General features: G+C 49.1%; 6 protein-coding genes across 14 annotated transcripts in view; 2 read left to right on the top strand and 4 right to left on the bottom strand.

Annotated features, from left to right (window-relative positions):
- Window positions 1–7,475, top strand: part of LOC133354581 (uncharacterized) — a 23,407-nt gene extending 15,932 nt beyond the window's left edge. For both annotated transcript variants that reach the window (XM_061571529.1, XM_061571528.1), the window contains exons 11-13: window positions 121–251; window positions 1,792–1,887; window positions 3,393–7,475. In XM_061571529.1, coding sequence (XP_061427513.1) covers window positions 121–251; window positions 1,792–1,887; window positions 3,393–4,301 — 1,136 coding nt within the window. In that variant the 3' untranslated portion in view covers window positions 4,302–7,475. The remainder of the gene's footprint in view (window positions 1–120; window positions 252–1,791; window positions 1,888–3,392) is intronic.
- Window positions 7,476–8,006: 531 nt separating this feature from the next.
- Window positions 8,007–44,326, bottom strand: LOC133354740 (outer dense fiber protein 2-like). 3 transcript variants are annotated; one of them, XM_061571806.1, is made up of 18 exons: window positions 44,187–44,326; window positions 37,581–37,700; window positions 36,095–36,308; window positions 34,751–34,908; window positions 32,334–32,463; window positions 31,180–31,299; window positions 30,022–30,096; window positions 28,976–29,047; window positions 28,376–28,492; window positions 27,778–27,951; window positions 25,622–25,731; window positions 25,136–25,256; window positions 23,716–23,826; window positions 19,050–19,157; window positions 17,924–18,060; window positions 16,965–17,127; window positions 11,957–12,082; window positions 8,007–11,048 (listed from the first exon to the last, which is right to left on the bottom strand). In XM_061571806.1, exons 6-18 carry the CDS (start codon window positions 31,264–31,266, stop codon window positions 10,881–10,883), a joined length of 1,569 nt encoding a protein of 522 aa, XP_061427790.1. In that variant the 5' UTR covers window positions 31,267–31,299; window positions 32,334–32,463; window positions 34,751–34,908; window positions 36,095–36,308; window positions 37,581–37,700; window positions 44,187–44,326; the 3' UTR covers window positions 8,007–10,880. The 3 variants fall into 3 exon arrangements, with proteins under 3 accessions (XP_061427790.1, XP_061427792.1, XP_061427791.1); XM_061571808.1 differs by having other exon boundaries at window positions 17,924–18,039; XM_061571807.1 differs by lacking the exon at window positions 37,581–37,700 and having other exon boundaries at window positions 44,187–44,284.
- A 2,273-nt stretch (window positions 44,327–46,599) lies between these two features.
- On the top strand, window positions 46,600–54,834 carry DOLK (dolichol kinase). 2 transcript variants are annotated; one of them, XM_061571518.1, is made up of 3 exons: window positions 46,600–46,741; window positions 49,345–49,445; window positions 51,288–54,834. In XM_061571518.1, the coding sequence occupies exon 3, from the start codon at window positions 51,990–51,992 to the stop codon at window positions 53,568–53,570; it is 1,581 nt and encodes a 526-aa protein (XP_061427502.1). In that variant the 5' UTR covers window positions 46,600–46,741; window positions 49,345–49,445; window positions 51,288–51,989; the 3' UTR covers window positions 53,571–54,834. The 2 variants fall into 2 exon arrangements, with proteins under 2 accessions (XP_061427502.1, XP_061427501.1); XM_061571517.1 differs by lacking the exon at window positions 49,345–49,445.
- Window positions 54,835–54,938: 104 nt separating this feature from the next.
- Window positions 54,939–61,280, bottom strand: LOC133354577 (uncharacterized). Its single transcript, XM_061571519.1, has 2 exons — window positions 60,362–61,280; window positions 54,939–56,544 (listed from the first exon to the last, which is right to left on the bottom strand). The coding sequence occupies exons 1-2, from the start codon at window positions 61,010–61,012 to the stop codon at window positions 56,530–56,532; spliced, it is 666 nt and encodes a 221-aa protein (XP_061427503.1). The 5' UTR covers window positions 61,013–61,280; the 3' UTR covers window positions 54,939–56,529.
- Window positions 61,281–69,968: 8,688 nt separating this feature from the next.
- Window positions 69,969–93,343, bottom strand: LOC133354582 (lysosomal thioesterase PPT2-A-like). The gene is made up of 8 exons (XM_061571531.1): window positions 93,125–93,343; window positions 87,287–87,440; window positions 84,576–84,671; window positions 81,446–81,553; window positions 79,477–79,560; window positions 78,510–78,594; window positions 77,545–77,599; window positions 69,969–76,452 (listed from the first exon to the last, which is right to left on the bottom strand). The coding sequence occupies exons 1-8, from the start codon at window positions 93,314–93,316 to the stop codon at window positions 76,309–76,311; spliced, it is 918 nt and encodes a 305-aa protein (XP_061427515.1). The 5' UTR covers window positions 93,317–93,343; the 3' UTR covers window positions 69,969–76,308.
- Window positions 93,344–95,606: 2,263 nt separating this feature from the next.
- LOC133354752 (protein transport protein Sec16A-like) lies at window positions 95,607–138,894 on the bottom strand. 5 transcript variants are annotated; one of them, XM_061571835.1, is made up of 32 exons: window positions 138,599–138,894; window positions 130,813–135,256; window positions 129,211–129,347; window positions 127,977–128,056; window positions 126,942–127,032; window positions 125,971–126,178; window positions 125,424–125,598; window positions 124,899–125,050; window positions 124,207–124,268; window positions 123,468–123,606; window positions 123,005–123,307; window positions 121,441–121,538; window positions 120,101–120,182; window positions 119,485–119,602; window positions 118,591–118,702; window positions 118,164–118,278; window positions 117,627–117,767; window positions 116,926–117,039; window positions 115,543–115,912; window positions 115,009–115,166; window positions 114,234–114,375; window positions 113,811–113,899; window positions 111,901–111,945; window positions 110,503–110,547; window positions 109,027–109,170; window positions 107,165–107,242; window positions 106,326–106,382; window positions 105,988–106,144; window positions 105,114–105,266; window positions 104,012–104,238; window positions 101,718–101,789; window positions 95,607–100,193 (listed from the first exon to the last, which is right to left on the bottom strand). In XM_061571835.1, the coding sequence occupies exons 2-32, from the start codon at window positions 135,205–135,207 to the stop codon at window positions 100,122–100,124; spliced, it is 8,331 nt and encodes a 2,776-aa protein (XP_061427819.1). In that variant the 5' UTR covers window positions 135,208–135,256; window positions 138,599–138,894; the 3' UTR covers window positions 95,607–100,121. The 5 variants fall into 5 exon arrangements, with proteins under 5 accessions (XP_061427819.1, XP_061427820.1, XP_061427821.1 ...); XM_061571836.1 differs by having other exon boundaries at window positions 118,164–118,275; XM_061571837.1 differs by having other exon boundaries at window positions 125,977–126,178.
- Window positions 138,895–144,179: the final 5,285 nt, after the last annotated feature.

Raw genomic sequence — 144,179 nt, 5'->3', positions numbered from 1 at the left:
ACTTTGCTGCTAGTCATATTGATAAATAAAATTGTCATGAGGGAAAGCTTTAAAAGGTTGGAAACACTGCTGCTCATGGCACTAGCCCACACAGGAATCCCGTGTTCTTTCCACATCCAGGCATAACGCTGCCCGAAGGCTGGATACGCACGGAGGTGGTGCGCTGTCTCGCTTGCCGCCGCTTCCTGCTCCGGGACAAGCTGGAACTGCGGCGCCACATCGCCTCCAGCGTGCACGCCGCTTGCTACCAGGTGCAGCACACAGACGCTCCCCCGCCCATCGCCCCACTTGAACCCCACCTCTCCCTTTCCCTTGGTGCGATGTACTGACTGCTCAAGCTGCACGTCTGCAGTGCGGAACAACTTTAGATAGGGGGAAAGAGAGGGGGGGTAGAGATAGGGGGAGAGAGAGGGGGGGGGGGTAGAGATAGGCGGAGAGAGGGGGAGTAAAGCGCGAGATAGAGGTGTAGCTGAAGGCAAGGGGCGCAGTCCAAGTGTGTTAGACAATGGGGGGAGGAAGGGGGAGATGGGGGGAGAGAGGGGGGGTAGAGACATCTCTACCCTCTCCCCATTGGCTAACACACTTAGACTGCGCCCCTCGCCTTCAGCCCCACCTCAATCTCGCGCTTTACTCCGACATTAGCATTGGCTGCCCCGCCCATGCTGTTTACGCCACACAGCTTTCCTTGCTACTGCCTCGCAACTCTCGTCCTCCGCCCATAACTTTGGAAGCCCTTATAAGCAGTTGCGTTTGGAGGCTTGCCCCCTCTTTTCTCTCCGCCTGATGAAGATCGCTTGTGTTGCGATCGAAATGTTGGGGGGTTTTTTGCTTTTATTTTTACATTCATTTTTATTTTCTTTCTACGTGACTTTACCAAAAGAAACAAATAATAGGCATAGCGTCGTTTTTTAAAGACACTATTCATCGCAGAGAACTGTAGCCACACGACCGCACTCTATGATAACTGGCTCCAAACTGTGCCACACAGCCTCCCGCACGGCCTTGTGGGAGCCTCGGTACCAATAGAGTTGTATTTTTCTTCCGGTGACTAAGGCTTACCATACTGCCATAATGGAACAGCAGAGTAAATTTACGGATGGAAATCTTAAATTCATTCTTATGTCCAGATTATTATTATTGTTTCAAGGAACCAGGGGCATAACTTTTATGTTGTCAGTTGGTAGACATGTTGCTTTCTTCCAATTCACCGAGTGGAGTGGCCCTGAAACTTAGGCATTGCCATGATACTCAGACAACTTGATGACATCTGTTCGTCTTAATAATTAAAACGCTTAATGGGTGAACCTCTTGAAGATTGTGATAGCTCGTCAGAAAAAAAATCTCAAAGGGATGCATCCTAAAAAAAGGTCTAGTTATTTATTTAATTTGCAGCTACATATCTTGGCTGTGACATGAGTTTGTAGCTTTGCTAGTGAGAATGAAAAGCATGGTCACAAGTTCACTCGTGTGACATGTTCCTGGTTTTGCGACTGCCATACATTTTAATGACTACAGCACGACGAATTGACTTTGGAAGACTTGGCCACTTAGATCAGTGTTTCAAAGGTAATTCTGTCATTTTGCTGTTGGCAGGAAGGGATTTTAAATTAGCACACTTGTCATAAATCGACCTTTTGCTTTGATTGCAAAACAAAACGTGGCAAATTAATTCTTAAATCGCATCTTATATCCAAAGTTGTAAATGTTGAGTAGTTTTAGACGTAGGTTGCCCAGTGTGCTCGCTCTCCGTGATGTGTTGTAAACGGGTGTCCGTTGTGCTTTGCCCCTTAGACGTTCACAAACGATAAGAAGAAGGGCATTCAGAGCATGGTTTTCCAGGTCTACGACAGTGCCACCATGGCCCACCGCTTCCAACGCTTCAAGCGGGTGAGTCGCCACGCATTGCTCCATGGTGACGAGATGTTAACTACCTCGCCTGGTATGCAGGAGGTCGTGTGTGTGCGTGTTCATCCCGTGGTTGCGTGGTTTTTTCTCCGGGTCCTCTGGTTTTTCCCTCCACATTGAGATTCGTGCATATAGAGGACTAGCGGGAAGTACCCGGCATTGCCCGGGTCTTAAAAATATTTAAAAACTACTCTTAAAAATCTAACAGCAGTGCGTACTGACTCTGGTGGTACCTGCTTTGATTACAGCAGTGCATACTGACTGTGGTGGTACCTGCTATGATTACGGCAGTGCATATTGACTGTGGTGGTACCTGCTATCACTACAGTAGTACATGCTGACTCTATAGCAGTATTTATCGACTGTATTGCACAAGTACTCACCTGACAGAGTGGCGTGGTGAGGCCTAGTCCTGTGCAGAACCTCTGGCCTCGCCTAGATTGTCCAGCCGGCCGAGGTGGCACCTTGGCAGGCTGGGGCTGGGCTGCTACCCCTGACCCCCCCCAGCCACAATCTCCCCGGCTGCTCTGCAGTAATATCTACGGCCTATAGTGATAGCATCTAGCGACTGTATATAGTAGTAACTGCACACATCGGGGTGAGGGGGGCATCACGCAGTGAAGAATTAACGTCAGCGGTTAGTGTATTTAACGCGAAAGAAAATGTCCCCCTCCCACCGAAGGCGTGCGATTTGGCATGGGCCATCCCCCCCACCAAAGGCGCTTGAGTTGTTATGGCCGTGTACACGTCATAAATCCCTAATTAAAGTAATTTATGTCAAAAAGGAATAGCCCTTGCTCACCGTGGGGCTTACGGCGTGGTACATGGCTCTTTTTTTTTACCTAAACCCCACCGTTGGAGAGGCAAATCGTTCGCAAGCGCGTGAACACACAAACCCACAAACAGACAATTTTTAACTTTTATATAGCTAGATAGATTTGGCTGCTATACATTTCCGCATGATAAGCTATTTTGTTGAGCTATCATTTGTGGTCTGGTCGCTTATGAAAAAGAGCTACATAGCTCAGTGGGCCTTACCTGGTAATTAAAAAATATATAAATTCACCTTTGGGAATCCCTTCCTCGTCCTTCTTTCTCACTTGGGTTGACCCATTTTCCTCCTCATTTCTTGGGGGACTGTCGTACATAAGTGAAAACATTTTTTACAGTGACATTAAGATGAGAGGATCACAATGCACTTTCCGGAAATGCTGATGGTTTTTGCATGATGCACAAATGCTGGGTTGTTTTACAAGTATTTCTTGCTTTTTGTGCTTAGTTTTGTTGTCTTTCACATGCACCTCCGATTTGCATGCTTGGCTACGTACGGTGCGAAAGAAGTTGAGCATACATACGTAGATTTAAAAACTCATGGTTTTTTGGCCCACACTGTTTTTCCATGATGGATTTTTCTCATCGCATACAGATTTGATTAAGCAACGTTGCATGCCTGCGCACGCACATGTATTTTTTTTTTTCCCATCCAGGGTGAAGACGTTTTTGACGAGGGTGAAATGAACGTCAAGAAGGACAACAGCAAGTTGAAAAAAGAGGATCCAAAAGCGAAGAAGGATACCAACAAGAAGTCCGCTCCCGCAGTCGCGGCCGCGGAAACAAAGGTCGTCGCTAAAAAGGGTAAAGCAGATCTGGAGAAATCGGCCAAGAAGAACCCCACGGAGCACAAGGAGTCGGCGGATGGCGTCAAGGTCAAGACGGACGCAGACGGGAAACGGGAGGGTGAAACGGAGGCAGTCAAGGACGACAAGGAGAAGGGTGCAACGTCCGAGACGAGGGGGAAAGAGGAGGGCGCTGCGGCGAAGGAGGAGGAGGAGGAGACCCAAGGGGAGGAAGATGACTTGGGAGATGATTCTGACCTCTTCCAGGAGCTCATGGACGAAGACGAGGGCGAGGGAGGGGAGGACGAGGAGGCTGCAGCAGAGAGCGCCGAAGTGGCGAAGGGCACCAAGGAGACCGGGCAGGAGAAGCAGCCCCCCGAGGGAGGGGCGACTGAGCACAGTGACGAGCTGGGAGATAAGGAAGACCTGGATTACGAGGAGGCGGAGGAGGAAGACGTGGAGGCTGAGGAGGAGGAAGAAGATGAACATGAGTTTGAAGAGGATGAGGAAGATGTTGAGGAGGAAATGGAGGAGGACGAGGAGGGGGGGGAGGAGGAGGAAGATGGAGGCATGGGTGGGGACAAGGAAGACTGTTTGGAGGGGCTTCTAGATGAGCAGGGTGACGAGTTTCAGGAAACGGATGCCCCGACCACCGCCACGACCACAGCCACCACCACAGCCACCACCACAGCCACCACCACCGCCACCACCACAGCCACCACCACAGCCACCACCATAGCCACCACCACAGCCACGACCGCTACGAAGAAGGGGAAGTAATTGTCGGTCTTCAGAAACAAGCGCCTGTTACTCGGTGCCAGCCTTATAAAAGCTGCATTATCGCCCCAAAAGAGCCCTGCTTTTAACCCGACATGGAGAGGCGCTGTGTTCATTGGACCAAGTCTTCATATTCTCCGAGCGTCGCGTACGAAGAGAGTGGTGCCATAGGGGTCATCGTTACTCTCAGCCGTATGAGCGGCGTGCACGCGACACGAAGCCGAGTCGTAGATGGGGATTTGGTGTTAGAATTGTTTGGCGTCCAGTGCGACATTTATTCTTTTGGGGATCGTAGGAAACCCATGAATTCACAATTCGAGGCATGCATTTCCTCAGAAAATGTGAATGTTTTCCAATCCCCCCTTTAAAATATGCTCGTCCTATTGAGAAATAAATGAAATTATAGTTTTGATTGCAGGTTGGTATTGGGTTATGCTAACGTTTCTAGGTTTGAATCCTGAACTACAGCTGTATTCGTAATTGCCGAGGCTTGCAAGACATCCTCGTTGAAATAACATTCATGCAGGAGGCTTCGACTATTAGTTTATTATGAATCCTTAAAATTGTATTGGATTAAAAGCGCAATCCTTTACAATGCCTCGCGATGCGTGAATTCCAATCGCGTGTTTGGTTGCCGTCGGACCCAAGTTTTATGTTGCCTGGTCTAAAAACCCCAATATTTTCTCCCAGCTGTAATCGGACAGGTGTGATGCGTGAGAGCAATATGACCGCGGTTATTCAACAGCCTTGTAAATTTCGATTTAAAGCTTTCGTGACTGCAGGGATTCATCTTCTTGGTTCTTTCGGTAAAGTCACGTTTTATTACTTCCCTTCTACGTGTCTTTACCGACAGAACCAAGAAGATGAAGCCGTGTAAATGTCGCGTTGCATGCCGATGGTACCACAGCACCTGCGACCGTCAAGGTCACTGAGCAATGCAGAGGTTCTGGGACAATTGCGAATTTCATTCTCGGGCGTCCTGGCCCCCTCCCAACGTTAGCAGTGAACCCCCCATGAAAGTCCACCTGTGTGCTGGTTACATCAACACACTTTTCCCGTTTGTATGGCATTGATAAGACACGTTTTACTGGTAGGAACGAAGTGAACCAGCCTACAATAGATTATATCGTCCGTCCGTCCGATGTCCGATTAGGTGTAGCAACATCGCCCCCTACTGCAAACATTTGGCAGGACCCTACAAAAACCTTTAGACTCAGTGAGGCTTTCCTGGCTAAACAAGTGTAACATTCCCTTATAATTCCCTGAGATAGTTTTTTAATTCCCTGAGATAGTTTTTAATTAAAACATTTAAATTAAAAATTAACTCATTCCCTGACATAGTTTTTAATTAAAACATTTCAATTAAAAATTAACTCACAGCGGCCTAAAGCCTACAGCTAGGCCTAAAGCCTAGAAATAGGCCTCAAACTCTCCCTTCGTATCGTACCCCCGCGTGTGTGAAAGGGAGTTATGTTTAACAATGTCACATTCCCTGATGTTTTTAAATAGAAACATTAACATTTAAAGCTTTTACATTAATAATTTAAAATGTAAATTAATAATTAACTCACAGTGGCCTACAGCTAGGCCTAAAGCCTCGAACTAGGCCTCAAACTCTCCCTTCGTATCGTCCGATTCGGTGTAGCAACATCGCCCCCTACTGCAAACACTTGGCAGGACCCTACAAAAACCTTTACACTCAGTGAGGCTTTCCTGGCTAAACAAGTGTAATAATAAATTATGTTTTATTCCTACCAGCCCACCCCGCAGGGACCTGTTTGTTGGTTAATGGAACCGGTGTAGTGCGTAAATGTACACTGGTTGACGGAATTCGATTAATTTGAATGTAAATGGAAAGTGATGTTGGGTTGGGATTAATCTCAATTGTGTACAGCTTTGTCCTTGGCATGTACGTGGTGGGGGTGCGTGTTCGTTTTCCATGAAGTCTGATTGTGGCGAGCAACGCCTGAACTCTGCCCCGTTGTGAGCCGCCACTGCACAGCCTTCAACAGCACTCGTGATGTGAAGTAAACGCATGGGCCGGTCTTGGTTACGCTTGCTTCGCGCAATCGAAATTGGCTGAAAAGTTTGCCCCCAGTTCGTGTTTGAAATGTTTATTCCCACGTGGAGTATGCCACCCATGTCGGCCCTGTGCCATTTCAAGTGGGATTTGCATGCATTGTGCATTCGTTGTCACTCGAGCAGTGCATCAGGTCGTGGACATAACACGACGCTGCCACAATGATTAGAAATTAGGCTCAGGCCACGTTGGACTATACCTCCACGGCTCCTGTCTTGTCCCATTGTGTCTGTGGTCTTGGCCCCTTTTAGTGTTTCTCCATTTCATTCCCTGCCCCCCACCCCCCTTTTCTGATCATCGGGGCGTTATGGTATTGTACTTTAACAAGGTGTAACGTGCTTGGGTTAGCTTATCTTGCCCCATCTCCTGCCACGTCTCTCCCCGAGTCGTCGCCTTCCCGATCTTCTCTCTGTCCCCTCCCTGTGCCCTATCCCGTTTACGGCCCTTTCTCCTTACAACTCCCCCTCCACTGGAATGAACTTCCCTTGTTACATTAAGCATTCCCCCCCTCCACTCCTTAACGTTCCACTCTGTCAAGCGCCTTGAGTGAAGGCGCTCCGTAAATATAAATCAGCCCTGCAATTGCTCCCTATCACGACTGCTGGTGGAAGGGCCTCCACTGGAGGGCGCTCAAAAGAGCTGTGGGTATTTTTGTATTTTGAGTCAGTGAGAGTTACCCACACGTTGGCCTGCACGACTTGTCGATTGACTGGTGAACCCATGAACACTGTTGGGTGGACGTAGTTGGGGGGGTGGGGGGGGATCTATGAAGCTTCTCTTCATTTGCTTTGCCGGGAGATGCGACCGGCGTCCTCTGGAATGCAAGTCCGGTGTGATCACCATTCGCGTCGAGCCGGCATTTCAGTAATGATCCCCTTCACCGCGGGGATTTATCCTGCAGAACGGCAGCACATGGGCAGTGGCGATTTGTATGTTTTTCTATGTCGATGTTTCGTGTGTACTGTGTTTATGTGTCGTGCAAGAGTGAACAAGGGTGTCCTTGCATACCATGTCGTGTCAATGTCAAATGTCGGGTGATAATCGGAGCATGACTGCCTATTGTTGGAAATAAAATGATTTGGGTACAAAAATCGAAATGGTGTATGTTGAACTTCTCTGGTTTATTATCAGCAGTAGATGATTACATAGCATCGTTTATCATGGGACCTTTTTACCAGTATCAAATATGAAAAATAATAGGTTTTACCCTAACAATAAAACAGGTGAAATGGGCTCCAATTAGGCGCACTCACACTTCTTGGGAGGCAACACTTTATTGTTAACACAACACAGGGTGGTGACCACCGACCTATTCTCGCTAACACCACACCACCACTCACTAGCACTGACTCTCCGATACAACTCGCGTGACCCAGCCAGGAGGGCGACTGGTTGGCCACGCTGACTTGAGGCTTAACTCTTCTTCACGAGGAGTCTTCTTTCTTGACACGAGCAGCCCCGAACCCGGTGCGGAGGCCGCTTATATGCGCCTCGGCATGTCCGGGCCACATCCTGGCCACGCCCACCTTCGAGAAGGCTCCTCTCCTGTCCACGTGGCCCCCCAAGGTGCCCCCGGTCCCCACCTTGATCCGGTCACGTGTCCAGCCGAGTTCACTCAGTGCCACGGCCTCAACCCCCGGGGCCCTCACCCAGTCGTGACGTCATTCCCGCTCCCAGACGGGATGACGTCATGTGTGTGTGTCCACCTGGTAGTGACGCCACAAGTCACTACACAGGTGTGAAGCCTTTTGTAAGGAATCAAGTCCTCATTCACCACACGTACTTTTGTGGTGAACACGCATACTGGCAATAAGGTCCCGTGATAGAGCGCCTCAACCCGAGCTCTAAATGATCTTGTATGTGCCTTGTCTTTGTGCTGTTCGCCTTTTGCCGTTCTCTTGTCTAACACCGGTGAGACTTGGCCGTAAAGAAGGCTGTCTGGTGTAGGCCAATCAGTTTCAAATCATGCATATATTAGCAGTTTGCATGTTCACCAAACAGCACGTGTGGTTTATGCAGAATTGACTCCTTGAAAAAGGTTTCAATTTGGTGTTTAAACATGTTAACACCTGTTTTATTGCCAGAAAGGGTAAACCTTATTATTTTTCATAGCATCGTTCATTGATCTATCCAGCACCATTAATCACAATGGGTTGGTTTTCGCATTAACATTTCTTATGCTTATTCCTTTGAATATAAATGTAAGGAAAACGGAAATATACATTTTCATGAATTTTTATTTGGAACTTTCAGTTTGTGCAGAAATTATTCTGAAAGCGTTTTTATGCGAACCATGAACCATGTTTTCCTGCATATTGAACGGTAAAAACAAACACGGGCTAGAAGATCTTGAAATGAGAGGCTGATGGCACACTTTGAAAACACCGCTCACTCATCTCGACAGAGAATGTAAATGAATCCGCTGCCCTGGATTCAAAACCAGGCCCCAGCACACATCAGGAATTGCAGCTGGCAGGTACACCTGAACGGATGTGGTGCAAAGGTAACACCGGGTTAGCTTCGCGATTGTGTGGAGGTCGACTGTTGTACCCCTGCCCTGCATGTGGGTTTTTCCATGACCTTTTGCTAAAAAAAAATCCAAACTTTACCGGAATTGGCAAAACATTCCAATTCGGAAAATTACCTGCAAATTATTTCATTGGGATTACATAGAGCAAACATTGCTCCCCTCTTGCAAAATCTTGGCATGAACCTCCTGAAAGTCTTGGGACTTGACGAACCTTTCCTGGATTAAGTTAACAAGAGTTCATTGCGAGATGCCAATATTATGCTTCTGGTTTTGGCACGGACTCACGTGGTTCATAAATATGTTCAGGGTTGTGTTCTCCACTGACTTTTGGTCCCAGTGTCGACAATTTTTTAAAAATCCAAATCATTAAATCCACTATACTAAAACAATGCATGATAAGTCTGCAATTGCTCATTTTGCAATAGCCCTTCATATAAGTGACACACAAATCTCAGTAAAGTTAAATATATGAACATGTAAATATTGTAAAATCACATACGAATCACATACGAACCGAACTTGAAGGTTTTCAAGTTCGGTTGTTCACCACCTGGTCCGAAGTTTCAGGAGCTTCTAAATTTGTAGCACAGTACAAGCTGATAAACACATCTACACCGACACAGCAGTACTCCATACATTACACACAGAAGTCAAACCGATTATTTGTAAACTTAACAGACGCCAATCACAGCATCGCCATCAAATCATGTACATTACTTGAGGAGCCATCAATGAGCTGTCCCCACTAAAACACCCTGAGATCGGTAAAGTACATTGCATGTTTTCACTTATGGCTGCACACGTACATAAAAGGCACATCACTGGGTTTCTTAATTAAAACTATGGCACCACAAAGTACCATTAAGCATTGAACAACCGCGGAGGACCGGCACAGTGGTTTGAGCACTGCGCTATGAACCCAACAACCTGAGTTTGATTCCCAGCCACGGCTCACATCGGTGGTGGTGGTATCCGAACGAGCCCTGATACCGCACCCCCCACCCACCGTCTTTTGCCAACCCACACTGACCAGCGTGCTGAAGTGGGGCCAGACGACTCCAATGGCCGACGCGGCCTAAGGACACCTTCAGTCGTGAATCGACTTGAGGGGGTTGTGAATAATAATAACCGAAGCAAATTATGGAAAATCGTGCAAACGCGAAGGGATTATTTAATGGGTTTGTTTTCGTAAGTATTTAAATAACGTTAATAATTAGTGCAGAAGTTGATGGGTAGTGTTGGGACCAAATCTTGTTTGCACATTCGAACGTACTGGCGGTACACCGCAACAATTATTTATTTTCCCGTGATTCGCATGCCCAGTCAGAAAATCTTGGGGGTAGGTGGTGGTGCGTCAAAATCGGTTCTCGTGATGTCGAAACAGTCGGAAGACGAACGTCAGTTCAAATTTGGATTTTTAGACTGTTCTATGAGGACCGGTGTATGAGGCCCCGCGTGTTATGCTGCATCGATGTACCTCCCCCCACCCCCTCGTTCTGGGTGGACAGAAATCATGCACGAACGTCTTTCAGCATCTCGGCGGGGCAGCGTTACCAAGGAACATTTCTCGGCTCGCAATTCAACTTCGCAACCTTTTTTCTGTTGAACACTTTCCCAGAGGTTGAAAGCATTCTTGCATTCCCTCCGTCTGCTGTTTGTCTAGAGGGTCGGGTGGGAGGTGCGCCCACATAAACCCCGTCAAGATGCTATCCGAATGAAAGTTGTGTTGCTATTCGGAGCTTACCAAGAGAAGAACGGCCAAATTGATCAAAAGGTTTCCCCATAACCTGGAAAAAAAACAATTCCAAGAGGATTGTCTTTTGGCTGCCAAGGCAATGACATAATTGCATGTGACATCATCCAGGAGCGGATGATAAGTATCGCTACTTAAATACTTACGAGGACCAACGGGCGCTCTTGGAAAGCATTACAAAATCCGTGCGTATGCGTGATATTTTCTTCTTCCTTGATGTCACACGGGGGAGAGTGGCGGCACGGGCATGGCGAGGCTGCCTCCGAACACCCGCTCGTACGAGCCGCGCAGGAAGCTGACGTAGTTCTGCAGGGAGCCCGTCCCGTCGTGAGATCGCTTCAGCCGCGACGTTGCTTCCTCCACCGCCCTCTCCCGATCGCGCTCCGCCTGAGCTCGCACGCACGCAAAGATAACAAGACAGTTCCCCCCACAATACCACGCTGGTCTCGTCAAGCAGCATAAATCATCAACACGCAAACTCCGGCTATCCTCGCAGCAGCAGCAGCGGCTTTTGGCTGGCACATCGAACAAAAACGGTCACCGCATCACGCGCTTTCAGATCCGCTTCTGCAGCCGTCTGGAACGCTCTTCCTTCTGAAATCAGGAAGCCACTAGAGCTATGCACTTTTAAATCATCTATATTCAAAACCCCTTTCTTTAGAACTGGTTTTTGCGTTTAGTTTGTTGTCCTCCTGCATGTCAGCACGGTTGGCTACATACGGTGCGAAAGAAGTTCAACATAAATTCACAGATTGTTGGGGCGAGGGTTGTGAGTGAGCGCCTAACCTTTTTTGGCAAATTGTTGCTAAGTATTTTGCATGTGCTAGGAAAAAGGGACGACAACAACAACTCCCATGCAGATTGGCTCACAGGCTACTTGCTATACTGTCTTCTGGCCACCTAATTAGGTGGGAATTTTCCAAGAATTTATTTCAAGACAATTCACCAACTCCATCTCCCATTTGATGGAATCGCAGGTCTGGTCTGACTTGTGGCCAAACGACTACAAAGATCCCCCCCCCCATGCAGCCAGTAGCCCTTGCCAGACTGGGGCAAGCGCTGCCATCAGCCAGCGCTGTCATCAGCCAGCAGCCACCTGGAGAACGCCAGAACGCTACACGGGAATTGTTGGTGACCAGGCTGAGACCATCGACTCCCTTGCATTTGAGAACCTGGCTTAGTCGCAGGTGGACGAAGCCCGGGTTCGAACCGAGGACCTCGGCAGTGCAAACTCCGTTCTCCCTCCTTCCGTCATCGTCGTCGTCTCCATCGTGGTGGGTGTCAATGCTTGGTACCTGCTGGGCCGAGCGCTGCAGGCGGTCGAGTTGGGTTTGTGCTCTCCGCAGCTCGGCTCTCAGCTCGGACACGTGGCCCTCAGCGGTCCGCTCGGCTTGGGCCTCCTGCTCGCGTGCCTGGGTCACCTGACGAGGTCAAGTTTATTTTGTTTAACCTCGGGGAGAACTTGCAGAGACCAGGGTATAGTCTTATTTGCAAAGGTGATCTGCGTCAGCAACATTACAGATGGAAAATAAAGTATAGGCGGGTAGCCGCTCTTACTACACGATGCGTTGCTGGAAACGCCATCGTAAATCGGACCACGTTTCCCCATAGACGGTAGAAAACAGTAGAAGCATCACTTGGATGTTTTTGTTTGACAACCACGCAAGAGCTGATGGTGGTCTCATCCTCTCCATCACCGCCTTCAATGGGACGACCTCTTCTCGGGCGCGTTTGGCTGCCAACTCCATCCTTAGTCTCGACCACCGCACTTCATCCCTGCTGCAAGCCATGATGACGTGTCCCCCACCCCAGCCTACTCGTTTGTTTGTCAACAGCTAATGTCTCTGATAGTGTTATATATATGTAATAAAAGGACTCAGACACTTCTCGCTGACTCCGTGTCCTTTATTTGGGGTTCGCGTTCTCCTTCCCACACGGCACTCCTCCTGAGACTCTCTCCCTGGCAGCCCCACATCTGCCTTCGCTCCCGTAGCCTTCCACGCTCCTGCAGCTCCGCTGCAGGCTCTCTTGGTACAGCCCTCTGGCTGCTCCCCCAGCAGCTCCATCGCTGCTCCCTGTTCCTCCGTGCGTGGCGATCTCGCCACCTCCCAATGTCAGCCCTTCGTGGCCTCTATGGCTATCTCGCCATTTCCAACCTCAATCCTCCACTCTCTCTTCCACCCCGCTGGCTGGCGCCGTCATGAGCCCCTCAGCCACCAGGCTGAGGCACGGCGACCACCCAACGTGTTCACCACCCTTCACTCCCCCGACTGACCCCAGATAGCTTCCTGTCTCCCCGCTATAACTTCTCCCCCACGTCACCCTGACTCCTCCCTCTCGGATCGTCATATCCGCCCCGCCCATTTACGCCCGCATTACACTACCCTCCCCCGTAGAGAAAATCCCAGCCGTCCTCGGCTGAAACAGAACAAAATAATGCGGGCGAAGGCATCACAATCAGGAGTCCCCCAGACACAACGGAGATTATAACAACAACAACACAAGCAACGAAAGGGGAGGTATCAGGAACTGGAACAGAACACCGGCCTGTCCTCCGCACAACAACAACAAGAATAAGAATGGCACAATGAACAACAACGGCAACTGACACGCAAGAACGGCCAACGCGCACAACCCAGAATGTGATGTTTTAGTGCGTGTCCATGTTGCAGTTCCATCCGCTCGGCTCAAGTCCAACGTCAAAGAGCAAGTGGTAGAGCAGAATGACGAACGGCGCTCAATTGCTCCTTCAAGTCCTCATCCAGCTAGCACACCAGGTAACACCCAGTGCGACGGGAGCTGAAGAATCTGTGACGAGAAGGAGAATCCAATCCCCTGAGGCACAGCACAACAACGCACATCCGCATGTCGTACACGACAGCCACCCGGCCCCAGGGTAGTGGAGATGATGTAAATCCGGCCCGCTTAAAAAAAACTCCCCATAAATACCCAAAATAAACGCAATGGATGCCCCAGTATTTACATTTTAACAACAATATTATTTACACGTAACAACAACAACAACAAAATTTCCTGCTCTTGCCCACCAGCAGTCCTCCCTTGAGGACCAGCACAGACATCGCACGTACACAGCATGTACCCACGGTCACTCTCAGCAACCCAACAAAACACCTAATCACACACCCTCGCGTGGAGAGAGCCACGCTCCCCAGCGGTAACGTTTAACTCGCCCTAACCCCCACCGTGGTCGTCAACCCACAGCAACATCCACTGACCATACTCTCAGCTAGTGCAATTTCGGGGATGAGCAGCAACTCGGCCACGCTCCTCCCTTACTATCCCATCAGAGATGGACACACACCAGCCTCGTATAGTCCGATGCTTTATAGCCCAGGGAAGGTTCATCCCCCGGCAATGCCAGACCCCCTGTACTCCCCCCACGGGGCAATGTTCTCTTATAGAGACAATAACACCCTAACCCAGATCCCGTGAGCCCCCGGCACACCAGGTTCAGTCTGCCACCGCACAACTGAACCATGACTCCCCGAGCCATATGAGCACATGGCCCATTAGTTTAAGACATACCACGGAGGTTTCGCCTCCGGGCTGTCAGGTCAGCCATCAGCCATAGCCCGATGTGACCACAACTCGTGCATCACCCAATCAACAATGGCAGGCATAACAGATGGAATATTTGCCCCACCCCGGTTTTTCCCGCGCGCTCAAAATGGCGGCCCCCTTTGCCCAGCGCGTTCGCGCAATATCTCGCGCGCACTCAAAATGGCGGCCCTTTCCGCAAAGCGCATCGTCGCCATACCCCGCGTGCGCGCAAAATGGCGGCCCAACGTGCGAACACGTGGCCAGTTTTCTCCATTCGTGCACCCCAGCTTCCCTTAGCTGGGGGTCACAAGACGCATCCCCCGTCACGTTATAACAACCCCACCAACGATAGACGCACAGCCCCAGCTTGCTGCGCACAGCTGTCATATCGTGGAATTTTTAACCAATATTTTACCAACCACATTAGTTACACAACCCAACTCGCCAAGCAACTCGTGGCTGCATGCGATCAACCGAATACGCGACGCCACTTGGCGCCAATTTACGGTCCCATTAGCATTAACCTTTGAGACACCCACAACGGCGTCATCACGCACCCTCAAAGCGCGCTCTCTCTCTCAAAAAGCGCAATTACCCATAATATACACGAAATCTCGTGTGCACAACACCAATACAACCGAATTTTAGGGTCCCCCTCGAATTTGTTACCAATTTCCAACAGGTACGCACAATATAATAACAATCTCAATTCCAATAGTCAACCACTGCATCGCACCCCATAACCATACAGAACGGTATAACAGCACATGCAATCAGCATATCGCGATCACACGCGTACATTTAAGCACAATAGCAAGCAGATCTGCAGGCAACCAACACACCATTAATCCTGTCGTAACTTTGCAGCAACAACACAATTATTCTCTCTCTTGCAACAATCACATCGCACACAGCACCTCGCAGCACAATACACAAAAAAATATATATATTTTTTTCCAATTAAGCCCATCGCACAAGGTAGCCCACAAATAATACAGCGCAAGATACCCGACGCTCCCAAGTTAATAATTAACTTCACCATCAAGATAACAACTCCACGCAGCAGCCCACACACACAATTTGACACTCAGCAACTACAGCAGACTCTCCGTCCATTCTCAACACACGCACACACTTATTGACACCAAGCAACAAGCAGATAGCGCGTTCATCGTTATTACACACACATACACACAGTCCGAACCGCGCTCCGCACAATCGAGTCATAAGAGAAACCCAAAATAGCCCCCCGGCCCTCGAAAGATGAGTGAGGTGTGTGTTAAGGCCGGGTGCGTATCGTTATGACTCGCCCGGGGCTGCAGCAAGAAGAGGACGGCAGGGTGGCAACTTGAGACGCCTCGCAGAACTCGTTCGGCGACTTGACGGCTCCGTTGTCACGCACCCGAGCCAGGACGGGAAGCTCCCGCCCCAGCAGCTGCAGCATCGGCGTCTTCTCCTCGCAGCACCCCCTCGAAAAACAGCAGCTCACAGCAGGCTGCTCACCCCGTGGCACCTCCAGATGGCAGCGCAAGGCTGCCTCTCCGCCGCGATGTTGAAGATGGCGGCGTCCTCCCGCCGCGGTGAAGACAAGATGGCGGCTTCCCGCCTTTTCTCCCCTGCCACGCCCAAGATGGCGTCTTCGTGCCACGTGGCAATGGCGCTGGCAGCGCAGGAAAGGCAGAGGCCTGCGGATCACCACCGGGCCTCCCCGACGTCGTCCTCGGCGTGGTGAACTCACACAGTCGCGCCAGCACGATTTTCAAGGTCCCCATCTGCATCACCATCTGTCTCCATCGTAAGTTGGCGTCCTCCGGCACAGACAGGTCCACCGACGCGGCGACACCTTGCTCACCCGGACCCGTACTCGTTCCAAAACGGATCACCTCTTCCATCGCAGGCAGGTCCACTGTCTGAGGAAGGTCGTCGTCGTCGGATGATGTAGCAGGAATATTTTTTTTTTTTTTCTTCTTTCTCTCAGGTGTTTTGAGATGCCGTTTCACTTCTGACACCAGTGTAATAAAAGGACTCAGACACTTCTCGCTGACTCCGTGTCCTTTATTTGGGGTTCGCGTTCTCCTTCCCACACGGCACTCCTCCTGAGACTCTCTCCCTGGCAGCCCCACATCTGCCTTCGCTCCCGTAGCCTTCCACGCTCCTGCAGCTCCGCTGCAGGCTCTCTTGGTACAGCCCTCTGGCTGCTCCCCCAGCAGCTCCATCGCTGCTCCCTGTTCCTCCGTGCGTGGCGATCTCGCCACCTCCCAATGTCAGCCCTTCGTGGCCTCTATGGCTATCTCGCCATTTCCAACCTCAATCCTCCACTCTCTCTTCCACCCCGCTGGCTGGCGCCGTCATGAGCCCCTCAGCCACCAGGCTGAGGCACGGCGACCACCCAACGTGTTCACCACCCTTCACTCCCCCGACTGACCCCAGATAGCTTCCTGTCTCCCCGCTATAACTTCTCCCCCACGTCACCCTGACTCCTCCCTCTCGGATCGTCATATCCGCCCCGCCCATTTACGCCCGCATTACATATACACGAAATATAGAACCTAGGATTCAATCCACGCAGCTTGCAAGTGATGACAACGGGTTCCCAAGACCGACATGGGTGTGTGCCCGATGAACGGTGACGAGTGATCAACTCGGGAAGGGAGGGAGCGAATTCTGAAAGGCCGAGAGGGCAATTGGCGACAGGCCGAGCGGTGGAGGCTGCCCCCCCCCTCACCTGCCCCCCCCCCTCACCTGCACGTCCGCTCGCTCGCGCGCCGTGCGGAGCTGGCGCTGCAGGCTGCCGAGCCGAGCCTCGGCCTCGCGGCTCCGAGCCTCCTCCTGAGCCAGCGCCGCCGTGCGCTCGTCCAGCGTGCGAGCCAGCGCTGAGACGTGGCGCTCCGCCTCCAGAGCCTCGCTGGCGACACAGCGGACACAGCGGTGATGATAACGCACGTGCGTGCGTGTGGATGTTTGTTGAACTTCTTTCGCACCGTATGTAACGAAACCGTACTAATCGGAGGTGCGGGGGAAGGACAACAAACTAACACACAAATATCGGTTATAAAGAAATCAGATGAAAAAATCTTGATTCAAAAGTAAAATAGCTCCAGCGGCTTCCTAAAGAGACAACAAGAACCACGGCGATGGTGACGATAACGAGAATGACGGTGAGGGCGCTCGCTTTGAACTTGTTGTCTGCAAGTCACTGGAACCTTGGAGATGATACAATGCAAAATACAGTAATCTCGATTTACATGTCGCCTTAACAATTTATTATATGCCTGTGAGTGGTGATGAACAAAGTCAAACTATTGAACTAAACTATTTTATTTTACCAGGTCAGGCCCACTGAGCTACAGTATATCGCTGCTTTTTCAAAAGTGACCCAGCCACAAATGATAGCCGAACGAAGTGGCCTATCATGTGGAAATGTATAGCAGCCAAATACTGTAAACCATTTCAATGTTAAATGTGAAGAGAAAAACCGGAGGACCCGGACAAAAATCCACGTAACCACGGGTAGACAGAACACGCAAACTCCAAATATACAGGAGACGTCTGGGTCGGGATCGGACCCATGACCCTCCCGTTGTATACCAGGCGAGGTAGTTAACATCTTGTTACCGTGGCGGCGCTGACAAAGCGCCGCCACGGTAACAAGATGTTAACTACCTCCCCACCCCCCCCCCCCCCCACCCCGTGGCTCTCACCTCCCCAGCTCCTCAGCGAGGCCCTGCAGCTGCTCCCCCTCGGCCCGCAGCCTGCGCACCCTCGCGGCGCCGGCAGCAACGTCCCCGCCCTGTGACGCCCCTTCTTGCGGCGCCATCTGCCTCACGGTAAGAAGGGCCTGGGGGTTCAATTTCCGACTCGGGTGCCTCTCTGCGTGGATTTTGTTCTTCTGATCCACGTGGGTTTTCTCCCACAGTGGACGAAAAAAACAACGTAGAATGTAACTTGTATTGGCAAAACATCCCGATTGTGAAAGATTACCCGTAAATTATACTCGTTGCTTTTTTCGGTAAAGTCACGTAGGTAAAAAATTAAATAAAACTAGAATTACCCGTAAATTATTAAATTGGGAATCAATGTAGCAACGTCGCCCTCGACTGCAAAAAAACTTGGCAGAACCCCCGTGAGAAAAAAAAGTTTTTAAACTCAGAGACTTTCCTAGGTCAGTGACAACGACAAACAATAATGAGAGTGAGTCACTAATGCAGGCGGTCGTGGCTCGGAGGACCAGCGCGAGAGGTTCATTAAAATGGCACCGGCGCCATCGGCCTCAACAGCGGCATCACCAGCAGCCCGTTTGTCCACCCGGTGCTCGGTGAGGATAGACGCAGCGGCTGTTTTGCTCCACTTGCCGGGGAGCTTCTTGACTACTCTGGACCCGAGTGAAGTCGCTCCGCCCAGCTACGCGGAGCGAAACGTCGTACGCGGTTACAAACGACGCGTCGGCACAACCCCAAAACTCAATCGGTGGGGGCGGGGGGGAAACCCACGCCGCGGTTGCAACGCTTTTCGCGAGTCTCAAGGCATCGTTCCAGGAGGGTCCTGCGTCGAAATGGTTGGCCCCGATTCGTTATCGACGCTACGTTTTGCGCGCGACAAAGACCCGTGTGCGTACGAGGGAGAAAGCATTCAAAGATCGAACCCATCTGTGCGGTCCTGCCTGTCCACCTCGTAGCAGATTGGGGAATGCACCACGCGATGCGATCCCCCAACCCTTGCCTACAAAGGGCTGTGTTACAGGCACGTGCCATCACTCGGGGCTATTAACTACGACTGTCGATATTGGAGTGGCTGGTTGGTGCTGATGAGCAAGGGCAAAGCTGGCACCTCCACTGCTTCCGTGAGCTGCTGCTGCTGCTGCAGCCGATGATTTTCAGCCTCCAGAGACTCCAGTTTGGCACGGGCGACCTCGGCCTCATCACGAACCGCGTCCACCTGAAACAGATTCACCATCACAACCCCAAACATTGCAAATGCATCACCGTTTCCTCTCTCCCTTAACGAGACTCGGCAAGCAATGAATGGCATCAATCACGTTGCCCGATTATCCTCAAAAGAAATAAAACCCCATTGTTTTTTTTCTTGGTTCTTTCGGTAAAGTCACGTAGAAGGGAAGTAATAAAATAATAAAAATAAAACATAATAAAACAATTCTCACGACGTTTCGGCCACAACGCAAGCAGCCGTCCTCAGGTGAAAACCAGGTCCGTCGAGGCGACAGAGTCTGAATGAAACAGCACACGAGCTTGGAGCATATATATAAGCTGGGCGCATTGACAAAGGAATTTGCATATCAAAAGGAATTTAGCATATTTATGGGAAATGCAGGAATGTGATTAGTACTGCATATGCATGTGCATTATGCAGGATTAACAACATCAAAGGGAGCTGCAGTTGCTGCTGCTGCTGCAGTTGCTGCTGCTGCTGCAGTTGCTGCTGCTGCTGCAGTTGCTGCTGCTGCTGCAGTTGCTGCTGCTGCAGTTGCTGCTGCTGCAGTTGCTGCTGCTGCTGCAGTTGCTGCTGCTGCTGCTGCACTTGCTGCTGCTGCAGTTGCTGCCTTATCCATTTTAATATAACACTATGTATTATTCTACCCACCCTAATGTGTATCACACTGCTATATGTTTACTATACAATTACGACACCATACATTACTCTGCACACTGCACCATGCCAGTGAGTGGAACGCGGTCTGAAAGTCACCGTAAACGTGAACACAATCAGTTAAGATCCGAAATGGTTTATTACGTCCTTCCAATGATTGCTAAGCCAGAATCCATCTTCTCGGTTGAAATTGTCTCTGTGTTTGTATATGTGGATCGCCTCATGAACGAATCTCTCATGATAGCCAGATGGCTTGCAGAGAACCTCTGTCTTGGAGAAGTCAATGTCATGTGAGCCCACTGAATTGTAACAGTGATCTGCCACGGCTGAGGTGTTTGTCCTACCGTGTTTCAGGTCTGCCTTATGTTCACGGATGCGGTCCGAGACATGTCGTTTGGTTTCTCCAATGTAACTGCTACCACAGAGGCAACTTAGTTTGTAGACGCCAGGGGACTGTATGTCTGGAACCACATCTTTTACAGACGGGACCAGATCACGGATTTTATGTACTGTGTTGAATCGGACCTGGATCTTGTGTTTAATCAGGATTTTGGAGATCTTTTTTGTGACCCCAGCAATGTAGGGTAAGGTGATGGTCTTGAAAGGCTCCTCAACAGGATCCTTCTTGATGGTTGGAGTGATGGCTTTGCGGATTGTGTAGTCGGAGTAACCATTAGCCTTAAGAGCTTGGCGTACGTGTTTGAGTTCACTGGAAATGTGTTCATGGTCGGAGATGCATTGGGCTCTATGATATAGAGTCTTGATGAGGGAATTCTTCTGGGATGGATGGTGGTGGGAATCCGGTTTTAGATAAGCATCCGTGTGGGTGGCTTTCCTGTAGACAGAGTGGCTCATTGAACCATCAGGTCTCCTTTTTATTAGGACATCCAAAAAGGGTAGCTTGCCATCATTTTCGACTTCCATGGTGAATCTGATGGCTGGGTGTATGGAATTGATGTGGTCGAGAAATTGGTCTAGAGCAGGCCGGCCATGTGGCCAGATGACAAAAGTGTCGTCTACGTACCTCTTCCATAAGGTCGGGCGTAGAGTGGCAGTCTGGATGGCGTCCGTCTCAAATTTCTCCATGAAGATGTTGGCTACAACCGGAGATAGGGGGGAGCCCATTGGGGTGCCCTCAATTTGCTTGTAGAAGGTTCCATTCCAGGTGAAGTATGTATTGGTTAAGCAGTGTCTCACCAGGGGGGATACCCCAGCATTCAGTCCTTGATGAACCAAGTCTTCAATGATTGCGATGGTGTCAGGCACAGGCACCTTGGTGAACAAGGAAACCACATCAAAACTGACAAGCAGGTCGTCTGGGGACAGGGCAATCCCCTTGATTGTCGATACCAGGTCAGTAGAGTTTAGTACTGCAGAGGTGGTTTTTCCAGTGAAAGGCCGTAGGATTTCGGACAAAAAACGAGCCAGTTTGTAAGTGGGGGAGTTGATAGTAGAGACAATGGGACGAAGAGGTGTATCTTCTTTATGTATCTTTGGCAAGCCGTACAATCTTGGTGGCCTGGCTGCAGAAGGTTTCAACGAGAACTGTTTGGTCTGATCAATTAATGCGGTTGAAGCAGAAATGATGATGGCAAGCTACCCTTTTTGGATGTCCTAATCAAAAGGAGACCTGATGGTTCAATGAGCCACTCTGTCTACAGGAAAGCCACCCACACGGATGCTTATCTAAAACCGGATTCCCACCACCATCCATCCCAGAAGAATTCCCTCATCAAGACTCTATATCATAGAGCCCAATGCATCTCCGACCATGAACACATTTCCAGTGAACTCAAACACGTACGCCAAGCTCTTAAGGCTAATGGTTACTCCGACTACACAATCCGCAAAGCCATCACTCCAACCATCAAGAAGGATCCTGTTGAGGAGCCTTTCAAGACCATCACCTTACCCTACATTGCTGGGGTCACAAAAAAGATCTCCAAAATCCTGATTAAACACAAGATCCAGGTCCGATTCAACACAGTACATAAAATCCGTGATCTGGTCCCGTCTGTAAAAGATGTGGTTCCAGACATACAGTCCCCTGGCGTCTACAAACTAAGTTGCCTCTGTGGTAGCAGTTACATTGGAGAAACCAAACGACATGTCTCGGACCGCATCCGTGAACATAAGGCAGACCTGAAACACGGTAGGACAAACACCTCAGCCGTGGCAGATCACTGTTACAATTCAGTGGGCTCACATGACATTGACTTCTCCAAGACAGAGGTTCTCTGCAAGCCATCTGGCTATCATGAGAGATTCGTTCATGAGGCGATCCACATATACATATACAAACACAGAGACAATTTCAACCGAGAAGATGGATTCTGGCTTAGCAATCATTGGAAGGACGTAATAAACCATTTCGGATCTTAACTGATTGTGTTCACGTTTACGGTGACTTTCAGACCGCGTTCCACTCACTGGCATGGTGCAGTGTGCAGAGTAATGTATGGTGTCGTAATTGTATAGTAAACATATAGCAGTGTGATACACATTAGGGTGGGTAGAATAATACATAGTGTTATATTAAAATGGATAAGGCAGCAACTGCAGCAGCAGCAGCAAGTGCAGCAGCAGCAGCAGCAAGTGCAGCAGCAGCAGCAACTGCAGCAGCAGCAGCAACTGCAGCAGCAGCAGCAGCAACTGCAGCAGCAGCAACTGCAGCAGCAGCAGCAGCAACTGCAGCAGCAGCAGTAACTGCAGCTCCCTTTGATGTTGTTAATCCTGCATAATGCACATGCATATGCAGTACTAATCACATTCCTGCATTTCCCATAAATATGCTAAATTCCTTTTGATATGCAAATTCCTTTGTCAATGCGCCCAGCTTATATATATGCTCCAAGCTCGTGTGCTGTTTCATTCAGACTCTGTCGCCTCGACGGACCTGGTTTTCACCTGAGGACAGCTGCTTGCGTTGTGGCCGAAACGTCGTGAGAATTGTTTTATTATGTTTTATTTTTATTATTTTATTACTTCCCTTCTACGTGACTTTACCGAAAGAACCAAGAAGATGAATCCCTGCAGTCACGAAAGCTTTAAATCGAAATAAAACCCCATTGTGTTCATACTTTTACCCCGCCCAGCAATTGGCCGTGCGAATAGTAATTTGATAAAGTAATAACATCAACAGGAGGGTCCCCAGGTATATTTACTCGTACATTTGAAGGCATATTAACACGAACATTTATTTGTTGCATTTTATTTTGGTTGCAATTATTTTATTGTACACGTAACATGTAAATCCGCTGCTGGATGAGTGCCTCCCAGTGCCTTGCATGCTGCAATAGACATTTGGCCATACTTCACTACGCTGGTCAATATGGGTTGGTGAAGGGTGCGAGAAGCACAAAGCAATGGATTTCTCTGCACCGCTCTCTGCTGTTCACATCGACTACAAGAGCCTGTCCAGTGCCCACGGTGGCCACCGATTCAAGCGCGATCCAAGCTCAAACCTGCTTAGCTTCCGAGATCTGATGAGACCGGGCGCATTGCCGGTGACGAGATGTTTACCCCCTCGCCTGGTATACAGGAGGTCGATCCCGACCCTGACGCCTGCTGCTGTATATTTGGAGTTTGCGTGTCTCTCTCCCCGTGGTCACGTGGATATTTCTCGAGGTCCTCCCGTTTTTCCTCCACATTTAGAAACACGTGTTTAGAGTATTTGGCTGATATAAATTTCCACACGATGACCCAATTTGTGGCTCGGTAGCTTCTGAAAAAGAGCCGTATAGCTCAGTCGGCCTTACCTGGTCAAATAAATTTGTTTAGATTCAGCCACGGGCGTTCATTTGTTGTTTTGGTCGATTCATTGCTACTTTATTGCCATCAACATCGTCAACGTCGTCGTCATCAATTGCGATTCGTGGAGTCGCGCGACCTGCTGCTTGAGCTGGCTGGCAGAGTCGCCTTGCTGGCGCAGGGCGCTCTTCAGTGCCTCCACCTCCTCCTGCCGCCGACTCTCCCTCCGTTCCGTCTCTCGCAGCGACACCTGCGCCAGACGGCCACGTCACAAACCTCACCGGGTGTTGCTGAACTGGTGACGAATTGGCGCATTTTTTTTACGTGACAAACCTCACTAAATGGCTACATCGGGTAGTGGCGGGTTTATAACGACACATTTATATTTACGCAATCTAACCAAATACCCCCTCTCCCTTTATCACGGTTAATTATTTGTCGCGAACGCCTACAACTACTACTGTGTGTTAAAGTGGCGGCGTCCATCGCACGTGTCAGCGGAGGCTCTGGGGGCAATCTGAGTCGATTTTGTTTAAAATCAGGTGGGGACTCGCGCAGACCAGCATGAGTCTCATTTACAAACAGTGAGCCCTGGGGTCACCGAAATGACGAACGCAAAACAAATTTAATAAAGTTACAGCGATGAAGCGAAGAGAAATCAGAGCAAAAAGCAACCGTGTCGTATGGATATACTAAACGTTTTCCACGAAACATAAACCGATGTTAAATAAAATACATTCCTTGTAAGTGTACGTTGACTCGGGAAGATCGCTGTACTTTAGATTCTGTTGGCAGTTCCTCGAAAGTCGCCTCCTCTGTCACGGCGAGAGGCAACCTCGCCGTGACAGAAGTGACGTGAGCGTGGCAGCGGAAACGAGGAAGAGTGCCCTTGCCAGGTCGAAAGATTCTCCCCTGCAGGACCCGATTAGTGCGGCTTCGGTGCTCACAGTGAAGCCCGTCCTGAAGGCCGTTTGGAAGCAGTCGGCTTCAGGTGGCCACGGGCCATGCCAGACGAAGTAGCGGGTGGCAAACCGGCCCACGAAAGTCAACGACCACCCAGCACGGTGGGCAATGATGCGACAAACGGATGATCCGTGCACGTGGCTGCGATTGAGGCGTGCGAGTTAAATGTTGATGGCGGAGCTCCTTGGCCGAGCATGACGTCCAAAGCCAGGGCGGGGGTGGTGTATGAGAACCCTGAGTCAGGGGTACTGCCAGGAGAGAATGTGGAGTTCTTCTTGATTTTTACAGATCCATGTTTGACTCTGTGTGCATCCCTTCCTGCATGTATGAATGTGCTTTGAACTACTTTCGCACCGTACGTAGCCAACTGTGCTAATCGGAGGTGCGGGGGAATGACAACTAAACACAAACGAGCGTTCTAAAGAAGCGAGTTTTCAATCTAGATTTGAAAGTGCATGAAGTGACGGGACATGTCTGACCCATGGGCCATAGGTTCCACACCCCTGCCCTAAGCACCGAGACTCGGCGGTGACATCATCCCCCCTCCTCCCCACCGCCCCCCACGACTGTGACATCGCGACAGCAGCGGCGGCCACCTGCAGCGCCTCGTTGTCCGAGTGTAACTGCGCCAGCTCGGCCGCCAGCGCCGCCAACTCCTGCCGCCCCGAGGGAGACTCCTCCAGAGCCCGCACGTCGTCCTGCAGCCTCCCGATCCGTCTTCAGAAAACACGTGGGAGGGAGGGAGACGAGAGAGGGGGCATGCTGAGCTACGGAGGCTCAGGAACGGAGGTCAGGGGGGGTCCGCGTGCGTTGGCACCACGGGGGCGTGAGGCGTCGTGGGATTGGTCCCTGCCGACCGTGAACCCTGGAATGGCCCGAAGTGTGGAGGGGCTGGGGAAATGACCAGTGAGGTAGCGGGTCACGATCTTGTCGGTTATCGCAGTCCAAGCAGCCCCGAGCCTGGTTTGGTGCTCCGATGGGTGATTAACCGTACAATGTGGGCAGTAGAGGCCAGGTGCATTGATATCTATCGTTGCCCAGCACCGTGTTTACAATGCCCCCCACGTCCCCTGGCTACGCACTCGGTGAGGAGCTCCGCGCGAGCCGCGAGCGCCGCCTTCTCCCGCTTCGCCTCGTCGTGCCGGCGGCGCCAGCTCCCCATCGCGGACGACGCCTCCACCAAGCGCTCCTCCTGGCGGCAGAAACAACAACAACGACGTGTCACGAAACGCTTCAATCATCCCGACGGCACCCAGGTGGCTCGTGTGTGATGAGTTAACTATCTCGCCTGGTATACAGGACGTCGCGAGTTCGACCCTGATGACGCCTGTATATTTGGAGTTGGCATGTTCTCCCCGTGGTCGCGTGGATTTTTCTCTGGGTCCTCTGCTTTTTCCCTCCACATTTAGAGCTCCGTGGGCCTTACCTGGTAAAAATAGTTTCGTTATATTTGTATAATTTTGAAGTGATTTCTTTCGCACCGTACGTAGTCAACTCTGCGAATCGGCGGTGTGGGGGTAAGGACAAAAATTTATCGCAGAAAGCAGTTTTAAAAGAAATTAGTTTTAAATTTAGATATTTACCGTTATAAGCCAGCACCGCTGAAATCCTGGGTTTTTGAATGCGGATTTCCGCTACTGCCCTGTGATGAAACCAGGTTCTCAGGTGTGGCGAGCTGATGTTCTCAGCCCGGTCGCCAATGATTACTCAAAACAAATCACCACCGCACTTAATTTGGTTCTGCACTTAATTTCGCCGAATGGCAGCGATGATAATTAAATATATTGCTTCGTCTGCCATGCTATGGACATTACTATCGGTGGCAGAGAAGGTGGCACAATGCTGCCCCCTTCCGGTGTGATCAGATGTCACCTGAAGGGACCTCAGAGGGAGTTCTGTGGTATCCACTTCCCTGGGCCGTGTTTAAGGGTTGCACTTGGCTGCCACGCCATCGTTAGCTGGCGACGTGTCCTGTCAGTCATGCCCACGAACTCCACTATAATTATATTAACCCTTTCTCGTTCCGAGACGTCTGCAAGTTGCAGGGTGGGTGTCCCGTTCACCACTGAATCTCTGAATGTGCAAGCGGTTAGTTTATTGAGAGGCGTAGCGCCGTTGTTTTTAAAGCCACTGTATTCGCCGCAGAGAACTGTAGTGACGTATACGTCATCGGAATGGGAAAGGCTTAATTGGTTACTTCAAAAGCTGATTGAAAAAAATCGTATTTATTCCTTTCTACCCTACCCTGGACCGTGTTCGTGAATATAAGGCAGATTTGAAACACGGCAGGACCAATTCTTCTGCCATGGCTGAGCATTATTTTAATGCGGCTGGCTCACGCGAAATTAATTTCTCCAAGACGATGGTACTTTGCAAGCCTACTGTCCATCAACAAAGATTCGTTCATGAAGCCATCCATATATAGACACAATTTTAACCGAAAAGAAGGTTATAGACTCAGCAATCATTGGAACGATGTCATCAACCACTTTGGGTCATGACTTGACTTGTGTTTTCTCGTCAGTCAACCTCCACCGTCAGCAGTGTGGTGGGTGGAGCGGGGTGCAGTCATTTTTTGGCATTGCTGCTGCATTGGCATTGCTGCTGCATTGGCATTGCTGCCCCGCCCATGCTGCTGCTGACACACGTGGGCTACGCCCATCTCCAAACCTATAAACAGTTTGCCTTTAGAGGCTAACCCCTTTTCCTAATGACGACCGCTTGTGTTGCGATCGAAACTGTCGTGATATTTTTTTATTCACTTAATTTTTTCTATTGACGTGACTTTACCGAAAGAACCAAGGAATATAAATGTTAAGGTATTATCGACCAATGAATGAGTGTATACATATGGGAGGAAACCGGAGCAGCTGCAGAAACCCACCCGTGCGAGGGGGAAACACTCTATCCCATACGGACGGAAGAGGTGGAGTCCACATTAGTGCTGTACTTGCCTTCTCCTGGCGAGCCAGGGTATGGCACCTTCACGCCCACGGGAAGGAAGTTTCACAACATTTGTGCGGTGATCCACAAACCCTCGTTGCCTTTCACAGCGTCGGATTAATACACGCCACGTGCATTCCCACCACCGCCCGGGTAACCAGGCCCCATCACTTCTGCTCATCCCACGTTCGCCCCCCAACGCGGCCGTGCCGCGCGCGCGGGTCGGTCAGCGCCAGCGGTTCCCGTGTCCCGCGAGTGTCGACGTGCCCCGGCGCCCCCCCGAGTGAGCGCGTACCGTCTCCCGTATCCGCGTCCCCAGCTGCCGCGCGTCGCGTTCCCCGCGCTCCGCTCGCCGCTTGTAGGAGCGCGCGGCTGCCTTGAGCGGCTCCCTCTCGCGGGCACGCGTCGCCACCTCGCGCCGCAGGCGCCCCGCCTCGGCACGCTGCCGCGACACGGACTTCTGCAGAACCTGGTGGCGCATGGGGGGGGGGGGGGGGGGGGGGGGTCGAGGGTCGGTGAAAACGGATGAGGGTGCAACCGAGCCTTTGCATGGTACCCCTAATGTTGGAGTTGGCCAAGTAGCCTAATATAGGACCACAGAGCTTGGGCGATCGCTGGCGCCGGTTCTGGCTTCCTTGACGCTGCTCTGTGGTTTCCTGCGCCTCTCAATCATTCTCCATCTCTGTAATGTAACAATAAAAATATTTCTCATTTATTTCTAGCGCTACCAAATATAGCTCTGGCTCATGGACGGACCATCCTCCCGGCGGCGCGGCTGTTTAGTTGCGTCCGAGCGAGCGGGCGGGCGAGCGGGCAGGCGGAGCGAGCGGGTGAGTAAGTGGGCGAGCGAGTGGGCGGGCAGGTGGGGCGAGCGAGTGGGCGGGACAACTCACGGCGAGGCGCACCGCCATGCGGTCCCCGTCGGCCGCGCGGCTTCTCAGCTGCCGCTGGAGACGAGCGCGCTCGCCCTCCAGCTCCCGCGACTCCCACGCGGTCACGCGCACTCCGTCCTGCAAGGGGGGGGGGGGACAATGGAGACGGGGAGACATGCAGACGGGCGAGGGTCGGGGGGGATGGAGAGGGAGGGGTACAGGAACAGAGGATAATGTGGACACGGGTGCACGGAGAAACAGGGACATGGGGGACAGGTGAGATTGAGACGTTGGGGAGATGAGTAGGACAGGAGGAAAGGAGAGGGGTGGATGGGGAGACAGGAGAGACAGGAAGGATGGATGGGGAGGACTGGGAAGGGGAGGACAGTAGGAAAGTAGGATAAGGAAACAGGGAGGGTGAGAATCAGCAGACGGGGCGGGTAAGGTCGTTGAACTGGACGACAGAGAGGCACGCAGGGCATGGACGAGGAGGATGAGGAGACAGGCGGCTAACGCCACAGGGAGAGACAATGGAGCTGTGGTTAAGGAACCCAAAGAGCGTGGGAGGAGGATGGGGGTCGAGGGGACAGGGCCCAGGGGAGACCCCTCGGGGAGCCTCACCTTCTGCATCTCCAGCTGCGTGGTCACGTGCTGCACCTCCGCTTGTTTTTCCTGGAGAAGCTGCGACAGCCTCTGCTCCCAAAGCAAACAGACGACATGTGACAAGTCAAGTCCGGGCTATGACCCCAATCCTGCGAGTCGTGAAATCAAACTAACAGGAAGGGAGTTTCTTAAAAAAAAATTAAAGTCGTTAATGGTGACACTTAATTCAATGTCCCCAGCACAGTAAAACCGCTCCAAGCCAGAGACACAGGGAAGCCAGAATCCAGAGTTAGCCGTTTACAGCTCGTAATGCATTTCATTTTGCTTTCCATAGTCTAAGAATATTCAATGCAATGTTCATTAGCGGTAATTAGCACCACTGCGACGCGGGTTCGGATCGCGCCTCGGGTCGCTGCCATCCAACGCGCGGTCATACCCCGAACGCGCAACAACCTCGAGCACTCGCAAAGTCATTCTCTCGTCGTCGTGCAACAAAATAAATGGGGGACCTATTTGCGTTTTGTTTGGATGGCACGGGCTCCGTTCGGCTGCTCACAGCTCATTTCGTAAGGAGACACCCCCCCCCCCCGCTCACTGTGCACCGGCAGAATTTCCGGTGAACAGGCAAACGAGCGAGGTCGCAATTCTGAGACGCACAACCCGGCGCGACAGCAGTCGCTGTACGGCGCTAAACTCGGACTGTGCTGGGCGCGTGACGGCACGTCACACGCCCCCTCCCCCGGCATATTCGTTCCAGTTATTACTGTGAGGGCGCGCGGTAGGTGTGTATGTTGAACTTATTTTGCACCGTATGTAGCCAACCATGCTAATCAGAGGTGCGGGTATTTCTACTTATGTCGAACTTATTTCGCACCCATAATAGAGGTTTTGGGTTAGAACGCAATCTAACCCAAAAACCTCTATCATGGATGATATTGGTCGCGAAAGCCAACGTGATAAACTTATTTCGCATTGTATGTAGCCAACCATGCTAACCGGAGGTGCGGGTATTGTGTATATCACGCAGCGGGCCTCAGTTTAGATGGAAACGGTTCCGACGTCACCTCGTTGTCGAGTTGCGACTGCGTGAATTTCTTCAGCAGCAGTGTCTCCTCGTCCCGCAGGCACAACTTTTCCTTCTGCGTGGGGGGAGCGGCGAGCGGCAGTAGGGGCAGTGTCGGGAGGCAAGGTGGCAGACAGGCCAGGAGAGATGGGATCAGTGCACGAACGTTAAACCACAGACTTCGTCTCATCGTCGTCAACCTACGTGATCTCAAGGAGCATAGACCGTCACGCAAACTCCGGTCATCTTCGCAGCGGTGGCTTTGGCGAGCCATCGAACAAAGACAGTCACTGCATCATGCACTTTCAGATGTTTAAGAATCATAATACCTATTCATAATGGTATATTCCGAGGCACAGTTTTAGTCTTTAACTTTAACAGTTTATCATGTCAACTGATGGACTGCTATGATTTCCATGATGTTATATTTAAGTTCACTACATTGCGCGCTTTCAGATGCGCTTCTGTGGCCATCTGGAATGCTCATCCTTCCGATATTAGGAAGCCACTGGAGCTATGCACTTTTAAATCATCTACATTGAAAACTCACCTACTTAGAACTGCTTTTTGTGTTTAGTTTGTTGTCCTTCCCCCGCACCTCCGATAAGTAGGAATGGCTGTGTACGGTGCGAAAGAAGTTCAACATACATATATGCATATGTGGAAAAGCTACCGACTAATTTCACAATATCCATAACAATCAGAAAGTGAAGTGGCTATTGATTATCTGGCGAGAGGGCATTAACGATTACAAGCCTCGTTTTTAGAGGGCGAGTCTAGGTTAGAAACAAGTTTGGTGTGAAAAGAAAATTGCAGAGTGCAGGGATTGGAGCGGTGGCACAGCGTGTCGCTGACACTGTGCTCTGGCCGTGACCACCCGAGTTCAATTCCAGACCATGGTACACCGTCGGTGGCGAGTGGTATCTGAACCGGCCCTGGGCTCCAACTTCCACGAACCGGTACTGAGCAATGCGGTGAAGTCTGCCCAAACAAAGCTCCACGATAGGACACAGGGGAGGGCCCTTCATCGTCCAGCGAAATGGACAAAGGGCTGCAAATATAATCATCCCACCACCTTGTAAATCCACCGCTGGATGAAAGTCTGTTTGTGCATGTCTCGCGGGAAAACAAAAACCGCGGCCTTGCGAGTGGAACGAACCTCTCGGGCCTGCTGCTTGCGCGCCAGCGGGCAGAGGGCCCCAAAGGCGCCCTCCACGCTCAACAGACTGCACAGAAGGACCTCCATCCTGGCCGCCTCTGCCAAAGTCAAGTCACCTCCCTGCCGACACACGGGGAGGGGAGGGGGGGTGTAAGTAATAAAAAAAACAGTGCCACAAAGGGTTCGCCGAATCCGCAAACGTTCCCGTCAGTCACCGTGCTCGACGATGAAGATCAATGAAGTGGATTTATAAACGAACCGCTCAGCGGCGCGTCAGACAGTGCCTTGTCTAGCAGTTTTGGGCGAGGCGGTGGCGCAGTGGTACGCCCACTGCTATACGATCCCGGTTACCCGAGTTGGATTCGCTATCCGCGCGATTAAGTACGGTTGGCTACGTGCGGTACGAAATAAATTAAACAGACATACATACAGAGGCCGGTAAACTAAAAGGTGATTTAGGAGTGTTGACGTTGCCAGGTGGACGCTCCAGTAGCAACGGTTTAATCAGCACCCCCGCGGACTCGCCCGCTAATTACGCGTGTGACACGACACCGCGGTCGTTAGTGAAGCTTGCGAATCTCTGGGTAATAAACGTTTGAAGGGGTGTAGCAGTGGAGCAGCGATTAGCGCACGGCGCAATGAACCCGGCTACCCGAGCCCGAGTTCGATTCCAGGCCCTGGATAACGTCGGTGGCGAGTGACATCTGAACCAGCCCTCGGCTCCGTCTTCACCAACCCGCACTGACCAGCGGGGTGAAGGTCGAACAATCCCCACGATTGACACGGCATAAAGGAGGCCTTCATCCAATGGGTTAAATAAACGGATAATTTAATAAATGCATAAATGAGTAAAACCACAATAGTATAAATCTACAGGCACACAAATAATTGAAAATACTGTGATACAATTTCGAGCTACCCTGGTCTCTACTCCCGCCAACAACTTGCAGATTTCTAAACTCATGAAATAATGCGAATGCAGGTGATGGAAGGAAACCGGATAACAGAAAGGCACCCGAGTCCGGGATCGAACTCAAGCCCTTGTTACTGCGAGGCGCGAGGTATTAGCACTGCTTTGCCACCACCCTTTCGCCCAATCCGCGGGCCGAACGGGACGAGCACGCGCGCACGTGCGTGTGCCGGCCTGTACGCACGTGCGTGATGTCATGGATGGCGTCCCGGAGAGCGGCCGCGTGGCGGCACACCTCCCTGCTGCCCTCCTCGGCCTCCTCGAGGCGGCTCAGCACCGAGCCTCGAGCCTTGAGGAGCTGCCGCCCCGTGCTGCTGCCCTCAGACACGTAGGTCAAGGGGGAGGGGGGGGACCGGGTCAGAGGTCAGACCGGGGAGATTCAAGAATCCCTGAACACGTGTTTGAACCTGGACAGTCTTTCGGATGGGCGACCACCGCGTATGACAGGTGTTACGGTTTGTGGAGCCAACCCTCACTGACCAGCTCAGTGCGGTATGGATAAAAAAACTCACACGACCTGAATGGCATGGGGAGGCCCTCAACCAGCAGTAGATTTGACAATGGGGTGATGAGCCCAGCACCTCTGATTATCACGGTGGGCTACGTACGGCGTGAAAGAAGTTCAACATACATGCTTAAATAATTATACGAATTTTGTTCATTCAAATCTTATGGTATCTGAGCCACTGCACAATAAAATTAACGTGTTTTTGCAATTAATCAGTCCTGTGTGAATATTGAACTTCTTTTACATCGTACATAGCCAACCATGCTAATTGGAGGTCTTTCTGTCTAATGCTCTCGTAAGTGAGATCACGAGAAGCATCAGCTCAGAGATGTTAACTACCTCGCCTGGTATGCAGGAGGTCATGGGTTCCATATCATCCTTGACGCCTGCTGTATATTTGGAGTCTGCATGTTCTCCCTGTGGTCACGTGCGTTTAGAGTATTTGGCTGTTAGAAATGTCCACATGATATGCCAATTAATTTGGCTATCGTGTGTGACAGCCAGGTCGCTTCTGTAAAAGAGCTAGATAGCTCAGTGGGCCTTACCTGGTAAAATAAACACAGTAAATAAACAAAGTATTTCATGTTGTTCTGTTACAAAGCGATGGAGGTAGCCATGCTTCCATTCGCCCCCTCACCCCCGACCTCTCCCCAGGGCTCCCCCCACCCCTCCACGATTCAATCGTCACGATTCGGGGTTATCGCTTGATTCCGGAAGCGATTCTGTTTTACCAACCCTCGCCGTGGAAGCGAGGGCTGGTGGATCGCACACAGATGTTGTGAAACTCCCTTTTCCGTAGGCGTCAAGGAGGAGCCATACCCTGGCTCGCCGGTACAGAAAAGTGCGGCCTAATGGCCAACTGTTTCCATCTGTACGGGGATAGAGTGTTGCTCCCTCGCATGCGTGGGTTTTATTATCATTAATTGGCTGAAAACACCTTGAAGTAAAAAACCCAATATTAGGACCCTTCTGAAAGTGAATCCTACAACTCAATGTGGCTCTCCTAGATACATAAGTAAATTATTATTAATATTATGTTTGTTCTTTCTCGTTCGTACCCTAAGCATAAAAGTAACATTTACATACATCGCACCTCCGATTAGCACGGTATGGCTACGTACGGTGAGAAAAAAAGTTCAACTTACATACATACATACATATGCATAAAATGTTAGTACATTACTATACGGACGATAGGATGCATGTTGTATCCGTGGGCATGAGAATACAATTTACCGCATCGTTGCCATGACCGAAGCCATGGCAACGGTGTGGTCTGTCACTCCGGGGATTGTGGCGCCTGTAATGAATCGTGCAGCGTCAGGTGCAACCGCCCATAGGGGCTACCGAGCTAAATGGGGGCTCATTAGGGCGTCTCAATCCGGTGCTGGTGTCATGCCCATTATTTAGACAGGAAAACCTCACCGATTCTCAAGCCGCTATATCACGAGTTCAATTCTAGTCCAATTACATTTGGCGGCAGGGCGATACGGCAAGAAGCCTGGGTGCGGTTCCCGACTCGAGTGCATATCTGCGTGGAGTTTGTATGTTCACCTCCTATTCTGCATGGGTTTTCTACGGCTTCTGCAGTTGCTGCCCATGGCTAAAAAAACAAAATCCAAACAATAACCAGATACCAATGCTCCTGTGTGGTCCAGAAGTCATTTGAAGAGTCCTGAGAGGTAGCTCTGTGATATATGCTTTTGTGGGCCATTCTCTAAGAAGGAGGATTAATCCTAGCCAGGTCAGTCTAGGTCAGCGACCCGGTAAATATTTCCATGACTGACATTCTGCATCCAGGATATCTCTGACTATGGATCTGGCTACTAGTCACATGACCGACACCATTCTACAAGTGACCTGGAATATATTTATTGAGAAATTCTGCGAGAGATCCAAATGGACACGATGTCTCACGTCACGAGTGAACGGCAGGCTCGGGAAAACATTGGAGGAAAACGAAGAGGAAAAAAAACTCCATAGAAATGTAAGCGAGACTTGAATCCACGAGGCCCCGCTGAGACGTGGCCTCACGGCCGAGGCTAGCCGGTGCGGAGGGTTGGCACAGGTGGCCGACGGGAGCCGCCGCGCACCTGTCAGACGCGTCACCTCCACAAGAGTCTCGGAGAACGTGGCCCAGCGGCGGGGAGACGTCACCACGGCACGAGCAGCCCCCGTCCGTGTCCCTCGCGGTGCCGGGTGCGGCCTCCTCCGCCCGCCATGTGGATCGCGCTGCCCTCTCCGCCTCCAGCTGGGGAGCGAGCAATGGAAGGGGGAAGACACAAACCTAATGACGGTCTCTCACCATATCGTTCTGCGACGTGTGTTCGGATTGTGCCACGGGTTGCTACCGAATAATGCGGTGTCAAAACCTGAAATCGTGGTAACAAAATAAATGGGGGACCTATTTGCGTTTTTTTTTTGGATGGCACGGGCTACGTTCGGCTGCTCACGGCTCCTTTCGTAAGGAGACACCCCTCCGCTGACCCTGTGCCGGCCGAATTGCCGCCAAACAGGCGAACGAGCGAGGTCACTTTCCGCTGCCATAGCAAATTGTCGTTTTGACAAAAGCGTCTCCGTCGTGGGGCGGAGGCAGCTGCACTCACGGGAGCGCTTGGACAAAGCAGAACGAAGACAGACAGACAGACGCCCGGGTGCTGAACAAACTCGTTTGTTTAAAACGCCCACTGTTTATAAACACGCCGCTGCGGTTGCTTTCACAGTGACACCACTGGCTTGGAAGGACAAAACATAAACATCACCCAGCATCTGAACGTGCACCCGTCCGTTGTGGTTCAAGCTTAATTTATTTAGGGAATGACTTGCATGTTAATCTCAAAAGCAAATAAATTAACTATTGAATAAACAATTGACAGCAGAGTTGAAATGTGAGCAATTGCATTGATAGAGATGTGTGTGAAGTGGACTTTCAAGTACATAATCTGTCGAATCTGAAATTTACAAGGATCCCTTCCAATCCATATATATATTTGAAAATGCGATGCAATCAATGCTCACAATAACACTTCTCAATGTGCAGCATAATTAATTACAGTGGTCCGCAGAGCTGTGCACACTACAATTAAGAGCAGTTTCAATTTGAAAAATACGTTAGTGCTGCATGGTGCTCCATGAAAGTCTATTGAGGGTTTACGTTGACCCACGCTTCAGACCCATTTCATACTCTTTGTAAATTGGGGCTGCTTCATAGAATGCTAAATCATGCAATATAGCAGCGACGATTCCACTCGATTGATCGATTTACATTGTACATTACGGCGACGAGAAACCACAGGCACTGGATGTGCACTATCGCCAGGCGCGTACAGGTGGAATCGAGCATCCACGCACACATGGCGTGGAACAGCCATGGCGTTTGCTTCCCAGCCCTCCGATTAGCACGGTTGGCTACGTACGGCGCTTAGGCTACGTCTCACCTCGTCCGTCAGGGCCGCCTACCTCGTCCCGGAGCCTCTGCACCTTCTCCCTGCAGCGTCGCTCCATCTCCTCGTCTCTCCCTCCCCCCGTCGTCGAGCCGGGCGAACGCCGCTCTCCCTGGCGCGAGAGCTCGCTGACACGAAGCGGCGACGGGGAGCGGTCGCGTGGCCGCGGAGCGAGCGGCGGCACGGAGACCGCACCGGGAGCATCGCCCTGCCGGCGGGCGGCACGGACGCCGTCGGTTAAACCGCGGCACGGTTCACGCGCGAAGCGGTTCGGCGATTCTTGCCCTCGTGGTGTACGTGGACAGCCCTTTTGTCAATCCACTGCTGGATGAGGACTTCTGTTGCCAATAGATTTTTGCACGGCCGTAAATTAAGGTCATCTGATTTATTAATAAGGAGGTATTTGCTCATGATGGAGATGATCGATGTAATTCCTTCTTATGCTGATGGTAGCATTCGGTTCTGACGATAATGAAGGCAATGATGATGATTTATGTACCTGCTTCTGCTCTTGATTATGATGATTCAAGTAACTACTCCTGAAGATTATAATGATGGCAATGATGATGATTCACGGACATTATTCTGATGATGACTTATAAGGATGAAAGCACTTTCCTCCGACGAAGAAGACAAAATGACCAATGACAATGATGGGTAGAGACAAGGCCTTGCGGTCGTGCATTCAGCGTTTGGTTGCAGAGGCTCATGGTTCTAATCCAGCGGCCACCCTGATAAATACTACGGTTGTATTAACCGTGAAAATACTACACACCATTTGTTTTGGAGTGGGCGTTAGATATCCCATGATGTAATTCGCAATTTACCAAATTTCAGAAATTACCCAAAGCTTACTCAATTGAGGTAGTAACATAGCAACTCCTAACAATAGCGAGTTCAAATTGTAACGCGCGCAGTATTCGCTCGCTCTCTTAAAAAGAGAACGACTCAAGAGGCGTGGGGAACCACAGACAAGCTGCAAGACAGCCGCCACGCTACCAACAACTGTCCACGCTCTGCTGTCCTCTATATACTGAGGTGTTATCAGCCAATTAATGAGCCCCATTGTTGCAAAACTTAGCAGGACCCTCCTGAAAAATAGTCATTGAGACTCGGTAAGACTTATATTGGTAAATAAGCAAAACAATAATCATAATAATAAACTATGAACTATTATTATTTGACCAGGTAAGGCCCACTGAGCTATATCACTCTTTTTCAGAAGTGAACTGGCCACAAATGATAGGCCAACGGAGCGGCTCACCACGTGGACATTTATAGCAGCCAAATACTCAAAAATGCTTGTTTCTAAATGTGGAGGAAAATATCGGAAGACCCGTAGAAAAACCTCACGCGACCACGGGGAGAACACGCAAACTCAAAATATACAGCAGCAGGCGTCAGGATCGGGATCGAACCAACAACTTCCTGCGTACCAGACGAGGTAGTTCATGAATAAGAGTGAGGACAGCTCGCATACCGGCTTGCCGATCAGCTGCCCTCGGGCAGGCGACGGGTGCGAGCAGGTGACCACGCGCGCGGAGGGCCGCCCACTCGGCCGCACCGCCTTTGACCTCAGCATGAGACGCAGCGGGAAGAGCTGTGGACACGTTGACAGACGTCGCTGTCCGGTTCCTCATTCGTTACGAGCCACGCGACACGCTCAATGTTTCTCCAACTCAATTTGTAATATCTTCCCGAGCCGACTCGCACGACAGGGAAGCGTGCTGTTTTACATTCATTTACATTTGTGCAATACAGTCCAGTAAATAATAAGTGACATTCATAACGCGCCAGATTTTACAGACAAGTCAACAACTCAGAGGTGCGGAGCCAAGCTCAGGGCAGCTCAAAAGCCTGACCAAGGAGATCGAGGAGGCCTTTAGATGTTTCTTCAAAGTCCGAGTGCAATTGATGTTGCGGATGTGCAAAGGGATTAGAGAGTTCCACACTGAGGGGGTTGACAGCAGAGAACCGACGTGAGGCCGTAACAGTATAGTGTAGGGTATAGCGTGTGTAGTATATAGTGTAGTGTATAGTAGTGTAAAGTATAGTGCAGTGTATAGTAGTGTGTAGTGTATAGTAGTGTAAAGTATAGTGTAATGTATAGTGGTGTAGTGCAGTGTATAGTAGTGGTGTATAGCAGTGTATAGTAGAGTGTATAGTAGTGTGGTGTACAGTATAGTAGTGTATAGTGTAGTGTATAGTGTAGTGTATAGTGGTGTAGTGCAGTGTATAGTAGTGGTGTATAGCAGTGTATAGTGGAGTGTATAGTAGTGTAGTGTATAGTGGAGTGTAGTGTATAGTGTAGTGTATAGTGGAGTGTATAATGTAGTGTATACCGATGTGAGGCTGTAACAGTTTGAGAGCTCGGTATCCGAAGCAGATTTTGAGTGACGCTGCCGCTGCTGCGTAGAGTTCTACCATGAGCCTTCAGTGCAAGGCGAGAGTATTGAGGCGAGGTGTGGTGGGGAACCGGTGGTGAAGGCGTGATAACAAAGGCAGGCGCGATTTTATAATTTGACCTGCTGGCGAAAGGCAGCCAATGAAGAGTACGGAGAGCGGTGGGCTGAGTCGAGTCGTAGATGATCGACAGCAAGGACGACCCGAGCAAGGTGCTTCTGTAACCGTTGTAATTTAAAGGGCGTTGCCCCGTTTACGTCGGGGGATGCGTTCCTGAAAGGTGCCACGATGAATATCGAAACGACGTCAATTGGAAGAAGCGATTCACAGGGTACGGTGTTGGAGGCGAAGGCTGAGAGGCGACAGGTAACGAGAAAGGATGATCGATGCCATCAGCGACGTGAGTGTGGGCCGAGGCGATGCAAATCAGGTGGCGGCGTTAATAAAGCGACGATGTATTTGCTAAACGACGTATAAGGGGGGAGACATACATCTGGGTATTACTGAATGATAATTTTATTTATTTCACGTTTCTGTTTGCAACATTTCTGTACGCGCCGATTGCGTGTTCTGTGCAAGACAAGCAATTCGATAAATAAATATTCAGACTCGCCTTCCCATACACTCGGAAATAAAAAGGTCTACTTTTATTTCATCTACTACTTTTTCATGCAATTCGTTGCGCACGGTCACACTTTCTTTTGGCGTGTGGTCGTGCTCGACTTTGCTCAGTCGGTGTTCGCCGCTGAGGGTCGTAGAAGGGGTTATTTTCTCAGTCCCTGCTGCTGTAGGCTCCCCCTGTACAGCTCCTGTCCTACTTGATTTAGGGCAATACCAGCATGCAAAATAAAGATTGATTTATTTAGTATTTCCATTTTGGTGGCCCAGGTCACTTCTGCAAATCTAGAATCTATCCTGGCCCCCCGAGTTCCATACCCACCAACCCCTTATCAGTACCTACATTGTTACAGATCAATTCAGACCCTATTGGTCATCCCGTTGCCTTATAAATCTCAACGTTCATCCTACAAAGTCCCATCGCAAGGGAGAAACACAAACAAAGACACAAACATGTGCCCGTATTGAAACGTCTGTCCGCCGTGTGGACCTGACAACTCAATTTCCCTGCACAAGAATGTGGGATAAACCGTCTGGGTTGACGCGGTACGCGAGTTCTCACCTGGCTGAACGAAAATAAACCCGAAACGAGAAGGCAACCCTGGGCTTCGCTATAGCCTTTGGGGCCGCCCATAAATGACGTCACGCGATTTTGGACGATTTTTGACCCCCCCCCCATCGTCACAAAAAGTCAGACCCCCCCCTCAAATATGACGTCACAAAGCTCTGCCCCCCCCCCCCCCAAAATAAAACATGCTTCAAATCGCTTTAAACTATTGTCATTGTAGTGCGTATTTTATGTGGCGCTGCACTCTGATGTTGTAGGAGAAAACATTTATTAAAAAGTCTATTTAATTAAGTCGAACGTGTTGCCTATATTTATTTAAAGTTTGCGCATTTTGATGTGACGTCACATTTCTCACCCCCCCCCCCCTCGTCACAAATGTCTGACCCCAACCCCCACCCCACAGGTGCGTGACGTCATTTATGGACGGCCCCTTTCCCGCTCTCGGTCCCGCCACGACTTGTCAGGAGCTGTCCCCACGCCACTCCAGGTCCCTCCCGACTCCTCCACAAACACACTGCGTGTCAACCACCCACACACTGCGTGTCACCACCCACACACTGCGTGTCAACCACCCACACACTGCGTGTCAACCACCCACACACTGCGTGTCAACCACCCACACACTGCGTGTCACCACCCACACACTGCGTGTCAACCACCCACACACTGCGTGTCAACCACCCACACACTGCGTGTCAACCACCCACACACTGCGTGTCAACCACCCACACACTGCGTGTCAACCACCCACACACTGCGTGTCACCACCCACACACTGCGTGTCAACCACCCACACACTGCGTGTCAACCACCCACACACTGCGTGTCAACCACCCACACACTGCGTGTCAACCACCCACACACTGCGTGTCAACCACCCACACACTGCGTGTCACCACCCACACACACTGCGTGTCAACCACCCACACACACTGCGTGTCAACCACCCACACACTGCGTGTCACCACCCACACACTGCGTGTCAACCACCCACACACTGCGTGTCAACCACCCACACACTGCGTGTCAACCACCCACACACTGCGTGTCACCACCCACACACTGCGTGTCAACCACCCACACACTGCGTGTCAACCACCCACACACTGCGTGTCAACCACCCACACACTGCGTGTCAACCACCCACACACTGCGTGTCACCACCCACACACACTGCGTGTCAACCACCCACACACACTGCGTGTCAACCACCCACACACTGCGTGTCAACCACCCACACACTGCGTGTCAACCACCCACACACTGCGTGTCAACCACCCACACACTGCGTGTCAACCACCCACACACTGCGTGTCAACCACCCACACACTGCGTGTCAACCACCCACACACTGCGTGTCACCACCCACACACTGCGTGTCAACCACCCACACACACTGCGTGTCAACCACCCACACACTGCGTGTCAACCACCCACACACTGCGTGTCACCACCCACACACTGCGTGTCAACCACCCACACACTGCGTGTCAACCACCCACACACTGCGTGTCAACCACCCACACACTGCGTGTCAACCACCCACACACACTGCGTGTCACCACCCACACACTGCGTGTCACCACCCACACACTGCGTGTCACCACCCACACACACTGCGTGTCAACCACCCACACACTGCGTGTCAACCACCCACACACTGCGTGTCACCACCCACACACACTGCGTGTCAACCACCCACACACACTGCGTGTCAACCACCCACACACTGCGTGTCAACCACCCACACACACTGCGTGTCAACCACCCACACACACTGCGTGTCAACCACCCACACACTGCGTGTCAACAACCCAGAGGGGTTAACGCCGCATTCCTGTGCAGGGGAATTGAGTTTTCACGGGGTCCATACGGCGAAAAGACGTTTGAATATGGGCAAAAAAATGTTTTGTATTACTTTATTATTTCCCTTCTATGTAACTTTACCGAATGAACCAAGAATATAAAAATATAAAAAATAATGCGTCTATGTGTTTGTGTTTCTCGCTTGTCATGGGACTTTGTAGGATTAATGTTGGGATTTATGTAGGCACGGTGTGGATTGGTCTGTAATAAGCTAGGCACTGATAATGGGTGGACAGGTTTGAGTAACAGAGAATACTTAACACAGACATAACGCCCGTCGCTTCCTATGTTTGTCTCTCCACACAAAATACAATTATGTGCTACGTATCCCACGTCCTTCCGATGGTATCATCTTCATACCTCCGATTAGCACGGTCGGCTAAGTAAGGTGCGAAAGAAGTTCAACATACATACATGACACACATCTCCTTTTATACGATGTTGTTGTATTAGAATAGAACTAGAAAGCCTCCTGACTGCCGAAGAGGCACCGAATGTCAAAACCGGTCCAGAGTTTGCTCTCGGTGAAACGAATAATGCTGACCAGGTTTTGTTTTTATAATAAGGTCACAACTTCACGGATCACTAATTTAAATCACTTGGCTCACAGCAACGCCCCACCGACGATTCGCCGTCAATCACCGCTGAATTGAACACAGTCTTCGATTGTGGTGACTAAATAATTACGAATCTTCAACTATAAATACACCCGGGGGGTCAGCTGACGACATCACTTCAAGCTGACAATGCCACGGCCACCCTCCCCATCATGCGGTGTTCATAGTAAAACAAAAATAACCAGTCGTCTTCTGGTGGCAACAACATGACCCCCAACTCGCAATTACCGCTCATCTGGCCGAGAGGGCATCAGAGACGCCCCCTTCCTGAGCTGCTGAGGTCGGTGCCGTACAAACAACACGAATTCGGCCCCGACTGGGAATAATCCACCCAGTTCCTAGCTCCAAGCGGTCGGCGAGATTGACGATCCACGACACCACCCACTTTATATTCTTGGTTCTTTCGGTAAAAAAAAAATTGAAACATTTTTGTTGGAATTTTTTTGTATTTTTTTATAAATATTTTTTTTTATTGTTTTATATTAATATTATTTTATTATTTCCCTTCTACGTGACTTTACCGAAAGAAGCAAGAATATGAATCCCTGCAGTCACGAAATCTTTAAATCAAAACCACCCACTTTGTTTGACTCTCCAGGCAAAGTCGCCCGCCTGTCCCGGGGGTCAATCTCCATCTCTCTTCTATGGCCACTGCCGTGGTTGACCCCCATCCCGTGAACTTGGTTCAGCGATTCCTCCATCCGTGTCGGGAGGGCTGCCTCTGGTCAAGAAACCCGACTGTCTCGTCGCAGCCCAAAGAGTCGAAACGTCGTCTCAAGTCCACCACAACAGCATGAGAGCGCTCAATGGAAGGGGGGAAATTAAAAGACTCCGTTTAAAAAGCCAATGCATATCCTACCAGAGCATGTGTTTTGTTTGCATGTTCACCACAAGTACGTGTGGTTAATGCAGACAGGATTCCTTGATAAAGGATTATGTTTGGTGGTTTAACATCTAAACATCGGTGTTCTTGCCAGGAAGGGTAAAATATATTGTTATATGTTGATACTGGTAAGAGAGTTCCTATATTAAAACTCTCTCGCTAGCCAGCAGCGTACAAAGTCTGGTGAAGTATGACACTGTGACTGAGGAAGCGACGATACAGGGAGTTGTGTTTGAGCAGATCCATATTCATCTCCGTGTATCTGTGTGTGTCTGTCTCCATGCCTCTCTGGTGTCCCTCTGTCTCACAACTGGAGGTCTCTCTCCGTGTGTTTTCTGTGTCTGCGTGTCTATGTGCGTCCCTGTGGATGTGTGTATCCTCCTGTCGACACGTTTGTCTCTACGTCTCCCCGTGTCTCCATCATGTATACGGGTTTTTCCTGTTTGTACACACAGTATGATTATACGAGTTTGCTGTTGTGTGCTTCAATGTGTCTGCCCCTACCTTTAACTTCAAGACTGGTTATAACTTCATATGTTTAAAAGTGTATCTGTATTCTCCTATCTCTGCACTATACACGAATTTCTGTCTCTCCATCCGCTGATTTATATTGACTTCATTGCTGTACAGTACAGAACTTTATTCTATTTATTTTTGCATTTGCGATGTTGGTGACCCAGGCCGCTCTTGCGAACCAGACTCTACCCCGGCCTCTCGAGTTATCGCCAAGTTCAACAAAATTAACTTCACCCCCCCCCCCCCGTCTTTCAATCTCTCGTGGACGTCTTAGTAGCCGAAACCATCTGTCTGTGCTTGGGGTCCAATACCCAATACCACAGCCGCCACCAACCACCACAACAAACACCACCCACGCGCCTTCCCTTCCCCATCGTCAAGTCAACTGCTGCAACTAAAAAAACCCATTCGCCACCAAGTGACAGTCACGTCACCTTACGGCGCCTGTGCCAGGCTAGGTGCACTTTAAAGCCACGTGAAGTGTCGCACGCCCGCTGGCAAGAGGACACGGGGCAGACCCAGCAGGTGCCACGGGGTCGACCGACTGAGATGACCGGCCCGATGCACCGCCTGCTGTTGCTGCCGCCACTTGACCACGCACACTCACGCACTCACCTGGGCCGTGCCGAGCGCCTGCAGCAACGGGTTGAGCGCGGCGGTCGGCGTGCGAACGAACGAAACGAACGAAACGACCGCACGACTCGACGATTGAATGAAAACTGGTGGCTCATCGCTCCCGCCGAACAGCTGATCACTTCCCGCCAAAACACCCCCCCCCCCACTGTCGTCTTCCTATTGGCTCGTTCAAACGCGGGCGACCGTTGAGCCACGCGGCGATTGGTCGGCGTGCACGTGACGTCAAGAGGTTGTGGCCACGCCCCCTCTCGCTCTCATCGATGGTCTACGGAGCCTGCGGTGTCGCAAACCCATAGCAGCTGTTATGCACGCTCGCTCACGGCTCTGCCTGATGAAGCTGGTTGTAATTACCGGCGAAACGTCGTACTCAGATTGTCAATGTTGTGGATTGGCTCTTCAACACACCAGTACACTACACTAGTGTGTAGTGTGTAGTGTATAGTGTAGTGTATAGTATACACTACACTATACACTACACACTAGTGCTGTGTTAGTATAGTACACTATACACTACACCAGGGGTCGGCAACCTACGGCTCCGGAGCCGCATGCGGCTCTTTACGGGCTGCTTCTTGACGATATGTACGTGAGTACAGTATATGTACTCAGATGCATTGCGGCTCTTGAAATACTGAATTTTGTACCGAATTGGAAAGAAATGGCTCTTCTTGTTATTTTGGTTGCCGACCCCTGTGCACTACACTATACACTAGTGCTGTACTAGTATAGTACACTACACACTACACTATACACTACACTATACACTAGTGCTGTACTAGTATAGTACACTATACACTAGTGCTGTACTAGTATAGTACACTATACACTACACTAAACACTACACACTAGTGCTGTACTAGTATAATACACTATACACTACACACTAGTGCTGTACTAGTATAGTACACTATACACTAGTGCTGTACTAGTATAGTACACTATACACTACACTATACACTACACACTAGTGCTGTACTAGTATAGTACACTATTATACACTACACTATACACTAGTGCTGTACTAGTATAGTACACTATACACTGCACTATACACTACACACTAGTGCTGTACTAGTATACTACACTATACACTACACTATACACTAGTGCTGTACTAGTATAATACACTATACACTACACACTAGTGCTGTACTAGTATAGTACACTACACACTACACTATACAGTGTATAGTGTAGTGTATAGTGTACTATACTAGTACAGCACTAGTGTATAGCAGAGGTGGGACAAAGTCATTGTTATGCAAGTCCAAGTCGAGTCTGAAGTCATCAAATTCATGACTCGAGTCTGACTCGAGTCCAAGTCACATGACTCGAGTCCACACCTCAGAGGTGGGACAAAGTCATTGTTATGCAAGTCCAAGTCGAGTCTGAAGTCATCAAATTCATGACTCGAGTCTGACTCGAGTCCAAGTCACATGACTCGAGTCCACACCTCTGCTATACACTACACGACACACTAGTGCTGTATTAGTATAGTACACTATACACTAGTGCTGTACTAGTATAGTACACTATACACTACACTATACACTACACACTAGTGCTGTACTAGTATAGTACACTATACACTACACTATTATACACTACACTATACACTAGTGCTGTACTAGTATAGTACACTATACACTGCACTATACACTACACACTAGTGCTGTACTAGTATACTACACTATACACTACACTATTATACAATACACACTAGTGATGTACTAGTATACTACACTATACACTACACTATACACTAGTGCTGTACTAGTATAGTACACTATACACTACACTATACACTAGTGCTGTACTAGTGACGAATTGGCACGTTCTGTTTACCTCACAAACCTTACTAGTTGGCTGTGTCGGGTGGTGGCGGCTTTAACGACACAATTATATATTTACTATCTAACGATACAACCTTTTTTTTTTATATTGGTCGCGAAAGCGTACGTCAGTTTAACACGTAGAGGCTTTCGCCACCGATATTATCCATAAGAGGTTGATTTTTGTCCGCCTGACGATGCTGGTTGTAATTACCGACGAATCGTCGTTACTGGAAGTGTAAATGTTGTGTGTTTACTCTCCAACACGCACCGGCGTTTGCACTCCCAGACGGCCGTGATCGCCTCCACGGGCTGTGCGATACATAATGTTCTACTTCACGTTGCGGACGTGCGAAGGGGTTGTAGCTGAGTTTATTCTTGTCGCTCTCTCGTTGTCGGCGAGTGTTCAATTCCGTCGTACGAATTGTATAGCGTTTGGGTTTCTGCGATTTAAAAGAAAACCGAAACGCGAAACACGTGCGGCTGTCGGGGCGACGCGGGGGTCCGTCTCGCTCGCCGTAGCCACGTGCCCCCACACCCCACCCCCCGTGACACTCTGACCTCTCAGCATCACTGGCGTCTGTCATCCAGCAGCAGCAACAACAACCACCACTACAACAACAACCTCTACAACAACAACAACAACCTCTACAACAACAACAACAAGCTCGTCTCTCACCATCTCCCAGCAGCACGTTCCGCGTAAGCCCGCGGGTCTGATGCGTTGCGCTGCGCGCTGCGTGTGTGTCAACGCGAGCTGATGTGTGTGTTGTGTGTTACGGGGGCTGCAGCTGGTGCGGGTGCATCTACCGGTCTTCTCAGTCAGCCGACCCATGGCACCTGCAGGGTCTGTCCCGAGACCTTCCTGCCTGTCAGCGAGCCTACAAAGATACTTCACGTGGCCTCAAAGTGCACCTAGCCTGGCACGGGCGCCGTTAGGTGACGTGACTGTCACTTGGTGGCGAATGTCGAGGGGTATTGGTCTGTGAGCGCGTGTAGGCCCGAAGATGAACGGCGATGCTCACTCGACCCAAACGACGTCCTTAATTGGTGTAATGCGAGCTTAATTAGACTGCCAAATCGATCGCCTTGTGCCGTCGGTGTTGGCTGCGCTGACGAGGCGAGGCAATGACGACGGTGGTTTGGTTGGTGTCAAGGCCGCCGGGTGGTTCCTGAACGAGCTAATGAATACATCATGCGAAGTTCAATTGATTTCTTTATTGTTTATTCGCTGGAATCAAGGCACGGCCCGTGACCGAATCACCATCCCCCCCCCCCCATCTCGATCTCTCCGAAGCTCGGAGGGAGAATGTTCGAGCCTGTGCCGGGGTGACCTGACCGCCGTGCACACATCAGAGATTCATTGGTGGTGGTGTTGTTGGTGTTGGTGGTGGTGTTTTGTTGGTGGTGGTGGTGTTGGTGGTGTTGTTGGTGGTGGTGGTGTTGGTGGTGGTGTTTTGTTGTTGGTGGTGGTGGTATTGGTTTTGTTGTTGGTGGTGGTGGTGTGTTGGTGGTGTTGGTGGTGGTGTGTTGTTGGTGGTGGTGTTTTGTTGGTGGTGGTGTTGGTGGTGGTGGTGTTGGTGGTGTTGTTGGTGGTGTTGTTGGTGGTGGTGTTGGTGGTGGTGTTGGTGGTGGTGTTTTGTTGTTGGTGGTGGTGGTGTTGGTTTTGTTGTTGGTGGTGGTGGTGTGTTGGTGGTGTTGTTGTTGGTGGTGTTGTTGGTGGTGGTGTTTTGTTGTTGGTGGTGGTGGTATTGGTTTTGTTGTTGGTGGTGGTGGTGTGTTGGTGGTGTTGGTGGTGGTGTGTTGTTGGTGGTGGTGTTTTGTTGGTGGTGGTGTTGGTGGTGGTGGTGTTGGTGGTGTTGTTGGTGGTGTTGTTGGTGGTGGTGTTGGTGGTGGTGTTGGTGGTGGTGTTTTGTTGTTGGTGGTGTTGGTTTTGTTGTTGGTGGTGGTGGTGTGTTGGTGGTGTTGTTGTTGGTGGTGTTGTTGGTGGTGGTGTTTTGTTGGTGGTGGTGGTGGTGTTGGTGGTGGTGCTCCGTTGGCAGTGGTTGCAACAGGCAAACACATTAAACGCGACTTGTGCGGTCGTAACAAAAGTACTCACACAACACATTTACTGTATATGTTAGTCCGTTTAACTCGTAGGCTTTCGCGAACAATATTAGCCATAATAGAGTTTTTTTGGGGTCCGAGTTAGATCGCGTAAATATGTGTCGTTAAACCCACCACCACCCGACAAAGCCAACTCTTAAGCTTTGTCGCGTAAACAAAACATGCCAATTCGTAACGAATTCGTAACGAATTGGCATGTACTAATAACGAATTGGCATGTACTAGAGATGAATTGGTATGTTCTATCTTAATTTTGGAGCTTTCGTGACTGCAGGAATTATTCTTTGGTTTTTTCGGTAAAGTCACGTATAAAAATAAAATAATAAATTAAATAATAGCATACGACGTTTCGATTGCAACACAAGCAATCATCATCAGGTATAATGAAATAGCGACATAGAATATAACCAGAAAACTATAGACAGACATATAAGCAGACAGATATCACCAAGATACATAGAGAGAGCAACCCAGGTACAGAGAGAGGTGATCGTCTCTGTGGGGTGGCCTTAAATAGACAGAGGGGGGCGGAGGCAGAGAGGGAGGGGGTAGGGAAAACATTTACATGTCAATGAGTACGAAGGGAGGGGAGTAAGGTAAGCAGGTAAGCAGGCTCCCTCTAAGCCTGCTTACCTCTAAGCCTGCTTACCTTACTCCCCTCCCTTCGTACTCATTGACATGTAAATGTTTTCCCTACCCCCTCCCTCTCTCTGCCTCCGCCCCCCTCTGTCAATTTAAGGCCACCCCACAGAGACGATCACCTCTCTCTGTACCTGGGTTGCTCTCTCTATGTATCTTGGTGATATCTGTCTGCTTATATGTCTGTCTATAGTTTTCTGGTTATATTCTATGTCGCTATTTCATTATACCTGATGATGATTGCTTGTGTTGTAATCGAAACGTCGTATGCTATTATTTAATTTATTATTTTATTTTTATACGTGACTTTACCGAAAAAAACCAAAGAATTGGTATGTTCTGTTTACGTGACAAACCTTACTAGTTGGTTGTGTCGGGTGGTGGCGGGTTTAACGACACACATTTACGCGATCTAACCCAAAAACAAACTTCTATTATGGAAAAAAATATAGGCGACGTTTCGGACGATGGCCCATCTTAACAAGCACTCTAGTGGCGACTTCTAAACACAACAATAACTGTTGCCTTACGACAAACGTCTCGCATGTTTTGAACAGGGCTTCGAAGGCGGTGTTATTGACGCACACAAAAAGACAAGTTGCTCTTAGAGTACGCGGAAGGGAGCCGCTGGGGTGCCTGGTTGGGCAAAGCGAGGAGGGTAAGCGCAGCAAAACCCATTGTTGCAATGTACTTCTATGATTCCAGCGCACGTATGGGCTCAGCGGCGCCTTCGACCCCGCACCTGACCTTCACGGCGAAGTATCGGGTCAATAACCAGCACGGCCTGCACGGTCAAGGGAGGCCCGTATTCCTGTACAGGGGAAATTGAGTTTTCAGGTCCATACGGCGTACAGCCGTTTCAATACGGGCACATTTTGTTTGTCTATTTGTTTGTGTTTCTCGTTTGTGATGGGACTTTGTAGGAGGAACTTTGAGATTTATAAGGGCACGGGGTGATCAATAAGATCTGAATTGGTCTGTAATGTGGTCGGTACTGATAAGGGGTTGACAGGTATGGCGTTCACGTGTATTGACTTAAAAAAACAAGGAAGGCCCACTGAAATATTTTGCAGAAGCGACCTGGTTATCACAAATGATAACTCAACGGAGTGGCTTATTTCGTGGAAATGTATAGCAGCCAAATGCTCTAAACGCGTGATTTTCATTCTAAATACGGAGAGAAAAACTGGAGGACTTGGAGGAAAATCCACGCGACCACGGGGAGAGAGAGAGACACCGCAAACTCCAAATACACAGCAGCAGGCGTCAGGGTCGGGATCATCGCCACCGCCACTTGGCCGCCATGTGCGTGCAGGGCAAAGCAGAGATGCCTATACAGAGTACAGTATAGCAAGTCGGTTACATTCACGCCACTTGTATAGCAGTGTGTGCGTGCTGTCCACAGTTGAGTGTAGTAATGTTCATTCGTGCTACCTTCGATGACTAAGTAATGCCAGTTTACAGTGCTTTGTTAATCTAATGATGGATGAAAGTGAGTTATTGAAGGGGATGGTGGAGGCAGGAAAGGTTGATGTGATGCCCGCCAGTGATGTTCGCCTGGAATCTAACTCAGGTGGCCAGGTTCATAGTGCAGTGCGCTAACCGCTGTGCCACCACTCCTCCCCCCAGAGGCCCATCTGTGCAAAAACATTAAATTGCCATTGATGATTGTTAACAAACTAAATAGCAAACATGCCGTCGGTATTTCACACTAATGGGAACAATGTGCACACAGCGCATGCATTGAAAGGGTCACCCCATTGGCCAAAAAGACACGTAAGCAGTAACTAACAGCGATAACGACATGGGTAATGAAAACCACGTGTTCGGAACGACTGTTCCACCCTTCCACTGTTACTCATTCTCCAGTCACTCCCCATCCCCAGACAGGATATCAACTGGGCTGTACAATTTTGCTATTTTGCCATACAAGCATCATTATCATCGCCACTAGAATGACTCGTGCGTTATCAAGTCACACTGGGTCCTTGGGGCTGCTGAGCAAGCAAAGTCGATGTTGTCATCTGGGTCAAACATTGGGAGGGAGGAGTCGTAGTTGAATTTAGCTTTTATTAAAAAAAAAGTTTTATCCCTGAAAAAAATTGATGACCTGCATCACCCCTTTCAAAAACATTTATATACACACTTTAACACATAGCAGGCTTTGTCAATCCACTGCTGGAACAAATCCGCCTCCGTGCTGTGTTGGTCATGGTGGTCGTTACCCCATACTTCACCTAGCTGAATTAAGAATGCGGATGGGTGAAGGGGTCCCACCCAGGACTGGTTTAGATATCACAGCCGCTGCCGACGTTAGCCGTGGCCAGATATAAAAAAACGCGGTTCGCCACGTTCAGAGCACCGTGCGTGCGAGCTGCTGTGCCGCTGTGCCGTTGTGCCGCTGCTGTGCCGCCGAGATTTTGCAGGACGCCCGCTCATCGGCGACGCGCGATCGTAACCCGAGCGGGGGGGGGGTCCATGTGTGTGTTCGACGACGCAGGGTGGGGCGGATCGCTGACCCGAAGCCCCGTTCCGCCACGCTGCTCCGAGCCCCTGCACTTCTCGCCATCCCACGGAACACGCAGCTCGGGGATAGAGAGCACCGTTAATCGAGGGCAGATTGGCGCAGCTCACGGAGAGAGTACAACAAGGAGGCTATGTTGCACAGATACACCTGTTAATGCGGTTCACACGGTGCACACGCAAGCTACCTAGCGCGGATGCACTGACCGCGCGGTGTATTCAATACACGGGCAAGATCCATTGTTGAAATACGTTATCGACGCAGTTCACACACCCATTGCAGTGGACATAGTTGACATGCATTGTTCACGTAATACGTGCACCCAATACAGGCAGCACACATAGCCGAGAAACATTGTTCAAGTGTTTGAGGTACATTGTATTGTACAACGTTTGTCATTGAGCGAATAGTTTATACACAAACAGCACAGACGTCTTCACGTAGCTCGGTTCCAAGCAGTGACTCATCTTGAATTTATATCAGGGATCGGCTGGCACCAAGACCGTAAGAAGTGGAGGCATTGGGTCGCTTGGCGCGTCAGTGGCACGGGACAGACTAAGCACGAAGTATCCACTCTAATCCACGCACACGCACGGCGCTCACCCCCGCAGTACGATTTGTCCAGGCGTCCGTTCTGAAGCACGCCTGAGCCCTCCCACTCTCGCGCCGCCGTAAGCCATGTCGTCGTCGTCGGTGGCGGCGGCTCTGGAGGCGGTGGTGGTGGTGGCGTGCGTCTGCCGCCTGCACCTGGCCTCGTGGGGGCCGCTCACGGCCTCGCTGCTCCTCCTCGCCGTGCAGACCTTCTACACGCAGCCCAAGTGGGGCCGCCTCATCGGCGCCTCCCCGACGCTCGGCGCCGCCTTCCGGCCCGGCTCGGCCTCGGCGTGCGGCCTGCTGGCGGGCGGCCTGGCCGTCCCGCTCGTCGCCGCGGCGCTGGCCCACCGCTGCGCCGGCACGGCCGCCAAGGCGGCGGCGGTATCGGCGGCGCTCTCATCGTCGCTGCTGCTGTCGCTCGCCTCGCTGGTGGGGCTGCTGCTCACACGGCCGCTCCCGCGTCGGACTTGCGCCGTCTACGTCGCCACCACCGCCCTGGCGGTCCACGCGCTGCGCGGCGGCGCCGGCGCCGACGGCGCCGCCGCGATCGCCGGCCTCCTCCTGGCATCGGCCGCCTTCCTGCTCCTGCTCTTGGTGGCGCTGCCCGGCAGCCTGTCGCTGGGCGAGGCGCTGGTGGTCGCCGAGGGGCTGGGCGCGCTGGCGCACTGCCTGGCGACGTGGACGGTGGCCTCGGGCGGCGGCGCCAAGCGGGATGAGCTGACGAGCGTGCTGCTCGTGGTGAGCGCCGGCGCCGTGGTCGCCGGCGCCATCTTCGGCCTCCTCTTCCGCTTCATGACGTCGAACCACCTGGCGCGCGCCGTCTACTTCTACGGCCTGTGCCTGGTGTTCGCGCTCGGCATCCTGCTGCCCTGGCTGCAGCACCTGTTCCACTCGGACCCCTTGCTCTGGCTCGCCGACTTCCTGAGCCGGCCGCGCGACCGCCGCTACACGATCGCCTACTGGGCCTTCCTGCTGGCGGGCGCCGTGGCGCTCGCGGCGGCGCTGGGCGGCGCGGCGTGGCCCGCGGGCGGCGCCCTGCCCCGCACGGCGGCGCGCAAGGCCTTCCACGCGTTCGCCGTGGCCGCCTTCCTGCCGGGCCTGGCGCGCGACCGCGCCCTGCTGCACCTCGCGTCCGTGGCGGCGGCGGCGGCGTTCCTGGGCCTCGAGTACGCTCGGGCCTTCGACGTGCGGCCGCTGGGCGGGATCCTGCGCGCGTCGCTGCCGGCGCTGGTGGACGAGCGCGACTCGGGCCCGCTCGTCCTCACCCACATCTACCTGCTGCTCGGCATGGCGCTGCCCCTGTGGCTCTCGTGGCCCGCCTGCTGCCCCCTGGCCGGCGCGGCCGTCGGCCTCCCGTCGCTGGCGCCGTACGCCGGCGTGCTGGCGCTGGGCGTGGGCGACGCGGTCGCTTCGGTGTTCGGCTCGGGCCTCGGATGCTGCCGCTGGCCCGGCACGAGCAAGACGGTGGAGGGGACGGCGGCGTCGGTGTTCGCGCAGGTGATGGTGCTGGCCGTGGTGGCGGTGGCGGACGGCGCCGTGCGGCTCGGGTCGGAGTACGCGTCGGTGCTCGTGTGCGTTACGCTCGCGGCCCTCCTCGAGGCCTTCACGGCGCAGATCGACAACCTCCTGCTGCCGCTGTACGCCTTCGCGTTGTTCCTCGCCTGAGCGACGACGGCGGTGCCACCGGCGGCAAGGTGAAGCGTGCCGAATCGGCTCGTCGTCATTTCTACCTCCCTCGTGTTTTCCGTCGGCAGCGCGTTTTCAGGTCGTGCCGCACATTCGGTATGACGCCGTGGTACGATCCGACAAACCGCGTCCCTACGGGGTGGTGGGGGTGGAGGGGGCGATTCGGCTCGCTAGACGTGAAATCCTATGCGTTGTTTCCCTCGCTAGAAGCTCACGGTCTGGCTTTTCATTCCCAGTGGCCCTTCCCGTACATGTGTGTGTGTGATGCAGGGAACGTACACACGGCTGCCTTGCATGCATGTGCTGTCTCGTCTGTTTCGGCCGTTTGTTTTCATGGCTACTATTCTTCTTAAAGAGATTACTTATATAATTTCACTTGGGGTCACACTGCCAGATGATTTTTTTTATCATATCGTGAAGGTTACCGCACAGCATTTTTGTCGTCGTATTTTACAATCTCATTTTTTTGGTCGAAAAAAATGAGTTTTGTTCAAATTACGTGAAAAGGGGGATAAGGATATTTATTTTCTGCAATAATTTTTTGGAGCGGCGACGTGTAGCGGGTCTGCTGCGCATTGCACTTCGACCGTGATATTCTAAGCGGTTCTCCCCCCCCCCCCCCCGCATTGACCAGCGCGTGGTGAAGTATGGTCACGCACACTTCACCCGTGACCAATGACACCATGAGGGGGGGGAGGGGGCATTGATACAAAAGTGGATCGACAAGAGGGCTGTGAAAGGAAATTGGGTGACACGGGTTAAGACGTACCTCCTACTTCCTGCACTAGAGAACCCGGTCTTTAAAATCAGTTTGCCGCCTGACCTCGTTTGCTCTAAAGTGGGCGCTGTGAGCCCGGAGACACCTGGTCGCCCAAAAGAGATCACTATCGTTGCACTCGAAAGCACTCGAGGTACGTAGCGGGGTGGTTCACGTCGATGCTCACGCCGGCCATGCGCGCCCAAATTGTGTGTAGGCGTGAGAGATATGATCCTCATGGCGGTAACCTGGGGTACCAAATAATTAAATATTTTATTTATGGGACACAATTTTTTCCAGGGGTGTACTTAACTCCGCGACTGGGGTATCAATCAATCTGAAATCAGTGTCACTCCGCGATGTCGAAACGCAGCGAGGACGATAGCGCTGAAACCCTGAGCGCTCGTACGCACCGTGGTGGTGCATCGTGTACAGCTCGTCGAGATGAGTCGATTGCCGCATCGCCGACCATCAACAGACTAAAAATGACTGCATCACGGACATTATGCGAGAGCCGGGGTACCGCCATGAGGTTCATATGGGTTGTTCTCAATACGTGCTGATTTATACATGCGATTTTTTTCCTCCTTTTTAACCATCAAAGGTGAATAAAACAATCCGATATCGATTACTGGGCAGCACAAAAGAAGAACGTACAAATAAAACAACAAACATGAGATGGATAGTACGTGCAGTGCAAATGAGACGGACGAAGCGGAGTGCAGTCGGCACAGGTGAGAGGGCGGGGGGCGGTGATCGAGCTCCGTGGACGCAGTGCAGGTTGGTGGATCACACGAATCGTGAAACCCCCTTCCCGTGGCCGTCGAGCAGAGGTGCCATACCCTGGCTCGCCGGAAGGCGGTAGAGCAAATGTGGAATAACATCGTCCGTCCCTTATGTATGGGACGGGACGTGGGGGGGGGTACCCCCTCGCGTGGCGGAGGCTTTCTCTGGGCGCTCCGCTTTCTTCCCGCATATGTGAACGCTCATTAATGTGCTGAAAACATCTGAATATTGAGGGGACTTCAGAGATTGAGCAATTGTGCCAGCTCACCACCTGGCTACTGCCCTCCAGCTTTTCCGTGGTTCCTCAGCGATGGTGAGCAGGAGCGGCCTGAGCCGTCCATGTAGGCGAACGAGGGCGGTTGCCTAAGGCGCCAAGTTAAGTGGGGCGCGAATTCCGAGGGGAAAAAAATACAACAACAAAATCACGAAGATGTCAATATTTAAATTCCCCATGCACGTGTAATGGGTTCCGGAGACACTTGTAGATGTAACTTCTTTATTACAATACAACACTCCAACAGTCCTGATACTCTGTTACAGCCTAGGTACACAGCCTAGATACTCTACTCTGGCTACGCTCTGGACTCGCCCTCACAAGGTCGTAGCGTCGGGAGTTCCAGAGTCCCAGCGCTGGCTCTCACAGCATCCCAGGGTCTTCAGATGGCTGGTCGTGGGTCTTGGGTCTTGAGTTACAACTGGGCCGATCGTCCAGGGAGCTCTCCTTTTATGCCTGGTCCGACGAGGGGTGGGTCTTGTGCGCCACCAGACATCCCACAGAGCACACACAGCCCCCCCCCCCGTTGGCGGCGCCAAAAAGGCTTAAGCGCCTGGGAACCCAACGCCTGGCGCCCAAAGGCTTAAAAGCGTCTGGATCCCCTGGGAACCCAGTGCCTGGCGCCCAGAGGCTTACGCGTCTGGACCCACCTGGGAACCCAGAGCCTACAGCAGCCCCTCCCTTCTTATGTCACTACATTACCCCCCTCTACGTAGCCTCCAGCCGACCCGGCTGTCAAAAAAAAATACAATTGTACAAGAAATTATTTGTTAACCATCAGAATGAGTGTGTGACAATCAAGAAAAAAAAATGAGAAGAAAGCGCCTCTCCCCCTCCTGTGGTCACCGATGCAGAACAACACTGTATAAACACATATATGCAGGATGAACGCACGCCCCAATCGCCCACTATACATGATGGCAAAGTGAGTGGCGTCGCGTTGGGACGAGAGTTCGTGGGCGGGGGTCATGAAAATCGTTTGAGTTTTGAGCGAGTCCGAGTGGCAGGTCCATCGGTCGCGACGGAGGCGGGAGGGGACCGACGACCCGCTGTTGCGCTTGTGTCCTGGGTCGCTGATCCCGCGGGCAAGCTTGTTCCCGCTTGGTCGGCCGTGGCGGATTTCATTCCCAAGGCACCTGAGGGCGGGTCAGCGGGACCTGCCCGAGAGTTAGAAGCAGCATCATCGCGGCGCGGCTCGTCAGACATGTCGCGCTCTCGGCCCCGGAGAAGTGAAGGAGGTGTGTAGGGTTGAATGTAAGGTTTTAGACGTGACGGGTGCACGAACCAACGTCGCTTGCCATGCTGGATCCTGACACACTGCGGGCGGAGAACGCGAATAATAACAACCGGGCCTCTCCAAGGCTTAAGCAGTTTTGAGGAAGTAGCCAATGGTACCTGCGGGCAGTGGAGCCAGGCGCGGTCCCCTTCCACCCAAACGTGGCGGGATGTGCGGAGATTCCGCAACCGCTCGTTGGCAAGCTGACGGGCTTCTGAGTTATTTTGAGCAGCCTCCCGGGCATCCATGAGACGACGCACATTAGCACGGATGTGGTCGGCAATCTTAGCCTTAGGTGCGGGCTGTTTAATGTGCAATTGTACGTCGATTGGGGGGCAAACCTCCCTACCATACATAAGATAGAATGGCGAGTACCCGGTGGCAGCATGGGGCGCCATTCTATAGGCGGCCAAGACACCAGGTATGTGGAGATCCCAATCAGTCTGTGACTCAGACACCTGGTGGCTTAGCATGGAGGTAAGTGTCCTATGTAATCGCTCGACCATACCGTCAGTCTGGGGGTGATATGGCGAGGTGCGAATTTTGTGTGTCCCTAGCAGGTTGCACACATCCCGCAACAGCGTGGAAGAGAAATTTTTCCCTTGGTCGGTCAGCAGGCGTTCGGGAGCACCCTTGTCCAGGACGTAGCCCTGGAAAAAGGCCTCCGTAATGGCTGCTGCAGACTGGTTGGGGAGTGGCCAGGCCATGGCCCATCGGGTAAAATATTCGACCCCAACCAAAAGGTACTTACTACCCCGAGGAGTAGCGGGAAACGGACCCAAAATATCCAATGCGACGATCTCATTGACCCGGGAAACTTTAATGGATTGGAGCGGCGGGCAGGACGGCCTAGCAGGTGGTTTCCGCCGTGCACATTCTGTGCAACCTTGCACAAGGTCAGCCACATCGTTTGCCATGCCCGGCCAGAAAAATTCCAATTGGATTTTAGCTAGTGTTTTCTGAACACCCAAGTGCAAGAGGCGACTGTGGGTTTCCCACACAAGTCGCCCCCGCAGGGAGGTGGGCACCACCAATGTGTGGGATTGGGACCCCCCATCCCAATGCATGAGGACGCCTTCCCGGATGACATATGATACGGGGCCCCCCTGCCCCCTGTGACCCTCGGCATCCCTAGCGCGGCGTCTCAATTTGAGGAGGGAGACGTCTTCCATCTGAAGACGTCCCCAGTCGTACAACCCGAGGCCCAGCAATGCGTCCTGCGGAACTTGCGTGGAGGGAGCCCCGTGGTCCCCGACCCCATCCCCGGCCGCGGCCGCAAGGGATGGGGGCGGTACCCCGTCAGGCTGCCTACAACGCCCCGCACCCAAAAAACAAGCACAGCGCCCATTGTTCGGCAGCCGCGACAACCCGTCGGCGTTCCCGTGTTGAATCCCCTTGCGGTAAATGACAGTGAACGCAAAGTCCTGGAGGATCTCGAGCCAACGCGAGAGCTGTCCAGATGGTTGGTCCACTCGCAAGGCGTATTGTAGCGCCGCATGGTCGGAGCGTACTGTGAAATGCCTGCCATACACGTATGGCCTGTACTGCTTTATGAAAAAAACGATAGCAAGCAATTCGCGGCGCGTCACGCAGTAACGTTGCTCCGCGGGCGACAGCACCCTGCTGCCATAGGCGACGACGCGCTCCACTCCATTGACAATTTGCGACAGCACCCCTCCAATTCCGGTGTTGCTGGCGTCTGTATCCAGAATGAACGGAGTGGTAAAATCTGGATAAGACAGGGTAGGAGCATCGACCAGTGCTTTTCGGACGGCATTGAAAGATGCCTGTTCTAACTCTCCCCAGCGGAATTTGACCCCTTTGGCCGTCAATGCGTGGAGGGGCTTCGCGATGGATGCGAATCCCGCAACAAATCGTCGATAATATGAGGCGAAGCCGATAAAACTCCGCACCTCCCCAACAGAGGTAGGAGTTGGCCATGAGCGCACACAATTTGTCTTTTCGGGGTCCGTGGCAATTCCCGAGCGGCTGACAATATGGCCCAAATAACGAACCGAATCCCTCATGAGGTGGCACTTTTGCGGTTTGAATTTGAGGTTAGCCGTTCGCATTTTAAAGAAAACTGCCTTCAATCGCGTGAGGTGTTCATCAAAAGTTTTGCTGAACACGATTACATCGTCGAGGTAGATTAGGCAAGAATCCCACTGAAGCCCAGCGAGGACCAGCTCCATCAGGCGCTGGAACGTCGCCGGGGCCGAGTGAAGACCCATGGGAAGTCTGTTGAATTGGAACAGTCCCTGCGGCGTGCGAAAGGCCGTCTTTGGTTTGGATGCGTCATCAAGGGGTAGCTGCCAAAACCCCGAGAGGAGATCCAAGGTGGAGAAGTAATGCGCACCTGCTAAGGCATCGAGCGACTCGTCCATCCTGGGAAGCGGGTAGGCGTCGGCCACAGAAATCTTATTAAGTTTCCTGAAGTCAACACAAAAGCGGAGGCTCCCGTCGTGCTTCTTAACAAGAACGATCGGCGCCCCCCATGGGCTATTTGATGGCGCAATGACATCGGCCGCCAACATATCGTTGACGGCCACCCGTACATGTTCTTTTTCGGCCGGGCTCAACCGGAATGGGTTTTGACGAATTGGAGCGGCATCACCCGTGTCGATGTGGTGGCTTAGCAATTTAGTGCAGCCAATGTCGAATTTGCTTTGACTGAAAACGTCGGCGAAATCGCTCAGCAGCGTGCGTAATTTAGCATGCTGTAATGGTGACAAATCGGCAGAAGTGGAGCAAAGCGCGTCGAGCCATCCTGTGTCAGGACCTGGCTTGGCAACGGAAGAGAACTCGCCCCCTACGTGACCCACGATCACATCTTCTGGCGGGGCTGGCGTCGCGTGAGCAAGCACCATTCCCTGACAGATAACGGCCGTTTCCAATCCCGCGTTAAGGACCTGGATAAAGGGGTCGTGGTCGCTTCGCACGAGCGTTTGTGCACACACGAGGTCCGGCACCCGCTCAGCTGAACGCGAAGGCCCGATCACAGCACCCCCCATGAACGCGTCGTAATCAAGGGGTTTACGAAACCGGAGGGGAACTAACATCTGAGAGCCAGGAGGAATGTGAATTGTGCACGCCGCCAACGCCTGCACCGTCATAGATGCGGAGTGCAACCGAGTGGGTGTGGGTAGGAAGGCCATGCGTCGGCCGGAGGGGAGCTCAATACACCCTTTGTTAATGAGAATTTTAATGGGCATCTTCCCCAAGAAATCTGTTCCGAGGAGGCACGGAACGGCGAGGGTTGATGAGACCAAAATGGGCCCAACTAATTGGACGTCAGCAATGCGGATCTGAGCATTGATCCGTCCGGTGATGCCCAACGAACCCCCATTTGCGGCATAGCATGGCACATCAACTGGCTGCAAGGGACGGCATGTATCGGGCAAAATGTTATAAATTATGTCTGAAATGATGGTCGCCGACGCACCCGTATCGATCAACATACGAACATCAACGCCCTCGATGGAACCCACTACGGCAGAGGACCCTGCCGCAGCGGCAACGACCCTATGGGCCAACTCGGACCATTGACCCGGTCCGAGTGCCCGGTTGTTCAATGATGGGCCCGAATCCCCCTCCTCCGAAGCATGACCCCCCTGTGTGGTGTGAGGGTGCGTGCTTGTTGTAAGTGGGGGCCGAGAGTGCGAGGTGTCGTGACTCGCCTGGGTATGCCGAGGATAAGGTGGTGGCCGAGGCGCCGGAGGTCCTGAAGTCCGGCGTCGGGGGACCCGGCAGCCGGACGCCACATGGCCCCGAAGGCCACAGTTGTGGCAGACGATGGACGCTCCGTCCTGGCGCGAGGTTGGCCGGTCCCGCTGGTGGTGATCTCGCTGGGATCGCCAGTTGGACGATCCGCGATTTTCTGTTGCTGCGAAGGCCTGATGAGGCCCCGAATGCACGTCATAGGCTTGTGCATCAGGTGGGCCTGCGCAGGCGGCGATGGTCGTGTCCTCATCGCAATGTAGGTGTGCTTGGATGCACCTGGCAGCACGTAGCGACGTGAAGTCGTCGTCGTCGTCGGCTGTCGGCATGGCAACTCGAAGCTGGCGGGCCAAGCTCATGAGCTTCTGCAGCACGAGTGACTCCACAGCGTCTTCATCCATGCGAGGGTAGGCAACCTTCGCCATGGCCAGCAGCGCGCTGCGGTACCCCATCGCCGACTCGGAGGCCTTCTTCCTCCTCGCATCGAAGCGGTGACGTGCTTCGGATGGGGGTCCATAAATCAGCCGCATCTGATGAAGGGCATCCGTGAGCGTGGCACGTTTCGCGCGTGGCACAGCAAGGAGTGCTGCGAGGGAGTCGTCGTCGAGCATGGCCGGGAGGCCCTGGAGCGCTTCATACTCCGACCAGCCGGACGTCTCTATAAGAGAGACGAACCGGCGTTCGAACGCTGCCCACTCACCCCCCTCTGAAGAAAATGCCTTGAGTGCTGGCAGGCGTTGTTGGACGTGAGCCAAGCTTCCGTTGCCTGGCAACCCGGCTGAAGCTGGCTGCGCGTTCGCAGCGCTCTCACTCGGCGGTTGCAAACAGCTGTCACCCGGCGGTGAGGGACGCAGCGCTGACGACGCGGCGTTGCTGGGTTGCAAACAGCTGTCACCAGGCGGTGAGGGACGCAGCGCTGATGACGCGGCGTCATCGGGATGGCCCACGCTGGGCCCGGAAGTGACGTCGCTCCCAGCGGCCACTGCTCCCCCCGCAGAAGTGACGACACACCCGGATGTGTTTGTGTTGGAGCCGGCGGGATGGCGCGGTCGCTGCGCCGCCTCTCTCCCTCCTGCCTCCGCCTGTGAGCGACGCATGTCGTCCAGGATGGAGACGGTGGCGTGGAGCAGCTCGGTGAGGCGAAGCAGCGTTTCCTCCATTGCTGCTCCCGACGCTGGAGGAGGATCGGCAGGTGTGGTGGACGCCTGCTCAGCCGGTGGTGCGGCGTTGTTGTCGGCCCGAGTTGGCTGCCCCGTCGCCGCTTGCTCCTCAACATCGCCGTCAGGACTGAAGGTACGTGGCTTACTTCTTGTCTCCATTGCCACCTCTGACGCCAAATGTAATGGGTTCCGGAGACACTTGTAGATGTAACTTCTTTATTACAATACAACACTCCAACAGTCCTGATACTCTGTTACAGCCTAGGTACACAGCCTAGATACTCTACTCTGGCTACGCTCTGGACTCGCCCTCACAAGGTCGTAGCGTCGGGAGTTCCAGAGTCCCAGCGCTGGCTCTCACAGCATCCCAGGGTCTTCAGATGGCTGGTCGTGGGTCTTGGGTCTTGAGTTACAACTGGGCCGATCGTCCAGGGAGCTCTCCTTTTATGCCTGGTCCGACGAGGGGTGGGTCTTGTGCGCCACCAGACATCCCACAGAGCACACACAGCCCCCCCCCCCGTTGGCGGCGCCAAAAAGGCTTAAGCGCCTGGGAACCCAACGCCTGGCGCCCAAAGGCTTAAAAGCGTCTGGATCCCCTGGGAACCCAGTGCTTGGCGCCCAGAGGCTTACGCGTCTGGACCCACCTGGGAACCCAGAGCCTACAGCAGCCCCTCCCTTCTTATGTCACTACACACGTACAGAGGGAATATTAATCATAATTAATTTCTCAACATTTCTGAGAATGTATTGGGTTGGAGAGTTGTACAGACGGACAAACTGAATAATTATGCCTCTGTTTAAAAACAAATACGCTTAAAAAAAACATTAAACGGAAAATAGGGGCAAAATGTTTCCCAGTTAACCAAAAACCTCAGCCTAGATCTGCCCTTGGGGCTGAGGGGTGCCGATTGCAGTTCGCCTCTGGCGCCAGTTGCTAGCAGCTGGTCTCGGGCCAGCCCTGACTGTGAGATGCACTTTGCATGAACAACGACAACGCTAAATTTTGATTTAAAGCTTTCGTGACTGGAGGGATTCATATTCTTGGTTCTTTCGGTAAAGTCACATAGAAGGGAAATAATAAAATAATAAAAATATAACACAATAAAAATTCTCACGACGTTTCGACTGCAACACAAGCAATCATCATCAGGTGTGAAATCCATTGTTCACGTAATATTGTGGATGTCACACCTGATGACGATTGCTTGTGTTGCAGTCGAAACGTCGTGAGAATTTTTATTGTTTTATATTTGTATTATTTTATTATTTCCCTTCTACGTGACTTTACCGAAAGAACCAAAAACGACAACGCTGTATAAAAGTAAACATTATTATCAAAAAGGGATCAAACAAAGAAAACATACAAGAGAATGTAAAGGATGCAACCAGAACAGATAAGGCGCAATGAATGAGACGCACGGTGCACACTGGAGGCAACAAACAAGTCAACAATCCGATCTCGAACTGCGACAAGCCGAATCGCCCGAGCGTGCAAATTGTCACGTAACTTACCTTCGTGACTTGTTCGGCAAGCGCGGGGAATGGCTGGCTGGAGCGGAACCCTGCAATATAGATGAGGCTTAGGAGAGCGAATTTCAAGAAGTCCTGACTTTGAGTTTGATTTACAAGCTGCCCAAGGTCTTTGAGACCTCTTAGTAGCAGTGTTGGTTCTTAACTCACGGTTGCGCGAGGCCTGGGGTTTTTTCTCTGTTCGTTTTTCGTACAAGGACCATGTGAAAGGCCCCCAAGCGGATGATCAATTTTACTGCAAAACAAAAACATTACGTGCAATTTGTCGGTGTCGATGTCGTTTTTAAACTATAGCCTCACCACTTTGAAATGTTCGTGTTAAGACCCGATGGAGAGGGCAGTCGAGTGAACTTAAGTTGACTGTGGAGTTTAGTTGCTGGAGAAGAGTGGCACGGGCTGGTTTTCTTCACGTTTATCAAGCGCCTTGAGATGCACGTGCATTTAGTTAATGAAGCAAGGTGGCCAACCTTTCCTGACCCTACGAGCCTCCTACCACATGGCGACGAGTGGCAAGACACCGAGTGGTTCACTTCGGGTGGTCACCTGGGGTGGTCATCTGGGGTGGTCACCTGGGGTGACACGGCCACGTGGTCACGCGGCCCGATTTCGCTGTCGCTGGTTGGCCGTGGGGCTTTTGAGTTTAGAAATCTGCGGTAGAACCCCTGGGGAGTGCTCGTGCCGGGCTCCGTTGCCGGAGGCGAGTGTCGCTGGCCCCTCTTGCATTACCTGGGTTTTTAATTCCTGTTCAAATGAAAGTTTTTTAATTGAAAATTTGATTGAGCGCTGCACTTGAATTGCCCAAGAGATTTTGCCACCCCTGGCCGTATAAATTTTTTAACTAGAAGCTTTTTTTTATTTTACCAGGTAAGGCCCACTGAGCAATATACAGCTCTTTTTCAGAAGCAACCTGGCCACAAATGATAGCTCAACGAAGTGGCTTATCACGTGGACATTTATAGCAGCCAAGTCCTCAAAACGCATGTTGACTCTGAAATGTGGATGGAAAAACCGGATGAACCGGGGAAAAATCCACGCGGCCACGAAGATAGAGACATGCAAACTCCACATACAGGCGTCAGGGTCGGGATCGAACCCAACGACCTGTATACCAGGCGAGGTAGTTAACATCTCGCCACCATGGCACCCCAATTCAAATTGTTGTCAGTGACGATGGTGGCTGTGGGGGTTACTGGTGAGCCACACAATAGATTTGTACCATATTCTGTAATGTGTCCTGTGAATGTTTCCCCCCGCGTATTTAATTGTCACCCCTGTAAAACCTTTCCTACTGATGATAATTATGTAAACTTCCAATATAAATTCCATTTACATTTTTATAAACGTGTTTTGTGGTGCTGCACCGAAGTACATTTCACCGGTTCAACTTTCAAAAGGGGCGACGGGAACTTTTGAAGCTACCATTGCATACTCGTTACACACCAGACCTCCACCGTGTACACCACCGATGTCCATCGCACTCCCTTTTGTAATAGGGATGGTTTTTACTCGACGACAGAGCGGCGCATGATGTGTTTAAATTGCGTGCGGACAGGCTCCACGACACACAGTTTGTGACAAACTCAGCTGAGCAGTTGCTGCTGCTAGAGTTGGTCCGTCCGAACTTAAATAATCGATTACGAATTAGCAGTTTGATTCCTGCACTCGACAGTAACACAAAATAGTTGGGAGGGGGTTTGGGAAACGGTCTCGCTTCTGTTCCTGTGTGCGTCCCAGCTGGACGGGAAGCGATTAGCGCGATTGGTGATGGCAGGATTTGTGGGGCTGCGCTGACATTGAAGTTAATCGACCACGAAAAATAGTAACCAGTTACATTTCCCGTCCATTAATCGACAGCAATGTCCCAGCGCGACCTGCTACTTTGATCTCCACTCAAAAGCAGCCACCTGCCACGCCATCGACGCCTGGCACCCCGCGCTCATGCGAGCAGCGATCTGTCGCAGCCTCTCCACGGTTTCCTTGGGTCCCTTGCTGCCCGCGGAGCTTCTGGGGTGTAACCACTGGGATTCACAAGCGAAGATCGATTTCATCGGCTATGCTGCTCCCCCCCCCCTCCCTCCCGTGCGAACTTGGGGATATACGCCATGGGACCTCCCCTGCCAGTATCAAAATATAAGAATAGGTACTCTTCTTTCGGTAAAGTCACGTAGTTAGAAATAAAATAAATCACGACGTTTCGATTGCAACACAAGCAATCTTCATCAGGTGGAACAACCACAGCAAGAAAAAATTGCAAGAAAAATTTGCTGTGGTTGTCCCACCTGATGAAGATTGCTTGTGTTGCATTCGAAACGTCGTGATTTGTTTTATTTTATTTCTAACTACTTGACTTTACCGAAAGAACCAACGAGTATGGATTCCTGCAGTCACGAAAGCTTCAAATAAGAATAGTTTTTACCCTTTCTAGCAATACCACAGGGTGTTAAGATGTTAAAACACCAAACAGAAACTGTTCGCAAGGACTCATGCCTTGCATTAACCACGTACTATTGGTGAATATGCAAACAAAAAACATGCTCTGGTAGTATATGCATTGTCTTTGAAACTGATTGGTCCACACCAGAGACAGGTTTCTTTAGAGCAGGGGTGGGGAACCTTTTTTCTGCCAAGGGCCATTTGGATATTTACTAAATTATCAACTTTAAAATGAGCCTGTTATATTTGGTCAAACATTGAATTAACTCATCCCTAATGTGATGGCTGGAACTGCTTGTCTTTGGCGATGCGTGTGATGTTAGCTGGTATGGATGATGTTGCTACTCGCAACTGCTTTTCCAGGTTTGCTCCTAGATTTATTGAATTTCGAGTCCCGCCTGCGGTTGCCTTTGCAGGGCCACACCAAATGATTTCGCGGGCCTTACACGGCCCGCGGGCCGGACGTTCCCCACCCCTGCTTTAGAGCCTAGTCTCAAACAGTGACATGATTCCTTGCGAAAGGTTTCTGTTTGGTGTTTTAACACCTTAATACCTGTTTTATTGCCAGAAAGGGTAAAAGTTATTCTTATATATTGGGGAAAGACACTGGGTCAGATCGCCTCCAGCGTGGGGCTTGAAGCAACGACAAGCAACTCCACTTTTCATTTCGTGGGGATCCAGTCTTGCGTCTGTGCCATGAGCCCTTCCTACGTTGTGAATACCTTTCACCCTTTGAGGCAGAAATGTCCTGATGTGTTGTACACCCAGAGGTCGGCGACCAGTGCGGGGAGGCCGAAAGCCAAGACGCGGGATGTCGAGTGGACTGTGTTGGGCGGGGTGTCAACTGCGCAGCAGCGTTGGAATCTCGATGATGAAGCCACAGAGATGTGTGGTGCCAATGATCTCATGTGGTGTCACAAAATAATATTGGTGTTTTTGTTTGTGCTGAGCTCGTGTCTAGATTATCACAGGAAGTACCAGCTGGAAGGAGGGACCTAAATGGGAATGTGCCAATATGCAGTTATCAATTTCCAGATACCCCACTGATTTCTAATGATGGACTTTTTCACAACAGCCGATTGCATATGGTGATAACGATGGCTCCGTATCTCACATAGAGAATATTCAAAGGTTTAATTAACGTCTCGAGTTTGGCGGGAGACGTGCAGAGGCTTTGTAATAAAATGTTTTCCAGTTTCTATCATTTTAGTGGGGTATCTATAAATTAATCACCCTGTGAAATTTCGTACGAAATGTTAAATGTTTATAAATGATCCGTGCAAGTTTTTAAATCTGTCGATTACACTATTACAGTATCGTGTTTATTTGACAAATCATTGCTTACTGTGTCCGGTATTTCAATAAATGTGAATGCTTTACTCAACAACTGTTGAAACGTTTTGGCGGTGATTTGCGGCGTGCTGATTGAAATAATATTTTTTACAGAGCATTATGGGTATGTCATTTCATTTCGACTGTGGTTATGTCCATTCCGTTCAATAATTACAAATGTAGGCTTTGGGATTTTTGTGCAAAAAGTAGCGTTTGATCAATCTTCAATGTGTAGTGGCTCCAAGACGAGGGGGACGGTTCGCTAGAGGCAACACGTTCATTACAAACTCGGGAACATGACACAGAGGGGGTAACGGGGCCCCTCACTCGCGATATCCTAAGGAGGTAGCCCCCCTCCGGACTAACGTGCCCTGACTGGTTACAGCGCTAACCCTACACTGGTTAGATCTGAACCCGACCGTAGGCAGGGGTCTGGGTTCTGCCCACTGGGCTCTTCGCTTCAGCTCTTCAGCTCTTCAGTGTAGCTCTTCAGCTCTTCAGTGTAGCTCTTCAGCTCTTCAGCTCTTCAGTGTAGCTCTTCAACTCTTCAGTGTAGCTCTTCAGCTCTTCAGTGTAGCTCTTCAGCTCTTCAGGTGGACGAGGACTGCCGGACCCGTTGAGGGGTCCGGTTTTTCTACCCGTTCCAAGGTCTGTCCGCCCCGAGCTCCGCCTCCCTTCTGGAACTCTCTAGGGGGCCCTGGGATATCCCCCAGTCCCCCTCGTGGGGTCTGGGGACCCGAGTGGCCCAAGGGCCCGGCTCATCCTACCTATCCAGCCTACCACCCCCTGTTGACTCGTCCACGACTACGGGTAAGGATGAATGGAAATATACACAATGCCTAACCATGCTACTACAACTGCACCTCCGTTAATAATAAATGCCTGGGATTCGCAGACATTTGGTTGAATTGCTTTTATTAAGTGCAACTTGGCATGCTTTGACGTGGATCAAAAACATGAACATTGACAAGGAAAATAGAACAGAAGCTGAAAGTAAGAAGCACGCAGAGAATTACACGGAGACAAATAGGTGCGCATGGATTAGGGAGCCAAGGCTACAAGTCTACATTATAGACTGCCAGTACACTCCGATTAATAACCAGACTACAGTCTACATTATAGACTGCATGTACACTCGCCTTGATTAAGAACCAGGCTACAGTCTACATTATAGACTGCCAGTACACTCACTCTGGTTAAGAACCAGGCTACAGTCTACATTATAGACTGCCATTACACTCACTCTGATTAAGAACCAGGCTACAGTCTACATTATAGACTGCCTGTACACTCACTTCTATTAAGAACCAGGCTACAGTCTACATTAATGGTTTGTTTTATTTTATTTTTATTCACTTTTTTCTATCTACGGGACTTTATCGAAAGAACCACAATAGCATATGCCAAGTTCGACACACCATGCTGAATGATAAAAATACTGTGTGCTTGGGCATGATACAACATTGCTTTTCGGAATGATGGGCGGTGGTCAAAGGTTAACGTCAAGAGTGGCAGCCAGAGGGAAGACGGAGCGATTAACTTCGCTTGCGTGCAGGAACGACTGTACGTTGATACATCATGGGACATTTGACATCTCGAAGCCTCCATCCAGCAGTGGATGGATCGTGGCTGATGATGAAGGCGTCTTGCTCACGCCTGTCGGTGGGCATGTAACGACGCATCGATACTTGATTCTTGAGCTCACAATACACACCGTGAAGTTGTGAACTATTCTTTGGTTTTTTTCGGTAAAGTCACGTATAAAAATAAAATAATAAATTAAATAATAGCATACGACGTTTCGATTGCAACACAAGCAATCATCATCAGGTATAATGAAATAGCGACATAGAATATAACCAGAAAACTATAGACAGACATATAAGCAGACAGATATCACCAAGATACATAGAGAGAGCAACCCAGGTACAGAGAGAGGTGATCGTCTCTGTGGGGTGGCCTTAAATAGACAGAGGGGGGCGGAGGCAGAGAGAGGGAGGGGGTAGGGAAAACATTTACATGTCAATGAGTACGAAGGGAGGGGAGTAAGGTAAGCAGGCTTAGAGGTAAGCAGGCTTAGAGGGAGCCTGCTTACCTGCTTACCTTACTCCCCTCCCTTCGTACTCATTGACATGTAAATGTTTTCCCTACCCCCTCCCTCTCTCTGCCTCCGCCCCCCTCTGTCTATTTAAGGCCACCCCACAGAGACGATCACCTCTCTCTGTACCTGGGTTGCTCTCTCTATGTATCTTGGTGATATCTGTCTGCTTATATGTCTGTCTATAGTTTTCTGGTTATATTCTATGTCGCTATTTCATTATACCTGATGATGATTGCTTGTGTTGCAATCGAAACGTCGTATGCTATTATTTAATTTATTATTTTATTTTTATACGTGACTTTACCGAAAAAACCAAAGAATAATTCCTGCAGTCACGAAAGCTCCAAAATTAAGTTGTGAACTGTTTTTATTAATACAGTCTGTTCTCCTATTACGCGATGTTCATGCAGATGTCGGGTTAAGCACAGTCTGCGATAACACGTGAGATGCGTAAGCAGGCCGAACAAAGACTGAGGCACGTGGGTGGCATCTAGAAGCATCCAGCAGCATCCCACTGCCTTGTGATGCTACCCCGAGCAGCCATACGACCGCTGATTCCGATTCGCGCGACGGAGTTACCTTCACTCAAATCGCGTTATATTAAATTAGCTTCCACGTTATATATAAAAAAAAATGTTCCCTCATACATTCATCATCGCGTTATATCAAATTTGCGTCGTGAAAACACGCAGCGTTATATAACAGACTGTACACTTTGGGAATAATGGGAATCAATGTAAAACGTGTTTAGCTCACTGCACCGTGAACCACAGCAGTGGTTCATGGCTCCCCATTCATGGTCGAGCGGTATCTGAACTGGGCCTGGTATCCCCCTTCACCGACCCAAACAAACCTGTGTGTGAAGTCAGGTCGAATAACCTCCCATGACCCACAGTGTGGGGAGGCCGTCATCCAACAGTGGAATCTGCAATTTTAACGCACTGCACAACCTTGTTTCATTTCCTGTAAAAGACTCCGTGGGGTTCCACAAATGAATGAAGGTGAACTAAATTCCATTATTTTTTCCATTTATTTGAATTCAGAAAATCTGTGAATAACAATTTTTTTAGGAACAAAACTAAAACTTTGCATGCAAGAGAAGTGACGGCTATTCACATGAAGGTCGAGTTAAAAATAAAATAGAGGCCCTAAGACAAGCGAGTGGAGGTCTCACGACCTGGCTTGAAACGGCGTTTGTGTGAATGTGCGTTTAACTTCTCTTGCAGCCTTACGTAGCCAACTGTGCTCACGTGTTGTCCACAACGGGGAATTTAACGCAACAGCAAGACACGGTGCGAGATTTCACAAGACGCTTTGAAAGTTTAATTCATCCAAGCTCTCTCCTCTTTCACATCTACAATTTTTTTAAATTAACGTACAGACAAAGAACACAAAAAAAATCGCCTCGCCCGAATTAATGCCCAGATTACAACACGCCGTGAACACATTTTCAGATGTGCATTGAGTAACCACGTGTGATCAACGAAGACGGCCATAAACCCCACACACACGACAAACATATTTCCCTTCATCCTCTTCCCATATGTGAATCCACAATAGATCATCAGTATTCGCCGATGGTAAAATCAGCTTGTGGTAAAAATCGACAAAATAATAACGGTTCAACGACTGCACGAGCCGACTGAATGTGTGCGGGGCGGTGTGTCTGTCGAGATGCACGGAACGTTTCGCCCGTGGCGGCGCTTCTCACAACCTCAAACACCGTGCGGACCGCCACTTTTCGATGCCACGATAATTTCCACAGAGGGCAAATGACAGTGATAGGGTGTGAGAGTGAGAGGGTGGCGACATGTGCAAGTGTGAGGCTGTGTGAGTGTGTGACGAATATCTGAACCGGTTCCTGGGCCTCCCCTAGGTGGACTCAGCCACACTAGGCGGTGGTCACCTTCTCCACCACCATGCCCTGCAGTGGAGGTGTTTGTCACACGGCAATTAAAAAGGAAAACAATTCAGTCGTCACGTGTGGATTATTGAAGGGAAACCCAAACCAACTTTGGTACAATGTAATTTTAGGAGTCAAAAGAAAGCCCCCAAAATATTTTCAAAGTGTTTTGTAGAATTTCAAAGTGGTCACCACGGCTGATACGATGCACGAGAGGGTTAAAATTAACAACCAAACTTAATATGGTTGTTTAATTGTGCAGTCACTGGTGACCAGGCTGAAATGATCAACTCGTTACATTTGAGAACCTGGTTTAGTTAACAATCATGGGGGTGGCTGCTCAGATTTGAACCCAGGGACCTCGACGGTGCCGGCTCAGTATTCGACCACGGTCACTTGCACTCACTCTAATTGTACACTTCTTTAAGCGTAGCCAAGCGCGAATACAATCTACATTTGTCGAATGATGCCTTGGCAAGAAGGTGGATTAAAACAGTGCCAGCGGATGCGCTGTCGCAGTCCGTTTCAAAGTCACGGCGCAAACACGAGAGAGACCACGGTTCTGTGCGACCTTTAGCGACGTAGTTCCTGAGCTCGTACACACGCAGGGGGGGGGGGGGGGGGGGGGGGGGGGGCTGCCAACAACAGCAAAAAACTGACCAAGCGAACAAAAAATTGAAAAGGGGCGCTGCTGGTGAGGTGTCGGAGTTACCTCACCAGCAGGGTCAGTGCCAGTGCCAGCACTGGCAACTAACGTATCTGCTAGAATTTAGTTTTGTAATGGTTATTTAGGCTGCATCGTTGACTACGCTGTGGGGCAGTGCTAGTCCGAGCGTGTCCTGCCTTGACAAAAACGGTGCCACAGGCAAACAGATAATGTCGAGCACCGAGAAAATGTACCGAGAATAACCCTGTCGTTAACTTTCATTTGTTAACTGTGACGTGTGATCGCCCGTTATATACATGTATAAATGTAATTCACCTGTTACACTGGGTAGAAAGCACTATTCTCTGTATACCGTGCTTAGAACAAAAAAATATCTCGGCCACCCTCGCAGTGTTATGTCGTGGTTGCATGTGTACTCATATCATAAACTGTCTGCTCTACATCCCCATTGCGACGTGTGTGTGTGTGCCCCCCCCCCCTTCTCATTTCTTAGCCACTCTACACAGTATGTCCTTGAAATAAATGTGGGCATATATAAATATTGAACCGTATATATAGCGGGAAATTTTTGGGGAACTCCAAATGAAATATTTTTAATCGCTCTCTCTCCCAGGGCTAAAAAGTGTAGCAGCTTGTTGTTCAGCGCGTGTCTCCATGCGGCGGGGGGAAACATCAGCAAGTCCCAGCTTGGCACTGCACAGTCACGGCTGCAAGCATTGCGTCGTGCGTTCCGAAATCTGCCGTTGATTTTCTGCGGTTGATTCAAGCAATATGAAGAATATTACAAACTGTGAATGGTCCAACTGAATATATTGCGGGTTTTTAAACCGCTCGCAACACGTGACAATTTGATTTGTTTGGCTCTGTCGGTTGGCCGGAGGGTTACGTGGTAACAAACAAAAGAAATGGCCAGATTATTACGTGGCTAAACCCAAACATCTATAATGAATCGTCTGAGTTTTGTTGAGAAGACGAATCGACTGGGGCACCCCGGGCCCCAGACTTAGCCCGGTATTTAAAGGACACACTGTAGTGCTGGCAGCACCTCTCCAGAGCGGAACATGGGAAAAAATGTGAGCGCGCAAGCATTTCTCACACATCACACGGCTGCACACGGAGCTCGATAAAGGCACATGGTTAACAACTGTTTGCGTACGACTCACCCGTCTGCTTTCACAATAGTCAACGCTTCCGTCAGAAGCCAACGTTATCCGTAGTTTCCAAATTTGCATTGATAAGATGTTAAAAGTTTTGACTGATTTATTGCTAAAACTAGCTTTTTTAAGATATAAAACAAGTTTCCTTCCTTAAAAATAGTTTTTTTTTTATAAACAACGCTTTTGTTCAACGTTGAGAAATGTTTCAAAAATACGAAGAGCTCTTCCGTAAATCTTTGCGATCACTTTGCGAACGCATTTTTCACTATTCCTGTAAAAACTGACAAAGGTTCAACTTTGCATTTCCCTCCATAAGAAATGTGCCCGATTTAAAACATGCGACGACTTTTAAAACTATGCTCGAAACATTACTCGTGGATGGGGAAACTTACAGAAGTTAAAAATAATCGTTTTGTTGTAAACAATACTTGACATTTTTGGTGCAAAAAAACCCAAATATCGAATCGTCATTTAAGCTCCGTTTAGCGATTTGCTCTAAAACTTGGTCGAAATTAGCCTCCGATCTGAGTGATTCTTTGGGTATACAAAATTAATTGTATGTTTTTTTTAAGAAAACGTATTCAAACGTATTCACCAGCCCATAAAAATCACCATCGGCTGTAAGGATGATGCTAACGTACAGCAGACACATGGCCCAATTTGGGTTCATAAGGTAAAGCAATAAAAAAAATAACTTCTAGCTGCAAATCACCAATGTGTGCGAGGTAAAAAATTCGGCCAGTGTGAAAAGCCTCTGTATGAAAATGTTGGGCCAGCTCTCCAAATCAACGCAATCATACTGCAATTTAGGTCCAATTGCATTTCTACTGCATTGGAGGCTATGCATTTGGTGGACAGCGCAGGGCAGTGCAGTAAAATCCATCGTTGCACTGTCCTGTGCCCTTAACGTCTATGCCTCTAACCTTCAACCCACACTGACCAACATCGCGGAGTATGATCAAATAATGCCCCCCCCCCCCCCCCCCCTGTGACCGACGTGGTGTGGGAGAGGCTTTCAGCCAGCAGTGACAAAGGGAGCTGTGAATTAAATGAAATCAGTGCAGTAAAATCAGAACAGAATCTGTACCTGCCATGACCAGACGCGGCCACCAGCTATTTGAGTAGAAAGCCCGGCGGCACGCGACCGTGGAAAACCCTGACTCGACCGTGGCCCACGTCGTAAACCATGTGAACCTCGGGTTAAATTCAGCGGAGGGGTGTTGAAGACATCATCCGTTCAAGCTTCCCCCCGAGACTCTGCTTTGGTGATCACTCACGAGTTGCTGTATGCAAGAACATTTGTGCAGTGAAATGAAAATGCAACCGTCAGCGAGCGGACATGGAACAAAAGTGCCATGTAGGAAGTGATGAAATGAAAACTGATGAACTGGAACCCCCAAGACCCTATCTTAGTGACCGGCATTGCAAAGACACTTGGTGGTTTAAAAACGACAATAAATTGTGCTACTGCTTTATGAGTGGCCGGTTAATAATTAACAGAGAAAGGGCAATGAAGCAAATCTAAATACACAAGAACATGATGGACCTTGTCCCATGATTCCATCAACACTCAGCGGAAACGTTCAACTGGTTCGCATGCTGCTCACAGGGGCTTCCGCCTGTCACGGAAAATAAATGAACTGATAACATTTAAAGCTATCGCATTAATTTGCCTATGGCCAACTCACCCTGACTGTGCCCGATCTCGTCAGACCACTGCAGTTTGTTACAGGCTGTGGTGTTACATGGAGGGCAGTGCAGAAAATCCACTGTTGCTGAGCTCCTGCATTTGCTCCCCACCTTCACTAACCAGCACTGACTGACGAGCATTGTTATTTCTAGCCAAACAACCCCCACAGTCTGCAGAGGGCATAGAGAGGCCCTCATCATCTAGCAGTGGACTGACGAAATTCTGTACAAGTCAATGTTCATTGATTTCAATTGTCCACAACTGCCAATCCAGTTAATCCAGCTCCTCTCATGTTTTTTTTTTACTCTAGGTCTACGAACATACTGGACTGAGAGTCATTTTAAAATGCTTTGCTCACACATTCATTTAGGAACGGCTGGCTTGCGTGACTCGGCTGTAATGCGTGGGCTTAACACAAGACAAATTTAACCTTTATAGACCTTTACACAAGTGAGAGACAGTGTGCCAGGTTTTGTGATCTTCACAAACACGGTTCAAACGCATCGCCTTGACAATTCATCCCATGGGTAGTGATGGAGACATAAAATGGACGTAAAAGCCATTCCTTAAAGTGCAATTTGAGCTCTAATTTTAATAAATCTCACCAAGCACACATTTAAAATGCTAAAAATCGTAACTTTGGACAAAAAAAACATCCAATTTTGTCAGCTATGTAAGTATTCTTGTGTAATGTATTATTTATTCATAAGGGTTTTTTTTTTACCCAGGAAAGCATCACTGAGTATCGGGTTTCACTTCTAGGAATTATGCCGAATTTTCACAGTAGGAGGCTATGTTGCTATGTGTAATCCCAATTAAGTAATTTGCAGGTCATTTTTGGTTTGTTAATTATCATTGCTATGTTTGCTCAATTCCAGTTATTTATGCATGTTTATTTTAACTATGGGAGGCAACTCATGCCAAACAGCGGGAGAACATATAAACTGCACAGAGTAAGGAATCGAACCTCGGTAGTGAGGCACAAGTGTTACCACTGCACCACCATGCCGCCCCAAATCAACCACGTACATGCCAAAGCATGTACACATATTTTGTCTAAACCACCATTAGCATCAAAACGAAGTCAGATATTCAACAGTTTGGCCCAGATGATCGCCGATTCAGCTTTCCTGTTGTGACATTTAGCTCACAGGTGTGAACTTAGTAAATGTGGCTTTCATAGTAACTTGCCCATGTACTGTATCTATCCAGGTCAGAGGCAATGAGACTTAGAAACAGGTTTTTTGAGTAATTGGCTGTGAAAATGTTCCACGCGATAAGCCATTTTGTTGACCTGTGACCAGGTCCCTTCTGAAAAGGAGCTCTAAAGCTCAATAGGCCTTAACCGCTCAATAATAAACACACAATTTACAAATAAAATACATAGTGTGATATGCATTCTCTCAGATGTATGTTGAACTTCTTTCGTACCATACGTAGCCAACTGTGCTAATCGGACGTGCGTTGGAGACTGGGATAGGCATTGCGATGTAGTGATGGTTATTGTCATGATTTTTTTGGGTGGTTGCATTTTCCACCTGTGATTCGGCCAACGATATGCACAACACGGTACAATGTCCGACACACGTACGGACAATACCACGGTCCCAAAATTGCACTTGAGATGGCAAGCGAATTAAACATGCCATCCATTGAGCATGAAACACTTCATGCCAAGGGTCCACAGTAATGTCACATCACACACACACACGAACCTCATTGCCAATCACTGTTCTCAACAGTTACAAATGTTCATTGCTACAGTGCGGACGCCACACTATAATGCTGTTAAAACGGTCGTGATTGTAAAACCCTGAATGAAAAGAAGACACTGCAAAGGATAAAATAGATCAGAACGGTGAAAATAAAAGTTAGAACTAATAAAGGATGATGTGGAAGATGATTATTGATGATGGCAATGAAGGTGTAATCGCTCAGCTGAGCCACTTGCTGATGTAGCGGTCGAAGACGGTGCGATTTGAATGCCAGGAGGTGTGCGTCACCCCTGGCACCTCGTACACCGTCAGCGCGCCTCGCTCGTCCAGAGTCCGCAACCCAAACATGTCCCGCTGGTACACCTGCAGAGGGTGCGCGGAGTAGGGGAGCGGTGAGCTATTGAGTTAGTGAGTAGATGAGCCGGTTAGTGCGTGAGTGAGTGCAGCGAAGAGTGGGAGAGTGTGTGCAATTAAATGAGGGAGTTGGAGTTTGAATTGGTGTGTTTTGACTACACGAGTGAGTGCACGAGTTGGTGAATCATTTGGGAAGTACAATCGTGGGTGAGTGGATAACCGAATGGGTCGGTAGTGGTTGAGTGAGTGGGTGATTGAATAAGTGAGTGAGTGGGTGATTGTATGTTGAACTTCTTTTACACCGTACGCAGCCAACCTTGCTAATCGGAGGTGCGGCAATGGGTGAGTGCCGAGTGGGTGAGTGAGTGCCGAGTGGGTGAGTGAGTGAGTGCCGAGTGGGTGAGTGCCGAGTGGGTGAGTGCGGCAATGGGTGAGCGCTGAGTGGGTGAGTGCTGCGAGAAATCCTGGAGGCATGACACACGAATGTGGGTGCTGAGTGGGGGTACTCTGATACATTTTGACAACTGTCCCCGAAAGTCTCCACCGAGTATGAAGACTTTATTTTAGGTGGGTAATGCTTAGGGGCTATGATCAACTCACCGATAACGCACTCAATCTCATCAGACCTCGGAAGCTAAGCAGGGCTGAGTGTGAATGGACGGTACTTGGACGGACGTCCACCATGCATAAAACAAGCGTTATAGGCTGCTCCCGGGCTACGCCATCGAAGAGTGCAGTGCAACAAAATCCACTAATATACTGTATTGACCAGCATGGTGGCGTCGAGTAACCCCCCACGTGCCTTACGCAACACATAGGCTCTCATCCAACAGTGGAATGAGAAATGGAACGTATATTTAAGATCTTTGGACAATCCCCCTGCTGAAAATTATTGCGCATTTCAAGGAAAACGAGAGTGCCAAGAATAAAGCCACGGCATACGTGGGGATAACGGTAAACACGTGCGTCGATGCAGAGTTGCCACTAGTCAAGCACACACCAATTTAGCGGTTTTCTCCGAGAGGGCCGGGCAGAGCATACACTTTGTGGCTGGGGAGAGAGAGAAGTTTGCTGCGACCAAGCCTGGCTGCTCACACGTACCTCCTGGTCCTTCATTTCTTGCACCGTTTCATTGCCATCATAGAAGCCAAAGTGACTGGAACACAAAAATGAACACATTTAGTTTGGACAATGACAAAAGGCTTCAGAATTGGTTTTCCCCTTTTTTCAGGCAACAAAACAGGTGTTAAGATGTTAAAACACTAAACTGAAACCTTTTACAAGGAATCATGTCTGCATTAACCACAATACTTGTGGTCAGAATGCAAACAAAAAACATACTCTGACAGTATATGTACATTGTCTTTGAAACTGATTGGTCCACACCAGAGACAACTTTCTTTGGAGCCTTGTCTCAAAAGGTGTTAGACCAGAGGACGCCAAAAGGCGTACGGCACAAAAGTCTTAGCAGACTGTAGGGGCAAGTGCTGCTAGCGAGCACCTATGAAGGCCGGCACGGCACACAAGGGGGTGGGTGGCCAGCACCATGCCTTTGTCTACCCAGTGGTGATGTTTACACAGCGTACCAGGTACTCATTTGAGGCTGAGTCGACCTAGGAGAGGCCCAGGACCAGTTCAGATAATCGTCACTGGTATTGGCCGTGAGCGGGAATCAAACTCGGGTCACCAGGTTTGTAGTGCAGCGCTCCCCATTGGACAATGACACACACATATGGCCTACGAGGCAAGCTGCCCACCACAATCAGCATTCCGCAGTGGAAAACCAGAGCAAAATACAATGGAGCAGAGTCCATTGCTGTTTTTAACTTCTATGCTCCTGTACCTTTGTTCCACGCCTTCATAAGCCCGCGCTGACCAGCCGTGGTCAAGTACGGTCAAGTTAACCGCCACAACCGCTACATGGCGTGGACAGGCCCTCATCCAGCAGCGGATTCAAAACAAAAAAAAAACTGTCCACATACTTGCGCACAAATACAAGAGCTGTGTGTGGAGATTGTCTTTTTGCTAATTTTTAACGAGCGCAGCAGACGCAGCACTGCTGCTACCTGGACTGCCAGGGCGTGATAACACCGTCATCCGGTCCCCCGATCAGCACCAAGCGGTTGATGCGCAGAAAGTTTTTTTTCCATTCTGCACAAGGAACGGAGAAGAGATGATGAGACACGGCCGAGGCAAGGGCTGCTGCTGTATCGTCGCGTTTATGTACGAATGCATCTGCTCAAATTTTCACTCATTTGTTGGGTCTCTTGTTCTATTGTTTAGCTGTGTTTGGGCTTTCACCTTTATGGTCACATGCAAGGCATTCGGTGACTAAATAATACCATTGTATAATTAATGGACTATCAAATTACTCGGCAAGTAATGATTTACCCACTCATGATTCACGAATCATCACAATCCAAGGTCAACATTAATTTCAAGAATCAATTTTGCCGACTCATTTCAGTTGTCTGTCTCATATGTCCCTGCTTTGTCCTTCTTCATTTTTACCACAAGCCTAAATGTAACATTAGCATTAACATGTAAATTTAATTAATCAAAAAGTCTATTCTAATGTGCATATCTCGATGTACGAACTGATTATAATTGAAGAGCTGTTCCATGCCTACTCAGAGCACATCTACGAGAGCACCTGTCAAGAGGTGGAGAAAAAAAGTGGGGAATTATGGGTCGAGGAGCATAAACCATCATCATGCGAACTCCGATCATCCTCACAACAGCGGCTTTTGGCAAACCATCAAAGATGGTCACTGCATCGCGCATTCAGATGCGCTTCTGCGGCCGTCTGGAATGCCCTTCCGATATTAGGAAGTCATCATATCGATTAAAAACTAATTTCTTTAGAATCACTTATTGTGGGGAGTTTGTTGTCATTTCCCCGCACCTTCGATGACCACGGTTGGCAAAATAGGGTGTGAAAGAAGTTCAAGAATACAATACGTATAAATCGGTGGGGTAAGTCACATGGCAGGGGCGGTAACTTAGTGCCTCCCTCTAAAGTCTAAAGCGTACCGGCAGCACTCGCGTGTTCTCTCTCGTTGTTGAGAAAAGACAGGAACTGACTGCTCTTGAGATAATCCCCCAGGTGGTGTGGGTCTGCAAGCGAGCACACGTGACATCCGTCGTGAACGCTCGCGCCAACAACAACAACAACCCCCTCACCGCTGTGAGACCCCGTGACCCGTCTGCTGCCGTTGCCAGCTGGGCCTGGCTTGTTGGAATTTTCATATCAATGTTCGCCACTTCAAAGAGGGGCCCTCATAATGATTTACCACTCATCAAAATAGCAAAAACACACTATTATAAAGTTCAGCAGACGCAAAGTAAGGGAAAGCTCGATGTACGATTCTAAAGCAAAACATATGTCATAGGATTGAGCCTCTGAACAGCATCGAATTGAAACTGATTTGTATGGGATTCATGTTTAGTATGAAATTTAAAAAACCATAATACGATATAATTCACGTTGAAAAGCCTAAGTCTCAGGTTTTTCGAGACGCTTAGCCGATTCATTTTTAAAATAACGTTCTGTGCATGAAGAGGAAACCAGGGTACCTGACAATACTTCTCAAAGATTCATACAGATGGAAACTAATTTGTTGCTGGGAGGTGGCCAGGAGATCAGTTTTCTGGCAACGTCTCAACCCTGTGGGATTTTGGGAGTTTCACAAATCTACGCGATCCACAACCTATGGCCTCGGAAGAACTGGATAACAGCCGTGCACGACCATAGCCATGGGACCCTTCATACAGGGCACGCTCGCATTAGAATAAGCCAAATCGATTTCACTCCTAACACGTGAAGGACACATCCTCATGCGGCATGGTTACCACATAAAACGTCCCTCAAAAATAGTCGAGACTAAACATGGGGCAGCAGACAACGGAGGGAATGTGTCAGTGGACATCCACAGTGGGTGGTGATGGAGATATCCTAATTGGATTGTTGCATCATAGGATATGGTGATGGCTTGGGGAGCTTTATAGAGTACAACAGTGTCACCTCAAAACACTGGACTAATTCAGAGGTGGAGTGCCCTGATATAGCCATATGTTAAACAAAACTCCATTATTTCCATGAAGATAAAATCGAGCCCATTTACAAATTGTATTTAATTTGTACTTAACAATTCATATTACATTCAAACACAAGTATATTATAATAATAATAATGGTCAAAGTAATTTAAAAAAAAAATATGATGGGAACCGACTTGGTCTGCAGGTAGTTTTAATCTATTGTGTAGTGTTAGGGGCTTTCTACTCCGTATTGTTTCTATGGTTTCATAATCTATGGTTAAGTAAAGGGGGGGAAAACGCCACGGAAACCCCCAAAACTCACAAACCAATTCTGCAACGCACAATCCACCACTACCGTAGTTTCTGTGCATTAGTGAACTGGGACTGCACTGGCGCGTGACCTCTCTGCAGAGAATTACACTAAAAACTAAACTTTTTATTTTACCGGTTAAGGCCCACTGAGCTATACAGCTCTGTATTCAGAAACGACCTGACCACGAATGACAGCTCAATGAAGTGGCTTATCATGTGGAAGTGTATAGCAGCCAAATACGCTAAACGCATGCTTCTAAATGTGGAGGGGAAAACAGGAGTACCCGAAGAAAAATCCACACGACCACGGAGAAAGAGACACGCAAACTCCAAATATAAACAGGCGTCGGTGTCGAGGTCGAACCCACTACCTCCCGTATACCAGGTGAGGGATATAACATCTCACCACCGTGGCGCCCCACGGAGATAAGACAATGTAGCGGACAACAAGCGGGCGCGCTGCTGGGAACACCGCTCAAATGTTGAGTTTCCGGAGTGCAAGTTTAAAATTCCTTTTCGAAACATTCAACAAATTTAGCAGTTCCCCAGAAACCCCCATTGTACGCGGAACATTGTAATACCAGTCCCATGTTATTCGAGGGCTCTCTGTACATTATAATTCCGTGTCCATGTGCCCTCCCACGCCACACCTTTCCAGTAGTTGCAGATGGAGACGTCCTGGCCCAGCTCCGTGTAGCAGAAGTGGAAGAGTGTGGACTTGACGTACTTCGGGAAGAGCCACCATAGGTAGTTAGTGTCTGGCCAGGAGAGTGAGCAGGCAGAGAACACCACATCGCGATTAGCCACTGGCGTCACTTCCACTGCACGGGATAAAACAGCGGGCAACGAGTGGTTACGGCGGTTTGAAAAAGGTGCTGATATGCACCAAAAAACGAATACGTCCAAAATAAATTATCTTTATTAAATTTGCAAGCGCGCGAGAGATGGCGGCGATTTGGCTGATGACGATAATGATGAATCCTATTCCATTTCATTTAATGCAAACATTATGTTCTAATTCCTTTAACGTGTATTATATACTACATCATGTATTATAGTGCAATTAACATACATTATATACTACATGATAGTATGCTAGTTCATTTAATATTAGCAAACTGATAATTTTAAGAGACACAAAGAGTGGATGACACATTTGTTGGCTTCACACCAATTCTAAAATCTAAAACTAAACTATTTTTTATTTTACCAGGTAAGGCCCACTGAGCTAGATAGCGCTTTTTTTAAGCGACTTTGCTACAAATGATAGCTCAACGAGAAGTGGGTTTTCACATGGAAATGTATAGCAGCCAAATACTCTAAATTGTACACAGGTGAGCAACAAATACTTTATAGCCTAATATAATTGTAGATAAAATGCAAAGCAGACAGCCCTTATCTTGTAGCTACATACCCAGGCTGTTTAATACAAGTGTAGTGTAATAGCGCCGGCTGGTGGACAGCCCCGGCAACTGTGGTGAACAGACAGTACACACGCTGTGAGCGTGAGCACGGTGTGTGGGCAGAGCGGAAGAACTGGGGCAAGGGTCATGGAGGACCCCGTCTGGAGGCCCCTGGAACCTGCTGGCGGGTTCCAGACGGGACGCGCGGTCAGGGCGGAGTCAGGCCGCGTTGGGAGCATAAAAGGAGCTGAGAGCGGGGGGCTCGAGGCTGCCGGTTCTGGGGGTGGACTCGTCTCGTCGTCGCTGTCGTCTCGTCGCCGTCGTCGCTAAACGTTTCTGCTAGACGTTGCGCTATGAAGGAGAGTAGTTGGCTATCTCGGTCAGCACCGTCGGTGTTAGACGGCTAGTGTTGTGTACAGGCGAGGCTGAGCTACTGTGGGGAGTGTGTGGACGAGACCGTGGAAGTTGTTAATAAAGGAGGCAACTCCTATAAACTCTGTCTCTGAATCGATGACACTGCACAAGTTTAAAGGCCCATTACTCAAGATACAAGACTTTAGTTTTTCATCAAGTGTGTTATTATAGCACTCAAGCAATGTCATCCATTATATTTTAAGGTCAATGGAGTGTGATGTCACTCGTGTTGCCGAAAGTCACTTTAATGTATTTATCCCTCATTGCCGAAGCTTAAAACTCATGTTGGATCACCCAGGAACACATGAAGTAGGTAGATATATTAACCGAGACAACCGATGACAATAATACCTGAAATGCACCTGCTTTTGTCAGATCTCAGAAGCTAAGCAAGTTAGATGGGTGACAATCAATCAGAACAGGTGCTTGAGGCTGTGGGGTTGTAGGCAGCATAGGGCAGGCCAGGGCAGCAAAATCCTTAACTGTACTGCACTTGTATGCTCCCGCACCTATGCTCCCCACTGAGCAAAAGTTGCAGATCAGTTAAACTAACTGTAGTTTTTACTGCACTGAAGTATTCCTGCACAAGAGATTTATTTATTTTTGTTTCCGGTCTCCTTTATAGGAGGCCTCTGTGTCTCGGTGGGCTTTCACCTGGTTATAAATAAACTTAACGTGTGTATATGTGCAGGTGGTGTTATTCAAAATGCTTGGGTTTGTATTTCCTGTTCTGTTTAAGCTGAAAAGACGTGCAGGCTTTCAAGGAATTCTGCTTTATATTCTGCCCACTGCTACAGGGCTGTTAACAAGCGCCTGGGGGTGTGTGAACTTCCTTATAGGCAAAGCTTAAATAAATATTTCTATCTTACACTAACCAAGATAGCCTTGGCTAGGTGCCATAGAAGCAAAGTTAAATCAAATTGTTTAACTTTTTATTGAAATAAACATGCCATTTTCATAAAGGTGTGCACAACGCATAACACAAATGAAGGTCATCTTGCTAACAATCTTATGCAAACTGGACAAGTTATGTATGACAATTGTAATCTAACCGGTAATGTGTTTGCTTGCAATATTACACACTTCCTTGTTGCAAATGTGGCGAGATGGGAAATGCAGATATGCGATTAGTACTACTTGTGAAATGTACTTAATCGCATATCTGCATTTCCCATAAATATGCTAAATTCCTCTTGATATGCAAATTATTTTGTCAAGACGCTCTTCGCCCCTCCATCCCAGCATAAATAGTCGCTCCAAGCCTGGGGCGTGCCATTCAGACTCTGCCTTCTCGACAGACCTGTTCTCCACCTGAAGACGGCTGCTTGCGTTGTGGCCGAAACGTCGTGAGAATAATTTTATTATGTTTTATTTTTATTATTTTATTATTTTCCTTCTACGTGACTTTACCGAAAGAACCAAGAAGATGAATCCCTGCAGTCACGAAAGCTTTAAATCGAAATATAATAAAATGATATAATAATATTTTATGACTTTACTGAAAGAACCAAGAAAAAAAATATGTGGGTTATCATGTTATTTTCTCGCCAAAACACCCCTCTATTGTAGAATACAAAACGCGGGCTCACATATACAAAGATCCCCCATATTACCTTTACCAGACTGTTGGGACAAGTGCTGTTAGCAAGTACCTATGAAGACCGGAACGGCACATGATGGGGTGGGTGGCCAACACCACGCCCGGCCGCCTTTGTCTTTCTAGTGGCGATGCTTACACATCGCACTAGGTACTCATTTCAGGCTGAGTCGACTTAGGGGAGGCCTATAACCTGTTCAGATAATCGTCGCTGGTGTTGGCCGTGAGTGAGAATCGAACTTGGGATGCTGGGTTTGGAGTGCATGTCACGAACTGCTACACTCCCGCTCCTCACATACAAAGACACACACACACGTCGGTAAGCAACGACTCTGTAGTTAGTACGAACAAGTCACGTCTCTGTACCTCCATACTGCCCGGCCTGAGGCGAGGAGAGAGAGATGAAGGTGTCCACGTTATGGTTCGGCATTATGGACAGCACCCCTCGGCACACCAGCCCCCCTGCCGAGAAAACCCACCACACGAACGCACAAGGTTGCACACACCCGATTCTCGTTCACATCAGAAAGGACGATGGTGATGGCTGCTGATGGCTACTACTGCTGATGATGAAAATAATAAGGCTGATGACAACTTGATGGTGCTGCGAGTGAAGAAATTGTTATTTTGTGCCAGCTTTTGGCTTTGAGCAGTGCCAACATTTTTCGCACCGTACGTAGCCAACCGTGCTTCATCGGAGCCTGATCGCAGTCCACTGGTCACATGTACAGGATGAATTAGAAACATGGGTAGAATTACAAGGGAAGCGGAACAAGAGCTGAAGAGTGAGCATTAGGGCAGCATTGGGAGATGCAATTCGTGGAAATACACTGGGACACACAGAGGAACATATGGATAATTATGTAACAAAGCAATTTAGAGACATATTGACTGTCAACTAACTAACAAGTGCGCTGGTGCAGGACGCATCGTGGATGTATGTTGAACTTCTTTAGCACCGCGTACGCAGCCAACCGTGCTAATTGGAGGTGTGGGGGAAGGACAACAAACTAAACACAAGAATCAGTTAAAAAAATTGTTTCCAATCTAGATTTAAAAGTGCATAGCTCCAGTGGCTTCCCAATAACACTTATCAACATGGACTGTGACAATTATGGTCATGATCACATGGTCATGATTTCCTGCACCTCGGATTAGCACGGTTGGCTACGTACGGTGCGAAAGAAATTCAACATACATACAATTCCAAAACGTGTTTTTTGTTTATTTATTTTGTTTGTGCTGTATCATTTATACAGTATGTACTATTTGCCTCATTTGTACTCTCCATCTCATCTTTATCACTTGTTCTGTCTCGTCTAAGACATGTCTTGTATCGTTTGTATTTTCTTTCTCTTTTGTTCCATAAACCTGAGGCGAAATGCCCAGAAACTGTGCATGAATCGTAGATAAATCTGTTTTCAACACGATTCAATGACTGTATTGTGAACACGAACATCTATATTAAATCAATGAACTGTCACACGCCTGTACATTATGAATCAATTAATCATTGCACGCCTCTAAATAAAAAAAACTGTAGCTGAAAGCACACTGCAATAGACACAACTTAAGCCGCCGTCCTTTATTTTTAGAAAGTGCCTCCAACACTTACACATCACCCGAGCACTGTAAAGTGCTCCCTGTACTGAGTGTTTTGATAATGACCAAAGCCTCAAGTCGGAGCCAAACGAAACATGATTGGCCCAACATGGAGGCACGGTCACTGGAGGCCACATGAAATTGACACGTTTAAATAGACGGGCTGAAATATTTGCGGATGGTGGATGCGTGTTTACTCATATGGAAAGGCCAATGAGTTTAGCAAACACTGTCACCAGAAACCCGAACCCAGACTGTCAAACTGCTCAAAGTCGAGTCGAAGTGTTTATCTACTCCAACTAATGAGAAGCAAAGACCCTTCCGTAAGCGGCCTTGAGCAATGCGGAAAGTCCACATTTCCGCGGCAGTCTCTCCAGAGGGCAACTGTTGTTGACTTCCCAACAAAGCGGAACTTAACTTGACAACTAGGACTGAAAATAGAATTTAAAGCCTGCCGACTGCGAGTTGAAGGTGAAGCAACAATGCCACCACAATAGATGGCAACGTTATTGACTTGGGTTTCGAACCACAGTATTATCAATGCATTTAGCCATGAAAGATATACCGAGTCTCAAGACTACTTTTGTTGGAAAGGGGGCTTTCCCACCTGATGACGGACGCTTGTGTTGCGCCCGAAACGTCGTGATTTGCTTTATTTTGTACCTAAGTGACTTTGCCGAAGGAACCAAAGAGTATGGATTCCTGCAGTAACGAAAGCTTTAAATCATCCCCGGTACGAGTCTATTTTTTCCGAGTTAACTTCCCCCGTATCCCCAGCTCGCTCGGCCTCCCTCTTCCAGCCCCGCACACTTTCCCCCCCCAGCCTCACGTCCCATCTCCTAGCGTTCACGCAGCGCTCCCCCTACCCCACACCCCACCTCTCTCTCCCCCCCCTTTCCCCTCCCCCTTTCTTACCTATATAACCTCTTGCCACGGCATCTCTCTCCCACTTCAGCAAAACAAATTTTCTTGCTGTGGGTTTCCCACCTGATGATTGCTTGTGTTGCAATCGAAACGTCGCGATTTATTTCATGTTATACCTACGTGACTTTACCGAAAGAACCAAAGAGTATGAAATATATTGTTTCGCGTTGTTTGACTAAATCACAATTCAGCATTGTTTTTAAGTTCGATAAAATCAGATAATTTTATGGCGAACCCAAAATGGCTTTAAAAACTCAACTCACAGTAAAGAATTGCAGCGTGATGAAGTATGGGAAAATATACCCCAGGACCAGTACGGCATTAAGAGTCACTGACGACGCAATTGAGTTACATAAGGGCTGCACATGTACATTAATGTGATTGGGCATACAAACATTTATAAATTAATAAAAACACTGGGGTGCCAGGGAGTAACCTGCCAGGGCCCAAGGCACTTGCAAAGTTGTCTTAGACGCAGAACGGCCGGAGGCCACCGTGTGTCTGTGTGCGCGAATGTGTTGCGCTTGTGTGTGTGCGTGATGGCGACGAACCCTGGGAGTAGCAGATGATGTGCACGCCGTCAGGAGCCTCTTGCATAATGGGGCCCATCATGGCTCCAAAGCCCTTCACCTGGCTCCACAGGGGCTTGAGGCTCTCCATGTTGTTGAACAGGCTGAACACCGTCACGTTGGTGCCTGGGTGGGCCTGAAGAGAGAGCAAACGGGTGCAGCGTGAGAACTCCGGCATCCTCCACTCCTTCACAATTTCACCTTCGTTTCTAGTTTTGATGTTCATATTTGTGTTATTGATGATTTGTGTTGACTGGCATGATTTCGAAATGAGACTTATGATTCAAGCCAAGACAGCCTTGGCGAGTAAGCCCATGTCTCATTATGCCTGAATGGGTTTTTTCTTCTTCTTACGAAATAAAGTTTATTGTTGCTTTTACTGAGATGCTGCCAAGCTGTAATAGTTCTGGCGGCAGCAGTTGAGACATTCGTCAAGTTTTATAAATCACCACTTCTCTGTCCACCCAGCAGTATAATCGAGTGCACCACAGTGAGAATCAGCAGGTCGCACGTGGTGGTGTAAAGTGTGCAAGGCTGCACCTTGACATTTTTACAACTTTTACTGCTGCTGTATCAAAATTATGTTCGGTTATGAAGGTTTTCTCAAAGATGCAAACATATTCTCATGAAAACGTATCCAAACGCCTCAAGGTGGAACTTTCCTGAGAGAACTGGGACTCATTCTCGATTTGAAGTTTTCGTCACTGCAAGGATCCATACTCTTTGGTTCTTTCGGCAAAGTCACGTGACTTTACTGAAAGAACCAAAGAACTGAGACTCAGTGAGGGAAAGTGTTTTAAAAAAGGGACACCACCAATACCTTCATTTGAAACTCGTTTTCTGCATTGATTCCTGCTACTCTCCTCCAGCTACTTCACAATTATCTCAGAGCTTCAGTAAAACAAAATTAACACGTGACCAGATCCTCTATTTATAACCAGGGGTGAAAGGTGACACCCTGTTACATGGAAAACCACAATCAATCTCATCGAAATGGCGATCGAATGTCGATCATTGACCTCCCGATCAGAATAACTCATTAAGCCAAAAAAAAGGTTCTTCTTAGGGCCAAACTTGCTGTCAAAATGTCCCGGAAGTACGTATTTTTAAATCCTTTATATTAAGTTCGCTTGCTTGCGTGCTTGCTTGCTTTCTTACGACCGTGCAAATCTTTCGGTCGTTTTTTAACCCACTTCCTGTGATCCAATCGAGCTGACATTTTCCACACAGACTCGTTGTGACAGACAATTATTGTTCGTGAAAAAAAATTCAAAAATTTTACACTTTTTAGGCAAAAAAAAATAATTTAACATTTATTCAAATAAAACTCATTCATGGCTTTGGCTGAACGTCACAGTATAGGAGCCCAGAGCGTAACCCCTCCACAGGCCGTGGCGGAGTAGCGCAGTTGGTAGCGCCCTCGCTTCCCATGCCAAAGGTCGCGGGATCGATCCCCGCGTCCTCCACAGGCGAATATATTTTAAATCCTTTATATTAAGTTCGCTTGCTTGCTTAGGACCGTACAAATCTTTCGCTCGTTTTTTAACCCACTTCCCGTGATCCAATCGAGCTGACATTTTCCACACAGACTCGTTGTGTGTGACAATTAATTTTCGTGAAATTTTTTTCCCAAAATTTTACACTGTTTAGGGAAAACAAATTAAATATTTAATTACCAATTGCTTAATACTGGCAGACAATCATCTGACCCATAGATTGCAGCCATCTCAAGCCAGAGGACGAGAGGACTCTAGCCGCCACGCATATAAAGGATTTAGAGTGAAAAACTTTGTTTTTACGGGTTTACTTGTTAAAGTCCATGTTTAGAGCCTTTCCCGGGTGAAGTGTGGGCGTCTCACGAATATACCGAAGGTGAACAACATCGATGCCTTTGCACTCAAACATCACCACGTTTCCAGTGAGGAACCAGCATCCCATTATCATCTACATGGCCAAAAGGTGTTAAACCGGCTACGACCACTCCCAAGTGCTACGACCACTCAGCTACTGCTAGCTACTACCACTCCCAAGTGCTACGACCACTAAGCTACTGCTAGCTACTACCATTCCCAAGTGCTACGACCACTCAGCTACTGCGAGCTACTACCACTCCCAAGTGATACTACAGCTACTGCTAGCTACTACCACTCCCAAGTGCTACGACCACTCAGCTACTGCTAGCTACTAACACTCCCAAGTGATACTACAGCTACTGCTAGCTACTACCACTCCCAAGTGCTACGACCACTCAGCTACTGCTAGCTACTACCACTCCCAAGTGATACTACAGCTACTGCTAGCTACTACCACTCCCAAGTGCTACGACCACTCAGCTACTGCTAGCTACGACCACTCCCAAGTGCTACGACCACTCAGCTACTGCTAGCTACTACCACTCCCAAGTGCTACGACCACTCAGCTACTGCTAGCTACTACCACTCCCAAGTGCTACGACCACTCAGCTACTGCTAGCTACTAACACTCCCAAGTGATACTACAGCTACTGCTAGCTACTACCACTCCCAAGTGATACTACAGCTACTGCTAGCTACTAACACTCCCAAGTGCTACGACCACTCAGCTACTGCGAGCTACTACCTCTCCCAAGTGCTACGACCATTCAGCTACTGCTAGCTACTACCCCTCCCAAGTGATACTACAGCTACTGCTAGCTACTACCACTCCCAAGTGCTACGACCACTCAGCTACTGCTAGCTACTAACACTCCCAAGTGATACTACAGCTACTGCTAGCTACTACCACTCCCAAGTGCTACGACCACTCAGCTACTGCTAGCTACTACCACTCCCAAGTGCTACGACCACTCAGCTACTGCTAGCTACTACCACTCCCAAGTAGGGCCAGGCTATCCACACGAGACAGGACACAACCGATCTCACAAATGGCAAAGATGATAGGATGATAGCGGCTTGGAGAAGGCCTTTACATCCAACAGTTATAACCTCATTTACTTCACCGATTAATCTATTTCTAGAGTCGACTAACAGACGGCTGTAAATGTCTTAAATACGTTTCATTGTATTGTATAAAAAAAATCTAACAGGAACTGTATTGACACAGTGCATACTGTATAATATACATTATACACTCATCAGTATGAATGGTCAATAAACTTCAAAAATATATTAACAGTGTAAAGTACATATATCGTAATAATAGGGGTTTCCCCTTTTTTCTGGCAACAAAACAGGTGTTAAGATGTTAACACTCCAAACTGAAACCTTTTACAAGGAATCATGTCTGCATTAACCACACTACTTGTGGTCAGAATGCAAATAAAAAAACACTGATAATATATGCATTATCCTTGAAACCGATTGGTCCACACCAGAGAAAGCTTTCTTTTGAGCCTCGTCTCAAACGGTGCATTCTGACCACAAGTGTTGTGAACACAAGTGTTGTGGTTAATGCAGACATGATTACTTGTAAAAGGTTTCAGTTTGGGGTTTGAACATCTTAACACCTGTTTTGTTGCCGGTTTAAAGGGGAAAAACCCTATTATCATATTTTGGTACTGCCAAAGGAGGTCCATGATACATATATCGTATTTCGCACATACTGTATTACACCACCACTACACTATACCCCATTAAACCAATCAATACTCTATGGCCGAGTCCTTAAATTGGCGGCTTGCTGGACAAATGTTACCAGCAAAGGCTCTTAGGGGTGACCCACGGGGAGAAATGGCTCACCAGTACATTAAGAGATACAGATCAGCAAGATGAGAGAGAGAACTAAATGGTAGAGGTGAATGTGTGGGAGCTGCAGACAAGAGAAAACATTGAGGTGAAAAAGAGATCAAAAACAAAAGATGAAAAAGTGCCACAGGCAACAACAATAAGAATAATATGCACTTAAAATAGCGCCTTTCACAAAAATGCTCGAGGCAACGTGCGTGAAAAGGAGATAATCGATAAAGAACCACCGGGTGAGCAAAACAAGGAGCCAAAACGTAACAAAACGAATGATAAAAACAGACACTTTTTTCACGAGATTTAAATGCTGTCACCAAGTATTCCAAAGCCTCATCGTACAGGTCACTTGGTCACAGAAATATGGGAACCATTGCAAGGGAAAGCGGAACAAGAGTTGAAGCGTGAGCAACAGGGCAGCATCAAGAGATGCAATTCTTGGAATTACACTGGGACATATTAAGTAACAAAATCAATTTAGAGACGTATTCGCTGTCAACAAACACGTGGGCTGGAGGGGGACGCGTCGTGTATGTATGAAGAGCCTCTTTCGCACCGTACCTCGCCACCCGTGCTAAATCAGCGGTGTGGTCATGGTGAGCCGCAGGGATCATGACGATGATCGGTGGTCGAGACTAACGACGGAGTGGCAGCCAATGGAGGGAACGAGCCCGAGAAGAGGTCGTCCAAGGCTGTGATGGAGGGATGAGACTAGCAGCTCCTGTGTTGTGGCGAGATGGGTCGCGTGACATTGTGTGTGTTGAACTTCTAGATTTGAAGCTTTCGTGACTGCAAGGATTCATACTCGTTGGCCTTTTCGGTAAAGTCACGTAGGTAAAACAATTAATAAAATAAATGAAAACAACTAAATTAAATCACGACGTTTCGGAGGCAACACAAGCCTCCCTCATCAGGTGTAAAAAGGTACAGCAAAATAACAGTTATTTTGAACTTATTTCGCACCGTACGTAGCCAACCGTGCTAAATCGGAGGTGCGGAGGAAGGACAACAAACTAATCACAAAAAGGAGTTTCTAAACAAATGAGTTTGTCACTCTCGACGATTTAAAGCGCACATTTGCAGCGGCTTCCTAATATCGAAAGGAAGAGCGTTCCAGACGGCCACAGAAGCGCATCTGAAAGCGCGAGAGCGGTGAGGCCGCCTTAGTTTGGTGGTTCTCTAAGAGCCGCTGCTGCAGAGAAGATGAGCGGAGTTTGCGTGACGGTGGTTTATCTGCTTGCCGAGATCAGCAAGGGATTGTGGTTTACTCAGGGGTACCCCTTCAACACGCGGTGCGTAGATCGTGGCCGATGATGACCGACAAACACAATCGCCACTGCACTTTAGTCCAATCAGCCGATGTGATTGGCTCTATGGACCAATATTGTCCAGCAGCAGCGGCGGTGTTTGTTGAAGAGAGCCAAACTCCAGACCGTCTGGGTCTCCATCAGCAGTCGAGCTAAACAAACATGCGACCAGAATGTTTGACGTTTACATTCAGTGACCAGAAGTCTTAATTCAGAATGAGCATCTTTATCGGTTGGAATTTCCCTAAACATAAGTTGGCACGTATGACGAAAAACACACAGACATTACACAAACACACAGACATTACCTGTCAACCCCTTAGCAGTGGCTGCCTTATCACAGACCAATGCAGACCTCATCGATCACCCCGTGGCCCTATAAACCTCAACGTCAATCCTACAAAGTCCCATCACAAGCGAGAAACAGACGAAACGCAGTGGTCTTTGCCCGTATTGAAACGTCTGTACGCCGTATGGACCTGACAACTTAACTTCCCTGTACAAGAATACGGAGTTGACCCGTAGGGGTTTGACATCTGTGCATTTATAAACAAATATTTTTCCTTTGTGACCGTGACAATCGTGTCGGGTGGCGGAGGGCAACCCGACACAGGCGTATTGCGGGGCAGCCGAACCGGGGACAATGCAACGACAAAGTACAACAACCCGAGGAGTACACAAAACAACAACGCAATCACACTGCACACAACAACAACAACTCTCTCTTCTCTCGTTCAAAACAACAACAACAACAAACATCAACAACCCCCACTGGCGCTTCGCCTCACGCCACTCGCCTCCTCAATGTAGCCGCGCAGCGCCTGCAGGTGCTCGGGGTCGTCGAAGAGCCCGTGCACGATGAGCACGGGCTTGTTGGAGGCTTCGACTGTCGCCAGTGGCATCAGCAGCGTGAAGAGCAGCAGCATCATCATCAGCAGCAGCGGCGGCGTGAGGAGCCGCCGACGCGAAGCCGCGAGCCGCAGCGCCATCGCCTCGCGTCTCCTCCGACGCCGGGTATGACGAGAATCGATCCTCTTTAATCGAAACTGACGTTTGTCGCGAGTCGATTCCGTATTGCCTGTGCGACGCGAGCAACGAGTTCTTGGAATCGATTCCGTCGGTCCCTGCGGTTGTACACGTTGAGAGCGTAAACAAGGGAATCGATTTGTGGCTTGAGTGTCGGCGTATCTGGAATCGATTGGTGTTTTTGGGGGGAATTTTGCTTGGTGTACGTGGATTGTTGCTTTGTAAAGATCTTTTTCTCTGGGGTTTATCTCGTAGGAATCGCTTAAGGGTCGCGCTGAATACCGATTGTTGTATTTTTATTATTTCCCTTCGACGTGACATTACCGAGAGAACAAGAAGACGATTGCAAGCTGTACATTTTGAATTAAATCTCTCGATGTTACGGGTCGCGATGGAGAACAAAAGCGCGATTTTAAATCGCAACTTGCTATCCAGCAGCTTGAATGCAAATAAAATGCTCTTAGGTTTTTTCGGTAAAGTCACGTACGGAAAAATAAAATAAAAATAAATGAAAATAACTAAATAAAACAATGTATTTTCATTTATTATTAATTTATTCTTATTATTTTTTACCTACGTTTTTTACCTAAGAGTATGAATCATTGCAGTCACGAAAGCTTCAAATCTAGAAGCAAAGAAAATGCATTTGCTTTGCAGGACGACTGCGTTCTTACATTGACTTAAGCCGTGAGACCCGAAGAACACGCGCCTTTGAATGAATATATCGTACAAATTCACGATATCGCCGCTTGTGTTGGCCAGGACCCCACAGTTTGGACGCAGTGTTGTGGACATTAACAAATGGTTAACCAAACAACCGCATTTGTTTCACAAGCCCAAGCCCAAAGTCACGAAAGCTTTAAATCGAAAGCCCAATTCTGTCGGCGAGGCTACTGCGAGGTCCACTTTCTGCCCTGCCTCCTCCCCCCTTCTCTCTCCCCACCTCTTGCCGATATAACCTCGTGCCACGGCAGATTCACGAGATTTAAATGCCGTCACCAAGTATTCAAAAGCCTCATCGTACAGGTCACTTGGTCACATGTCCAGGATGGATCATAAATATGGGTAGCATTACAAGGGAACGCTGAATCGTGAGCAACAGGACAGCATCAAAACGTCAGCAGTTTTGTTCTTGTTGTGATTGTTTCACCTGATGACGATTGCTTGCGTTGCGATCGAAACGTCGGTTGTTAAGATGTTCAAACACCAAATATATGTACTCTTTGTTTTTTTTTGGTAAAGTCACGTAGGTAAAATAATCAATAAAATAAAATAAATGAAAACAACTAAATTAAATCACGTTTCGGAGGCAACACAAGCTTCTTTCATCGAAACGTCGTGATTTAAATTCGTTTTCATTTATTTTATTGATTGCTTTACCTACGTGACTTTACCGAAAAAACCAAAGAGTATGAATCCTTGCAGTCACGAAAGCTTCAAATCTAGAACCAAATATATGCCTTTTGCAAGGAATCAAGTCTGCATTAACCACACGTACTCGTGGGGAATATGCAAACATGCTCTGATATTATATGCAGTCTTTGAAAAGGATTGGCATACGCCAGGTGTGATTGTGACCATGATTTTTCCACCCATCATCCCTTCCGTGTCACATACCTGTCAACCCCTTATCAGTGCCTTCCTTATGCCAGAACAATTCAGACCTTGATAATTGGGTTTTTACCCATTTATCTGGCAACAAAACTGACATCTTTATTTACGAGGAGTCATGTTTGCATAGACCACAATACCTGCAGTCATAATGCAAACAAAAAACATAACTCTGATCATGTATGCACTGTCCTTGAAGTTGATTGGTCCACACCCGAGACAGCTTTCCTTAGAGCCGTCTGTAAATGCTTACCCCGAACTCTCATACTCTGATGGTGCATTGTCTTTGAGTTGTGCGCCTTTTGGCGTCATCTGGTCCAACCCATGTGAGACTAGGCTGGTGTAAATTCAGACCTTATTGGTCACCTCGGTGCCCTTATCAATCTCAACGTTCATCCTAGTCCCATCAGAAGGGAGAAACACAAATAGACAAAACATTTTTTTCCCGAATTGAAACGGCTGTACGCCCGTATGGACCTGAAACCTCAATACCTCTGTATAAGAATGCGGCTAAACCGTATGGGTTGAGCCAAAGTGTCACCTATCTAGAAATCATCGTTTGTCTGACGATCTCATTTATAGAAAGGATTAGTTTGTTAAAAGTTGGCACACAAACACCAATAAAAACCCAGGAGAAAGTAATTTTGTCAAATGCATTTATTAAACAGGAAACATCCTAAAATGTATTTTTAACCAATTAATGAAGTATCAGATCAGAAATGTGTTTCTGTCAAAGAGCTGACACTATCCAGGGCATTTGTTTTTTCATGCCTATCAAAATCTGTGGACAAACTACCTCAACCAACGCTTAACATTATACTGCCATTGCTTAATAATGGAAAAGTTCAGCAAAAGTAATATTAAAATAACATTGGAATTAGATTCCAGAGGAATATTCATGCCCAAAAATTAACATGCAAGTCCACAGATTTCTTAGGCATTTGAAAGGTCTTTGAAAAATCCCAAATTAAAGACTAAAATAAGTACCGTATCTTGAAAAGCCACATTGGGATTTAAATTTGTAATTCCATGTATCCACAATCCACAGTGGCCGTCGGTTTCAATATATCGAGGATCACGGATTTAATCGACCACTGCAAAATAATATTAACAGCATCGAAATCATCGCAAATTCTAATTTGAGCACTGTAATTCAAATACATGAAAGGCCCCATATACCGGTCAGGGTTCAACATTTTGTTTAAAACACGTGGATTGTTCTCTCGACCAAGTCATAGCTTATTGCACGTCGATTCTTTCCGAAGATTACAAACAACATTAATATCCCTCCATCATAAGGTTCAAGAAAGCTAAAATACTTTAATCTTGCCGCCTGCTACTACAACAACGCCCGTGATCCATTTTCTCTCTATTAATCTTTGAAATCGAGACGTATAAAGTTGTCTAGATTTTTTTTTTTTAGGATGCGAGCCGGTTTGTACTCCCAGCCAGTCCAGTATAAGACAAGAGAAACAAAATCGAAGATTACCAATCACAACATAGGGGTAGGTTAACAGGAAAGTTTGAAAAGCGATCGGTCAGAAAGCCCTCATTTAATGCAAAGCATCCCCATGGCAGTACAAGCATGTAGAAAAATATGCCTGCAAGCGACGCATTCATCTAGCAGACACGGTCTGCACAATGGGCCCTTCAGCAGCGCTGCCAACTCCTGAAAACGGAAAGTTAACAAAAAAAATCGAACCTCCGTCATGAGATGTAGCCAAACAGGTCCTTTAAAGTCATCAGAACATCTCACGAGATGATTCACAGAGGACTACACACAGTAAACGGATACAGGATTGCTAATACACACTTGGAATCGCTTCTGAGCCTGCAAAATGTTGTATGTGGGTAATAAAGTAGCTAGATGTGTCGTTCGTCCCTTAGACAAAAATTTGACACAAGGGAAACCCAAAAAGTCGTCGCTACATATTCGTGACAAAATCGCTAAGTTGGCAACCACTGCTCTTCAGCGGGTTCGATGAGCATTCGTGACCTCGGGTCTCGGTCACAGGCTTGCCAATATTCTGTCTCTTTTTGGTGTCACTTCATACATTTGTTTTTTGGTGTAAATAATTGTATTTTTTTTGTGTGGTAAAGTGATAGGGCTGTGCAGCAAGATCCATTGGTTGTACCGAAATTCTATTCCCCCACATGCTCCCCACCTTTCATCGCCAACCCACACTGACCAGTGTGAAGGAAAGTCAAATCATTCTTACAAACAGCATATCATGGGGGAAGAGGCCCGAATCCAGCAGTGGCTTGACAAATTGGCCGTACAAAATGCATATCCTCAAATATGAAACGTGTCGATAACGCAGCTTTACACACAATACGTGTTAAACTACCAGTGCTTTATGAAACGGACTAAGTACAATTTTAATAAGACAATGGTAGTTACTTAATCAATCATGAAGTGCTATAAATGATCAAACGACGCAATTATTTGGGTTGCGCTGCGTTTTCGGGTTGTATCCAGAGCGGTTTCAGAATTATGTCCGACGTTTTGCTTGGGGTGTTGGGGAGCTTCTTTAGAACAAAACTTCGGACATCGTGCTGAAAAAGTGGTGCCGATTCTAAAATACACGAGATGTATAAAGAAATGCAAACAAATCTATGCAGTAGGCATTACCAGGATAATTCCGTTTGACTTCTGTAAAACCGTTCCTTACACAACATGAACATTCGTGGAGATCACAAGAAATGTAGCCTTCAGAGCCTTGGGCCCAGTTACAATGACTTGGGATTCTCAACACCAACTGAAGAAACCGAAATAAAACTTCCTCGCCTAAATGTTATGAGCATTCCTCTTTGGGTCTTTCGGTAAAGTCGCGTAGATAGAAAAATAATAGATCACGACGTTTCGATCGCAACACAGGCAATCGAAGACCCAAAGAGTATGAATTCCTGCAGTCACGAAAGCTTTAAATCAAGAGTTATGAACATTACTTAAGTAATCGGAATTCAGAAAACAAGGAGCCATTATCTTCTTATTATTCGCCCATGTCATTTGCTAAAAAAAAGCAAACTGTCTGGGCCATCAGCGTTGGCAAACGGTTTGCATTGGGAAAATCAGCATCATGACATTTATTCACCCATGAGAGCGTAACCGAGCCACATTTATTTTGAACGAGGGTCTTGATAAATGTTGCCGCGGTCTGATGTTGTTGCTTATGCGATTTCCACATCGAGCAACTTACGGGCAATTTTTTCAAATTTGGCAACGCCGCTGTAGTGCCCGTGCGAGGTGCAGTGCAACGCGTGAGGGATAATACCACTTCCTGGAATTTCCCCACTCTTTTTACATGAATTGTACACGAGAGATGTTTGGACAGTGGCTCCAAATTGAAGTTAAGGCACCGCCACATGATGACATTTAGGAGAGAAACAATACAATATGATTTTAAAACTTAGCAAGCCTAATAACAGGACATAGAACGGATGCAACTAAATCACCATTTCCACTCTCAATGCTCATATACAAATATATTAAATACTCTAAATTATATCATGGGTAGCCATTAAAGTGGTTTTGTCACCAACACCTCTGCTCTACACTACATGGACCGGGGAAAAGGCTCAGTTTGTAAAAGTAATATAAAAAGAGCGCTACATTTACAGCTATTAATGTGATGTTATAATTGGGCTTTCAGTGCCAATAGATGGAATGGCACTAACATTATTAAAATATGGTTTCTATATTTCTTTACCACATAACCCACTGTTCTGAACGGCAGTGTTGTATCCTAGAACAGCGGATTAAAACCTAAATTCAGAATGATCCTGTATAAATCACAACAGTGTTTATTGTTCGCCATCACGTGCAGAAAACGATTTTCACCACAGACGTCACTTATGCTCAGACGGCCTCAGCACAGCTCAATGGAGAACCAATGCTTCCCTCAAATTTTTTTTTTAACGCAAGGCTGGCTTTAAGATAGGCAACACAGCTGTCAGATGGCAGTGAGAAAGTTGCTAGCTTCTGCTGGGGTGATTTTGAACGTGTCTAAAGAGTTAGTGTATTGGGCGTATTCGGTGATAATGTACGCAAATCGATTCTTTGTTAAGAATCAATATTGCTGCCGCATCCATTAAAATAGATGTTTATTTTTGCGTACGATTGTTTAAATGTGGCTCGTGTGAGCATGACCCCACCATGCGAGGTGACCAGTGACCCTCTGAGCAATTGCGTCGAATGGGAAAAAATATTCCTCAAATAAACACATCCATCCCTTATAAATTATTCAACTGCAACCAAACATAACACAATTAAATCAAACAAAAAAAGTCGAAACGGGGAAATAAATATAGAAACCAAAATAAAAACTTAAAACCCAACTTATAATGCATTTGTCGTGACATGTGAAGCGCACACAATGGAATGTGTGCCGCTGCGTTGCGTGTTTGGTGAAATTCTTCACGAGCCGCCGTGGTCTCGAAGAATAGACGGTTGTTCCTCCTTTCAGCTGCAACAACCAAGAGACTGCTCACAAGGCATCGCATTTGTCAAATATAAGCCACGGAGAACAGTCGTGAGGACAAATACCCAACACAAACACCTAAAAGAGGAATGTGTAAAATGCCATGTTGCCTTTGGGGCCATTCGACCAGCTGTTGACATCGTTATAAACGCCCCCACCATAGCGCAATATATGCATTTCTGTTTAAATTAATCACTTATTCGATTATTTTGTCAGACAAACGTCTCAAAATACACCACAAAAGTTTCACTGCAATTTTACCCCCCACGTCTCGTGATGGTGAACGCTTGCTACCTCTCAGCCAGGCGATTGCAAACCAATCGAATCCACGGCGCCTCTTTTCTAACGTGAACAAAATAAAATCACCAGACACCTCACCTTTATTCCCAAGACCAATTTCCTCTTTATTTTTTCTTTAAGAGCAAATGAAGCACTTAAACCGTGACCACCACCCTGTGCTGTTACAGCACAGAGTGGGGTATGGCTTACATCATTCACAGTCAACATTCAGACTCTAACCTGCTAAATAAATTCCATCAATATCCATCAACCTTTTGGCGTGCGGTGCGTGTATGTGCGGGCTGTTTATATATTTATTAAAATTCTTTACAGACACTGAGAAGGAGAAATTCGCCATCATTTGGCAGTGCCCGGTGTGAAGGCCGCAATGCTCAGATTACTTCATGGCGGGGTACTTGCGCGCTCCCAACCGACCCCCTCTCTGGCCACCGGCTGGCATCCCCGTGGGCTGAGGAGACAAAATCAACGCGTCGATGTCATTTAAAGGTGAAAGACAACAGGGTTACGTAGTCATAACTAGGAAAGAAGGACCGGGGTTCGATTCCCCGACTAGAGCGCCTTTGCTGTAGACGTTGTACGCTCTCCCCCTGGTCCTGCATGCATTTCTTTTTACAGGTAGGAACAACAGGTTCCACACTGCCCACCAGGGATTATTTGTCTGTCGTGCATATTTGTCTGTCGTGCACGAATGCGCTGTCCAACCAAGTTCCTACCTGCCCACTCCGAAGGAACGTGTTTTAGGTTCTCCAGTATCCTCAGATTGTTAAAAAGAGTTCCATAAAAGTTACCCGAAACTACAAAAAACATAAAATGCAGGTTGGGCTAGGGGGAGACAGGAGTCCATCCACAGGCAATCACAGCTTTGGATGGATGAATAACTGAACCCTATGGCGATACCCCGGGGTCCCATAAGCCCCCGGCTCTCGCATAAACTGCGTTGCAACGATACGGCAATCCATTCCTCTTGACGAGCTCTACACGGTGCGCTAATCAAAGTTTTGTTCATGACTACGTCAATTTTGGCAACGCCAGGTGCTTCGTGAAGAACAAGAGGATTGATTTCTGGTGGGTCGTGGCGTTTATGTGCGCGGTGGGACGGAGTCGCCAAAAATAAATAAATTATTTACGATTTTAACTTCTGTTTATTCGGGAATCCCGGGGTCCCGCCATGAGGTTCAATGAAACAAATGCATTGTGATGATCGATGTCAAAGAAATGTGACGGTTGCAAAACAGAAGGAACGAACTGCTGCTGATCTTGCACAACAGAGGAGCGTTGCGCAACGTGTGGGGACCTTTGCCCCATCTGGCTTCAGCAAAATGCCGCCGTGTTTACTGCATACGCAGCATGAACCACGATCATCTCTGCTTCTATTAAAATGTAAGCAGTGTAAAGTGCATGATAGAATACTAGCGTTTTACGTTTCACGGGTACATCAAACCCATATTTTGCAACTTCATTGCCTTACGTTGCCTTTACAAAATCACTTCCCCCAATTCATTGCCACGACGCACATTTCCCCCCCCGTTCTCCTGTGGAGTTTGGAAATGCACTTGCATTGAGACGCTATATGCATCCAAACTATAGGTGGTGCAGACAAAAGTGAGGGACCTTAGAAATGCAGAGTAAATTATAACAGATGCTCACAATGTCCATCGTTGCTTGGACACATGTCTCACTCACAAATTAACACACAGGATTCTCGAACAGTCCTTTGACAAATCCACATCGACCTTACCACGCTCGTATTTGTGCCTTCGGTTCTTCAATGTCTCCGGGATGATTGGCCATAAACGATTGATCTCAAATGCCCCCACAGAACAAAAACCAAGGGGCGCGAGGTTGCGGTTAACCCGAGTGGCCATTCAATGGGACTTCAATGGGCAAATTTTCAGTTCATTTCTTCTCTGTACATACCAGACAACAGTATATTCATGACTTTTGCTGCACCCTGTCCTGCATTGAGCCTCACCTGTGTGAACTGCGTGGGGTTGAAGAAGGGCACAAACCCTGCAGCAGGGCCCTGTGGCTCGGGTGCATTCGCCTGCGGATTTGCACGAGACAAGAGGTCGCGACGTTACGCAACGCTCATTAAAACTAAAAATGCTCAAGAATCTTTTAGTGAAGTTTAGTAAGAAGCATTCTCACTCGTGTAGAATTGAGAAGCGTCCTGGGAAAAAATGCTGAAAAACAAGTTTTATTTTAAAATAATACCCGCTTCTGGTTTCAGTTACAATCCACTCTTGTTAGATTGTATTGTATCCTACGGCCACGACATCCACACAATGAACTTTACAATTCCCTCGATTAATCCACTTAATGCATCTGCTTTTAACAAAACTCTTATTTCTGGACAAATATACATTTGTGGGTTATCAAGTTTCTTTCCAGGACACCCCTCAATTGCACATATCTCTTTTTTATGAAGGTTACTACTGAGCATAGGGCCAAAAGGCCTAAATGCCAAGCAAATGACAACAAACAGCACAACTGAAGGTGTGATAGATACGAGTTAAAACATTTGTTGAATTGAGCAACGTTATTATAAGAACTTGGGGGAAAAAAAACAGTCGATGGCAGGGAATTTCAAAGTCAGCCACACAGCAGATGCTCGATTAACTACACGTATTGCGAAGCGTCGTTGCGTAGACGAGCACTTTTTTGTGAAATTAACTGAAACAGACGGCATTTGCCACAGCGAAGGGTGGGCAGCGCGAGTCAGAGTAAAGCACTGGTGGAGAGGAGGGTGCAGTAGAAAAAAGGTGAATGACTTCACAATATTGGAAGTTAACCTTCAAGTATTCCAGCCAGACAATGAAGCTCATGGTAGAACCCTACGCAGAGTGACTCAAAATCTGCTTCGGACGCCGAGGTTTGGAACTGTTGCAGCCTCACGACACTTTAAACTACACTATACACTACTATACATTACACTATACACTACGCACTTTACTGTTACAGCCTGACGTCACGATACACTAAACCAGTGGTTCTTAACCTGGGGCGAGGCACCCCCTGGGGGTGCGAGACATGGCCAGATGTTGTTTTTAGAAGGTAAATCATCGAAAACACAAATTAAGCATGGGCATGTGCGTACAACTACTTTGTTTCATCAGACCTATGGATTTATTAACGTTATATATTTTTTTACGATTGAAAACAAGGCTGCAGTAAAGGTTAGGAACCACTGCACTATACTATATACTATACACTACACACTACTACACACTACACTACACACTACTACACACTACACTACACACGACACTATACTCTTACGGCCTCACGTCGGTTCCCTGCTATCGCCCCCTCGGTGTAGAACTCTCTAATCCCTTTGCACATCCACATCATCAAATGCACTCTGACTTTTAAGAAACATCTAAAGGCATCTATCTGTGTTGGTAAGGCTTTCGAGCAGCCATCAGCTTGGCTCCGCACCACTGAGTTGATGACTTGTGTGCAAAATAATTATTATTATGACTTGAAGGGTGACAGCTGGAAGACTAATAATATGGGTGTGGTCAACAATGAATGGAAGAGCAATTCATAAGGGAAATAAAGTAGCTCGTGTGGTAGGTACATACATAGGCTGTGTGTCCCCCAATCTGTCTGACATGAGTTTGAAGCTTGCATTACGAAAATGTATTTTCGAGTAACAGTAACGTAAGCTGTCAAAAGGACCATCAATATGGATAGTGGCGTTGGGACTGACGTCACAGTGACGAGGAGTGGTATAATGGCAAGCCTAACGATTACCTCATCATCTTTTTTCATTAACAAAGTTCTCAACTCCTATTGGGCAGCCCAGACATGCAGCCTTGGCACGTATCAAGAAGGGATTTGAGCAGTCTTCTTTTAAATGACTAAACATCCGTTGGATTTTAGAAATAACACAGGCATAACCCAGTCTCGCTTCTCAATGCTACTAATAATGTGCCCTTAAACAATTCTCTGTTGAGGCATCACTGCTATGTCCTGTATGTAAAGTGACATATACGGCACGGGGACTCTCTGTTAAAACTATAAACTAAACTATTTTTTTATTTTAGCAGGTGAGGCCCACTGAACTATATAGCTCTTCAGAAGCGACCTGGCCACATGAAAGCTCAACGCGTGATGTTGTTTCTAAACGTGGAGAAAAATCGACGCGACCAGGGGAAGTACTGCAAACTCCAAATGTACAGACGTCAGAGTCGGGATCAAACCCACAACCTCTTGTACACCAGGCGAGGTAGTTAACATTTCGCTACCGCGTTGTCACCATACCTGTACATGGGGGCCTGGTGCGTCGGTGTGGGTGCCGACGGGCAGCGCAGGGCCATCCGCAGCCCCTGCAGGTGGCATCTCCTGGGGCTGCTGCTGCTGCTGCTGCTGTTGTTGTTGCTGCTGCTGCTGATGATGTTGCTGCTCTTGCTGATGCTGCTGCTGTTGCTGCTGCTGCTGATGATGTTGCTGCTCTTGCTGATGCTGCTGATGCTGCTGCTCGACGGGCACTGCACACGCGCAAACATTCGGCTCCCATTGGACTTCAGGAAGACGAGTGGGCCTTATGGCCAGTACAGATATGTAGGGTAACGCAGCCTTGTAGCCAACAGATTTGTAGCCAACAGAGCACTTTCACTCACACAGCCCAGTAGCTGACACGAGTCTATCAAGTAACAGTTTAGTTACAAACACACGCAAGTAACTAACGCACTCAAACACTCGAGTAAGTAATAGAGCCCAGCAGCTAATATACTTTAGTGGTTAACACAGTCCAGTTGCTAAAGCAGACTAGCAGATAAAACACTAGTATTTGGCACAATTTAGTAGTGAACACCTTAACACTCTAGCAACAGTCCAGTAAATAAGAGCCCAGTAAATATTTATGTATGTTGAACTTCTTTTGCACCATACATAGCTAACCTTGCTAATCGGAGGTGCGGGGAAAGCTTAATGATTAACACTCCAGTAGCTAAATGATTTGAGTAGATAACAAAGCGTAGTAGTTAACACCATCTAGCAGCTAACATGGTCCAGTAGCTAACACAGACCTATGGTTAACAGCCCACTACATAAAGCTTCATCTGCTTAAGCAGCTCGCAGCTCGGCTGCAGAGCTGCAGTGAAGCAAAAGCCATTGTTGTACTTTACTATGCTCCCCACTTTCACCAACCTGCACTAAGCAGCATCGTGAGAAAAAGTAAAATAACTCAATAGGCTCACATGACAAACGGAGGCCCTTGTCCAGCAGTGGATTGACAAAATTGCTGTCCGTACGTACCTCGTGTGTTGTTAAGTATGGGATGAATCTCCCCTCTGTCCTGCGGCCTAGCTGACACTGTGCTGTGACTATCCCGGGAGGGGCAGGCAGGCGCACTGCCGCCTACCTGGGCCGGACGGCACAAAGAAGTTGCTGCTGAGACTGGCCATGGGGGCGAGCGGAGCAAACATCTCCGGAGGTGGCGCGGTTGTCTGCGGAGGCGCAGCGGCACCACCGGGGTTCATCACGTCCACGTAGCGGCCCCGGCCGCGTGCGCCAACTGCTCGCGTGGGCCAGAGGGGGACACGTCACGCGCTCGTCACGCGCTCGTCACGCGACCGTCACGCGCTCGTCACGCGCTCGTCACGCGCTCGTCACGCGACCGTCACGCGACCGTCACGCGACCGTCACGCGACCGTCACGCGCTCGTCACGCAAAGGGGCGAGACGATATGAAAGGGTTTTAGCACTTACGCTAAACCCGGTTTTCATAGTTGGCCACCGACACGCTCCGGCTGTACACAAATGTCGAGGTGAATTGTCGGGGGTGAGATGTAACACTCGGGGTGAGACGTCATGTGAGGGGCGAGACGTCACGTGAGGGCGAGCTGCTAGCTGAAATAAATGAACAATAAACTGCCAAGCTGTAAAATAGAATTGCTGTTTACAGATTAATGGGTATATAACAAGGAGGGAAGATCAAAGATCCCACGTTTGGCTTCAGAAAGTTCGAGGGCAAGTGATGATAGTGAATTTATGAAAGTGCCAAGTTCACATTATGGCCCCTCAAGAATTCCAGGGCAAATGATGTGAGCAAGTTTTTCATGAAGGCCATAAAGGAACTCAAGAACACTGATTGATAATCACCACATGCCCGACTATGTCTTTGCCTTGCTAGCGTTGAGAATGATTAACATCTCACAAATGATACGCAAAATAAACGATTGAATGGCGGCAAAGCTAAGAGTTGCGAAGGCGCGCGACTTCACATCGCTCGCTCACCGGCTCTGCGAGAGAACATATTGACCCCCCCCTGGGGGGCAGATGTTGCTGGGAGCCCCCCAGGGCCCTGTTGACCCATGGAGCCAGGGGCGGCGCCAGCGCCGGGGAGTTGGGCCACTTGCGGAGCTGAAATTGGTGGCGGAGGTGGCGGCTTGCTCTGCAAAAAAAGCCCACCACAGTCCATCCTCACATTAATACGTGTTTCACTTTGGAATAATTTATTTTATTACAATGAGTGATCCCGATTCCGCCGCGAGCGAGTGCCGCGCCTACGGGTTTGTAAACCCGTAAGCTCGGCACTCGACAGCTCGTCAGGGCTGTTCCCTGCGCTCTCGTACCTCATCCTCGGGCTCCTCCAGGTTGACCCATTTTTTCCTCTTGTCATCCCACACGATCTGAGACGACACGCACACACACACACACAGGTGCGTGCAGACGGTTTTACTCCCCTCGACTTAGACACAACCCTTTTCCACCGACGCATCCGTGTCACGCCAGGGTCATGTGCCGAACTAGGTCGGCGCGGGTTTGGGAAGCTCAAGGTTTTTTTCCACAACAGAAGCAGAGCCGTGCCGCAGACGTCACACAACGAGGAGGGATGCGTTGTACTGACGCCAGATGCACTGGACCCATCATTAGCACCATCCTTCGGTCCTAAATCAGCCCTAAGCTAGCTTCGGATGTCTCGTAAGGCCAGCGTATGATGGATTTGTCACTGCTCTGCACGGCAAATAACGAGTAGAAAACAACCTGTACCCTGAGCGCCCTGCACTGGCTTCGCTCAATGTGCCAGTAGAAAATGGATTTTACACTTCCCCCCAAAGTGACTTTTGCCTTCAAGCCTCTGACTGGAAGGGGGGAACAAGATGTGTCCCTTAATTGGTAGGGAGACGCAACACTGATGACCACGATTATCCATTTTATTTCGCCTGTGACCAAATCAACCGATTAGCATGGTTGGCTACGTACGGTGGTGCGAAACAAGTTCAACATAAAATGCGTACGTATCGCTCTAAGATGTATTTTTCGGGTTGTACTGCGTGTTGTTCGGCACAATATCCGACATTTCACTCCATGTTCTGGGAGCTTCTTTCGGAAACAGATTCCGCATTGTCTCACTCCTACATAGCAGGCAAGCCGTGCGATCTTGCATATGGTGTCTGGCAGCGAGACTCACAGATTTGTTTTTGTCCTCCGGCAGATGGGCTTCATTCTTCTTTGGGAGAAGCCAACTGAACCAGCCACCTTTAGACCCCTGCGTGTGCACGACACGCCAGCCACACAGCACACACACACCAGGGACGTGCGGTCAGGGGAGGCAGGGGAGGCAGAATAATCAAATACAGATTTTTCCACTGATCTGTGTTATAAATGTCATTTCTGTACGATTCCAATAATTTTTATAGTCAAAAATCGCCAAATTTGCGGAGAGGTGAGGCAGCGACAAGCTCAGCCTCCCCTCTGATTGCGCAACTCTACAGTAACTGGATGGAGTGCGGGCAATAAGCGCGTGCCTGTTACTATCTCAGTATGTCACCAATGTAATGTTTGTAGACCCCTTCATTTCATGTCCTCGCCTTCCATACTCCAGGTAACTTATTTCACGTATGTTTATAAAGATATTTAGGCTCGCTGGTCTCGTCATGAAACTGAAATGAAAAAGCACCAGGGGAGGCAGCCATCACATCTGAGGGGGATGTGTCTAACACGCCCCCCTCAGTGAGGACACGCCCCCCTCAGTGTGTGAATCTGGCTCTGATACTAGCCAGTGCCTCCCCAGCCATTGACCTCACCACACGTCACGTCACTGACACACACAGGCCAATGGTTACAACGCTTCACGAAAGTTATCCATCAGGTGGCTGCGAAAAGAACCATGTCCTCAAAATGATTTTGGCAGATATACCGTGTCCCTGCGTATTACGGGGATTTTTTGGAGATCAATAAAAGTATTCAATAAGTTTGCCACAAGGCGACATCTGTAATAATTATTATAAAAGCATTGCAAGAAATGTCAAGACTGTAAAGAAAAGTGAATGCTATGAGTTGTACGGCATTGAAATGCTATAGATCAATTTAATGGACAGCATTTCCAGAACACTGAGGACACACCATATACACTGTGTGATATGCGAGAATGAGCGGCTCAGCATGGTGCACGGCGACTCAACACTGGGCTGTTCCGTCCTCAGTGTACAGCATGCCATTGTAATGCTGTGTGAGCCTATCCACTTTGCATGGGCAGAAGCGTAGCTAACGAATGTGCAGACGATGCGCATCTGCACCACCTGAGACCAAAGATCTACGTCCAAAATCTCTTCAGGTGATGTCGGGCATACAGAGTAGGGGGCAACGCGATACAACCCACCCTGCTGCAGAGGGTAATGTCCGTCACGTGACAAAGCCATATTTAAAATTCTCAATAGTTAGAATTTAGCCAAACTTAAATACAGAACAAAACATTTCATGTGATGTTATTTTTAAAAATCTATCATCGAAGTCCACAACACTCCCTACATTTGAGAACGCAGTTTAATAACAGGCGGCCGTCTGGATTTGTATCGAGGTTTATGGCATTGCCAGCTCAGCGCTCTGACATCTGAGCCGCCCAGCCATCTCCTCGCAACCGCTGCACGACGCTCAATGCTGAGAGCGAGACCTCGGGCGAGGTTCATGAGGGTGTGTGGGGGGGTGGTCACAATAAAAGACAAAGATTTCCCATTCAGCCTGAACAGACTGTTTGGGGCAAGTGCTGTTAACGAGAAGCACCTATGAAGGCCGGCACGGCACACGAGTGGGTGGTTGGCGAGCACCACGCCCGACCGTCTGTCTTCCCCAGTGGCGACGTTTACACACCGCACCAGGTACTCATTTGATGCCGAGTCGACCTAGGGGAGGCCCAGGACAGGTTCAGATAATCATCACTGGTGTTGGTGTTGGCCATCAGCGGGAATGGAACTCGGGTCGCTGGATTGGTCGCGCAGGGCGCTAACCTGGGCACCACCGCTCCCCCACGTCCGGGCAGGGTGCGACACTCACCTTAGCTTTGTCCGCGGGTTTCTCCTTGTCCTTCTTATCCGTCTTGTTGGAAAGCAGCTTCGCGTCGGGCGCCATCGGATTGCTGTCCACCCCGATGGAGTGGACGGATGACTCCGACAGCGTGCGCGAGCGCCGGCCCGTGGCCTGAAAACACCGGCGCAGAGAGGCAACGAGCGTGTGAGCACACGGACAGGTGCGTTCACATGTGCAGGGAGATACATGGAGTGACAGAAGCAATGTATATATGTATGGAGGAAGAGAAGCACAGAGACTTGGGGATGTAATGAGGACGAGCAGAGATATTGAAAGAGAGAATTGGGGATATATTGAGATGAGCAAAGAGATGTGGAAAGAGAGAAATGGAGATGTATGGAGTGAGAAAAGCAGTGAGAGATGTAGAGATGTATTGAGAGGAAGCAGACAAAATGAGAGAAGAATAGAGTGAAATGTAATCTTTGAAGAGAGAGATATACAGCATCAGAGATGCAGTGAGAGCGAATGAGAAAGAGAAGCAGAGTAAGACAATCAGCCAGCATGTCAAACGTTATATTCTACGAACGTACATTTTTCCGGCCTTTTAAGCAACACTCTTTTAAGGTTTTAGCGCAACTACCATTTATAATATGAACGAGTTTTTGATTGCAATAGAGGAGTTTGATATAAATGCTGTTTATGCAGTTACATTTTTTCTGATTACCATTGTAAACAAAAAGGCATGCTTTAAAAGATCACCAACAAACATTCAATTATTCACCATAAACCCACCACAAATATTCACCCCGCAATCATCAGGTCCAACACCAATAATCACCGGACACACCACAACAGAAGGGCAGTTACCAACAAATCAAAGTGAGTTTCAGAGAGAGACCATGAGATTGTTTAAGACAGACACAAGACACCGTCACCCAGACAATATTCAGATATTATCGTGGGTCAAAGCCACCAATGTCACCACACCACGCCGCCGACACTTTATACGAGGCATGCTACCACCAAAGCCACTCCACGTGAAAGCACCCCCTGTATCAAACAGATTGACACATTCCCAGACAGACCACCTGAATGATCATTCATTGGTGTTAAATCACTGGACATTCAGCCAGGGACAATTAATTTCCACCCCCCCCCTTCCATTCAATCCACTTTCATGGCCGATTTAAATGACCACCACATCGCACAATACTGACGTTGAGCAGTAACTCTTTTTTTCATGAAAATACAAATGCTTCAAAGGATATTTGTAATTCGGATATAAAAAAAATTCTGTTCAGCGCTCAAGCCACTGGACAAAACCCGTCCAACATTTATCAAATTTCATGACACGCATCCGTCTAGATTTTGGGCGTAAATTTTGCCATTTTGACACCACTTGTGCGATGGGCGGCCAATCAAAGCAGTCACGAACAGTGGGAGGAGGATATCACGCGGGGCATGTGACACCAGATGTGCGCCGAGAGCAGCACACTTGCGTACCCTGTAACTCGACGTCTCCGACAGGCGCGAGCTCCGTCGCCTCTCCTAGACAAACGTCACACACGCCGGTCCTTGGGGACACAAAACCTCCCGGACAAACCGAAACATCGCCATGCAGTTCATTGATATGATGTAGAAGCCTTGTCCGTCTCAAAGCTTGCCCAGTGGCAGGCAGTGCGACGGCACCTGGGGCCCACGGCTCGGAGGGGCCCAGGCGACGGGCCACAAATAGGTGGGAAAATCAACATTGGTTTAACTATTTAATTATTTATATCAGGGCCCACACCAACCGGGCAATGCCACGAGGCTTTCACCTCGTCTCAATTGTTCTGTTTGTCAATCCATGACACTTGAGTTGCATTTGCGTGCATTAAGGTCACAGTTCCATATACTGCGGAAGCTGGATATAAGCAGCACAGTTCTTATTGTAATAAAAACAGTTCTCATACGATCAACACATCCTTACATTTGTGGGGGGGGGGGGGGGAAGGCGAAGGGCGACTTCTGATACAAGCACACCAGTCCTTACCCCCAAGGGACATGCGCTATAACCCAGTTTCTCCCGAATTAAGTTAAGGCGTACGATGAAATGTTGCAGGAGCCTGTGTATTCTGTTGTTTCATAATGATGCACATGATGTACTGGAACAGTTGATTCTATACAAACACGATGTCTAAACACAACCACATTTTAAAAGAAGTCGCTCCAAAGGGACGCATGCTTTAACGCGAGACTGTGAGGAAGAGAGGGGGGGGGGGGAGCCCACGGTGCAGCACCCAGAGACCACGAGACTGTTCCAAACAGACACAAGACACCATCACCAAGACAATATTAAGACATCATCACGGGTCAAAGTCGTTTGATGCCACCACACCTTGATAATGCTCTTTCTACAAGGCATACTACCGCCAAAGCACTCCACATAAACACACCCCACACGCATCACCAAAAAAATTGACACATGCCCAGACAGACTACCTGTGAGTGGTAATTAATTGGGGTTAAACCACTGGAAATTCAGCCAGGGATATTGTTTTGCCCATATTCAATCCACTTTCGTGGCTCATTTCAATGACCACCAACACCGCAGAGCACTGTTAAGCAGCAACTACTTTTTGTACGAAAATACAAACGCCTCAAAAGATGTTTGGAATTCAGATATTAAACGTTCAGCAGACATTTCAGCTCGCTGCTCGAGCCACTGGACAATACGCGTCCAAATGTTAATCAGATTTCACGTCATCGATTGTCTAAGACTTCACGTGCAGATTTTGCAATATTTAACGAATACTGCTCGTGCGGTGAGCGGCCAATCAAAGTAGTCACGAACAGTGGGAGGAGGATATCACGCGGGGCATGCGACACCAGATGTGCGCCGAGAGCAGCACATTTGCATACCCTGTAACTCGACGTCTCCGACAGGCGCGAGCTCCGACGCCTCTCCTAGACAAACGTCACACACGCGCCAGGTCCTTGGGGACACAAAACCTCCCGGACAAACCGAAACATCGCCATGCAGTTCATTGATATGTGGGAGCCTCGTGTGTGTCTCATTGTTTGCCGAGTGGCGTAGCCACCGAGTGCAACGGCACCAGGGCCCACGGATCGGAGGGGCCCACGGATCGGAGGGGCCCAGGTTCCGGGCTACAAAGGTGGGAAAATCAACTTGGGGTCGGCAATACATTTTTTACATTGAGGCCAACAATGAAGTTTTGCAGGTGTTCGTGCATCCTATTGTTCTCCATATGGATGTACACAATATCCTGGAATCATTCTATACAAAATTATTTTTACACGATTTAAATGGAACGACATTAAACAAGGAAACATGCTTTATTGTGAGACTGAGAAAGACGGAGATCTTACTCTTCTTATTCTTTGGGTCTTTCGGTAAAGTCACGTAGATAGGTTGATATTTTATCCTTTTGGCGGTAACCCGGGGTACCAAATAATACAAAATGGCCGAGGCAATTAAATATTTTATTTCTGGGACACTATTTTTTCCAGGGGTGTACTTAACTCCGCGACTGGGGTACCAATCAATCCAAAATCAGTGCCACTCCGCGATGTCGAAACGCAGCGAGGACGATTGCGCCGAAACGCTGAGCGCTCGTATGCACCAGTGCATCGTGTACAGCTCGAGATGAGTCGATTGCTGCATCCCCGACCATCAACAGACTAAAAATGACTGCATCACGGACATTATGCGAGAGCCGGGGTGCTATGGGACCCCGGGGTACCGCCGTAAGGTTCATATGCTGGTGGCGATGTTACCTTACAAAACACTGCCAACAAGATGGTGTGGGAACTCGATAGACGTAGAAATAGCTTGTTAATGGGGTCTGCATGGAAACTGATTTTCACCTCACTAACCAAATGATTCTTCATTATAAAAAATTTACTTAACAAACATAAACAAAGATCCCCGTATAGACTTAGCAGACTGTTGGGGCAAGTGCTGTTAGCGAGCCCCTATGAAGGCTGGCACGGCACACGAGGGGGTGGGTGGCCAGCAACACGCCTGGCCGCCTTTGTCTCCCCAGTGGCGATGTTTTTACACACCGCACCAGGTACTCATTTGAGGCTGAGTTGACCTATGGAGGCCCAGGACTGGGTCAGATAATTATCACTTGTGTTGGTGGCCGTGAGCGGGAATCGAACTTGGGTCGCCGGATACGTAGCGCAGCGCGCTAACCGCTTCACTACCGCACCGCTCCTCACACTTGAATACTTTTAGTATTGTGCAACCATTGGTTACCAGGTTGATATACTACTGAAAAACACCACCGACCTTAAAATGACAGCGTTAGTACAAGTCAGAGTCGTTAAACACAGACGGAATAGTTTGATTGCTGAGGCCGAGGCATACGTGTCCGCAAACGGAAGAGGGCACAGAAAACATGAAGACTCTTCTCATCGGCTCATGATCGCCGCCGCCAACATCATCTGCTTCATTGTAATACAGCACCTTCCTTCTGCAATACAAGTCTTTTGGGTGTTATCTCCCAGTGTGCCGAGGGTGTTCGCCGAGCACTTGTTTCCTTACACATGTAATACACTCGTGATAAAACACCAACGGCAACAACAGCCGTTGTGGTTAGGAACCTCCTGGACAAAAAGAGTATTGGTATTCTGTGAAGCTTTCCTGGATAAAGAACATGAGTGATTAACATAATATATTCAACTGCGTAGTGTTGCAGCAAGAGTACTCTACTCAGCAGATCGGGGACGACTGCGGCGCATACACACACACACACCCACCCCTTCACACCCCCCACCCCCCAACACGCCTCCGCTAGCCAACTCACCATGCGGACGCCATCATCAAAGTGGTCCCTCTGCTGGTTCGTTGGCCCTCCGGCGCCATTCTCCTGCACCGTCGCGAGGGAGGGATCACCTGCGGGACACGCCATGGAGCCACCCCCCACCCCCATCGTCGTTCAGCTGGGCCGTTACCACGTAAGGCACATGTGCACATGTACAGCCCTTTCATCAATCCACTGCTGGACGAGGGCATCACGGCGCCGTGTCGGGTTGTTGGACAACAAATGTGCGACATCACGATAGGGCATCATCTCGTCGTACTTGCAAATATAAATTGTCGCTAAACAAATACTTTCAAGGTTAAACCACACTGTTGGAAAGCATTGCAGAATCCGTGCATATGCATGATTATTATTCCTTATTCTTATTTAATACGTGCAGTAGACACCATTAGAGGGAGCGTGTACCTTGCTGAAAGCTCATCTGCTGTGCATGTTGCGCCGGGGCCTGCGGAGTTTGCATCCCGTATCCCACGCTCTGCGGCTCCCCACTGTGCATCGCCATCCCCGCAGCTCCATACGAGGTGGCCTGACCCACGTAGCCAACACCCTGTGCATGCGAGAGACAACAGCTGGGTAAATCCTCTGATGCAATCGTCATGAAGCAAATTTGTATCCCATTACAAAAAAAGGCACCTTTATACTTGACAAATACTGCCCAAAGACTTTTACACAGCCACACCCACTCTAACATTGGCCACACTCACTATCCAGGTCGCCCCACCCATTATCCAAGCAGCCCCTCCCCCACTATCCAATGTAGCCCCACACACTGCCCACATCTTGAGTCAAGCATGAGGCCAAATAGTTGTTGAACCGGGACAAATTCCCGACTTTGGCAAATAAATTTGCGATACCGGGGACAGGAGGACGTTCATTTAGTTGTATTGCATCTGCCGTGTCGACATTCTTAAACCCGTAATCAAAACGATAAAGAGTTAAAATTCCGGTTGGGAGTCAATCCAGTTCATCCTCCCTCCAGTGTCATTAAAAAGTACCATGGAGAATAACCCTCACATCGTAATAAGGCATATCCCCCACCGAGTTCTATGTACGTATGTTGAACTTTTTTCACACCGTACGTAGCCAACCGTGGTAAATCGGACTTGGGGGCACTTTAGGTAGGGAGATATTTCCATGAGGAAGGATATCATTGACACGTGAAGGGCAAGTGCTCGTGCACCTGCATGTGAGGCTGCATGCTGGTGGGTGGGTAGCCCGGGCCGTAGCCGGCCTGCTGGTGTGTGGGAGAGAAGCCAGGAGGTCCGCCGTCCGGTGCAAACGATTGCTGCTGTCCAGGGTGCTGAGAAGCGGCTTGAGCCTCGACGCCGTGGGGAATGCCTGACGGAAACGCACCACACCGTCACATTAACCCCTTAGCAATGTACTTACAATGGACATGAATGTGCAGCAATTCATTGCTAATTTGCACAATTCGATGCGTGCGTGCGCGAGACTCCAGAGGAAAACCTCTCGAGGTTGGCATATTTGGGAAGAGAGCCTAACATGTCCGGCAAAATAAGTAAATGACAAAAAAATATAAATTTGTACATTCCTGTATTTATTTCAGATAGCCTTCTGGCTTATACAAACTTCCAGCTTACACTGAATTCCTCTTAACTAGAGTCTGGGGCTTACAGATTTTGACTGCATTGTAAATCTACAAATCAAAGAATCGTGACAAGCCAAATGCAATGAGATTAACAAAAACAATTACCTGGCTGCATGAACTGCACTCCTTCAGATCCGGCGTGCGCCTGGTGCATCGCAGGCGGCATCTGATGCACCAGCGCCTGCTGCGTTTGAAACCCGCCTGCTGGTGGCCCTTCGCCCAGATACGTTGTAGGCGGGAACTGGAACCCGGGGGGCGGGGCCTGCATGCCAGGGGGCGGAGCCTGCATGCCAGGGGGCGGGGCCTGCATGCCAGGGGGCGGAGCCTGGTGGGCAGCGAGCGGAGGCTGCTGGGGCTGCGTTGGGGGCACGTTGAGCTGCTGCTCCGAGGACGACGGGGTCACGATGGAGCTCGTCTCGCTCGAGTCGAAGCCGTGCGGAGTGTCGCGGCCCGAGCACGGCTGGATCAGCCCCTCCTGGGAATGGCCAAAGGAGAAAATATAAAACAAGCTGGCAAAAGCACTCCGTTAAGGGAGTCTCCATTTTGTCCCCCTGCCGCCTTCCCTCAGGGATGGACGGAAGTTAATTACCGCCTTACGGGACTATGACAGGTTGATAAGTTCACTAATAGCGTCCAAGTTATTCCTTCCTAGGTCCCCCTCCCTTTCCCACTCGCTCCCCACCCCGCTTCCCCCCCCCCTTCACCCCACTCCCTCTACTCCCTTACTTAAGTTCTGCATCCACCTACCTTCTCCTCCCCACATCAAAGTACAAATACCCCGCTCACATTCCCCCACTCGGTGGGGCAGTGAACCCAATCGCCTCCCTCCTTGAAGTTCTGGAGCACAGAGTTTGGGATTTACGTCCGCGGAGTTTCTGTACCCCCCCTTTCCCTACGTCACGGTTCGTGCTTCTACCGAAATATACGGCACAATTCTACAACTTAATTATCTGCCGGGTCACAGAATAGACGTAGCGAGCGTTGGCGGGCAAGGTGATTAACGTGTAGACGTTATATCACGACATCATATCACTTCGAAACAGACCTCTCGTACACTTTTTCCACTGGCACATCAGAGCTGAGCTAGCACGGGGCCCTCGCAGTACGGGTAGTTTTCCATTGGCAAATTGCAATGCCGAGTCGAAACTAAACTGCGATACAAACAAGACATCTGAACCTGGATAAGTGCCAAGCAGGGCGAGGGGCCAATAAGGTGCTTATTGTGTGTGACGTCAGCATCACCATGCCATCTACGTGCGTTTCGGCTCATTCATTGCGCGTGACATAGTTGGCACATCTCAGATTTTGCAGTGCAAAAAAAGCTGGTGCCTCCGAACCCCATGCCTGGGAAATGCCCAACCACCCCAGTATGGTTGTGGAGGGGCCGCGTTGATTTCAATTGTACAGTGGAAAAGAGGCTTCCGGTCCAATTGTGTCTTGCACGGGACTCGAGTTACGTGCAAGAGCCCTGGGAAGGGGGTGTCAAACCTTCATCTGCTGTTCCAGAAAGCGCAGCTGAGTCAGCCACTCCGGGTCCACAAACTGCTCCTCCTCGGGCCTTTCCTTCAGCTGTGGGTCAAACGGCCTGAGCTGCGCCGACAGCTGGGGGAACAAACGCACATACAAATACAGCAGACTCTCGATTATCCGCGTGCGGTTTATCCGATTTGCGGATTAACCACGCACCTGAGATATTTACGTAAACTAAGTCATGGATTTTCCCTTAAGCCCAAATTAATAATCGAAAAACAGTTATACATTGTTATTATTGGAAATGTGTATTACAAGTCACATGCTTAGACCAATCAAATATGTGCTCCGGTTAATTTGAAATCCATGTGATCGCCTCTACAGTACAGTAGTTGCATATCTTTACAATAGTGGGCGGAGTTTTATTGATGCTGATTGGCGTGGCTCTGCTGGTGGCCAGCACCACGCACGGCCGTCTTTGTTGTTTACACATCGCAACCAGGTACTCATATAATGCTGAGTCGACCTAGGGGAGCACCCGGAACCGGTTAAGATAATCGTCACTGATGTTGGCCGTGAGCGGGAATCGTACTCGGGTCGCCGGGTTCGTAGCGCAGCACGCCAACCACTACACTACTTCTCCAAACAAAAATACACACACACTTATGCCCACATAAAGACATGCACAGGTCAACATACTGCTGGTGCATTCTGCTTACACTGACGAGCTGCACGAGGAAGGCGTGGGTGTAGAGCGACGGGTGTTCCAGCACCGTGTTGCCGATGACCTCACAGTACTGCATGGCCTGCGCCACCAGCCCGTTCTCTGCCAGCCGGCTGGCGTAGAGCAGCTTGAAGGGCTGAGTGGGGAGAGGGGAGGAGATGGCAGGTCAAGTCAGTGTGTAAGTGTTAACGAGTCAGTTGAGGTGGCAGTTGTGACTTGTCTGTAACACGAAGCGTCACAATCCACGTGATGTACTTCGATTCGGATAGGAAGTCAGGCTTGGTTTATCATGGAATACTTGGCAGGTCAATACATCTCCAGAAACTACAATTTTCTGACACTCCGCAGGCAGGCAATTGACTGCATTGAACTTTGTTTCCAGATTTGAAATTACTCGCATGGTTCCATCATAATGAAACATAAAACAACTGTATCCTCCACAGAACATACAGATTCAAAACCCAAAAGCGCCATGCGCTACGCTGCCCGATGCCGCCACCGACAAAGCCCCCCCCCCCCCTCCCCCCCGCACCTGGAAGTTGGAGAGCGTGGCGCTGGTGCCGTTGGAGCCGAGCGACTGCGCGTATTCGTAAACCTCCGTGCGCTGGATCGACTCGTTGCTCATGAACTCGGCCAGGGGCAGGCTGCTACACACACAAGACACAATGCGTGCGCATGAGAATCTATTATTTCTGAATTTGTATGCATTATATGTGATTGGTTCATGTAAACCCTGCAGCCACATTTACCAATAAACCAAAAAATCATTGTCGAATGAATCATGACCGCAAATCATAACAATTCGGCCAATCACAGAGGAGGGCAAAACTGTTCAATGTCCACAAGACACATTTTAAGGTATGATGCACAATACAAGTAATACATGACTATGGACACTGCTAACCCCCATATTTGTCAAATCCCAACTCGGAAGGGCACTGAGACACACACACACACACCTGTGGTTGGCTCCCAGCAGCACCAGCTTGGCCGACCGCTTGTTGTACATGTCAAAGGTCACTTGGGCCATCAGATAGCAGAAGTGAGCAGCATCAACCAACCCTTTGGAGGCTGCAAGGACAGAGGGTCATGTTAAGGTGGGTTCCTTTTAATAGCACGTACATGTACAGCCCTTTGGTCAATCCACTGTTGGATAAGGGTCTCCTCGCATTGCGTGTCATGGGGGTTGTTTGCCCAATTTATTTTACACTGGTCAGTGTGGGTTGTGAAGGCATGGAAGCAACACGGTAGGAGCCGCGAGGTACGGTACAGCAATGGATTTAGCTTTAGCTGCACTGCTCTCTGCAGCCCGGAACGTAACATAGCCCCGCAGGAGCCGATGACATCCAAGCATGCATGGTGGTCACCGGTCCAAGCACGATCCAGGCACAAACCTGCTTAGTTTCTAAGATTTTGGCATACGCACTTATCGATTACTTTTGGATATTTGGGCGTAAGAGCCAATGTAAGAGAAACTGCTCAAGTAGGCCGACACCTACCCATGTTAATGTGTAGGAAACTGGCGTGGTGGTGGAGTGAATGCACGAGGAACGGTGACGCATTGGTTAGCACATTGCACAATGAACCCCGCGACCCCAATTCAATTCCCACTCGTGGTCAACATCGGCGACGAATATCTGAAACAGTTCTGGTCCTTATTTACGTCAATTCAGCCTTAAACGAGAACCTGGTGCAGTGCGTGATACATTACCACTGGGGAGACAAAGATGGCCAGGCGTGATGCTGGCCACCCACTCCCTCGTGTGCCGTGCTGGCCTTAATCAGGTGCTCACTAACAGCAATCGCCCCAAAGTCTGTTAAGTATATAGGGGGATCTTTGTGTGGTTTCCCACCCAGCGTGTCGCCCATGGTGGTGATGGTACGCCGATCCAGGTCGGGGTTGCTCGTGATGTTGGACAGGATCATGGCCAGGTGAGGCCTCCAGTCTCCCCAGCGCTCGTCGCAGCATGACTGATGGCGCCGCACAAAACGTAAACGTCAGTACGAGCTGAACGGCTACACACAACACTGCAGCCTTAACACGCGAGCCTCGCAACACAAGCTATAGTAGATTTAAAACAAACAGACAAGGGTCAGTCATCAAAACGGCATTTGAACCGAAGATTTCCATCAGAATTTGTTTACATCGGCAAACCTTGGGCTGGTTTTAAAACCCTCAGTCTCTTCAGCAATATGAACCAAACGGCTGTCAGATCATGTTTTTTTATTTTCTCTGTCACCCACAACCGACCAAAAAAGAACAATATTCCACTTATGTAAACCTGAGCCTACACAAAACGTGGTTTGTACACTCAAGTCTTACCAAACGTAATCGTTCCGACTACATAAGCATATAATATCAACAAGGCTTATTTATAAGCTTCCAATAATACCAACCCCTTGTAGCAGCCGACACCCTGGCATTAACGAGTCCTATGTGGCTTTCGCTTCACAGAATCCCTAGCTTACCGTGGCGGCCGCAGGCATCCTTCCGGATTGCTGCTGGTAGCAAGTCTGCAGCGGGTCATTCATGGGCAGACTGTTGGCAAACCTGCAGGGAGCAAGCAAACAAGGATGAGTAGCTATCACCCAATGCTCTGCATCATCACTACAGTCAGCTTCATGCTTTATGAACCCCCCTATGACTTTGCGGAGGCAGCTTTGGCAAGAGAGTTGTGGGCTGCAAAGTGCAATATAAAGTATCTACTTGCACAATAACAATCATAGAAAGTAATAAAGATGTGAAAAATATTTGTGAGCAAATAAATAATATATAAATAATGTACGAGTACAGCCCTTTGTCAATTTATTGCAATGGCTCTTGGGAAGTTATTTGACCATACTTCACCAAGCTGGTCAGTGAGGGTTGGTGAACGTGGGGAGCATAGACTTGGGAGCATAGAAGTGTACTCTAACAAGACACTTTGCTGTAATAATGCACATCTGGTCAATAATATGGCCACAATTTTGACTCTTTTTGAGTTGATGGTCCAAAACAAGGCTGTGTGCGTTGAACCTTATTTTTAGAGGCCGACCAAAACTTAATTTCTGGTTTCGGCCGAACACAAAACCAGATTGAAAGTAAAAAATTGACTTTCGGCCAAAACCGAAAGTAAAAAAAACGTACAGAAACTATGCCGAAAGAGGCATTTGCCAACTTTCGGCGCCGAAACCGAATTTCAGTCGGCCTCTAATTGTCAGACTTCGAATCTCGGAATCAACACGCGTGTAGACTGAAGCGAACCCAACACATAAGCCAAGGCGGGCAGGCGCCTGGGAACAGGCAACAGAGGCACTTTGTTGTCGTCCCGCAAAAAGAGACTCCACCCACGGATGGAGATGCAGGCTGCCGTCTGTTGACCGGTCGTATATACATTAGCAGACCATGGTTGCGGCTGTAACCTCGCTCCCAAGCTGCTGCTGCTGACGTGTGTGTGTGTGTTTGCAGCCTATCGCATAAGATTGCCTAGTGCTGACTGACCGGCCGATAGGCAGAGTGATAGACGTAGCACTAGCGTTATATTCTACAAATAGATCTTCGGTTGACGAATGACGACCGAAAGTTTAAAATTTACTCTCGGCCGAAACCGAAAGTATGCCGAAAGAGGCCATTTGCCAACTTTCGGCACCGAAACCGAATTTCAGTCGGCCTCTACTTCTTTTGCACCGTACGTAGCCAACCGTGCTACTCGGAGGTGTATAATGTACGCAAATTTCCCACATATTATCCTTCTTCGCTTCCAGCCTGCGAGCACTTTATGTCCGATGGCTCTCTCATCGTTAACAGATCGTGTCACACAATTGCTTACCTGGTCATGACGTTGGCGTGCGTGCGGCCATCCATCTTGCTGGCGAGCAGCAGGGCGTGGCCCCAGAGGTCGTTCTTCATCGCCGACTCCAGGGCATCCTGCACAAGCAGCAGCGCCGTGTTTCCAGAGTGATTATGAGATGCAAGGGGGGGCGTGGGCCAACGGACCTATATATACGCACAGTAGACTCTCCATTATCCGCGCCAATGACGGGGAGGACGGCCGCGGATAATTCAAACATTGCATATAATGCAAAAATATCCATTTTCCGCAGATCTTTATGCTGAAAACCACTGTTATATTTAAGTTAAGAAAATTGAGTTCAGATTAAAAGCACGTGACTTCCAATAAACATTTCCAAGAATAAACATGAAAACTATTTTTAGATTATTAATTTGTTAATTTGGGTTTAAGGGAACATCCACGAGTTATTAATTTATAAAATCTCTGGTGCGTGGTTAATCCACAAATAGGATAAACCACACGCGGATAATCGCGAGTCTACTGTATACATGCATGTTAAACGTCTTTTGCACCATACGTAGCCAGCCGTGCTAATCGGAGATGGAGGGAAGGATAACAAATTAAACATAAAAGCAATCATCATTGCCGGTCGAGAGCTTAATAGATTACTGACCATTTACAAAATCAAACAAAAAGGATATGGGACTCAATTTTCAACAAAGTATAAGCAATTATTTTTAAAACTTTAGCTAAGCCATTGGTCGAAATGTTAGCCTATTAAATCGTTTTTTTCTGTTGTAAGAATAGAGTGAGTTTTATTTGTGACCATATAAAAATGCCATGAAAAAAACTTTCTCCATGCACTGTTACCACTGCCTTGTGACAAACGTGGTTGGGGGGGTTCCATAAGAGGGTTTTTTGGGTTAGAGCACGTATAAATATATGTGTCATTAAAACCCACCACCATCCGACACAGCCAACTAGCAAGGGTTGTCACGTAAATAGAACATGCCAATTAGTCACTAGTACAGCACACCGGTGTGTCGGAGAGCCAAGCCACAACATTCACAATCCGAGTGGTTGGATTGTTTAACATCTCTGAACAGCACAACAACCTCACTGCAAGACGGAACATTTTCCCCCTCTTTCTCTCCTTACACAGCTCAACTTTGGATCTCCCTTCATCTGTCTTTCCAACTTTCTGTTACCCAAACTAAATTCAAGAAGATTAGACATTCTCATAGCGAGTTGAACCTCGATGAAGATTGGAGATCCCCTGGGTTTGATCTCACACAAAGCCCATGGTCCACCCTAAAACACATCCTACTGCACAAACGATGGCAGATGCGGATCCCTGATGCACAAAAAGAAACTTTTAAACTCTCCAGCGTGTGACTGTGGTCATCCAGAAGATACCATATAACGATGAAATGCCCGATGCGGTTATCTGGCTTAACCACCTCAATGTGAAATTGTAATTGCTGCTCTGAATCTAAATCAGCCATAAGAAAGAATAATTCTCATTAACTGTCCTTCCTCTATCTTTCATTCTTTCTTGCTGGCCACTTTGTCAACAAAAGGCTCTTTCGGGTCTCCGCACCTTCTTACGGCCGAACAGCAGCAGCTGGCGGAAGCGATCGGTGGCCTGAGCGATGGCCTCCTCGCTTGAGAGGCGCCCTTCGCCCAGCAGGGACGCCTGCCCCACGGGGCCGTCCTCCGGGGCGCCCAGCAGCAGCGCGGGCTGCGGTGCGGCGGCGCCAGCGTCGTCATCAAGCCCCGAGAGCGCCCCCAGCTCCCCGCTCAGGTCGATGAGGTTGGCTTCGTCGTTTGGGGCCCGGCCTGGATGCCAGCCCGCGCGGTGGCCGCGCAGCAGCAGTTCAGCGATGTCGGTGCCCACCACCGTCTGTCGGTGCCGAGACACACCACCGTGCCGCGCCAAGAGATAACGTGTTATGCCGACGCATACCGTGCCATACCGGAACGCTTACCGCCGATTTATTTGTAAATAAAGGAGATTAACATCAAATCAATCGACGGCACCAGACATTGATTTATACACGAACCCCGTTCTGTCGGCAGATGAGCACGAGCAGCTCCCAGAGGAGGGCGGCTGACTTCTTGTCGATCAGCTTGTCATTACGAAGGCACTCCATAGCCTTGTTCTGAGCGAAGGTGATCACGTCCACCTTGTGTGTCTCGTCCCTACGCAGGAGGACAGCACACAAGAGTTACGCACAACGTCAATGGGAATCTCAATGTCATGGGCCCTGCCGTGCCCTTAACCAGCAACGTCACTTTGCAATCCAAACCCAAATAACTAAAGTTACATCTCATGCAGTGGTGTAGCTATTGAGTGTGCAGGACTAGGATGTGGGCTATGAAGAGGGAGGAAATTTGACAAGTGGGGCCTGTTAAATTTCTTGGACCAGGGTCGACGCAAAATACAATACAGCACGGGTCTCCTGCTTTAGTGTAATGCATTGGCGGATAGATGCAACGTTTTTAGCGATACATTGACAGATAAGAGTGCAGTGGAATATAAATCTAATCTAATTCAATTTTATACTTATCAGGCACCATCACTCAAGGCGCTTGACATAGTAAAAAAAAACGGTGACAGAACGGAATGACTTAAGATTGGCAGGGGAGTGCAAGGATTGAGGAACGAGTGGCCGCAATAGAGGGGTGCTTAGGGATCACGAAAGGGTAGGTGATGGATGGGAAGGAGTGGAGGGGCGAGGGGAGTGAAGAGGAAGAGAATGGGCAACAGAGAAGAGGTGAAGCTTCGCGGGTGGCACGTACTTCACCAGTGGTCCTGGGAAGCAGCGCAGCTCCGTTTGCTCCTCACTCTCCTGCAACATGACCTGTAGGGACATGGGCAGCAGAAATCAGCTGGGCGAGGGGTCAGGGTTAATGTTAGTGTTCGCATGCGAGTGCTTAGGTCGAGGTAGGGGTTAACATTAGCAGTAAGGCATTCAAATTTGGCCAAGCAAGGCGCTAACGTTATGGTAAAAATAACAATAGTAAAGTATTATATCACTGAAGCTGTTTATATTGCTCGGGAGTCAGAGTTTAGGTTTGTACTTAGGCAAATAACTTGGGTTAAGGTATACATGATAAAGATAAGCATTAGTTCACAATTATTAGTAATGGTGCAAGAGATAGTAATAGCATGAAAAATGTGGGTTTGATTAAAACAATTACCAGGGCTTAGGTAAGTTAGACTTAGGGTTAAGCATGCGTGCTGAAATGAGAATAACTGAACATGCAATAGAGATTCATTCCATTTCAGAATTGAAGTCAGTTTTATGATTAAGTTTAGATGCTGTGAATAACTACATCTTCGGGTAGGTGTTCGAGTTAACATTGGGATTTGTGCTAATAAATAAGGTTAGCATTAACATTAGGATTAATGTAAGCGTTTTGGCTGAGCTTAGGTAGAGTGTTCAGCCGATGGATCGGACTTCTTCCATGTGTGTGCTTTTTGCAGTCACCTCCACGTTGTGTATCTCAACCAGGGCAGGCTGCCCGTCTGCTGGCATGTTGGGCAGCACCTTTATGAGCTGCCCACCCGGGCCGAACCGCGCGATCGTGTGCGGCGCCACAAACTTCTCCGGGGTCATCGGTCTCACGGGGGCCGGGGCAACTGCGATCGACAGAGACAAGAGCCGCAGCATCGTTCGGTACCACGATTGCAATTGGGCACGTAACAATTCATGGATTTAAATCGGTTCTTACGCTCGCATTACACGTAGAATTGTGCACGTTACAAATTATGATCTGCACAAACAACCCGATTTCGTAAAACTTTATTTTGTTTACTTTGTTTAACAAAATTTCAGCTCTGAGAATAAAAAATCTGCTTCATTGCCCATGTGATGAACCCTACTCTGTACAAGGAGTAACGGAATGTTCAATGGTTCCTTGCTTGTGGTCATTGTTTTGTGGTCAAGATGAACACACACACGGTGGTGAACCCGCTGTGTGTGTGTGTGCGGTGAACGCAGCGGATAACTCACCCTGCTCACCGGACTGCCACGACTGGGTAGTGTAGTCGTACTGGTAACCGTAGCCCTGGGACGCGTCGTAGCCTGCACTGGGGTACTGTTCGTAGAGGTAACTCTCCGAGGCGGGCGTTGGTGTCTGGGACTGGTAGGCATGCACTTCCTGGGCTGGCGCACGGTACACGGCACTCTAAAGCGGGAAGAGACGCGACGATTACAAAAACAGATACGAGACTGCGGGGGCTATCGCGACCAAAGCTGTGAACAGGAAATGCTGCTGCCATCACCGCCACAAAGCAACTGATGTTACTGCTGCCCACACCCGTTACAGTACTGCCAGGGGGCTAAATTTGGTCTCCATGGAAATAACGCGGTTTTCTTAAGAATACGGATATAGCCGCTACCGCACCTGAAATAGTCTGGTGCTTCGAGGACACTATAAATGACAATGTTAATGATGGGAGGATAAAATAATTCTGCAAAGATTGGGTCCGGTCTTGGGATTTGGTGAGCGTGCACCTGGTTAACGTGCAAAAACATGAATCTAAAACAGAAACATCACCCTTGCCTGCTGCGAATGGGTGCTGAATGCGCTGCGGTGGCTCCGCTCGCTGCGCACGCTGTGCACGCTGTGCGTGCTGCGTTCGCTGTGCACGCTGCGCCGGTCAAAGTCTTCCGCGTAGGCCTCGGAGGCGCGGCGGTATGGGTCGTCGTCGGCCGCCTGCGGAAGCCGTGGATCCGACGGCCAGTTCTCCATGTAGTTCTCCCGCCTTTGGCAACGGAAGGGAAGGCAAGGGGAGGCCCGCCAGGGTTATCGTTAGGCGAGCTACATGGCCCAAGGGTTTGCGGTTCAATTCCAGCAAGCAGCCCTCGTTATCGCCGTGGGTGTATCAACCTAAAAAATATTCGCAGTCTGCTCCACAGCAGACGTCAAAGATCCCCCGACTTAATTCGAAACAAGTAAGTTATTGCACGCCGGCGTCATGGCCCAATTTAACAAATACACAAACGTCCACCGCAAATTCCTTAATTGGGATTACACCTAGCAATAATCACCCCACTACTGACAAACTAATGCCTGGTTGCTTTCTAAGGGCCGAGTCACCTTGTGCCCTAATGAACAGCTGCTACTGGGGGTTCCGTTTCATGTTTCAGATGGCATGTGATAAGAGCCACTAATCGTGCTCTGAGATGCCATGGTGTAAGAGGCAGCTCTATCGGTAACAAATAATTATTATCGTTATTATTAACAGATAGCGGGGCGCAAGATGGATTGCCGAACATGCAAATTGCAAACATTTATGTTTCAAGGATAATGCATTCCACAGACACACGGCTGCGATTGCATTTCATTTACCGACGCAATACTGGTCAACGGCAGTGCGTCCGTCTAAATACGATTATTTATTCACCTCCCATTCTGAGCGCCGCAATTTCTGTATTCAAGTTTCCTGACACGCAGAGAGATTCTTCCTTTTAACTGACCACCATTTCCATCCATAGTAATTAAAATAAAGACCGCCATGCATATACCTGCCATAGTAGACGTCCTGATAGTAGCCAGGATGCCGTAGCTGCATATCTTGATCGTAACTGTAGCCATCAGCTCTGGGCTGGTCTGGCTCTGCGCACGTGAAGGGGATACAATACATCACTAACATTCATACATGGTATACTTCCATATTTCAAGCATATTTATCCACACAATGCTGATATTCTTACATCAAACACATACACACTAAACATGCACTATGCTACATTAACACATCTGCGTGTACATACATACGCATGCAAATGCTGCCCTTTGGAGGAAAGGGTGGGTGGATCAATCTGATTTGTCAAACTCCCAAACCCGGTGGGGGCTCTGAGAAATGGCCAGGGGATGGCGGTACAGCAAGTAGGTTTGTGAAACAGTCTGTGCGGACCTCCGAGTGTTATTCCGCTTGTGCGCTCCGGGATTTTCTCCTAGAATGTTCTATGTATGGAGGAAACTGGTCATCCCGTTTCCTCCCAAAATAATTAAAAAAATGCGGATGGGAGGACACCGGTACAATGGAAGTGGCCAAATACCAAAGCTGGATCACCCTGAAAAGGAGCCTTGAGACTCGGCAAGGTTTTGTTTTCGTATAAGTGACAATACCCATGCAATAAATTCAATGAACATCAACGGTGACCCCAATACGCTGAGGCAGAGACCAGGCACTAAAAATATGGGTGGCGATAGGTGGCTTAGCGGTAGGGCGATCGCCGCTTGTAGGTAGAGGTTCGCTTCACAGTGGAAGTTAAAGATCTCATTACATCATTCTAAAAGGAGGCCATTGTGTGCCGGCATCTCGGTGCAAATTTGTTAAAAATGAAAAATTACCTGAAAATAAATCAACTGGCATTACACATGGCAACATTGCCCCCCTACCCCCCACTACTGTGAAACTACTGCAGACTGTCTCAAACAAAGCACCGCTTTGTGCTATAAGAATGGCACGATGAGAAAAATGTACGAGATAATATATATTATTTAAGTATTAATCTTGTACCCAGGTGGGATTCCAGTAAGAGAAGAGGACTTACGAGAGGGTGGGTAACCGTATGCCCTGGCACCGTAATAATTGTCTGCTGCGTAGTAGCCATCTGGCCTGTCGTAGGGGCCCCTGCAATGTAAAAGGATGTGGGGTAGGCAAACAAACTAAATGGTCAAACAAGAGATCAGCTAAAAACATTAATACATCAATACTGAACGACTAACAAATTCCTGAAATGAAATATACTTATCAATCATCATCTCCTACTACAAAAACTTGGCAGGAACCTCCTGAAAAACAAAGTCATGAGGCTTCGTGAGGCTTTCCTGGGTAACACAAGCATAATAGATAAGCAGATAATGTCTCCTTCCAATATCTGTTTTTCCCCATGAACACAACCCATCGGCTCCACAGCTTTCTGGGAGTGAATACTTTGATGAGAAACGTCGTACTCAGAATGTAAATGTTGTGGATTTGCTCTCCAACACACCGGTGCGCTGTACTCGTAACGAATTGGCATGTTCTGTTTACGTGACAAACCTTACTAATTGCCTGTGTCGGGTGGTGGCGGGTTTAAAGACAAATTTATATATTTAAGCGATCTAACCCAAAAAAACTATTATGGATAATTTTATGAGACACGATGGTTTGTATCTTTCATTAAGAGGCCATAATAGTCAATGCCACCGATGGCACATCCTACCATCGCTTTCTTCCTTCTGCCACGTACCACAACAGCCTAGGCGTATCTATAAGAAAACAGCTCTGTTGCTTTATGGGTTTTTCCTTGGTTTAACTTGAACACGTTCTTAGCCACACAAACGGTGGGACACGTGTGAGAGGTGTGGGGGGCATAGCCCACCATGAAGAATTTCCGATTATTAAACATGTAGCAAGTCATCATTCCAGGATTTGGTGAACTGTCACATCTGATTCAAGATTTGATTACTGTCTCAACTATTCTCTCTACACTTTCACCTCATTTTTAGTTTTCTACGGCGATTTATTTGTACCGCCGATAAAGGCAAGTTTGTGCCGTGTCGGTCTAATTAGCATTTCGTGTATGGTTTCATTTGCTCTGCCTCACGTGTTCGACCTCATTTGTACTGTCTCATCAGCACCGATTCATTATGTCTTGTTCATTTCAGCCATTATCCCAAAGGAAACATCTCATACAATACAAATGGTAAACAATTTGACTCGTGCGTGTATACGGTTTTATCAACCACGAGGGTGTACAAATCTATTTTAATTGTTCAGTTACGTGGAGCGAGCACACTCACCGCTCCGAGTAGTGGCTGGCACGGGAACTGGGCCTCTCCGGTTCGGGGGGACGGTAGCGGCCGTATGCGTCGTAGCCGCCATGGTAGCTGCCCTGTTGTGACAGAGGCTGCTCGTAGCTCGCACTGCGCCCGTTCTGCTGCTCCCGCAAAACACCACAAACAGCGGCAAGCAAGACGACTCAGCAAGAGTAACAACCTCGATTAAGGGGAGGCTGGGGAACCTTTTCCTTACTGAAAAGGACTTTCTAAAATATTTGGGGGGCCACACGTGAACACACACCTCAGTCACATATATTAGTCCAAGGACCTCTTGCAGCGGCAGAAGTGATACCGAGCACGTTAAAATGTTGCCTTGTCAAAGACATTGCCCCCTAGTACCCAATTAGTGTGGCCAAGAAGCTTGTAGTACCGGATAAACATTGTTTGTGGGCCATTTCCAAGTGGTAGACTTTGTTGCCATGGGCCGTATGAAATTAACTCGTAGGCCATCGATTCGCGACATCTACCTTAAGACGGAATACACTCGAGATGTATTCACACCAAACCCTATGCTCACATGGATTTTAATAAGCATGGAATTCTTCGTTTTAAATCCAGAAAATATAAATGGTGAAAATTTTGAAGAGTGTTTCACATTGCAAAGTTTGGCCAACGATTTCTATTGTGTTTGTGGAAGCCCGTGTCCAGAGAAAACTCATGTACAACTGAAGATAACGCTCCAGAACATACACTGGCATCTACTGGCCACCTTGCAGCCCTTGCAAGTCGGTGTCTGGTGCGCACGATAACTAAATGTTATCCACCAACAGGCACCTACACAGTAAAGGATTAAAGATACGTTTATCAATACAGGAAGTAGGAGGCAGAAAAAGCGACCCAAAAACCAAATGGCCCTGGTGATATTGGCTATCTGATATGAGTTTCAAGCTTTGTTTATAACACTAAATTCCAAGTTATCAAGCACATCATTAGATCCCTCAACAAATAACTGTTATGTCACTCCATTATAGTGTTACATCATATCACAAGTGGTACATGACAGACCATCTGGCCATGAAGTACCTTATATCAATAACTATATCAGAATTGGACAGACATCCTAGGTATGTATCTATGACAGATGTATTGTTTTGGCTGCCTCTCCCCTTAAGATACTGTAAATTCCTCCCCATAACACCCAATTACTGATAAAATGTGTATGCATTTTATTTGTACTTATTTAAATGCAGATCTCCCTTGAAAAATAGACTGCTGGTCTCAATGGCTTTTTAGTTATAAATCTACCAATCACTTGTGTGACTTATGTTGTGGTCTGCCTTGCCGGTCCTTTCTCCACTCAATTCTGTGCGGGCCATCTCCACGTCCACTCCAGTCCTTCAGTGCGTTTCACCATTTCGGTACAATGGAGTAACTGGTTCACTGGTTGTACTGGTGCTGGAACACAAATACTGGTTCAACAGAATATAGTACTATTTACATTTCAAGGGAATTGAACAAAACATCGCAGGCAGTACGCTCCTGAAAAAGTATGGAACTCATTGTGGCTATACTACTAAATGAAGACAAACATTAATTGCACAAGTCATTAGCAAGTGTTTTCACCTCATAGTACGCCTGGGCAGCTCTGGGGTCGGCCTGCTGGTAGTACTGGTAGTAGTGATGTGCCCAGGGGTCGGTGCCATAGGGGTACGGCGGTTGCCCGTAGCCCGCCGTCCCTGCTGGCAGCGGTGGGTAGCCCGGGTAGGTGCCAGCAGCGGCAGCAGCAGCATAGCGAGCCGCCTCATCGCCCGGGTAGCGTCCGCCCGTCTGACTGCCCGCATACTGTCCTGCTTGCTGATGCTCGGCAGCAGAGTGTTGAGATAATGACGGCTGTGGTGGCGCCCCTGTTGGGTAGTGAGATGAAGAAACTGGTGGCTGAGAATCGTTGGGTGGGTAAGCTACAGAACCATCTTGCTGTTGTTCAGTTTGTGTCCGTACAGGTTGATCGGGTGGATATGGAGTAGTTGCAGTGACTTCAACTGATGCTGCTCGTTCTGGGAGAGAATGGTAACTCGAGGTCACAACTGGCTGCTGCTGCTGCAGTGCTGCCTTTGAGTCAGCAATAGGCGGGTTTGCCAAGGTCACATGGGTCGAGGCTGCAGATGAGTCGGCATGCTGTGGAGGTGGAAGCTGTGAGGAGGGAGGGACCTGATGGCTTGGAGTTGGCTCGCTTAGCTGTTCCATTGACTGGCTCTTCCCAGATAAAATTTCTTGTGGAATTTGAACAACAGGCTGCTGGGCTCTGGGTGGTGGCTGTTGTTGTTGCTGCTGCTGTTGCTGCTGCGGTTGCTGTTGTGGCTGCTGCTGCGTGACAGATGAACCTGGTACCTGCTGCCAAGCAGAAGGCTGTGACTGCAAGTGAGATGACACCGGTGGTGGACATGGCGGTACAGTGGATGTTGGCTGAAACTGAATGGGACCACCTTCTTGTGTCCTCATGGCGCCCTCTTGAGCAAATGCTGCTTGCCGCACGGTCAGGTCGAGAGCCTGATCGCCACTCTTGGGTTTCTCAATTTGCTGGTAAATGGAAGGGTTGTGTTGCTCACCCTGAGTTGGAAAGCTGGGCAGCGCATTCTTCGTTGCCGGTGGATCAATGGCGGTCATGCCCACGAGAGACGGGTTACCATAAGCACTGGGCGGACGCTCTCTGTGTTGAGCGGCTTGCGCGTTCAGAGATTCTTCCTGCCGTGACGACATCATCTGGGGCTGCTGGCTGATGGCTGGAGATGTAGCGCAACGAGCTCCTTCTGCCAAAAACTGCCCACCGACGAAACCCTGGGTCGTGGGCACGGGGGCGGCACTGATGGCGGGAACGGTAGGGAGGGTCAATGAATCAGACGGCACAAAGGTCAGCAGAAGGTTTTGTGAAAGTGCCGAGTGGTGCATCAGTGACTCGGGTTGAGTGCGAGTGACAGAGACAATGCCATTTTCAGATGTCTGGTTGCTTCCCCTGCGTGACAAATCAGCGGCCGTCGGAGGGACCAACTGAGGCTGCGGCAGGATTATTGGCGGAACCAGACTTATGTCCAACGGGGCCACGGGACAAATGACTGGTGCGATGGCTGGTCCAATCACAGCTGGCCCGTGCATTTTGGACGCTGGTGGAATTTCCATGTTCTCCACCGCGGACCCAGTGTATCCGTGGATCGCGCCTCCACGCCTGGTGCCCATCTCCTCCTCCGGAGGCTGAATTACATCTCCTCCGGCTGCTGGCATCCTCGGCGGTTGCAGCGCAGGTGCGGCTGGAGCAAGGATGACGGTCTCGTCCAGGCCGGGGACCCCATCCTGCGCCCACAGCGTCGTCATGGGGCTCTCCGTCATCTGCCGCAGCGCCGAGCTGCGTGACAACGGCCGACTGGGCCGCCGCTCGCTCGGCGTCGAGTGCACACCGACCGGCGGCTTGCCGGGGTTCGCCGGGCTCGCCACGGCACTGGGGATCTCTTGATTATCGGGCAACAGCTCCATGTTGGCATGCGCCGTACGTTGCAGCGCACGGTGACGTGCACCCCGGGCGCCGAAGTGCTCCTTGTTGAGCTCCTCATCGAAGTTGAGGCTCGTCTCATCCCAGCTGCCCACCTTCTCAGGGGCAGCAGCGCCATCTGCCGGATCTACTACGGAGTGCTGTGGCGAGCGGAATGGCTCAAACGAGCTGTTCCTGCTCAACTGGAAGTGGCCTGTAGGCCGAGGTGGGCTTGGACTGCCGGGCCACGCTTGCGCGGCGGTCGCATCGGCCGACAACTGCACATTCACAGGGGCGGTGGCAGGCCCCTGATGGTAAAAGTCCCCCAAGCCTGATGACGTTTGGGGATGCGGCCCTGCCGGGTTCTCCTGTTGAATGAACGTGTTCGACACCTTGGGATATACGGGCTTCTTGGCGTGTCCGCCAGCACTGCTCATACTGACACCGCTCAGCGTAGAGGACGTGGCGCTGGCCGGTCGGCCTGGCCGGGCCACAGAGTCCGGCGTCTCGACGTTGGGAAGAAGCTCAGCATTGTCAGGGAGCTGCGGCGGCCGATCCCGCAAGGTGCCATCGGGATGGACTGTGCCGAATGGATGGCTCGGTGAGTTTGTTGGTTGGCCAACGTTTTCCTGCTTGAAAGGATCCCTTGGTGGAACCTCCTGGTTCTGGGTGTAGTCCCAGTGACCAAAACCTTGAATCGTGGACGCCGCGTTCAATGGCGCTACGATACCACCAACCGACCCTTCCAGGCTTACATCAGGGTTCTCAAGAGATGGATTAGAGAAGGACGCAGGGCTGCTGTTCACGTTGGCGCCCTCAGGTACACCGTGCTGAGCGGCGCTGTCAGCCTGACTCCATCCGCTGGGCTGGAGTTGTGCTATGCTCGTCGGGGCCATAGTTGCCTGGTGAGAAGAGACGTTCTCAAAATTCTCAACATCATCATCCCTGAAGAACATGGACACAGTGCTGCAGTCGACGTCCGTCTGGGGACTTTTTAGGGCGTCTGCGCAGCCGGACATGTGTGCATTATGATCCCCCTCGTGTGCCGGCCCACTGTTGTAACCCACTCTGCCCTGCACGTCTGTGTGAAAGCCTTGCTGCTGTAAGGATGCGTCGAATGAGTACTGAGAGGCAGCTGCATTTCCAGGGTAGGTTTCTGCATTGGAGCTAGGCTCCGCCAACGTATTATCCAGATGATGGGGGAGCTGAGGGATACCATGCTGCTGCTGTGGTGGTGATGCTGTGTAAACGTCCCCTTGGGGTGCATACTCATGCGCGTGCGGTCCAGGGTTATAACTCTCGTACGTGGGTGCACCAGAGGACGTGGGAACCTCGGCAGATGTGCTGGAATTTTGAGGAAGGCGCTCTGCAGGGTAGAGTTCCTGGTCATATTCTCCGGAGCCTGGTCGGTACGGGGCTTGGTGCGATTGTGGGAGACCGGGATTGTAGTAATTAACGGCTCCATCATGCGCTGGCTGACCATAGCCAGGCAGGCCCTGTGCAGGTGCCACCCTCTGTACAGATCCAGCACCGAGTTCCGGGTGTCCTGATGGATCCATAGTGGCGCTCGGCACTGTGCCTTGCAGGTGCCCGTAGGGTGGGTGGCCCTGATGTGGCGGTGGGACTGGTGAAGGACCCATGTAAGAGTCCCGAGGGCCTCCAGGCTGCAGGACAGCAGTCGAATGCACCTGGGAATGCTGTCCATGCTGCAGAGAAAAATGTGAGTCATTGTGATGTGTCACTTGGGGATGATGCTGAGGAGGTGCCGGTGCATGCTGGTAACCGTGGGAAACGGGGCCTTGCTGGTATAAATGGCCGTGCTCCAGGGAGGAAGCGGATGACACAGGCATGGCTTCAGCACCAGATGGGCGCAACCCTTGCTGAGGCTGGAAGTATGGATCCGCCCCTGCGGAAGAAGCAGGCACTTTCCAGGATTGCAGTGGAACTGACGTGGGGGGCAGGGATGGTGGCATAAATTGTACTGGAGCGGCGGCGGGCGCATGCTGCATTGGGTTGAACACGTTTAGTTGCTGCTGCTGTTGCTGCTGTTGCTGCTGCTGGTGCTGCTGTTGCTGGGCTGGTGGATTTGTTATCAAAGAAGACGGCGGCTGAGCGGAGACCGGAACAGCAGGCTGGTTGAACGGCTGTGTCGGGTTAAAGAATTGAGTTGGTCCTGGCTGGCTGACGAGCGGTGGTGCACTCCCAGTGGGGTTGAAAGGCACGGGCTGCGCCAGCACGGGTGGCGACGGCCCCAGCTGCTGCAGGCGGTTAAACGCAAAAGGGTCCGAGATGAGCGGCTGCTTTGGTGGTGCGGCTGCAGATGCCGCCGCTCCCGTCATCGTGGGCGTTGTTCTCCGGCCGTACGGCGTCGTTCGCCGAAAGGGCGAGGGCGCACCATGCTTGGGAGGGCCAGCAAGTGGTGGCCCCGTGGGTGAAGTGGCAGCCCCAAGTTGACCCACTGGGGATGGCGTTGCGTTCTGAGGGATGGGCGCAAACATCACGGCAGCGGTGGGCCCGGATGTGTCACCACGGTCGGCCTTGGTAAGCCTGCAGGCAGTGTTTGATTATGAAGAAAGGCAGAAAGTTAGTGCAAACAATGAGATTATCCGACTGCTGTTTAAGGTCTTAGTCTCTCACTAAATGCACTACTTGAGCACAAATATTGGGATTGTGCACTGTATTGGATTTTCTGCATTGCAAGATTTAGACTTTATGGACCAGGTTCTTATGTAATATAGCAATTAAAGCAAGTTAACTACTGCGGTGAATTTCAGTGATTTGTTCATATATAAATAAGACTCATCCAAGTGGATTATAGTGGAGCAGTGCATTGCCCGATTAATCTAAAAACATGAGTGATAGTGAAGTGTGGTAGAGCATAGTCAAACAACCCTCATGGAGAAGCCTTCATTCAGCAGGGAATTGGCAAAGTACTGTAAAATATCCTTAAAATGATGATCATGAGCCAGCCATTTTGCAGTAAAACAGTAATGAAACATGGTCATGAACTTCAAGTATATGCCCTTAATGTAAATCTTAAACACAAGTAGAGCAGCTGAGAAAATCATGTTGGTATACACCTCAATTTGTCAAGGTAAAACAATAAGTCTAATTTCACGCAATAATGCATATCAAAGTGGGTTCTATACACTTGAGCTTGGAAACACGCAATGTGAGTCAACATGGCTATTTTCTTTCAGCTTCAGAGTTAACTCCACTAAGCACACACATGCACACTACACACACAGATTGATCCAGGAACTGGCTGAGCAGTGCAACGTCTAACAGCTCTCAGCAAGTGGCTGTGTGTATGGACACCTGGCACTGATAGCCACCGCTTGTCGCTGACCCGGGGAGCCACACGAAGCAATACAAGCACGAAACACATTTCTGCTTGAGCCCAATCGATATTTGCTTCCACATCAGCATCTGTGCCAAATGCACACATCACCTTGCAAGTAGCAGGCCCATGCCCACCTTGGTGAACACATTGCTCTACACTGTACAGTTTTTCTAACCGCACATGAGCAAACACCGTAGTGTTGTTACAAAATATTAGTTTGCGTTCAATGCAATGTGCTGTCACTGCAGGAGTGTACATTTCGTCAATACAAGCAGTGATTAACATGTGCCACGCTGTCAGTAGGAGCTCTCAGTGGTTTCAAAACCCCCAGAGGCTTTAAAGCTTACAAAAAATTTACTTTAATCATCATTATTACATTTACAAGAGAGGATTTTTAAAGACACTGTTGATAGAAAATTCATAAATTGCACGTTGCTGTGAAATGCTGAATAAATGTGACGAAAAAAAGGTCTAGCATACGAACTAAAAAAGTAAATTTTAGGAGTATATTTTAAAATATGCGTGAAAGCAGTGTACAGCACCAGTAAAACATAACTACTCAGGTATGGCTTTGATAGTTATATCAGCTTCAAGTAATGTTCGTAAAATAACAGGTACCACTGACGCAGTCTTATCTCCTGTCGCTAAAAACGCAATAAATGTTAAACAGCTGACTTGCAACTGTTTCCTATAAAAAACTATCACAGAGCTAAAAAACAAGTGTCTGAAGCCCTTATTAAAAATGTTCAAATGCCAAAAACAAACATGTATAAGGACACCCATTGCTCCTCGGCTACATATATTCATTCAGCATTGTATCTTATTTATGAAGCATATTCAGGGTTTAAAAGCTAAAAAACACCCAAGCGTAACAACAGATGATGCAACATTATCCGTACAGTTCTGCAACATGAGTTTAATTCCTGCCTACAGCTAAGCATCGGTGACGAGTTATATCCGAACTGGTCCTGGGTATCCCTTTAGCAGCAGCCACAATGATTGACCAGGTGAGGAATTAATCATTTGGCAGAGGATTGACAAAGAGTTGCAATATGATTTTATGTCAATACTACAATCAAATTGCATTTCTACTAATAGAAATAAATGTGTTACCAATTCCTGACGACTCTTAGAATCTGTGAAATTAAATGGCTCATCATCCTCCGAAATCGTCATCAGCACTATCATCACATTGACATTGTCATCACTTTCATCCATTGTATACCCACTGCTGGATGATGGTCATCATCCCTAACAGCACACTGGCACCACAATCATTCTCAGTAATGTATGTCAAAGAATCTCTGTTCCATCTCTGGGGTAATCATCATCGCAATGTACCTCTTTATCACGACAGACATTTGGAAATTGGGGACATTTGCTGGAATAATGATCTTATCCATGAAACAGCCATAAATAATTATGAATCTTTACCACCACTAATATCCGTTTTCACAGATTGTGTCCAGCTATGGATAATGGTAATCGTGGATAAGAGGCGTTTCTGCATCTATACCACCATTGTGAAAATTTGAATAAACTTGATTTTTTTTCACTCAAACCAGCGAGGGGAAGTAGTTAACCAACTTATATTCCTGTGCCGGAGGTAAAACTTTCACAGTCATATGCTGTGAGTTTATCAACCGACATATGTAATAACATTTAAAATATATACCATAACAGACAACTTGTCATAAACCCAACAAGGCTACATAAAAATACGGACAGTGATAGTGCAGTCGAATCAGGCCTTACACAATACAACTGTAAAAGCTGTGCTGGAAATATATTTCCATGGCAGAGCTGAACCTTCTAAAGGATGCCTTGCATTAAAAACGTTATAGAAATAACATTCTAACTATAATCAATTAATACAGTATACGACTGTAGAAAATACGTGATACATGCTCCAGAAGCAGGACGTACATTAAGGATAAAACATTAAACCAGTGGCGAAGATTCTAATATGGCTTTGGCAACCCTTGCCTAAACAATTTGACTTGAACATAATTGCTTGTACCGTAATCAATATTCACACTGTAATAATTAAAATCATATAAATGTACAACCCTTTCTTAATCCACTGCTGTATTACACCAAGTCATGATAATGTTTGTACAACCCCCTGAAGTCACTTTGGATGACACCAAAAATGTACAATCCGTTTTTACATCAACTGCTGGATGAAATCAATACTATGGCGCAACCCTGTTTCAATCCACTGCTGGTCTACACCAACAATAATAATCAACAACCACTTGTCAATCTACTGCTGAATGACACAAACATTTGGATGTTCATTTATCGAATTAAAAAACCATCCCAGACTCTTGCGGTCTCCAACCGTGCTGGACTGGCAGCTCCCCCCGGGGCCTAGCAACCAGGCCCCGGGCAAAATTCCAGACAACACCGGTGACCCCGGGAAAACAGCGAACAGGCCTCACAATGTCGCCGACTCAAGGCACATCGTGAGCATCATCATAAACACCACCACCAACCACCACGACCGCCAAACACAATCCGGACACAATCGTTGCAGCTGTCACCTCGATTATCTCCTGGCAGAGTTCGAAGTCGCAGACTTCACAGCGAAGGCGCCATTGCCAACCTCCAGGTGAAGGAGACGCGACGTGGACTTTAATCGCTCACCGACGGCAAGCGCATCAGCTCATTCCGGGACAATAGACACCGTGAAGACGCCGTAATTGCGAGGGAGGATGCGTGGGGTGGGTGAGGGGAGAAACGGCGCCTTTCAGCAGCTACAGAGGCGTGAAGGAAGCCGCTTTGACTTGAGCTCTCGGCGACGTCAGCAGTAAGGACGTGTTTATGGGATCCGTGTCCGGCGAGGCTTTTGCATTTCCTAGTCAGCATGGGCGAGCCGAGGCGCGCCGCGCTCGCTGATTGGTGGGCGCGCGCCGCGAGCGGAGGCTCTCAGCCAATGGGGCGGCGCGACACGGAAGGGCGCGCCCGTGCGGGGTGGGAATTGTGGGAGCCGCCGCGGTCGCCTCCTCCTCCTCCTCCCGGAGCTGACTGTGAAAGCGCCACATGTACACACAGCACACACACACATAGCGCACACACACACACACAGCACACACACACATAGCGCACACACACACACACAGCACACACACAGCACACACACACAGCACACACAGCACACACACACATAGCGCACACACACATAGCGCACACACACACATAGCGCACACACACACACACAGCACACACACACATAGCGCACATACACACAGCACACACACACAGCACACACAGCACACACACACACACATAGCGCACACACACAGCACACACACACAGCACACACACACACATAGCGCACACACACACACAGCACACACACACACATAGCGCACACAGCACACACACACATAGCGCACACAGCACACACACACACATAGCGCGCACACACACACAGCACACACACAGCACACACATAGCACACACACACATAGCGCACACACACACATAGCACACACACACACACATAGCGCACACACACAGCACACACACACAGCACACACACACAGCACACACACATAGCGCACACACACAGCACACACACACAGCACACACACACAGCACACACACACATAGCGCACACACAGCACACACACACACATAGCGCACACACACACATAGCGCACACACACATAGCGCACACACACACATAGCGCACACACACACATAGCGCACACACACACATAGCGCACACACACACATAGCGCACACACACATAGCGCACACAGCACACACACACACAGCACACACACACACATAGCACACACATAGCGCACACACACACAGCACACACACACACAGCACACACACATAGCGCACACACACACATAGCGCACACACACACACAGCACACACACACACAGCACACACACACACAGCACACACACACACATAGCGCACACACACACATAGCGCACACACACAGCACACACACACAGCACACACACACACAGCACACACACACACACAGCACACACACATAGCACACACACACACACAGCACACACACACACAGCGCACACACACAGCACACACACACAGCACACACACACATAGCGCACACACACACACAGCACACACCCAGCACACACACACAGCACACACACAGCACACACACACAGCGCACACACACACACAGCGCACACACACACACAGCGCACACACACATAGCGCACACACACACACACAGCACACACACAGCACACACAGCACACACACAGCACACACACACAGCGCACACACACACACAGCGCACACACACACAGCGCACACACACACAGCGCACACACACACAGCACACACACAGCACACACACACAGCACACACACACAGCACACACACACAGCACACACAGCACACACACATAGCGCACACACATAGCGTACACACACACATAGCGCACACACACACAGTACACACACACAGCACACACACACACACATAGCGCACACACACAGCACACACACACACAGCACACACACACACAGCACACACACACAGAGCACACACACACACTCAGCACACACACACTCAGCACACACACACATAGCGCACACACACATAGCACACACACACACTCAGCACACACACACACACAGCACACACACACAGCACACACACACACAGCACACACACAGCACCGACACAGCACACACACACATAGCGCACACACACATAGCGCACACACACACACATAGCGCACACACACACACATAGCGCACACACACACATAGCGCGCACACACACATAGCGCACACACACACAGCACACACTCATAGCGCACACACTCAGCACACACACAGCACTCACACTCAGCGCACACACACTCAGCACACACACACTCAGCACACACACACTCAGCACACACACACTCAGCACACACACACATAGCGCACACACACTCAGCACACACACACTCAGCACACACACACTCAGCACACACACACATAGCGCACACACTCATAGCGCACACACACACATAGCGCACACACACAGCACACACACACAGCACACACACACAGCACACACACACACATAGCACACACACACACATAGCGCACACACACAGCGCACACACACATAGCGCACACACACACAGCACACACTCATAGCGCACACACTCAGCACACACACAGCACTCACACTCGGCACACACCCTCAGCACACACACACAGTGCACACACACTCAGCACACACAGCGCACACACACTCAGCACACACACACATAGCGCACACACTCATAGCGCACACACACACATAGCGCACACACACTCAGCACACATACACACATAGCACACACACTCAGCACACACACACACATAGCGCACACACACACACATATAGCGCGCACACACACACATAGCGCACACACACACACACGCACACAGAACACACACACATAGCGCACACAGAACACACACACATAGCGCACACACTCAGCACGCACACACTCAGCACACACACACTCACAGCACACACACAGCACACACACTCAGCGCACACATACTCACAGCACACACACAGCACACACACACATAGCACACACACACTCAGCACACACACACTCACAGCACACACACAGCACACACAACACACACACTCAGCACACACACACAGCACACACACACAGCACACACACACAGTACACACACACTGAGCACACACACATAACACACACACGCACATAGCGCACACAGCACACACACATAGCGCGCGCACACATAGGACACACACAGCACACACACACTCAGCACACACTCAGCGCACACAGCACACACACAGCGCACACAGCACACACACACACGCGTGCGTGTTGCAGTGTAAACACACGTGTGAGCAATGGCAAGTTTGTACAAGTTGCCTACATGGCTCCACCTGATTCGCTTAAGACCTTAAGTAGTGTCGTGGTTATTTTGGTGGTCCGGATTATAAGACGCACACCAAACTTTAACAGGCTATAAGGGGCAAGTGCTGAGACCCTTAGGAAAATCAGACGCACTCAGCGCACACAGCACACACACACAGCACACACACACAGCACACACACACTCAGCGCACACAGCACACACACACAGCACACACACACAGCACACACACACTCAGCGCACACAGCACACACATAGCACACACACACAGCACACACACACTCAGCGCACACAGCACACACACACACAATCAGCACACACACACTCAGCGCACACAGCACACACATAGCACACACACACAGCACACACACACTCAGCGCACACAGCACACACATAGCACACAGCACACTCAGCGCACACAGCACACACACACAGCACACAGCACACTCAGCGCACACAGCACACACACACAGCACACACACACAGCACACACACACTCAGCGCACACAGCACACACACACACAATCAGCACACACACACACACTCAGCGCACACACACACAATCAGCACACACACACTCAGCGCACACAGCACACACACACACAATCAGCACACACACACTCAGCGCACACAGCACACACACACACAATCAGCACACACACACTCAGCGCACACACACAGCACACAGCACACACACACACAATCAGCACACACACACTCAGCGCACACAGCACACACACACACAATCAGCACACACACACTCAGCGCACACAGCACACACACACACAATCAGCACACACACACTCAGCGCACACACACAGCACACAGCACACACACACACAATCAGCACACACACACTCAGCGCACACACACTCAGCGCACACACACTCAGCGCACACAGCACACACACACAGCACACAGCACACACACACTCAGCGCACACACACTCAGCGCACACAGCACACACACACAGCACACAGCACACACACACACAATCAGCACACACACACTCAGCGCACACAGCACACACACACACAATCAGCACACACACACTCAGCGCACACAGCACACACACACACAATCAGCACACACACACTCAGCGCACACACACAGCACACACCACACACACACACAATCAGCACACACACACTCAGCGCACACAGCACACACACACACAATCAGCACACACACACTCAGCGCACACAGCACACACACACACAATCAGCACACACACACTCAGCGCACACAGCACACACACACACAATCAGCACACACACACTCAGCGCACACACACAGCACACAGCACACACACACACAATCAGCACACACACACTCAGCGCACACACACTCAGCGCACACACACTCAGCGCACACAGCACACACACACAGCACACAGCACACACACACTCAGCGCACACACACTCACCGCACACAGCACACACACACAGCACACAGCACACACACACACAATCAGCACACACACACTCAGCGCACACACACTCAGCGCACACACATAGCACACACACACAGCACACAGCACACACACACAATCAGCACACACACACTCAGCGCACACACACAGCACACAGCACACACAATCAGCACACACACACTCAGCGCACACAGCACACACACACACAATCAGCACACACACACTCAGCGCACACAGCACACACACACACAATCAGCACACACACACTCAGCGCACACAGCACACACACACACAATCAGCACACACACACTCAGCGCACACACACAGCACACAGCACACACACACACAATCAGCACACACACACTCAGCGCACACACACTCAGCGCACACACACTCAGCGCACACAGCACACACACACAGCACATAGCACACACACACTCAGCGCACACACACACAGCGCACACAGCACACACACACAGCACACAGCACACACACACACAATCAGCACACACACACTCAGCGCACACACACTCAGCGCACACACATAGCACACACACACAGCTCATAGCACACACACACACAATCAGCACACACACACTCAGCGCACACAGCACACACACACACAATCAGCACACACACACTCAGCGCACACAGCACACACACACACAATCAGCACACACACACTCAGCGCACACACACAGCTCATAGCACACACACACACAATCAGCACACACACACTCAGCGCACACAGCACACACACACACAATCAGCACACACACACTCAGCGCA

Source organism: Lethenteron reissneri, chromosome 48 (assembly GCF_015708825.2).
Source record: "Lethenteron reissneri isolate LAM-NWPU_2019-01 chromosome 48, ASM1570882v1, whole genome shotgun sequence".
In the NCBI taxonomy this organism is placed as follows: Eukaryota; Metazoa; Chordata; class Hyperoartia; order Petromyzontiformes; family Petromyzontidae; genus Lethenteron; species Lethenteron reissneri.
Note: the sequence above shows the minus strand (reverse complement) of the source record. Positions and strands in the feature narration are given on the sequence as shown.

Excerpts from the sequence above, each read along its gene's own strand:
- DOLK (XM_061571517.1), top strand. The coding sequence starts at position 51,990 with ATGTCGTCGTCGTCGGTGGCGGCGGCTCTGGAGGCGGTGGTGGTGGTG.
- LOC133354582 (XM_061571531.1), bottom strand. The coding sequence starts at position 93,316 with ATGGCGCTGCGGCTCGCGGCTTCGCGTCGGCGGCTCCTCACGCCGCCG. Across the intron at positions 79,561-81,445 it reads CATCTGCAACTACTGGAAAG|ACCCACACCACCTGGGGGAT; the intron begins GTGTGGCGTGGG and ends GCTCGCTTGCAG. Across the intron at positions 76,453-77,544 it reads AAGAAATGAAGGACCAGGAG|GTGTACCAGCGGGACATGTT; the intron begins GTACGTGTGAGC and ends CACCCTCTGCAG.
- LOC133354577 (XM_061571519.1), bottom strand. The coding sequence starts at position 61,012 with ATGCTCGACGACGACTCCCTCGCAGCACTCCTTGCTGTGCCACGCGCG.
- LOC133354740 (XM_061571806.1), bottom strand. The coding sequence starts at position 31,266 with ATGGAGGTCCTTCTGTGCAGTCTGTTGAGCGTGGAGGGCGCCTTTGGG. Across the intron at positions 12,083-16,964 it reads GCGAGCGAGCGGACGTGCAG|GTGACCCAGGCACGCGAGCA; the intron begins GTGAGGGGGGGG and ends TGACCTCGTCAG. Across the intron at positions 11,049-11,956 it reads TGCAGCGCTCGGCCCAGCAG|GCGGAGCGCGATCGGGAGAG; the intron begins GTACCAAGCATT and ends GTGCGAGCTCAG.
- LOC133354752 (XM_061571835.1), bottom strand. The coding sequence starts at position 135,207 with ATGTTTGCGCCCATCCCTCAGAACGCAACGCCATCCCCAGTGGGTCAA. Across the intron at positions 118,279-118,590 it reads CTGCTGGGAGCCAACCACAG|CAGCCTGCCCCTGGCCGAGT; the intron begins GTGTGTGTGTGT and ends TTGTGTGTGTAG. Across the intron at positions 109,171-110,502 it reads CGGAGACGTCGAGTTACAGG|GCCACGGGCCGGCGCTCGCG; the intron begins GTACGCAAGTGT and ends CGGTGTTTTCAG.